General features: G+C 51.3%; 3 protein-coding genes across 4 annotated transcripts; all 3 read left to right on the top strand.

Moving 5' to 3' along the window:
* The first annotated feature begins 1021 nt into the window (after positions 1–1021).
* Positions 1022–30238, top strand: KIAA1755 (KIAA1755 ortholog). The gene is made up of 14 exons (XM_063296797.1): positions 1022–1317; positions 8771–8968; positions 10957–12229; positions 13164–13361; positions 14309–14432; positions 15414–15507; positions 17703–17789; positions 21363–21479; positions 22287–22385; positions 23433–23581; positions 24875–25013; positions 26842–26964; positions 28342–28533; positions 29169–30238. The coding sequence occupies exons 1-14, from the start codon at positions 1315–1317 to the stop codon at positions 30114–30116; spliced, it is 3744 nt and encodes a 1247-aa protein (XP_063152867.1). The 5' UTR covers positions 1022–1314; the 3' UTR covers positions 30117–30238.
* Positions 30239–38625: 8387 nt separating this feature from the next.
* LOC134492763 (bactericidal permeability-increasing protein-like) lies at positions 38626–54694 on the top strand. 2 transcript variants are annotated; one of them, XM_063296843.1, is made up of 15 exons: positions 38630–39064; positions 40154–40268; positions 40780–40908; positions 41744–41899; positions 43128–43191; positions 43859–43922; positions 44551–44642; positions 46156–46332; positions 47367–47426; positions 49041–49208; positions 49968–50035; positions 50318–50360; positions 50693–50756; positions 52558–52634; positions 53405–54694. In XM_063296843.1, the coding sequence occupies exons 1-15, from the start codon at positions 38956–38958 to the stop codon at positions 53441–53443; spliced, it is 1425 nt and encodes a 474-aa protein (XP_063152913.1). In that variant the 5' UTR covers positions 38630–38955; the 3' UTR covers positions 53444–54694. The 2 variants fall into 2 exon arrangements, 1 of the variants encoding a protein (XP_063152913.1); XR_010067517.1 differs by lacking the exons at positions 50318–50360; positions 53405–54694 and having other exon boundaries at positions 38626–39064; positions 52558–52635.
* Positions 54695–82286: 27592 nt separating this feature from the next.
* Positions 82287–123853, top strand: TGM2 (transglutaminase 2). The gene is made up of 13 exons (XM_063296796.1): positions 82287–82395; positions 87518–87697; positions 93336–93578; positions 98061–98179; positions 108534–108662; positions 108918–109095; positions 111600–111735; positions 114843–114946; positions 115921–116160; positions 116605–116874; positions 118248–118408; positions 119034–119170; positions 120626–123853. Exons 1-13 carry the CDS (start codon positions 82386–82388, stop codon positions 120792–120794), a joined length of 2076 nt encoding a protein of 691 aa, XP_063152866.1. The 5' UTR covers positions 82287–82385; the 3' UTR covers positions 120795–123853.
* The last annotated feature ends 16601 nt before the right edge of the window (positions 123854–140454 follow it).

Below are 140454 nucleotides of genomic sequence, written 5' to 3'. Positions count from 1 at the left end.
TAGGCCTTGTGCAATCATTGTATGCGGCCAATTTCATCACAGGAGAAGGTACCTCAGTGGGAAGGGAGGCTTCTCCTGCTGGGATGTTTCTCAAGGAAGGTGCCCATAGGGTGACTGAGCATGGTGGCATCATGCTGCCACGCCACACTGCTCTGGCTTCCAAGGGCAAGCACAGCCTGCAGAACTGCACAGCCGTTTTCCCACTCTTGGGAACTCAGCTGCTGAAGTTTGGGCATTTTCCCATCAGGAAGAAGTTTTCCTTGTATCTGGTGGTGCCCAAGGGTGGGAAAGGGCTTCATTTTACTTCCTGCCCACTTTCTTGGCAGTACCCACGTTTCTCCATGGCTCAATAGCCACATTTTGTGGGCAAAGGGGATTCCTTCTGATGGAAAAAAAGGTGAACAGTTTCTCTACCCACTCACCCCGCCCCTTGTCGCTTCGCTTTCCTCCCTGGCACCTTCAGCTAAGCTCGCTATTGACTGGGCTGAGCGGCCAGCAGGCCCCTTTTGAGCAGTGAATGGAAAAGAAACTGATGAAGGTGGGGGGAGGGAGGGAGGGAGGGGGCTTCTTTGGAGAAAGAACGGCTGGCAAAGTGGGAGGCAGCCTGGACGGAGGACAGTTTGGCAGGCCGAGCTTGTTGCTGGAGCCGGGCGCAAACTGCAGCTGCAGGGGTTGCACTGCGGAGAGGTTTGCCCAGGGCCCCCTCCTGAGGGCAGGGAAGCTCTTCTCAGGCTGCCCGGGCACAGGGCAGGACCAGGGGGCCTGGAGACAAAGAGGGCCGCTGTTCTGCAGGGTTGGCACTGCTCTCGGAGTCTTTTGCAGCCCAGGCGTGTGTGTGTGTGTGCTGTGTGTGTGTGTGTGTGCGTGAGAGCAAGAGAGAGCGAGAGAGGGGGCGTTCTTCAAGAGCAGGCAGCCTCTCCCCCCACCCCCTTTTCTTCTTTCCCCTCCCAATCCCTCCTCTTCCCCGCCAGAGAACTGGCCCTCTTTTTTGCAAGACACTCGCTCAAAGGCCGAGAAGAGCAAGCCAGCCGTGGGACAGGGCCGTCCGTGGCTGCAGGGGGTAGGCCAGCCCGTCGCCTGGGGCGAAGCACACCTGGATTCCATTTGGTGCCCCCCCCACCCTGTGAAAAGCCTCCTGTCCAGAATGGCTGGGAAGGGGCGTGATGGGAGAGCCAGGAGCTGCCAGAGGAAGACGGCCAGCAAGTGATCCCTGCGGAAGGCAGGAAGGAAAGCAGGAAGGAAGGAGGAGAGTTGGGGTGGGGGGTGCCTACCCCCGGCCCCTCTGCCCCCTCCAGCGTCACTTCCGAAGGAGCCATGGTAATGAGAACGCCTTTGTTCCCCCTTCGTACCTCTGGCCGCAGCTGGTGCCCCTCTCACTGGGCTCGGCAGATCAGTGAGCGGCGCTTTCTCTCCTGAAGGACGAGGGCCCCCCTCCCACTCCCAGCTCTGCACACCCACCCCAAACACCTGGGCCACCTGGCAACACTTTAGGGTAGCCCGCTGTCATGCGCATGACAGCGCAAGGACGATTTGGCAGAACTTTTGCACTAGTCCAACCACTTTCCTGCTTTGTCCTCTTGAGGATCAGTCCCAAAATGTGGAGACAATCTTCTTTAAAAAAAAAAAGGCAGTGTTTCCCGAGACTGGCGCCCTCCTCCAGGGGCAGGGATTGCCAGCGGGGTGGGAACTCGCCAGGTGGGTGATTATTGTGGGTGTGCATGATTTCCCTGCAGCCATTAAGCGCGGGAGCGAGCAAAGGCCATCCGCTGGCTGGCTGGCTGGCTGGGAACCTGCCAGAGGTGTGGAAGAAATGAAAAGATTCTGAATCAGGAGGAGTTGCTTTTAGCTAGAGCCTTGCGCCAGGTATGCCCCAATGATTTGGGGAATGTGGAGCTTGGGTCTTCCAAAGGGGAAGGGAGGGGAGACCTCCGCGGGGACCACCAAAAACTGCCGGCCAGCTTCAAGTCTATCAGCTCTTGCGCACTGGGCCCTTGGGGGCTAAAACATTCCGATGTTGCGGATAAGTTTTGAACTTGCTGTAGCACGACTTCCAAGGGGAACCCCCAGGAATGAAGTGGGCGCAAGAGAAAATGTGCCTTTCTAAAGGGAATCCTGCACAGCTACTGGTTGGACATCGGACCAGGACTGGTGCACCTCCATTCCCTGGTGGAACTGGATGTTGCTTGGGCCTCCCTAGGAAAGAAGCCCAGCTTCTTTTGAGCCCAGCTCAAAATCCTGCAGGCTGTAGACAGTCGGAGCTTAGCTGTTGAGCAAAAGCCCCTGTTCCGCTTGGCTGTTGCTTCTCCAGGCATACCGTACCGATCGCTTTACTCTGGTGGCTTGGCTGAAGAATGCCGGGCTGGGGAGGGTTTGATTTTTCCAGACCTCTGCCCAGCTCCAGGGGAATTGAGGGTTTGGGCCCAATGGCGGTGGTGCGAGGTCCCACCTGCAGCCTGCCAGAGGCCCAGCATCCTAGCCACCACGTCCGTCTCCTCTTCCTCCTCCTCCTCTTGACTCCGCAGGGCGGAGAGAGGATTCTTTCTCACGAAGAAAAGCCCTCCTTGTCTCCAGCAGCAGGAACAAAAGTTTGGCACCGGGCTGTAGAGATTATTAGCAGCTGTTTGGAAAGCCAGCCTGTGGGATTGGAAGCCTCCCCCGGTTAGAAAAACCACCGAGGGAGTTTGGTCCAGAAACCAAGAGAAGGAGAGAGAGACTTGCTCTCTTGTACAACCCCCTCCCTCCTGGCCTGGGGGGACCAAAAGGGGCTTTAGGTTGCCTTGGCGTCCTCCTGCTCCTGCAGAGAAAGCTGACCGGAGGTGTGGACGATCTGGGGAGACCCCCAGGTGACCTGGTCTGAACGAAGCCCCAGGGAGTCATCCATGCAGAGAAGTGGGGGGACAAGGCTTGGCATTTGTCTGGACGTGGGTGACGGCGGGATGCAGGTTTAGGAACTGGTGGCCGGTAGAAGATGGGAAGCTGCGGCCCATGGGAGGCAGGCACCTTCATAGTACGGGGGCAGCTGCTAAGCAAAGCCCTTTCCCCAGCGGGGAGTTCCAATTCTTATTCCTGCTCTAAATTTGCAGGAATTCAGAATTATTTGCAGTAGGGAGAAGGGAGTTCTGTGGCATTCGGCCAAGGGCATCCTTTCATGCTGCAGTTTCAAACTGCAACATAACCAGTCTGGGCTGGGTGGGCCCTCTTAAGGAGGGAGAAGTACGGAGAGATCAACCCCACAACAGCGCTAGGACTTCCCCCAGCCAGACAGTCTCAGGGCTGAAATTTCAGGGGCCGCTTTCCCTGGGCCACAGGCTTCCTGAACGCCCGGCATCCACCCAGGCCCAGGGATCTCCCGAGGCTGGCGGTGGCTAGATTTCCGTGGCTGGAGGATTGCTTTGGCTTTGTGGTGAGTTCATGAGGGTGGGAACTTGGTTGCTCTTTTACACCAGCTCCCAGACAGCCTCGTTCCCCACGGCTTCAGATGGCTCTCCGTCTGCCGTCCTTCCGTCCATAATTCACCGTCCTTCTCCGGCTCCTTGTTCTGACTCTTGCCAAAAATGTTGCATCTGGGAAGAATTCCTGTCCTGCAGAGGACCCGGGGGTGGTCCCTGCTGAGCACGGGCAGTTATTCAGCAGAGGTCTTTCGTGTCAGCAAAGGGGAGGGCAGGAGGCAGGCGGGGAGGGGGGAGAGGAGGGGAGGGCTGCTCTTTCCGGGGGGGGGCCCTCAGTCACCCTGGGGAGGGACCCGAGAGGGGTGCTGCTGGGCTTGCGTGTGCAGCTGGAGGTGACCGGCAGGGGCAAGCGTCTTTTCATCTTTTCCTTAAAAAGAAGAGCCCCGGGGGAGGGACGGAAAATTAGGAGACTCGGCAATTTCCATCTTAACCCCAGAGAGCTGTCGGTGGGGCTGTTGTGGTTGCAGAAGATCTCTGGAAGGGGAGGTGGGTGGCAATTTTGGACAGCCCTGGGGGGGTAGAGGGTCGCTTGCTTTTGCTCCGTCTGTTGGGGGGGGATGTTGGAAGGGCGGCACCAGTGATACAAGGGGGGTGGGTTGCCCATAATGCCCTTCCTACCTGTTTACAACCTTGTTCTCCAGTCTCAGAGAAACAGACCGTGGAAGAAAATACAGATTTCTCCAGCCCAACGCCTCTGGTGTGGCTGAGGCGTTACTTTCCATGATTCTGGCCAGTCTGGCCCCCCCCCAGATTCTTGGAGCACGAGAGGGGCTGCCCTTGACAGTTCCTCGTGCAGGCTGCATTCACAAAACCTGCCCAACAAGGTCAGGTTCAAGGCCGTGGGCCCCACACCAGTGGAGGTGTGTTGCCCAAACCCAGCCTCTCTTTCCCTTTCAACCCAGTTTCTCACTGCGATTCCCCACCTTCATGTATTCAGTAGATATATAGTTATTTACTGCATTTTATAATAATTGTAATGTGTCTGGTTTTATGAGATTTTAATGTTTATGATCGTAGTTTGATTTTTTTGTAAATTGCCCAGAGTCCCCCTCTTGGGGGAGATGGGCGGTAATTAAATTTGAATAGTAATAATAATAATAATAATAATAATAATAATAATAATAATAATAATAATAATAATTCCTCTTGCTTAATCACATAAGCAACTTTGGAAAAAGCTTGGGATTTTCCTCCTCCCTTGGCTGATTATTTTAATGTTGTGTGTGTGTGTAAACAGCTCCTCCAAAGCCTTTGCAAAAGATTTTAAAAATAGCCTCAAATGTTGGCCTGGGAATCTCTGGCCCCGGGATTAGGAGTCACAAGGCCGAACTATTTCACAGCCTCCAGTTTGTTGGGCGCAGGGGTGACCTCGCCTCAGCACCCGGCACCCGGCTGGCACCTGCTGGTTGGTGGGGGTCAGTCCTCCCCTCGCCCCCGATCCTCAGGCCTCTGGAATCCCTTCCCAGCCCTCCTGGCCAAGGAGAGCTAAATGCAGACCGTGACCTTCTGCTGCAGGAGAAGCGTCTGCTATAGGTCAAAGCAGACACCGCCAGAAATAAAGCTCCTGGGTTCCCTGGCCCTGCCGGACTAAAAACAGCCAAAACCCACTTCAGCACCGGTCCTGCTGCCATCCAGGGAGACCAGGTGCTTTTTCACATGAGCAAGAGACTGTTCAGTTTTGCAGGAAGACAGCAGAGTCTTTGGTTCACACGCTGACACTGAGGTCCCTGCAGGGAGATGCCAGCTGCCCTTTGGGATGTTGATTTGCCCGAGGAAAGAGCGAGGCTCTCTTCATTTTCTGGTGTTCCCCTAAAAAGTACCCCTAAAGCCTCTGCAGAATATTGCCTTTCCCTTTTAGATCTGCAGCAGGGCAGTCCACGGGGAGAGGTAAAAAAAACACGCCGGCCACGACTGCATGATTGAATGAAGACAGGGCGAATGAAGACAGGGCAGTTCTCCGCTAGCTTTGGGCTGGAGGATGGCACAAGTGCGGAGCGCTGGCTGTGCTCAGAGCCTGCCTTTGCAAGGCTGTTGCACTCTGGGAGACCCTGGGTCTACCCCTAGCCACTGCAGCTGAGTGTGTCAGCCGTTCTTTTAATCCTGCCTTTCTCTTCTTGTCAATGCTCAAAGTGGTGGACAAAAGGAATCCTGAGTTAGCTGCCAGGCTCAGAATACAGGCAGTCCTCGCTTAATGACCACACATTTAACAACAATCCAAAGTTACAATGGCCTCAGGAAATGTGCTTTACAAGCTGTACTCACGCTTACGACCGTTGCAAATTGGTGCACCACCCCCACAGTCATAAGATCACAATTTGGGCACTTGGCAGCCAGCTCACATTTAAGACCAGTTGTGGTGTTCTGCAGTCATATGATCGCGATTTGTGACCTTTTTTGCCAGTTTCCAGCAAAAATGTCCATTGGGGAAGCTGGATTCGCTTAACGACCCTTGATTCACTTCACGACCATGATGATTTGTTTAACGGCCATTGTAAAATGGTCATAAAATCGGGTCCAATCACATGGTGACTCGCTTAACGACTGCATCGCTTAAAAACCCAGAGTCCCTCTGGTGAGAGGAGATGGGCGGTGACAAATTTGATAAACAAACAAACAAACAAATTACTTTTCTGGTCCCTATTGTGGTCGTTAAGTGAGGACTACCTGTAAGGTGGCCTTCCAAGTTCATGTAGGGATGTGTGCAACAGAGGGAGGAAGAACAGAGGCTCACCTGCTCCAGGCATGCACCAGGCGCACTTTGAGATCAGCTCCAATTCAGAAAAGAGCAGTGATTTGGAGTCAGAATTCCAAAGCGTTTGCTTCTGGGGCATCCATGGGGTGGCGGGGGGGTAACAGAAAAGCTGCGATGGGGACCCCAACCCGAAGGCTGAAGCCCTGCCTCTTTTGACCTGGGTTACGCTTGCGATGCACGTAAAAGAGGGGTGGGGCTTTGATTACCCGGTCGAGCTGCCATCTTGACTGTTTCAACCCCACTGCAGATGCCCTTATTTGCTTTTCACTGAGAACACATGCAAATCAGGAAGCCGTTCCTATGCTTTCACCTCTGGACAGAGTGACATGAATCGCCCTGTTTGCGGTGGCAGAAGCTGCCCAGTCGTCCGGTGTGGCTTGCAATTTCCAATTCCAGGTTTTAAAAAGGGAGGCACACATTCCCACCCACCTCCCAGCTTGTCTTGAGGGGGAGCGGTTGAGGTGAAAACAAGGCATACTGCAGAAATATCCTTGCAGAAGTACCCTGAAAAACAATACGCTAGACCAGGGTTTCTCAAGCTTGGCGACTTTCAGACGTACTAGACCCCAGCTATCACTTTATGTCGTAATATGGATTATCAGGATGGTCATAGCACCTTCGGGAAATAGAGCAGTGATATTTTGTCCACCCAGGTTGAGGGTCCAGCCTGTTGTGTGTACCAAGCCCCCGTTCTAGGGCTTGATGCCGCCAGGAGACCCTTCTGGCTTCTCAAATGCTCAGAGCCTGCTCGAGGGCTGCCACGTCTGGGCTGCAAATCGTTGGGTGAGCTGAGGTTAGACTTTTGCATCTGTTGACTGCCCCTGATGGGCTGTCTGGATGTTGGTAGCCCAGATCTGGTCACTCTAGGCCTCCCCAGAGGGCTGGGAGACCCCCTTTTCACTTGAGATCCAAGGTGTTGTTGTTGTGTCATTTACGACTCACAGCGACCCTACGTATAAGAGAACGAAATGCTGTTTGGTCTTGCGCCACGTGCCTGGCTGTTCCAATGTTTGCGTCCGTTGTTGCGATGATTGTATCAGTCCATCGCATTGAAGGCCTTCCTCTTTTCTGCTGGCCCTCGACTTTACCAAACGTGATGCCCTTTTCAAGCGATCAGTCTTTCCTGACGATGTGCCCAAAGTGTGAGAGTCTAAGCCTAGTTATCTTCGCCTCTAGGGAACATTCTGGTTGTATTTCTTCTAAAACGGATTTGTTTGTTCTTCTGGCAGTCCGCGGTATTTTCAATAATCTTCGCCAATCAAGATCCAAGGTAGAGGTTTCATTATTCAGCAGACTTCACGTGAAGGAGAGAGAACAGAAGCGGCCAAAGTTGTTAAACCGGTTTTTCCCTCCCCACCCCCTCGTCCGCATGGCTGGAGCTGGACCCCTCCCACTTGCTGGCCTGCGGGCAACACCTTTCCAGCAGGAAGGAGCCTTCTGCCAGGAGAGAAGCCAGGGAGGGCCTGACTCAGTGGTGGGCATGTCCCACCTCCAAGCAGCCCTCAGTGGGCTTCAACCCTCCTGGGCCTCTGTAGCTGGCTGGTCCCACCGAGTCTTGCAAGCTCTGGAGCAGCCCTGATCAGTTCTGGCTGCAGCCCCCACACTGGAAAAACGCAAGTGAAACCCTGCCCAAACTGGTTGCAAACCGAAACAGGCAGTCCCATAATTGCGCCCAGCCCTCCCCCTCTCCTTGCTGTAGTGCCCCTAAATGGAGAATTTGGGGTCAGAAAGGGACCCCTTCCTGACGACTCAAAGCACCGGGCTGATCAGCCCAGGAGGCAGCTGGAGAACTGGGGTGGGGGCTGGAGAGCGTGTTTCCCTAGGGTGCCCCCCCAGGTAAGCCCCCCTTTCCTGAAGGCTTCCTTGGCCCCAATCCTGAGGATATTTTGCAAGGCTGCCAAGGTGGGGCTCTTAATGTTGGGTGCTGGGCGGTTCAGACTGATTTAATTGGTGCCTGCCGCTGTTACTCATTGATTTTATTGTTTTAGGTTTTCCCATATGGGCAATTTTAGTTGTCTTTGTTTAGGTCAGTGTTTCTCAACCTTGGCAAGTTTAAGATAGGTGGACTTCAACTCCCAGAATTCCCCAGCCAGCTTTGAAGTCCACCCATCTTAAACTTGCCAAGATTGAGAAACACTGGTTTAGGTTGCAAGATAGGATGGTAGACAAGTTAAATCCAATAAACAAAACTGCCTTAAAACTGTCTGGTGCATGCACACACACACACACACACACACACACACACACAGGTTGTGTTGATACAACAGGAAGTCAGGAAAAGATGGGGAAGAACACACCAGCAGGACAGGTGTCTCGGTGATTTACCATTTGACTGATCAATGCTTTGTTTTACTGGGCCAACCCAGGGAACGGATTGATTCAGTAGCCAGTATCAAACGGTGGTGTGCAGCCTGGCTCTGGCCAAACCTCTGGGCTGCAGCAGATTCCGGATTCCGAGTCGCTCCATTACAAGCTTCTCTTTCAGCTCCCTGATGTTTGTGGTCCATCAGCACCAGCTGGGCAGTTGTAATGCCCGCTGCTGTCTGTCTGCCTTCTTCCCCCACGGCAGGACCCCCAGTCTCTGGACGCCGCAGTGCAGAACACGCTGTCGGGCCTCTTCCCTCCCTTCGAGGTGACTGCTCCCACGGTGCTGAGCCAGCTCTTCCGGGTCCTGGAGGCCAAATACCACGGGGACGGCCTCTGCTGCCTGCTGGACTTCCTCATCCCCCTGAAACGTCTCCTGGAGCACGTCCGGCAAGCAGCCTGTGTAAGTACGGGAGAAAGGGCCCCAGCCCTGGGGGGCCAATCGCTGGGCCTGGGGCGCTGTGCTTCCACGCGGTGTCCACCTGTGTCCAGAGCAAGCCCCAGCAAAGTCATCCACATCGCGACATCGTCGTGCAAATGGTGGAATTGCATTATTTGTGCAGCACAATCAGGGCACAGGTGATGCTTCTCCCCCACCTGCAGACGCCCGTTGCAAATAAAGTCTCAGCGCTCCCGCTGACTTCATGTCTCTGGGCCAGTGTTTCTCAGCCTTGGCAGCTTTAAGGTATGTGGACTTCAACGCCTGGAGTTCCCCAGCCAGCACGCACATCTTCAAGGTTGAAAAACACTGCTCTGGGCAATAAGAGCACACTGCTTTCCCATTCTGCCCTGAGGTGGTTTGGACTTCCCAGTCTGGCCTACCGCCCTGAGCTTGGTGGTTCTTTGTTCAGGTAGTAACCACGGTCTTTATCAGCTGAGGTTTTCTGAAAGGGGGTTGTTGTGGCCTCTTTGGGGAAGGACATTCCAGGAGGAGGGCCGTGTTAGTCTAACACAGCCAGACACCAGGAGGAGCTGGGGGGCCCTTTTCTGACCCTCCAGTTTTATTCAAAGGCAGAAGCCTTCGTCAGCTGCAGCTCCCTCCTCAGATGTACGGATGGACCATTGACGCCCTCACATCAGACTCAACTCCTCATGACTTAGGGTCTTATGGCTATTCCACCCAGCCAATTTATGGTTCAAAGTATTGTGTAAGTCTGAAAAAAATGTTAGTTCAGTAACTAAACCATGAAGCTGCTCATTGTCTCGTTGTCAGAGAGCAGCCAAAGTCAATCCAAATGTGATGCTGAGCTCCACATGGACCTCTCGGTGACTCCATGGGCTGGTCCTTCCTGGGTCTTCACAACTTGATGAAAGTGCTGCTCTCTTACAGGATACTTTTCCCCTTCGTTTTAACCTTCTCGTCTCTCCCACTGCTGAGAGGCTTTTTGGTGGCCTTCCATCCAAGGACTACCCTGAGCTGATTTTTCAAAATGAACCCCAATCATTTTTGGGTGCTTCAAGCAAACAGTCTTGACTTTTTTCTCATGGAGCCCCATAATATGCTTCTCCTGATCTTCTCCCAGTCCTGCTTGAACTTCCAGCCCCGATACTCTTCCCAGATCATCTTCCTCTGTCTGGTCATCAACCAACACATATTTACTGAGAACCGGGGGCCATTGGTCCACACTTCTGCAGTTCCATAATGGTGCTTGCCTAAACGTCAGCTTCCTTAGAACTCACAGTCTTCTTTAGTTACCGTACATTTAAAACAGAAGGCACATTTCTAGTCCTCAGTGTCATAACACTAGGCTTGAAAATGTGTGGGTGATATTTGGAAGCATTTCAGAAGGAAGAAAAAAGCAAAAAGAAAGTGAAAGTGTGTCTTTCATATCTTTGTTCCCACCTGGAATGGATAAACTGCCCCAATTAGTCCAATGAGTGAAATTTTCCTGACCATGCAACTTGGCCTTTCTTGTTACAAAGTTCAGCTTGCATCTTACTCATTTACTTGTCAACATTAATTCCCAAATATAATTCCAAGAAAAAAACAGAGAAGCAGAACCGCACCCTTCTGAGCCTCTGAATACTTTCCCATTCATTCTTACCCCCCCCACCTCTTTTTTTTAACGGTGGCTTTGGGCACCATGGAAAACTACATTCCCCAGGATTCCTTGCATCTGGGGTGCTACTGTTGCCGAAGGAGAAAGGGGTGGATACTCTGCCCGAAGCAGTGGTGTCCAAGGGGAAGGGGGACACAAAGGTCAAGGTGACCTTTTTGCAATGACTGAAGCCCCACGTCTTCTTTACGTGCGTCAGTTGAACTCCACCGTTACCTCTTCCTTTTTGAAAAGCGTGAAATGCAGATGTTTTCCCATCAGTCGTGGGAGAGGCGAGTTGCAGAGGGGGAGATCTTTGGTCCATCACTTCCGTCTTTTCCTCTCTGCCCCCCAGGCTCCCTATTCCGGCTGCGTGTTCCTGCATGAAGGCTGGCCCTTGTGTCTCCACGAGAAGGTGGCTGTCCATCTCAGCCCCCTCAACCCCCTCCTGCTGCGCCCGGGGGACTTTTACCTCCAAGCCGAGCCTTGTGGGGAGCAGTCGGCCTGCCTGGTGGTGAAGTGTCTCTCCAGAGACCTGACCACTGTGGAGAAGATCCCCGTCCCGGACGCCTCTTGCTCCTGGCTCTTTACCGAAGCATGGCTGGAGGAAATCAACCGAGAGCTGGAGAGGCCAACCCTGCGCACTTGCCTGGTGGCCACTGGCAACGGAGTTGTCCCCGTTCCCTGGAGTAAAATAGCCACCCCAGAGTTCATCCAGCTCCCCAAAGCAGAGCATCCAATGGAGAAAGGCTCAGTCCACCCCCGGGCTGGCTGCGTGTTGAATTCCAAGCATCCGAGCAGCCACTTTGCCGGAGAGGGGCACGGTGGCACAGACCAGGGCCCCAGGCCTTCCCAGGGGAAGTATCCAGGACTCATCAAAGTGGAACAAGGCCCTTGGAAGAAATCTACCCTCTTTGTCGTGCCAAGCCTGTGCGATATCATCAGCGAGAACCTGGAAGGGGAATACGTGAACCTCGTGGAATTTTCGGAAGAATCCCAAAAGGCCGGCGGGTCGTCCCCGGCGACTCTGCATCATCAGCTCCAGCAAGAAGTGTTCCCTGGGGCTGAAAAAGCGCTCCTTCGGGCAAACGGAGAGACTGGGGCCCCGGGGGAGAGCTGGAGTTGCGGGAAGGAGCAAGATTTGGAGGAGGGTCCCTGCACGCCCTGCCTGAGAAGGAAACTGAGTCAGGACCCCAAGATCCACGAGCCGAGGTGCCGCTACCGGGACTCCTATATGGCGGCTCTCCAGAACCCCATCAGCTTCAGCTCGGGGCTGATGGCAGCCATACTGCAAGAGATGGACTTTGCCAAGCCACCCTCCTCTTCAGCGAGCGGGGATGTCCGGCCGGCCGAAGGGCCGGGCCAGGTGGCCTCCCCGGGCCCCTCGGAGCATCCCCACCAAGACAGGAAATCCGAGGACGCCTCCAGGCAAGGGCCCTGGAGACTCCCGCGGTCTCCAGCCGAGGGGCCTGCAGTCAGCAATAAATCCTCCTTCCTGAAAGGCCACCGTCTGGGGGGTGGCCCCGGGGGGCCGGAGAAAGCTGGCAAGGGGCACGAAGGGCCTCGGAAGAAAACCTCGGTGGTTTCCTCCCCCAGAGTGGCCAGAGCAAAGCCAGCCGCCGTAAAAGGTAACGGGAAGGGAGGATGCAGGAAAGGATGAGGGGCATGGATGAATCAGGCAGAATTTGCCAGGGTGGCTGGTGAAAAATATAAAAGTCGCCCCTCAAAGGATGGGCTTCTCCTCTCAGGGCGGAGAGGCTCTGGGGCAGTGTCTTTCAACCCCATCAACTTTAAGATGTGTGGACTTCAACTCCTAGAATTCTCCAGCCAGCCATGCTGGCTGGGGAGTTCTGGGAGTTGAAGTCCACACATCTTAAAGTTGATGGGGTTGAGAAACGCCACAGTAAAGTCGACATGTATTGGAACATTTTAGGCAGAATTAGAGGGGGCTCCTGGGGCGGGGGGCGGAGGCAAAGGAGAAGGTGAAGAAAGAGTGGGGCCCAGGGGGCCCGGGGGCCCAGCCGCACCAACCCACGGGGCTCCCTGTGAGGAGGTCTGATCCCCACCGCAGAAGTCGCGGCTGATGTGGGAAAGGCCCTCCAAGCTCTAATGGGGGCTTCGCTCACAGAGTCGCTCCAGTTGGCGTGCCAACTTTGAAAAATAAACAGGGGGGGGAGTCGAAGAGCGGCTTCCCCGTGGCCCTGCCGCCTCCATTCAAATCCCCCTCCTGCTCGGAGCTGACTCGGCACGCGCAGGCCCGCCTGCCCCTCCCCCCCGGGATCGGCCATGTCATGGGGCGGGGGCTTCTCGAGGTGCTCTCTCCCTGTGCTGCTGACTCCACCTGTTGGTTCTTGTCCGGAGCCGCAAAAAGCAGGACTGTCCCCCGTTATCCGGATGATTTTCCAGATATCCCAGCATGGTGTAATTGATGGGCTCCCCTCCAAGGGATCGTCCTGGCCGGCAGGTGCAAAGCGGAGCAGGGCCGGGCTGGCAAGCCTTTGGGGCTCTCCATTGCCGCAGTTCTCCAGCTTGTCCGTTTCTGCCCCTTCCCTCCCTCCCCAGGGTCTAGCCAGACCGAAGCAGCATTTGGGGAAGTCCCAAGTCCTCTGAACCCGGACGCTGCCACCGCCGCCGGAAGCCCCCCCAGCACAGATGCCCTGCTCAGCGAGTTGCTTCTTCTGGGATCGAGTCCTTCCGAGATGGTCCAGTGGGAGCTGCTCAGCGCTGAGCTTTTATCTTCCGGGGTTGCATGTCTGCCAGGTATTCTGAGCGGAAACAGCCAAAGGACCTTCCTGCAGAAACCCCGCGGCTTGTGCCGTTTCGTCTGTAGCCGGGGAGTTTATCCATGAGAGCTTTGGGTGGAGCAGATCCTTAGCTTGCCAGCTCTCTGGATATTCCAGAATAAAAGAAGATATCCAGGTAGTCCTCGCTTAATGACCACAGTTGGGACCAGAATTTTGGTTGCTAAGCAAAGCAGTCATTAAGCAAATCTGACCCAATTTTATGACCTTTTTTGCAGCAGTCGTTAAGCAAATCACTACGCGTGTTAAACTAACCATGTGATCATTAAGCAAATCACGCAGTTCCCCATTGATTTTGCTTGCTGGAAGCTGGCTGGGAAGGTCGAAAATGGTACTGGTGACCACAGGATGCTGTGACAGTCATAAATGTGAACCGGTTGCCAAGTGCTCAAATCATGATCATGTGACTGCAGGGACACTGCAATGGTCATAAGTGTGAGGACCAGTCGCAAGTCAGTTTTTTCAGCACCATCATAAGTCCGAATTGTCACTAAACGAATGGTTGTTAAGCAAGGATTACCTGTAGAGTGAAGTTGCACCATGGGGGATAAATACTTGCATTCAAAGTCCTCTTCCGAGGCCCATGTGCAGGGTGCTGCGCTGCTGAGACAGTGTAGCCCTCCTCAAGACGGTGAGGCAATCCAGTCAGCCTAAACAAGGTGCTCGGGGTCCCTTTGCCTGCCTGGGCCCCCTTGCAAGCTGGGCACAGCAGCATTAAGGGATGCTTTCCCTGAGCTGGTTTCAAAACAAAGTGCCATCGTAAAGCTCCTCCCTCCTACATTCCCCTTTCAAAAGTGGAATAAATTACAGAGCCAGGTAAAGTGGGAGGCCCTGGTGGGTGCATTGGAAGTGGGAAGCTTCATCCGACTAATGCATGGTTTGCCTTGACTCCCTCTGGAACTCCAGGCAGCGTGGATAAGCTCGGGAGGCCCGTGGTTGAGATCCCCCAAAGTGGACAAGGCTGGCAGGACGCGTGGTGCTCGGCCAAAGAGGTGGCACGGCATCTGCTTGGCCTTTGCTCCGTGGCCAGGTAAGCACGCTTCCCTGGGCCCTTCTGGCCTCCCCCCCCCCTTGCTGCAGAGAGAAAAAGGGGCACAGGGGGTGGGAGGCAAGTCAAGGCAAAGTGGGCGGAACCCACTCACAATCCCCCCATGCCAGGGGGAGGCGCCGACCCGGAGCCTCATCCACAGCCCCCTTGACCCTCCAGATGCCAGTTCCCAGCAGAGGAGGGGAGGCCCCCTATATCCCAAGGAAGCGCCTTCCTTTTCTTAAACTGCTGCCCAGCTGGATGTCCCCAGTGGGGCATGTGATGTCCATGCCCCAAGGCCCACCAGCCCCTCTCTGGAAGATCTCCAGACGGGTCCAGAGAGGAAAAGGACAGCCTCCCTTTCTCCATGCATGACCCCCAATTCCTGCTCAGGGAGAAAGTGAGCAGATGGGCACTGGAAGGGCCCCATGGGGCTCCCGTGCTCTGGGTGGGTGGCCTGGCAAGCTGGAGGGGCCCTCTCCTCGCCCTTCAGGGACATCCTCACTGCCCCTGAAACTCACCCCCAGAATGCGGCTGCCTCCCAGATGCCCCCGGCCATGTCCAAGGAGGTTTGGCCTCCGGGCACCTGGGCTGGCATCCCACTAGAGTGGCAAGGGTTGCCCCAAAGTCAGCTTGACCCTATGGCATCCCCCCAAGTACTCAGCCAGCTCACTTGCTGCCTCCACCAGAAATCAAGAACTTCCCTTCCAGAAGAATTTAGCAGCCTCTTATTCCACCTCCTCCCCAGCAGGAGGCAGCACCTGCCCAATCTTGGCTAGCCTCAAAAAATTAAGACTGCTCCTGGTCAGTAGTTGGATCGGAGACCACTAGGAAATCCCAGGGTGGATGGCAAGAGTGGGAAGATGGCAAACCACCCCAGGAGGGACCCAGGGCAAACCCCTTCTGGGAGCTCTACAGACATGCCCGTGAAGTCAAGCTCAACTTGAGACAGTCTTTATCTCTTTGTTTTATTCCACCATGCAGGAAGCGTTCAAACGACCAGGGGTTGGTGATCCTTATCGATGCCAGAAAAGAGCCTCCCCCTCCCACACTTTCCACAGCCCTGGGATCCCTCCAGGTAACTGTAGGTGGGGGGGAACTGCAGCAGAGACCCTTCCTGCTTGCCTGCAGGGCGGGAGTGAGGATTTTCTCACCTCGGGATGTCGATTCAGAGATCCCCTCTTGCTAGTTGGCAAAAGAGGGGCATTGCTACATTCTTCTTCCCTAGGAAAAGAGCATCCATGTAGGATAGTGTTTTTCAAGCTTGGCCACTTTCAGCTGTGTGGACCAACTCCCAGGATTCCCCAGCCAGTGGACATCCCTTTCCATCCATTAAAAAGGCTTAGTGAGAATCGTAGATTTCTGGGCAAGGGGACCCCACAGATAAATGATATTACTCCTCCATAGACTAAGAGATAAATGCAAATTTTTACAGTACAAGGTGTCCCCAAAGTCTTTGTGCACCTAAGCTTAAAACTGCCCTAAGACTTTTGGCACACCCTGGATGCCAATTGTCCTGAAGGCTTCACAGGACGGAATCCCACCTACAGCATGTAATGCACCGCTTGGGATGTTTTTCTTCCTTTTTAACTAAGGGAAGGGATCTCCCCCATTTTCTTTCCACTCAGTATTGCATTACAGCAACCAGGGGTGCCCACAGGATGTAGTAAAAAAAAAAAGTCAAGATGGTGGCCACCACAGCATAATCAACGCTCTGCCAAGCTTCTGGCAAGCAAAATCAATGGGGAACTGCATGATTTGATTAACAACCACGTGGTTCACTTATGACCATGGTGATTTGCTTAATGATCAGTGCAAAAAAGGTCATTCCGCTGGCCCCTCTTTTGATGGCCCTGGATTGCCCAGGCGGCTTCTCCAGTGACCCTCGCCTTGGCATTCTGGTCCAGAATATTTAAGCTTCGCCTTTTGCTCCCACCACTTCGCCTGGGATGGAACTGTCTGTTCTTCTCTGGCCCACACAAGGTCCTCCCAGCCACTTTCTCAGCACCGTAATTCAAAGGCATCGATTTTTCTTCCGCCAGGCTGATATCTTACAGCTGGGAAAACCATGTCTTGCACAATACGCATCTTTGTGTTTAGCGCCGCACCTCTGCACTTTAATACTTTGCCTTGATCCCTCATAGATGTTCTTCCAAGCAGCAGACCTCTCTTTATTCCTTGGCTACTGTGAATTTTGGAGCCTAGAAAAATAAAGGGTGTTATCACATCAATTCCTCTGTTTCTTTGCCTTGGGTCATCGTTACCTGTTGCCACAATTTCCTTTTATCTTTGTTTTTTTAGTAGTTTATTTAAAAAAAAAAGACAGCACCAGAGTTTTTGCATTCTCTTCTTTTACTTTCCAGAAGAGATTCCTTAAATCTTGTTCGCTCCTGGCCATCAGAGGGCCTTCTTCAGCATATCTGAAGGGGTGGATATTTCTCCCGGTGATTTTAATTCCAATTTCTATTTCTTCTAACCTACCATTTCTGGATTCTGCACATAAGCTAAATAAATACAGTGCGATTATACAACCCTGGCATGCTCCTTGTCCAATTTTGAACCCTTCAGATGCTCCATATTCCATTGTTTCCTGGTCATCATAAAAATTATTTAATGGGCAATTGAGGTTTTCTGGTACATGCATGTTTTTAGGGGCTATCCACAGTTTTTGGAATCTATATCAGTGTTTCTCAACCTTAGCAACCTTAAGATGGTTGGACTTTAACTCCCAGAATTGCTGGCTGGGGAATTCTGGGAGTTAAAGTCCAACCATCTTAAAGTTGCCAAGGTTGTGTTCACACAACATGCTGAACCTTTTAACTGAGTTAACCCATTCTCAGAATACACTGAATCATTAACAGGGCTGGGTTCTCACAATACTCTAAATCTTTTTTTTTAATGTTAAAGCTCAGCAAAGGCCCCTGCCTTAGCCTGGCTTGATCTGGTGTGTCGCCCAGCTTCTGAGATCCCAGTTTAAAAGAACAAACAGTCAAAGCAGACCCCAAACCAAGTTCAGTGTGAACTGTTCCTCCTTAAAAAAAAGAAAAAATGAAAACCAACACAAACCTCTCCTCTCACATCCATCCCCCCAATATGCTGCCTCACTGAGGATGCTCTGCGCCAATTTGAGGAGGTGGGAGAGAAGAGCTTCAGGCTGGAAGGTGTTTTGTGGACACAACACAAAGACACAGACACAGAGACACACAGCAAGCAGAGGAAGCCATGAAGGAAAGGCTGGGAGGATGCTGATGCCCCGTCTACTCTTCCTTGCAGAAAGCCTTTCCGGGCTCCATCCATGTTCTCCTGCTGGTGGCAGAGAAGGAGGTGACCTCCCTCATGGAGAAGTTCTCTGGCTTACAGGTGAGTTCTACCCATCAGCTTCTCCACCTGAACGTGGGTCTCCTTGTGATGTTGTGCTGTTCAAACCTCTTCCTTCCCAAGACAGCAGCAAGACTGTAGTTTGTGTGTGTGTGTGTGGGGAGGGGGCTGTTTACAGGATTTGCAACCGTGCGCAACCCCCGGATTCAGAAGATGCCAACTGCTGCCTGGCGTAGGACAAGATTGGGCCACGTCTCTGTAAAAAGCAGAAGAGTCCCACCACCAAAAAGCCGCACAGCCTAAGGAAGAGGGCACGTCCTTTGACCCGTATCCTGCCTTCCTTCCTACGTGGGCCTTCAGAAAGTTTCGGCCGCAGTGAGGTGCTTCAACTCCACCCCCCGTTTCGAGGGGCACTGATGAACTTTGGGAGGAAGGCGACTCTAGGTAGATGTTTCAGAGAATTGTTTGGGCTAAAGGTACCCGGGTTTCTTGCTTCCTCCAATGGGGCCTTTTCTGCCCCACACCCCTTGGTTGCATTTGCTCCCAGGGACAGTTCCACTTGGCATCCTGTGTGGGGAAGCCTTGTTGGCAGGGTGCTAGACAGCATTTGGCCCAGGAGAGATCAGAAAAGTCACACGCCAGGCATTTCTATAAAAATAAATTTATTTACAGAAAGCACAAAAACATATTTACAGGCTTTGTGCATTCGCACATGCTCACAGACGAGAGATTTCTCTCAGCTGCATACTCTCTGCAAGCCTAAAGAGAAGGAACTAAGTAACAAGCAAACTGCCCTCGCTTCAGGCTATGCAACTATTAACACCTAAAAAGAGGACAATTAAATTCAACCTCTTCACCCGGCCAAAATGATTAGTTACCATAGTAACCTTAATCTGTACCAGAAAACAATATACCAATAAGCCGTCCCTCTCGTGGGGACAGACTGCGCTGCACCTGGATGAGGACAGGGGCTCCCCAGAGCCTGGGCTGCTTTGTGACCTGCTGCTGCAACAGCAATAGAGTCTCTTCGGGGGAGATGGGCAGTGGCAAAAGTTGAAAAAATGGCTAGGGCCTCTGGGGACCCCCTTCCTCGTTACGCACCTGTCCTAAGGATGCAGATGGGAAGATATGGGGCCTCCCCAGAGCTTCTACATTTCCTAGGATTGCAACAGTTTGGGGAAACAAAGTTGACTTTGATTCTCTAAATGTGTTCATGAGGGTGGGTAGAAACACAGAAGCGTGAAGTTCTGAGTCAATGAGTAACAATTAAACCAATTTTTAAAAACTCCAAACAAGCCCATTTCTAACAGGGACCAACGTAATCCAATTATTAGATAAAGGCTGAACCATTTTTCTCCCCTGTGGAAGGACCACGGTTGGCCTTTGACCAACAGGCCAAGGAGTAAAATTGCATCTCTTCTTTATTCAGTTTTCAGTAAAATATAATGAATATTAGCACTCTCCAGTCAAATATAGTTAAACTGATTATTCTGTCACATTAAAATGTATAATTCAGTCCCTCGTTTTGGGCCCGGCTAAGTAGCAGCATCTACCTGATGTGGCTGATCTCAAAAATGCAAAGCAGGGTCAGATCCACCTGATCTGGCCTCGGATGGGAGACCCCTGGGGAGCCCAAAGCTAGCTTGCAGAGATGAGGAAGCCGGAAGAAGGCAGGGGCAACTGACATCTCTCCTCTTTTCAAGCCAACCACATAGTGTGGTTTTGTAGCCACCAGGAGAGGAATTTAGGATGAATAAAGGTGACTTTACCTTCTATCCAGACTCCTTCTGGGGGTCTTTGGGGGCTATCTCCAAGGGTTCATGCTTGGAAGAAACTGTGTCTGGGAGGAAGTATCCACACAGCACTGATGCCAGCTTCTTTCCTGACGGAGGTGGCAACCTGGTTGAGCATCTGGAAAGGGTGTAGAAAACCACATGAACCCATGTCTCCATGCCTGAAAGGCAGAAATAAAAATTTGAGAAGAACAAGGGCAGTTTCATTCAAGGAATGGCGCACCCACCGTGATGCCATGGCATAAACGAGGCAAAGTATGTGCCTTGCATCATTTGCTCGATGACATCACGTTGTGTCAACCCTGACATCATTGTGGCTTCTGCTGGAGATGGCGGGGGGGCTTTCTGGGGAGGGATCAAACCTGGCAGCTGCTGCCCCCCCAGCACTGTTCCCCCCCCAGCACTCTCCAGAGTAAGGTAAGACTCTTGCCAAGGGCAGCATCCCAACTCTTATCCTGGCCCCAGCCTGCCTCCCCCCTCCCCAATTACACGGCTTGAGTGGGACAAGCTGGGTGGGAATGGCATGAACATTCTCCCCGAGGGGCTGAGCGGGGTGTGTGTGGAGGATGGGATGGTGGGACTGAGTTCTGATCTTGTCTGTCTCTGCTCCCTCCCCGGCCATTAATTACGCCAGCCCTGTTGGCTTTGAGAAGCCTTAATGGACTTCCGGCTCCTGCTGGCCCAGTCAGCCCCTCCCAGTAGCCCCTCGGTGCACCAGACGTGGGGATTAAGATAATTCAGCCTCAAAAGGGGTTCTGTTCCTTTATTAATGCTGCTCGCTGTAATTAATGTAATGTGAAATATTAATGGCTTTGATTAACTGCCGCTGCCCTGAGTGATTAAAATGTCCTCCTTTCCCCGCACGGAAAGGCGCCGAGGTGGAGTGGGGGAGAGCTCCTTCTGGGGCGTGTGATGAATGGGAAGTGTGAAAGGGGGCCAGAAGCCCACCCGCTCTGCCCTGCCTGGCTGACAGGAAGCGGGGCTACATGGGGTCCCCGGCACCAGAGAGCAGGGATTCGGCAAGCAGGCTTTGGAAGGTGAGGGGTCCGGATTCTGTGCCAGCAAAGGCCGAATTCTGCAAGCTGAATAAATTATGCAAAAAAGTCTTGCTTATAGTTGCACAATCAACTCGTTTTAAAATAATAACACAATTCCTACTGTTTCTGTGGAACCCGGGAGGGCAGGTGAGGTCTCTCCTAGCAACCCTTTGTAGCAGTCCGTTCCCACATGGCCCAGTTCACACAACATGCTAAACCCTTCACTCAGTTCCCGCATTCATGTAGCATGCCATGCCCAGACACTGAAATCCGCCATGGTTTAACACAACTTGCTTAGAGAAAGATTGTGCTCCCAAACCTTCTGAACCACAAATTTCATAATCCCATTTTAGGTGCGGCTACTATGCTGTGGGAATCCAGCCAACATATCATTGTTTTGAGTCTGGCTTATACTTCTGCTCATTTTTATATACAGTATTTAGATACCTCTTGGATATTATAAAAACATAGACTTACTCTCTTGGTCCAAAGAAGTAAAAGTGAAGTCTCCTTCAAGTCCAGTTTGACTCTTGGTGACTTTACAGACACAATGCCTCTACAGTTTTCTTGGTGACGGAACAGAAAGTGCCTTGCCGCTGTCTTCTGCCAGGATGTGTCTCAACTTTCCAGCCCAGGCCGCAGCCTTGGGATCCCCTGGTGGTTTCCCATCCAGTCTTTCAAGATCAGCCAACCTGACTTGCTGGTGTAATAAAGCAAACTAAGATAGATCTTTAGATAGTTTCTCGAACACAAAGGTTGAATGTCATCCTGTGTCTTGCCTGCAGGTGGAGACAGTGAGCTCTCTGAAAGCCCTGGGCCGGCATGTGGACAGTAGCCAGTTGACCCAGGCCTTTGATGGTCAGTTTCCCTACAACCATGGGGAATGGGTGCAGTTCTTTCAGGTATCTTCTTCTCTGCCATTATGCATTTGGGGAGGGGGGTTGGGGAGCAAACCTGTTAAGAAAGTTTCAACTGCAAGGGAGTCTGCGGGTTGTGGTCCAAAAAGTCAAGATGGCAACTGCCATGGTGTGATTGAAGTTCCACCTGTGTTTTTTTTTAATTTGCATGACATGTGATGCTGATAAAACTCAGGTGGAGCTTTGATCTCACCATTACTGCCACCATCTTGACTTTTTGGACCACACCCTGCAGACACCTCTGTTCAAATGCCTTCTGTAATTTATCATGGAATTTCTCACTTAGAAAAAAGGCTCTAATGCTTTGGTGCCTTCCAGGCCCAAACTCCAGGCACTCCTCCCACTGCACCCCCCACATCCCTCGGACTCTGGTCTTCCTGTCCCCATGGCTCAGACCATGGTGGGTGATCTCCTTGGGGCTGGGGCCTTGGCCTGTGCTGTGACGGTCATGATCCCCAATGGTGCTCTGTGAATAAACAGTCTGATGAGGGCATTTGGTGAGGAACAGCAGGTGGAAAATACTGGTCTAGGTGGGTGCAAATGTGTGCCAGGAAGACCTGCGCAGAGCAGCTTGGAGACTGGCATCTCTGTGTGTGAAAGCCTATGGCCCAGATGCCTGCTGTCCTCTCTCCATCTTTAGTTGGGAGCATGCAGGCTTTTTGCCACACCTGCCACCAGCTTTATCACCCTGATTTTCCTCCATTGTGGCCTGCAGTCTGTCCAGATATCACCTTGCATCCGGGCTTCCCAACCGTAAGTTTTGACAGAATGTCTTTTGTTGTTTCCTCCTAGAAAATCCATCATTTTGTCAGTGGTCTCAAAAAGGCCTCCGAGTTGTTACGGGGCACCACCCAGGAGTTGGAGAAGGGAGAAGTACCGGAGACCTTGCAGGTAACGACTTGCCATCTGCCGGAGGTTGAGGTTTGATGCCACATGGCAGTTCCTGGGAGCTAAAGTCCAGCCATCTTAAAATTTCCAAGGTTGTGTTCACAAGATCATGCCTGTGAACAAGAGGCCTTGTGGTCAGCCTCTTCTTTGAGCTTTGAAGGGCTGAATTAGTCTCTCTTCACTGGATGGCAGAAAAGAGCCTTGGACCACTGGAGGATTGTGATGGTGAGGGATGAAAATAGTTAGAGGTGTCTCTCCATCTTGCTAACCTTGGGGGAGTCAAGGGAAGAAATAGCTTTCTTGGAGAGTGGCTGAGCGCTTCTTGCTGCCTGGGAAGGCCAGTGTGCTTCATTTTGAAAGCAAGTGGTAGTTTCCAGGTTTGATGGACTTCAAGCCCCATGGTCTGAGTCCACAGTCTACCAAATGTGAGTCAATAAAACAGACTACATGCTATGCTCAAATGAATATATCCCATGTTGGCTTGATGTGATGGCCTGTGTCCCAAAAAGTGCTAAGACAATGGCTGGGTTGCTACAACACAATGAAGCAAAACTACCGACCCCCTTTTTGCCCTCCTCTAGCAAGTTATGTGAATCCAGTCACTCCCTCCCAACCAGGATGGACAAAGGTGGTTTTACAAGGAGGTGGTGCAGTGGTTTTCAGGGAAACTCCCAGTCAGCCCAGGGTCTAGTTGATTCCTGCCCAATCGGTGAGCTTGCTCTTGCACAAAAGATGGGGGGTTGGTTCAAGAGCAGTAGACACCTGTGCACCTCTCTTACACACCACCTGCATCAGCAGAATCTGGAAGATCAAGGAAGAGCATGGAGGCATAAAGGTCCAGGCATGAGTGACCCTAGTACGGTGTTTCTCAGCCTTGGCCACTTTCAGATGCATGGGCTTCAACTCCCAGAATTCCCCAGCCAGCATCTTAAAGTGGCCAAGGTTGGGAAACACTGGTCTGGACCAAAGAGATCCAAAGAAGCTGTCCTGGCTTGTGATAATTGTCACTGCCCTCCATTAACTTGGCTAACTTGTTTGATTGTCCCACAGGCGGTGGAGCAGCAAGTGAGAAGGCACCGGCAGCTCATGCAAGATGTTTTGTGCAATGCCCAGCTGGTGAGCTTGCAGAGGGAAGGTGGGGCCACACTTGCCAGGCTGCGGAAGGAGGCGGCTCGACTCGGCTTCACTCCCGACGTCCGGTATGGAAGCCAGGTTCTCTGGCCTCAGCACCATCTCAGGGCAGCTCTGAAGAGCAAGTCAACGCAGACCCTCGGCAGTCCCTGGGAAGGCTCCCAGCCTTCCCCATTTCGGTCAAGGGAGCTGGGGCAAATCATGGGGCTGCCACAGGAGGCCTGAGGACTGGATGGCTTGTTCCAATGCAAAGTCCTCGTGAAGGTTTGCAGTTCTTCACAGTGGAAGGAAAAGCCACATGAAGATGATAGTGTCACAGTCAGGGTTCCCCTAGGGCAGTGTTTCTCAGCCTTGGCCACTTTCAGATGTGTGGACTTCAACTCCCAGAATTCCCCAGCCAGCCTTGGAAGTTGGGAGTTGAAGCCCACACATCTGAAAGTGGCCAAGGCTGAGAAACACTGCCCTAGAGGGTGGGATCATTTAGGTGCCTATTGGTCACTTTGGGCTGGGGCAGGCATGACCTCACACCTCTGGTCCCTGGGGATTCTGGTTTGACCAGTGGGAGGATTTGCCTCTTTCAAACCAGCATCTCCCCTGTATCCAGCAGGCCTCTCAGCTGATCGCTAGCTTGGGGTCCTAACTAGGAAAGAGGGATCAGCCTGGCTTAGCTGACTGGCACAGGGAGAGGCATGGCATTGAAGCAGCACACACAGAAACATCTCTTGCTTCCCTGCGCGGTTCCCTGACCCACGCTGACGTTCGGTTCTTGAACAAATCCATGCCAAACACTTGTCCAAAGATGGGAGTGGGTTCTGACCAATGGCTGAACCCACTAGTTTGTCCCTCTGGCGAACCTTGCCTTCCCAGCCCCAGCCCACGTTCAGGAGAGTGTCTGGTGAGCATTTTCCCAATGGTTAACGCATTCTGTTAATTCTACGTTAGTAAAATGGGTTAGTCTGCAAAGGAGCTGCCAGACTCCTCTTGATTTCTGCCTACTGTAGGGTAGCACGGTTCTCCTACAATTCCTGCTGGTTAGGAATGCTCGGTGGGAGGGGAAGGAAACTCAGCCAGGAGAACCTACCAATTTTCTTCCTTAACTTGCCCCACACACTGTAAACAAAGATGCCATCTTTCGGTGGCAAGCAGGACAGGCAGAGAAGGTGGTGGCAGTGGGGGCAGCCAACTATGTCAGCCTGATGTTTTGCTGTTTCTAGAACCGATGGTGGACAGTCTTTTGGCCAAGCAGTGGGGATAACTGAATAAACCTGAGACGTGGCCAACATACATTGAAGAGCAAATGTTGATAAGGAAAAGAGTGACTTGGACTCAGAAGGCTCCCCCCTTGTGTGTGTGTGTGTTAGGCACAGCTTTGACAGCGCCCTGGCCATCTACAGTCTGGTGGAGGAGGAGGTTCACACGCTGGTGACCAAATCCAACAGCTGCTTGGAGCACCTGGAGTTCCTGAGGAAGATCCGGGAGCTGGAGGAAGAATTTCGCCAAGTAAGGGAGAGTCCGTGGCCCTGAGTGTGTCAGCTAAGCTGTGTCCGATGCTAGTTAACCCACGCTGTGCCCACGCTTCCATGTTTTTCATTTATTTGCTGGTTTATTACACTATATGCCCATCTGAGGGAACTCTGGATGGCTAGTTGTATTTCTAGGACGCATTTTCTTTTTCGTGATCACGTAATTATCTTTCGGGAGATGACTTAAACCTATATTCTTGTTTTACTGTAAACCGCCCAGAGTTGCTCTTTGAGTGAGATGGGCGGTGACTAAATTGGAAGTATAAATAAATAAATACATATCCATTTCCATAGTCACCCATCTCACAGCCGTGACTCTGGGCAACAAAGACAAGGTTAAGAAACCAACGAACAAGGATAAATAAAACAACAACAACAATGGTCCAATAATACATTAACAGTCCAATAACACCTGAGGATGATCAAACCACATAACCCCAGTCATGTCAGGAAAAAAAAGAGAATCACGAGCTGGCCCAACTTGCAGGCCCCGTGTCCAGGAGAACATCCAGGTCTTCAAAGATTTATGAAACACTAGCCGGGCTGGGGCCAAACAAATCTTGGAAGGTGGGGGTGGAATGATGCTCCAAAGGGCAGGCACCGCAACAGAGAAGGCCCACTTCCTGGGTCCTGCCAGATGGTGCTGCTGAAGCGGTGGGACCCCAGGCATGCCCACCCTGCTGAATCTAGTGGGCCAGGTAGAAAGAACTGGAGAGACGTGGTCCTGCAAATTATCCAGCTCCATGCCATAAACTTTATTGGGGATAACCAATAATTGATTTCAGACACACACAACCTTGATAGATGGGGCGGGGGGGTTGGCGTGAAAGGAAGACGTCGTGTCCCCAGAATCCCACCAGGAAGTGCAGTTTAATTTTCCTCTCCCAAAATATACCTGCCTCTTGGGTCCCCTGGTGACACTGAGCAAATTCCACTATTGCCTATTTTCTTCTGGTCAAAACAGACACACACACACCCGTGCATATGGGCGCACATGCACCCACACAACATGTTGCCAGCAGATTACAAAAATGGCAGGAACCCTTCCTAAAAGTGGGCTGCCCCATAATCAGGGGCAATGCACGTAAAAAACAGGGGCCTTGATTGCTGCCATATCGACCTTTCTGACGAAAGCCTGCTGACACCCCCGCCCCACAAAATTCAGTTGTCCTCTCTTCCTCCCAAGGTCTAGATGCCTCTTCCCTTTGCCCATGGGAATCTGGGGGTTCACCTTGATGGCCCTTGGCTGGCTGGGGGCGCTTTTGGCCAAGAGCCCCCCAAGGAAGGAGAGGATCTCTTTGCAGTGAGGCCAAGCAGCCCATAGGCTGGTCAGGTTCTCCAAGAAGGGTCTGCATTGTCGTTGGGGCCCTGTAGCCATGCCTGCCGCCCACTCTCTCCCCGGCCCACCTCCTGGGGCTTCACAGCTGGCTTCGCCCCGAATGCTAAGCCTTGGCTTGCTGATGGTCCTCAGCTGGTTGGTTCACACAGGGTGCTCCGCCAGCGGCTGCTTCGCACGGTGCAGCTACCTTGACGCAGCCGCACCCTAAGCCTGGTGACGGAATGAACCTGTTTCTGGGGTTTGCCCCATAGGTTGAACCCAACTAATAGGCTGCATTTGTGCGACCAACTAAGCCACAAAGGACAAGAGCCGGGACTGTGCAGCTGAGCTTCACACTTTGTATGAATGCGGCACCAGGTGAACTGAGCCGGCCAAGGGTGTCGTGCGCACATGGCTTGGCTCAGCCTGGTGCCCAAACCAGGTCACTGCCCAGTGATGGAGGTTCTGCTGTTGCTTCTCCCCACAGGTCAGTCTGTGGCTCGATGAGGAAGGCGAGCCGGAGCTGCGTGCAGTGGGGCTGGCGGAGGGCAGCCTCGAGAGCACCGAGAAGTCCTACCGGCGGTTTAAGGAGTTTTTCAAAGAAGCCACAGTATGTGAAGGGTGGGGAGCGGAAGGGAGGGGCCAGTCAAAGCCTGCGCGGCAGATTCCCGATGCCCTTCGTGGATGAGTAAAGGCGGTAGAGCTGAGTCTTCCCTGAATTTTAGCATAAGCCATTTTTCTGGAATTGTAAGAGAAGTTGTTGGACAAGTTTGTCCTTTACGTTGTGTCTGTTCTCCTGCTAGCCCTGAACACCACCCTTTCTGTTGTTCATCCTCCTTTCTTAACAAGTTCCTAATCATACAGGTAGTCCTCACTTAACAACCATTTGTTTAGTGATGGTTCGGACTTACAACGGTGTTGAAAAAAATGACGTACGACTGGGTTCTTACACTTATGACTGTCACAGCATCCCTGTGGTCACATAATCACGATTTGTGTGCTCGGCAACCGATTCACATTTATGACCGTCGCAGTGTCCCATGGTCATGTCATCGCCATTTTCTACCTTCCCGGCTCTTCTCCAAGTTTGCCGTTATGAGTCAACATGATGTTCAAATTGTGCATCCAGCAATGTCCAGGTGTAGGGTCCCCATTTAACCGTTCCTTCCAATTTCCCCCCCCCCTCTAACTCCCAATCCCAAGGTCACCTAAAGAAGTCCATAAATTCAGTTTATTCCATCACTCTCTGCCTTTATGTTGCTTGGGCTTCACGGATTCATAGGAATTCTGAGCTGCTACGCAGCGTGCTAGCTGGATGAGCCTAGCCAGAGTGGGACTGAGACCATCAAGGCTTTGCCTGCAAGTTAATCAATAAAACACCTGCCCTGACATTTTCATCGGACGCAGACGTTGGCTGGGCTCACTCAAGACCGGGCGCCAGCGTAGTGAAGTGGGGAAGTGTTGGACTAAGCTGTGGGAGATCTGAGATCAGGCCCATCTTCAGCTACAGAAGCTCCTGGGCGACATGGACCAGTGACTCTCAGCCCACAGGACTGCTCTGGTGGGGGAGTTGAAGTCCGCACAGCTTAGAGTTGCCAAGGTTGGGGAACCCTGCATAAAATAATACAGAGAGAGCGAAGTAGGACACGCTGGTTTGCTAAGGAGGTGGTCCTGCTTCTTCTGTGAACCCACTGAGTTTAGGTTTCTCTGATCCGCAGTGGTCCCTGGCCTCCAAACCGTGAGATAGCATGGACTTCTTAATTTAGGAGAGTCCGGTACATTGGACCAAAGGTCCCTTAGTTTAAGCACTGTTTCTCCAAGAGCACCTGGGAACAATCTCTAGCGTCGCCCAGTCACCCTGCCCCGGATCTCTTGAGGAACTCTGAACATGGAAGTTCCATTCATGGGTCACAGGCCTGTTTTGTCACTGGGGGGAATAAAGGAAGCCGCGCACGGCAAGCAACGGTTGGCCTTCTCTCTCCCTTAGGTTCACTACAACCGGGGCCTCTCTTTATCCAAGGAAGCTGCCAAGATCCAAGGGTTCAAGTTTCTCGAGGTTGAGGCCTTCGAGGCAGCAAAGGGAGCTTTCCAAGCTAAGCTGACCATGTTCTACATGGACATGGAGATGAAAGGGGCAGAGCTGGAGACTTTCCTGGACCTCTACAGATTCTGTGACAAGGTGAGCTCAGAAAAGGCCCCAGGAAAAAAGGAGGGAAGAGATGCAAAGGAACTGGGAGAAGAACGGGAAGCCTTGGATTTGGGGAGGATGTCAATGAAGTTGCACTAGTAAGACAGGAGGTTGTCCTTCTTAGCCACCAAAATAATTAGCTGGGCACACTGGGGAAGAGGAAGCGAAGGATTAGGGTGCCCTTCTTCTGCCCGTTTTTGCACTATTCTGTCCACAATGGGCTGCGTCTACTGGTTTCCTGGTTGGGGGCACTGTTGGCATTAACAGAAGGGATCTATTCTCCTCCACCCAAGTACAGCAACAGCTGATTCACAAATGCAAGCTGGGAGGAAGAGCTTGTGTGTTATTCTCAGGCTGCCGGGTTAGGGCAGCCCCCTTTAGCCTCCGTGCCTCCCCAGAGGTGGCCTAAATTCATGCAGAAACCAGTACTGTGGGATAGAGACAGAGAGGACTTGGAAGTCTCATAGAGTCCTTGACTCCTTGGGAGACACTTAGTTTGGATTTTAGAATACATGAAGTCTGAGATAAATGTGCCTAAAGAGAATGGAGAAGAAAAACTCATCCTTTGCGTAGAGTGAAAACCAAAGAGGAAGTCAATAACAAATGTTGACCTCTGTCTTTTCAAGGTCACTGAGTTTAACCGTGACTGCAAGCAACATCTGGCCCTGTGGAAGGCCAGGGAGAAGGAACCCAACTTTGTGGAGGCCCAGCAAGGCACAGAAGATGCTCTCCAGCGAATGTCCAAGGACTTTTCAGAGGAAAAGTTCCAGCAGATGAAGTTCCAAGCTTCCAGCATGCACAGTGAAAAGGGCCACCTGATCTGGAGTGAAGCTTTGGAAAGGAGTGAGGAAGCCAAGCAGATTCTGGAGGACATGCTGATCAGATTCAAGGAGGCCGAGGGAATAACTGCAAGAGACAGTGGGGAGCAGAGCAGCCCTTTTGCTCATAGCCCGTCTTCCCCAGTCCCAGCTGATGCCCCGGATGCTGGTGAAACATTGCAGGAAACCAAGGATCCAGAGCCATTATCCCAAGAAACGGGGGACAGAATTGATTGTACTGACCGTCCCTCCCCAAAGGATTCCTCATGCATCAGCTCAGGCGTGGCTGGGACAGGCGACAAGAAGGCTTACCTTGCTCCTCCAGGTGCCATCTTGGATCCTGGGGGGCCTGACAGCCAGGCTCTGGGTGAAGAAGCCTCAGGAAGGCTTCACACAATCTCCCCGGGTTCTCCGCCATTGCGCCATCCTTCTGCCTCTTCTTCCAAGGCAGAGCCGATGCCAGGAACCGGTGAGACTCGGCCTCCCACTGGCCAGCCTTGTGCTGCTGTGCTGGTGAGGGGCCAACGTCCCCAGAAGAGGGAGAGAGCCCAGTACTTCCAGCTCTCCAGACACGGGAGCTTTTCTTCAGAAGATGCCGATTCTCAGAACTCATCCGAAGATGCCCTGGATTCCAGCAGCACGTGGTCCGTGGAACTGCAGGGCCTCAGAGGTGCGGCCCAGGAAAAGGGCCTAGGGATCCTCTACTTAGAGAACCATAGTCCACGCGGTGGCTCAAGTCCTTCGGCTACCCAGTGAGGCCAGGGGCCTGAGGGGCCGGGGGTCTGGATTATCTCCGGGCCTTCTTCCAGCAGACTGATCTGGTGCTGAAACTTCCCTGGTCTTTTTGGCGCTCCATTATCCCACAGGTATTTTTCCAAGCAGCCCATCGGATACTTCCCCGATTAATGGTGCAAAACTCTTGAACTCGTGGCCATTGAAATGAAAGACTGGCTTGGGGAATGGCTTGGGAACGAAGAGTTGCTCTTCGCTTCAAGGCGTGGGCGGGAAAGGGAGAGGTCCAGCTCACCCTAGTTGACAGGAGCCAACCTGAAGGAACCAGTGGGTGCCCCACAACAAGGGAGATCGGCCCCGAGGAATTGGAGAGAAGAGGGCAGCTCCTGGCTGGACCAGCCTCCAGGAAGCGCCCACCCAAAGGCTGAGGTCCTGCTGGTGCCTCACAAAGCAGGAGTCGGTATGTCAGGAGCCTCCGGCAAGTCAGAGAACAGTCCAAGGACTGTCCCAGCTCCTCGTGTCCTTCAAAGGTCCTCCTGCCCACCATCCTCTGTCCCCCTGTGGCACTCCCGACATGGCTGCTTCCAGCTCAAGCCAACAAACCACACAGTTTGACCGCTTGGTGCTGATTAAAAAGGTTGCTCCGTTCCACCCTCCTTGCCGGGAAAATCAACTGAATTATATTAAGAACCAGGGGTCATAATCCAACTGAGGCTTGTTGCAAATCAACCGTCCCTTTTAAAGCAATAGGATTTACACTGATCCATCAGTGACACTGAGGCTTGGTCACCATTCATTCTGGCTGACCTGGGGCCAAGGCTTCTTAATACAGGTAGTCCTCGACTTATGACCACAATTGGGACCAGAACTTCTGTTGCTAAGTGAGGTGGTTGTTAAGCGAGTCACGCTAAATTTTACAACCTTTTTTGCTGCGGTCATTAAGTGAGGCCACAGTCATTAAGAGAATCCCACTTCCCCCATTGACTTTGCTTGTCGGAAGCCAGCTGTGAAGGTTGCAAATGGCGATCACGTGACACTGCTGCAACTGTTGTAAGTGTGAGCCGGTTGCCAAGCTCCTGAATTTTGATCACGTGACTGCAGGGATGCTGCAAAGGTTGTAAGTCACAAATCACTTATTTCAGCGCCGTCGTAACTTCAAACGGTTGCTAAATGAATGGTCGTAAGTCAAGGACTACCTGTACTTGACAAAAGTTGTGTTTCCCAGGGTGGCTTAAAATATAGTCCCAATGGCACGTGGAAACAGTACTAGAATTTGGTGAGAAAAAGCACAAAAACTCTGAAACTCACCAGGTGGCTTAAGGTAACTCTTTCAGACTCACCTACCTCACATGGGTGGAGCACAGAAAAAGTGGGAGAATCTTACAGGTCTCAGTAACTGCACTCCTTGGAGAAATGCAGAATGAAATGCAATGGGGATGGGGGGAATCACCACAAAAAAGAACAAGTGTTTATAATCTCATTCTTTTTTATATTTTTTGCAAAAAAAAAAAAGCTCCACTTGGTTCACAGATGTGTTTGCCCAGCACTTTCTCCCGTTGTGTTTGGAAGCGTCTCTTGTCTGCTCAAGATGTTTGCTCTTAAGCATATAGTTCTGTTTCGGGTTTGCAGTGCCCCTTCCCTCAGGTCAGGAATGGGGAAGTGACCTCTCAGACTGGGAGGGGGCGAGGTCATCTCCCCTTCTGCACTACCCCATCTCGCTGTTACAGGTAGTCCTTGCTCAATGACCATTTGTTTAGTGAACGGTTCAGACTTATGATGGTGCTGGGAAAGCCAAATTACAACCAGTCCTCGCACTTACAACCGTCGCAGCATCCCTGCAGTCGCATAATAAATGATTTGGGTGCTTGGCAACTGGTTCTCCTTTATGAGCATTGCAGTGTCCCATGGTCACGTGATCACCCTTTTTGACCTTCCCAGCCAGCTTCTGGCAAGCAAAATCAATGGGAAGCTGTGTGATTCGCTTAATGACCACGTGGTTTGCTTAACAGTCATGGTGAATTGCTTAACAACCACTGCAAAAAAGGTCATAAAATTGGATTCGCCTAGCAACCAAAATTCCAGTCCCAATTGTGGTCGTTAAGCGAGGACTACCTGTATTAACACTGGATAGAAAACTCTTTCCCCTTCCTCCTTTTTGGAGAAGGCGAGCAAATGGGGCTGCTCTCTGACAAATCTCTACAGTGGATCGCTCCACTTTGTGGCTCTCCATTATGGATCCCATCGTGTCATCTCAAGGCCGGAGGCTTTGAGCAGAGGAGCTTAAACTGAAGCTTAGCTGAGCATTGGTCTCTATGGGGTTGGGGAACACAGGCCACGTGATTTGCCTGTTCCACCCACTGGCCTGCTTTCACCCTGCCAAGGGGAATCAGCACCTTCTCCTCTTGTGAACCAAATGCACGGTAGCGTAATTCTGCCTCTGCTGGTGGTGCCTGAAATTTCTAAACCGGACATCCTAAAGCAATCCTGTATTCCATCCCATAATGGCCGAAGATCTGCTTTCCGTGGTTGTCAAGCGGCTGAGATTTGACCAAGCAAACCTCCCCCTCCCCCTGACAGAAGCCAATCAGTTAGCTCACCATAGCAACAATGGAAACACCTTATAGGTGACATCAGCCAACCCATAGTTGCTGTGGCCACACCCTGGTTAGGCTGTGGGTCATTACCAGATGCAAGCTCAGAACTTTAATTGCAGGCTCAGAAGATCGGCCGTCCTTGATTTGGACTTTGATCCTCTCCAGAAAGAGTGAGCAGAAGAGGAGGTCATCTTTAGGAAGCATCCTTCCCTACTTTTTAATGTTTTCTCTGAATGTTTCTAAAATCTGGGTGCACATGTGTGGACAGACACCACTGCAAAGCAGCTCTGGCTGTGGAGGACAGAAGCCACCCACTTCCATAAGTGTTGGCCATGTTCGCTTCCCTTACAATTTCCAAACTCCCCCTTCCCCCAGCATCCTTCCAAAACCAACCTCAAGGTGCTTACAGGACCACACAGCTAGGAAGCAGAAGGAAGCTCAGACATCTCTGTTGCCATGGAGTCCGGAAATTCCTCCTTATTTCCAACCTGGAAATAAGGAGGGTCTTTACTGTTCCTCTCCCCAAAGACTAGTCAAAAGGAACGCTGGCCACCGCCGCCTTCTCCATCACCGGACTATCTCCCTTCTGCAGCCAGACCGCTCGGTCTCCATTTCTGCGGCTTCGGCAGATAACGGGGGCTGCTGCTGCTCTGACTGAGGCGAAGGACCCGCTCCTTGTTCCTGGGATTGATGAACCCAAATTAATTATTCTGGCCTTTGAATGGAGCCTTTGAGGACCAGCAGCGGAGAGGATGGCACCGTGTCAGCAGAGGATGGGAGCTGCGCCTCCCTCCAACTTCCCCAACAAAGGGGAGCCGGTGGGGGTTTTGGGGAGGGGGCGGCTGCTTCTCCAGCCCCCATCCCTGGGAGTGCCTTTCTGACAGATGGGCAGTCACAGCTTCAAAGCAATTTCACACCGCAGTGATTTCGTGGGGATAATCATCCCACCCGGCCACATTCGTTAAATTAATTCACTGGGGACTCATTAATTCTCCCCCCAATGTTTATTCTGTCCTTACCCTTCATGGAGTCAAACTATCGTTTCTGTCTTGCTTCCACGCATCCATCTGTCCCAGAAATTTTGTACGCTCTTGAACCTTGTCGACATGGTGGAAAATTAGGGGCACTTCTTTCCCATTGTGGTGTATTTCCACAGGGAAGGGAAGGGAAAATGAGGGAAGACAAGGCAGCTTTGGTGGTCCAGAGCAGAAAAATAGCAGAGGGAGGAAGCATGTAAATGGAGTGGGTTGAGCCAGCCTTCCCCAACCTGGTGCCCTCCAGGTGACTCCCAGAATTCGCAGCCCGGGGGCCAGGCAGCAGGAAAGTCCGCTCCACTCCCCATCAGGCAGGCTCAGGTTATACTGAGGGCTATTGGGACAAATATGTGAATAACATTTTCAGAATACAGGTAGTCCTCACTTAATGATCACAATTGAGACCAGAATTTCAATTGCTATGTGAAGTGGTCATTAAGCAAATCCGACCCAATTTATGACCTTTTCTGCAGCAGTCATTAAGTGAGTCACCACGGCCGTTAAGCGGACTGTGTGGTCGTTAAATGAATCATGCTGTTCCCCATTGATTTTGCTTGCCAGAAGCCCGCCAGGAAGGTTGAAAATGGCGATCACGTGACCATGGGATGCTGCAACGGTCATACATGTGAACCTGTGGCCAAACACCCAATTCATGATCACGTGACTGCAGGGAAGCTTCAACGGTCGTAAGCATGAGCTCTGGTCGTAAGTTAGTTTTTTCAGCACCGTTGTAAGTCTGAACCATCACTAAATGAATGGTCATTAAGTAAGGACTACCTGTATAAAATCTCGGTTGAGCTTTGTCTCTAACTTTAATCAAAACTTTAGCGTCTTTGGTGGGCGGGAAGCGGCAGCATCCAAAATATGAAGCTGGTGGTGGCCATCATGGAATCAGAGCACAAAAAGGGGCGGTGCTCTAATCAAGAGGGTGTAGCCGCTTTCTTACCGTTTTTGACGCGCTGTCCCCCAGAGTTCAAAGAAACAGGGATGGATAGCAGCCCCGGAGTGAGCATATTTTTGGCAAACGGCAGCATTGGAGGACAGGCTCTCAGAATTAATACCCCGAGATGTTATTCTTTTTTTTCTCTTCTTTTCTTAATATATATATATATTTATTAGTAATTGTTCAAGGTATAATTAGGACACACAATGCAGACTGTAAGACTGACAGAATACTAAATGTTTAATGAATAGTAAGAGATTAACTTTTAAGTACTTTTATACTTGAGATGATATTCAAAGTGTGTAAAAGAGTTGTGCCACGTGCTTAGAGGACCATGCAGTTGGACACTTCCCCCACTCTCTCCCTGCCTTTTCCTGAGAACTGATGCCAACCTTTCTCAGCCTGGAGTTCTGGGAGCTGCACCCCCAATTCGGTGGGCACCTGGTTGGCGAAGGGTAGTGTATGGCAGGTGAACAAGGCCGGGGGCTGAGGGGAATTGGGTTGTCTTTGAAGCCAGTTCTTGTTCCTTGGACATCTGCTCTTTGGGGGAGGGGGACCAAGAGCCCTGGAGGAATCCAGCTGGCAAAGAGCATTTAGACCAATGTTTCTCAAGCGTGGCAACTTTAAGACGTGTGGACTTCAACCCCAGAATTCCCTAGCCAGCCAGGCTGGCTGGAGAATTCTGGGAGTTGAAGTCCACATGCCTTAAAGTCGCCCAGCTTGTGAAACACTGATTTAGACAGTTGCTCAGTGAAAAGGCACCCTTCATTCCCGTTGGAACAAAGGGAGGGTGGCTCTGCCAAGAGAGAGAAATCTTTTCATCTTCCCCAGATCCGGAACCAAGCTCTTCCCTTGAGGCAGAGTGAGATCTTTTTTCTAGCTGTGAAGGTTTTCAGCTTTTCTCTGCAGCGGCTGCTAAGCTCTGCATCTATCAGCTGCGCCCTTTCAAATGCCAAATTTTTGTCCCTCCCATAGGAGATAAGGAGGGCTCCTCTTTTGGGGGAGGGGAGGAAAAATGCTCCCCTAAAAGAAGAAGCTGGCCATGAGAACTTCTTTATTCGTTCAGTTGCTTCTGACTCTTCATGACTTCATGGACCAGCCCACGCCAGAGCTGCCTGTCGGTTGTCCACACCCCCAGCTCCCCCAGGGACAGGTCCGTCACCTCTAGAATATCCTCCATCCACCTTGCCCTCGGTCGGCCCCTCTTCCTTTTGCCCTCCACTCTCCCCAGCATCAGCATCTTCTCCAGGGTGTCCCGTCTTCTCATTATGTGGCCAAAGTACTTTGCCTTGAATATCGTTCCCTCAAGTGAGCGGTCTGGCTTTATTTCCTGGAGGATGGACTGGTTTGATCTTCTTGCAGTCCAAGGCACTCTCAGAATTTTCCTCCAACACCACAGTTCAAAAGCATCGATCTTCCTTCTCTCAGCCTTCCTTATGGTCCAGCTCTCGCAGCCATATGTTACTACGGGGAACACCATTGCTTTAACTATGCAGATCTTTGTTGTCAGTGTGATGTCTCTGCTCTTAACTATTTGATCGAGATTGGTCATTGCTCTTCTCCCAAGGATTAAGCATCTTCTGATTTCCTGACTGCAGTCAGCATCTGCAGTAATCTTCGCACCTAGAAATACAAAGTCTGTCACTGCCTCTACGTTTTCTCCCTCTGTTTGCCAGTTATCAATCAAGCTGGTTGCCATAATCTTGGTTTTTTTGAGGTTTAGCTGCAAGCCAGCTTTTGCACTTTCCTCTTTCACCTTCATCATAAGGCTCCTCAGTTCCTGTTCGCTTTCAGCCATCAAAGTGGTATCATCTGCATATCTGAGATTGTTAATGTTTCCTCCAGCGATTTTAACTCCAGCCTTGGATTCCTCAAGCCCAGCACGTCGCATGATGTGTTCTGCATACAAGTTGAATAGGTAGGGTGAGAGTATACAGCCCTGCCGTACTCCTTTCCCAATCTTAAACCAGTCCGTTGTTCCGTGGTCTGTCCTTACTGTTGCTACTTGGTTGTTATACAGATTCGTCAGGAGGCAGACAAGATGACTTGGTACCCCCATACCACTAAGAACTTGCCACAATTTGTTATGGTCCACACAGTCAAAGGCTTTAGAATAGTCAATAAAACAGAAATGGATGTTTTTCCGAAACTCCCTGGCTTTTTCCGTTATCCAGCGGATATTGGCAATTTGGTCCCTAGTTCCTAGGAGCGTGATATCCGAGTCTCATGGAACGTAAGTTATGGATCACTTAGTAGCAGTGGTTACAGGACACACTTAACCTGGATCCTGAATTACACAATTGCTGGGTGGGCAGAGTACATTGAAGCATAAACCAAGCAGCCTTGGTTTGCATAAGAAGTAAAGTTACCCCCCACATTAACCAAAGTTAATCCTAACCAAGCTTAGCCTTCTTCAGCCATCCCAGTGGTTGTGTGAACGGAGTGAATGCAGAAATAACGTGCTGTAAGGAGGTCTGCCTGAAGAGCCAGAAAGAACTGGTCCCTCTCACACACAAGGGCAGGCAAAGCCTTGTTTTTCCCTGGATAAGCTGAGCTTGGAGAAAGAGCCTCCACTTAGCACGGGAAAGTGTTTGCAGGCACAGCCAGCCCCAGTTCTGTGCAAAGAGAAGGTCTCTGAGGCTGTTTCTTTTAGCTCTCAGCTCTCAGCACAGCTATGACCCGCCTCTGCTTCCCATGGGCCTCTGGTCCTTTTCCCAAAAGAAGGATCAGAGCCTCTGTCAAGACGAACTTTTCCCCATTTCCTCATGTCAGCTGGGAGCACATTTTGAAATCCCCTCCCTGCAGAACAGAAAGCCAAAGGTAAGCCCTGTCTCACAAGCTTTGGGTCAGGCGTACTGCTGCAGATGACCTGGCCTCTCCCCAAGAAGCAGGTCCTGAGAGATCCCCAGTAACACTGGGCGGGTGCCATTCCTGCATGTAAAGACCTGTGGAGGCAAGAAATAATTGGATCCAGCCAGGGTCTTCCGTAGAGCTCCTACGATGAAGTTCCATGGGTGGGGCGTTTGCAGTAAGATAAGCCATGTCATGTCCATGATGACTATCACTTGTTGGCTTTTGCCCTCGTGACACCTGTGGCTCCTGCTTCAAATGAATGTTGACTAATGTGGACAATGAGACAGCAGATCAAGGGGTCTCCTTTGTCTCCTTTTCGTGCTGAAGATGTCGCCTGGCCTGGCAACGAAACGTCTCCAAGAAAACAACAAGGCTTGGAGAGCACCGAGGACGCCACAGTTCCACCCTGAGCTACAGAGACTCTCTTCGACTGCTCTTCTTTGTATCAACACCAGTATGCATTTCATTTTGCCCATCCCCTTCCTTCCTCAATCTCTTTCCCCAAAATACTGACATGGCATGCAGAGTGAATAATGAAACCAAGTATGAACTCTTGCGCGTTTATGGGAACATGGCACGGTCCTCCTTGCTCCACCTTATCTGGCCACGATGACTCACAAGTATGGGGAAAGGGGAGCAGGAAGAGGAGCCTTTCTGCAGGGTGGGCGTGGCATCAGGGCCCTCCCGTCCCATCAGGCAATGGGGAAGGACCCTCTGGAATGCAAAGGCTCTGGATTGTGCAGGGTGGGTTTCTCCAGACCAGAACTGGCTTTGCATTCCTTACCTGGAGAAGCCCACCTTGCGGGATGTAAGGTCTGAGCCCCTCAAGGGCTTTAAAAACATCCACAGTCACCCTGAAAAACAGAGGGGTGCCTTCCTAAGAGGCTTAGGACAGCCTTGCTCCAGTGGGACAAGGCACAGGTTGATGTTCCCTTCCCACCAGGGAGGAGAGAACGCAACCCCACACCTGCAGGCTGACAAAAAATTCCCCCATTCCCTCTGAGCATGTACAGAGCACCTTTCTTTCAACACAAATAGCAGCAGCCCTCACTTTCCACACCGTGACTTGCAATCTTTTATGATGCGCTGCTGTTTGCTTTTTACTCAGCGTGTCTGCTGGTTAAAAGCAAAGAGACTGGGGCATCAAAGCCATAATCGATGCGGTGACTCACAGGATTGCAACCCCAACTTTCAGCCCAGCAAAAACCGGATTGCTGCCGGCCAAAGGGCAGAGCTTCTGAGGAAAACCCACCCAAAATCTAGACTGGAAATGGGGCAACCGGGGAAAGCCTCTTCCGGAAAGAGAATGCAGCTTCCTGCTTCTTCTCAAAGCTAGTTCTTGCTTCCTCATTCTCTAACCCAGAAGCATACAGCTACAGGGTCTGCAGACACCCACCCTGCTCTGGGCAGAAGATCTCCAAGAGCTTTGGGTGGTGAAGATGTGCAAGGCCAGGCTACTGTTGCTCTGCCTTTGCTGCTTGGTGCCCTCCCTTGAGGGCACAAACCCGGGATTTGCAGGCAGAATCACCAAGAAAGGATTGGATTATGGTAGGTACCCAGCTTTTCTTTCCACCACCCCCTGGGCGCCCCTCTGCCCCACAGCCAACAGCCTGACAGTAAGTGGTGTGCATGGCTCACACAGCCCTGCAAGGAGAGCAGAGGGGAGAGCCCGGGAATGGCTTTCCTCTGTTGCACCACCAGTTCTTTGGAACGCTGTCCCCATGGAATCTGAGTCGCCACCCTCACCCTCCCTCCGCTAGCTTGGTTTTAGGAAATAATTACAAACAGGATTCCAGCACGCATCCTGACTTTTCCAGCTGTTCTGGAGCCTCAACTCTTTGGAGGACAACCAAGCTGGGTGGTTGCACACAATGGGCATAGCTGACCAAGGAAAACACTTGAACCGCAAAAAAACTTGGGTGGTTTGGGGTTAAAACAGCTTGTCCTTAATCCCATGTCTGACTGGATCTAGGTATTTAACACCCTAACCTCATCCAGGGCTTGTTTGTTTTGGATAGAACCTATATCTTTTGATGTGGTCCTGCCATTTTTGTTTTTAGACCAGTGCTTTTCAACCTTGGCAACTTTAAGATAGGTGGACTTCAACTCCCAGAATTCTCTGGCCAGCATGGCTGGCTGGGGAATTCTGGGAATTGAAGACCACCCATCTTAAGGTTGCCAAGGTTGAGAAACACTGCTTTAGACTATTTACTCTGGACGGACTGATTGCAAAATGGGTGCAATCTGGGGGCAACCAAATAAGTCCAGGGGGTGGTTGCAATGCACAATGGAAGCTCCCCCCTTTTGACATGTGTTGCAATGTATGTAAAAAGGGTCAAGGCTTTCCTCACATGGCTGCAGCCAACAGAAGAGTCTCTTGTTGCAGCAGGATAAAATTGAAATGAATGAATGAAAATAGAAGTGGTCCTGCCATTGGGCAGAAGGATACAACTGCCTCAGAGAGAGGTTCCTGGGGGAGGTGGTGATTTCTGCCATATCTTCCGAGTTCCCTTAATATGGTCTATTCAATGTGACACACTTCGTTGTTCTCACCTTAAAAAAAAAAAACCCTGAAGAGTGAGAAAGCTCTAAAGGGGTTAAAAAATGCCAACACACAGGCTGTCCGCTTTGTTGCAGCACGCCAGCAGGGGGTTGCAGCCTTGCAAGAGGCACTGGCCAAGATCACCCTGTCTGAATTCTCTGGCTCCTTCAGAGTCAAAGTGATCGGAAATGTCAACTACAAGTTCTACAGGTGAGCCTGCTGGGGCCAAGGAAGTGATCTATCTTGGGGTGGAATCAAAATGACTGGGGAGAATTATAATTCTGGAAAAGGTTCGGACATACGGAACGTGCATCTGACACCAGACCAGCCCCCAAGTACAGAGCCCCACAGTGTGTCTGCTCAGCCTTCCTTTAAGGAAGGCCACTTGAAAGAAAGAACTCCTGGCTCGGCCCAAACTGCTTCTCCCAGATGAGTCTCCCTATAAGGAACTGAAACTCTGAGGGTGGCTTCACACAGCACAGTTGATCTGTTTATTGAATCAACTCATTTCCTGGATCCGCACTTGACTTGGAACCTTAAACCTACCAAATCACACCCCCCCCCCCAAATCTAACTCACAGTAATGCTGACCAAGCTTAGCATATTGATTGAAGGTAACTGCTGGGTCTTTAACTGACCTGGATGGACAAACTGAGGGCGAGATGGAGCCAAGACACTCAACCCCCTTTGACCAAAAGTTTTTTTCCTCCTTCATTTGCAGTCTGAATGTTCGTCAGTTCCAGCTGCTCCACTCAGCAATTGAACCCGTGCCGGGCCAGGGCCTCAGGGTCTCCATCACCAATGCTTTTGCTGAATTGACTGGCCGGTGGGAGGTGAAGAAACGCTGGTTGTGAGTCGTACTGCTCCTTCCCTTTCCACATCTTCCTAGTTGCTTCTGAGATTGTCTGAATGCTAGAAGGTCACTAGTCCCTCTGCTCCCACATCCAATTAGCGGAAACAACTGCAACTCGGTCTCAGAACAGAATATGTTCATCCTGGGGCCACCATAGCTGGCCTCTTAGACATCACGTGGGTATCGGGACCCCATGGCTTAGAAAGGAAGCTCAGGCAGCCATTGTTGGGTATCAGGAATCTACAAACTTTAGAATAATTCTATCTACCTCGATATAAGTGAAGGGGGAACATGAAACCTTTCTGGTGGGTCAGGAAACTTACTGACTCCCACCCAGCTTCTATGAGCTTGGTGTCCTCACTACCCTGCCAGGTCACTGGGAAGATTAATTCTTTCCCAGCTAAACTTCTGCAACATCTGTAAAGCCAGTCCCACGTACAGCATGTCACTTTAGTCCACACCGGATGAAGTCAGGACACGGCCAAGGTCTTCCCTCTCCATGGTGGGACCTAGCTTGTGGGCAGCAAAGCTGATAAAAAGCACCAAGTCCAGAAGAAACTTTAAGATGTATGTCTTTGGTTCTTCAAAGGAGTCTAATCATATCTAATATCAGCTTTTATATGAAGGTTGAAGTCCTCCAAGACCACACACCATTGTCTCCTTAAAGCCAAATGTGACACTGTCAGTTTGAGCTGTGGGAGGGGAGACAACAAGGAACTGAGTGATAGGAATATCTGCACAGACTCAGGCTGTGGCTTAATCATCTCTCAAGAAACTGAAACAAAAGACTGTCATTTTGTGAATGCCTCTGTTATATTGTGTTTCCTACCAGCAAGGATGACGGCTCCTTTGACCTGAAGGTTGAGGGCATCTCCATCTCCGTAAGCTTGAAGCTGGGGAGTGATGCTACTGGGAGACCGACTGTTACCACCTTGGATTGCAGCAGCCACGTTTCCGACGTCGACATTCACATTTCGGGCAAACTGGAGTATGTTGACTTTGCTGTCACAGCTTGACTGGAGAGAGGTCTTTCGCTCAAGGGCTGGGGACATGGCAGAAGAAAAGGAGCTGCTAAGTCATGTTAGTGCCAGGGTGGGCATTTGGAACCACAGCCCATGGCCCAGTTATCTTAAGAGATGGTTCTTGAAGGCTGCAGAGCCGTCTTCTCCAGCATCAGGTCTGAGGCTGTGTCTTGGTGGTGCCTTGCCTAGCTGAGTAGTATAATTTGTTGAAAGCAGTAGCTGTGATGAAAGCCAGTTTGGATAATTCGAGGAGGGTACTGGACAGAGACGTGGGAAATCTTGTCCACAAGGGCTGCTAATAGTGATGGCTGCTTACTGCCTCCTGAATCCCAAGCAGCAGACCCTCAGGGGGACAAGAGAAGGGGCTCCTGCCCTCTAGTCCTGGCTGGTGAACTCTCCAGGGCATCCAGCTGGTCACTTGGTGACACAGAAGGCTGGACTGGATGGGCTTTTCTTAGCAGGGCCTTTCTTAGAGGCAATGCCATGTTTCTTCCTCCTGTCTCTGCACCATCACCTTCCTCAGGACTTCTTAGGGAGGTAGCCATGACCTGGGCCACAACTGGGGGGGGCAACCGGGGCATGTGCCCCAGGTGCCACGCTGGTGGGGTGCCAAAATGAGCGCTGGGGGGGGGTGCCAAAATGAGCGCTGGGGGGGGTGCCAAAATGAGCGCTGGGGGGCACCATAAAGGGTGCTGAATCCATGTTTACCCCGGGTGACACAGACCCTAGTTGAGGCCCTGGCCGTGACGGTCCAGCTGCTTCCAGCTGGAGTCAGGCAGAGCTACACTCTGATGGCCTCTCTTATAAATACTGTAAATAATGTTAACTGTTAAGCCAACACTGGGATGGAGAAGGTTCCCTTGAGAAGATCACAGGGAAGGTTTTAAAAAAGGTCCATCTGACCCATAGCAAACACCAGACTAAGCATAACCTTTGAATGGACAGAAGTCCAGGACTTCTGTTGCTCGTGGAGTCCATTGGCCTAGGGATGTCAGATGCCCCTCAGCTCCACTGGATCCTCTCTGTCAACAGACCCCTTCAAACATTTAAACAACAACCAAGGAAGGGGAATAGAAATAGAAGGGCTTCTCTTGTTTCTCCTAACCTCTGGCCTGAAGAAGGCAAGGAGGATTTTGAGGGTCAACTGACCGAGCTTCTGAACATGAGCCTCATCTGTGGCCCTTGCCTTCACAGCTGGCTGTATAATCTCTTCCACCGAAGCATTGAGTCAGCTCTCAGGAGAGCCATGGAAGGCAAGGTAAAGCGCTGTGGGCTCTGCCCCTGGGCCTTTCACACCAACCTTGATTTCTAGGATGGGAGGCTTGTGAGAATGAGGAGGCGCCTGAGCTTTCCAGGCTGGGAGCTGCTTGTACAAACACACACACACACACTCAAAAGTACACACATTTTTAAGGAGGCTCTGCTGCTGTTCAGCAAGTGGATCGTGGAGTCCTCTAATGAGTCCTCCTAACAGCTCCTCAGCGAGAGAGCAGCAACTCAAAGGGCTTTGTGCAGTTGCCTTATGACTCTGAGCAATCGCGTTGCTCAGCTGAACTCAGCCCACATTTTCAGACACAGTCAGCTGTAATATTGCCAAGAAAAACCAAACACCATCATATTTTTCAAGTGATCTTTCCCATTTTTTTAATCTAGTTCTTTGCAATACATTTGTTTTGATGGACATCTTTTAAGCACATTTTTTGAAGTTATGAACTCCTTTGCAAAACTCTGTGGTAGCACACGAATGCCTTCAGGTTGGCATATGAATTTAGGAGGTGTCCTATACAGCAGCCTGCCAGGGGAGGAAGTGGTTGCTTGGAGTGGACCTGGCCCTAATTCATCAACTTTTCTGGTTCCTGCTGCAAGTTGTTGCTTTATTTTGCTTTTCCTCTCTTAAGGATTATCTCCTTGTGTTTTTTTCCAAGGTCTGTGAGACAGTGAGAAGCTCTGTTAGCTCCCAACTGCAGCCCTATCTTTGCTCTTTGCCAGGTAAGAGCAAAACGCTTGGAGCATCCCTTGGGTGGACCCTCAACAGCTCGCTCCATCAGAAGGAGAAGAGCATCCGTTAAGGAAACCAAGGTTCCGCCTTTGCCCGTCAGCATTTCCACCCAACTGGCTTCTCTGGCCCAGAACGTCTGTTCGCTCTCCTGTACCACTTTTGGGCACCTTGTTTTCAGAAAGATTCTGAGAGAACAGGGCAAGTCCAGGAAAGGGAACTGAGGACAATCAGGGATTGGAAACAAAGTCACCTGGGGAAAGACTGAGGGAACTGGGTGTGTTTAGCCTTGAGAAAGGACCACAGAGAGGAGAAATCGCTTCTCAAGGACTTGAAAGGATGCCCTCAGAAGAAGGCCACCACCTGCTTTCCATATGGCTCTAGAGTTCAGGACACGGAATCACAGATTTCAGTTAAAGAAAGGCAGATTCTGATTAAATGTTAAGAAGGTGTTCTGAGAGTAAGACGTGAATAGGCTTTGCTGTTGTCGCATTATGAGCCACCACAGCATAATTTGTAATGAATCCAGAAGTATTTCTTTTTCTTCATCATCTGTGAGACTGTCATACCGGAAGGAGCAAAGTTCCTTGATACCACCCCATGTTGTCTTTCCCCCCCTAGTCACAGCCAAAGTCGACCTCACCTCTAGCATTGATTACTCTCTGGTTGGGCCACCGGTTGCTACAAGCGATTACGTGGATGTGGGCCTGAAGGTAAGCTTCAGCAGAGAGCTTGGAGAGCTCCTGCAGAATGATGAATGGCGATGAATGAATGAAGAATGAAGAACGATGCTTCCCAGCTGACACAATTTGCCTGTTTCCATCATTCCTCCCTCCGCCCATCCCGCTTTTCAATAATTTACACCTGTGGGCCCCAGCCTCTTCTTCCTGATACAGGGTGCTGCCATTTTAGGGCTTACCCTACCATTCTTGTTTGTTTCTCACCCATTGCTGCTATTAACAATTTGCATCTAAGGATAGTTTTCCTCCTGCACCTGGTTTGGGCAGTGGGAGGGTCTGGCTCTTTCCAGCTGCCCTGTGCCCAGGATCCGGCAGGTCTCTCAGCTGACCGCTAGCTTGGAGTCCTAACTGTGAGAGAGGGATTGGCCCGACTAACAGCTGACCAGCATGGGGAGAGGCATGGCGCTGAAGCAGCAGAGAGGGAGAGAGAGCCACATCTCTCCCCTGCTTCACTGCTGGTCATCCATTCAGCTCTTGAACAAACCTACGCCAAACGCTTGTGCAAAGCTGGGGGTGAGTTTTGACCAATGGTTGAACCCACCAGCTTAGCCATCGGTCAGACCTTGCCCTCCCAGCCCCTGCCCACATTCAGGGGAGTGTCTGGTGAGGGTTTCCTGCTGACTGGCGGTGTTTGGTGATCAGGAGAGGAACTTAGCTGTGGAAATCTCCAGTTCCTATCTTCAATTTGTTCTGCGCAATGTGAATAAAGTCATTGCCGTTTGGCAGGAAAAGGATCAGGATTTGAGGACAGAAGTGTTTGTGCGGGTCTGATTTTCTGTCAGCTCATCCATGTCAACTCAGCAGTCTGGAAGAGAGGGTTTGAAGACAAAACGAAAGAGAAGGAAGCATTTAGGGCACACACGCTCACCCTTTTTAGAATGTCTAATGCAGTGATTCTCGACCCTGGCCACTTGAAGATGGGTGGACTGGGGAATTCTGGCAGCTGAAGCCCACCCGTCTCCAGGTGGCCAGGGCTGAGAAACTCAAGTCTAATGATGGCTTCTCCTAAAAGAGCACCTGCAGGGCTTGTCATGCAATGCAGTACTGTTGCACTACGATCTGCAAGCTACATGGTTCTTCATATTTGCGAGCGTGCCTTGGCTGTGTTTCAGCTGTTAGTTTTATTTCACTTCCATTAGCCACCTTGATCATCTTGGTGGGTGCAAAGGAAAGGCACGTTAGATGAAGAACTCAGGAAAGTTTTGCCTTTCCAGAATGCTCGTTCCCCAGCACTGCGTTTGACGCCTGGCCTTTGGAAGGATGGTTTCCCATTTTCAAAAGGAAAGGCAAAAGGTGTAAATTCAGCCCTAACTAGAGTTTATATGGAAGAGTCTGTAAATCAGCATCCATGTACTAAAGACTAAAAGAGGCAGGTTTTTGTTTTATTTATTTGTTTGTTTGTCAAATTTATATGGCTGCCCATCTCTTGGGAATGACTTCCCCAAGACCTTTCCTCTTCCTAACTTTTTATATCCTCTCCCACCAGGGTGAATTCTTTTCCACCGCCCACCGTTCTCCAGCTCCTTTCCCACCACCCACCCTGTCTCTTCCGGTGGATCATGACCGCATGATCTACTTTGGAATCTCCACTTTCTTCTTCAACACAGCCGGCAGGGTCTACTACAGAGCAGAATCACTGACCTTCTGGATCGTGGATAACATGGTGAGGGCAGAGCAGGATCACGGCATCATTCCTGGAAGCCTCTGCATTTGCTCATCCTGCTTTCTCCTGCGCTGACCCTGTGCATGATTAATCTTGCCATGGTCTGCAAAAGGGGGGTGGCAGCAGAGCCCCAGGATCCCAGAAATGCCACCCAAATTAATTTTGCAAGCAGTGACTTTAACCAACAAAGCTGCAGCAGTTTCTGCCTCCATGTCAGAAGCCACTGTTGAAGGTGGGTCACGTTGTTCAATAAAGGAAGATGCCCCAGCGTAGTCATAGGATGGGGGGTGGATCCCCCCTCCACTGGATTCCACATCCTGACAGAATCTGCAGCGTTTATTTTGGGTTGTCTGGAAATCTCTTTCTCTAAACTGGAAGCCTTTAGATGAAAGTTGGCTGGTTGTTGGCTCTAGGAGACTCAGAGATCTTAGGATCTTAGAATCATGGAATCATATGGTTGAAAGGGACCTTGGGGGTCTTCTTGTCCAACCCCTGCCCAAGGCAGGGGTCCTCATACCATCTTGGACAAACGGTTGTCTAATCTTTTCTTGAAAGCCTCCAGCTATGGAGCTCCCACCCCTCCAGGAGGCCAGCTGCCCCACTGCGTCATAGTTCTTGCTGTCAGGAAATTCCTCCTTGTTTCCAGGTTGGATCTCCCTGATGAGCTTCCACCCGTGGCTCCTTGTCCCGCCCTCTGGTGCCATGGAGAGTAAGTCAATGCCCTCTTCCCTGTGGCAGCCCTACAAGCCCATCTTGTATTCCTTATCCATCCCCCTGCTTTAAGACTTGTACTAGTACCTAGTTGAGCAGGTAGTGAAGATGTTTCATGGAAAAACGCACAAGTTATTCACAGAAATATAATTCTGGGGCACCGGAACAAGCTGCAACCCCATCTTTTAACCCCAGACAATATTAATTGTAATTGTATTCATAACTGAGCCAGAAATGGTCAACAGCTCCTGGGGATAAAACTGATTTAGGATTTCTGCTCCCTTTCCCATCTCGTCACCTCCAAGCATCTTTCCCTCCTGCAGGTTCCTAAGGAGTTTAAAATCCGGCTGAACACCACCTCGTTCGAACCTTTCATCCCACAGGTCAGCCTCTCTCCCTTGCCCCTCCAGAGAAAATGGAATGGGGGGCGTGGTGGGGTGTGGGTGCTGCTAAGTATATCTGTGGGGTGAGGGTCTGGCACGTTCTGCAATTGCACCTTCCCAAATTATGAAGTAACGAAAGCACTGATGAACCTCAGAATCACATTTGAAATGTAGCAGAAGGCAGAAACGGCATGGCTATAAATCAGAGGGGGTCTGATAGCGCCTTTTGGGACTAACTCTTTTTTTTAAGCCATGAGCTTTTGGGCACAATAGTTCGTCCCACTAGATTCATGAACATCGGATAAAGTGAGCTGCAGCTCGCAAAAGCTTATGCTTTTAAATGAAATACATCTATCTGAAAAGGTGCCACCAGATTCCTTCTGATTTTGGGCTGTCATAGGCTAACGCTGCTCTTTTCCTGCAAGGCTGTAAGGATATAAAAACTGTAAAGTTATTTCTGTGCTTCTGTTAACTCCCTAAGCATAGCCTCTGAACTTCTCTGTGTTTCAAAGAAGTGGAAGGAAAATTATTGCTACATTATTTTGTGGATCCTTCCAATGGATCTCAAAATTGTTGCTATCCCAGTTGTGCACTGGAGCAGAGTCAGTTTGCAAGAGGACCTCATGGTTGTCTTAAGAAGCATCAAACCACCATTTTAAGCTTTTAGTGCAGATAAGATGCATGGATCCTTCCTTGTTCCCCACCCACCCTGCATCAGTATCTGGTCTCTGGCCCTGCAAGTGGGTAAAGTCAAGGCAGTCTCAAATATTGAATTAAAAATTAAAGGCAGCACCCCAAGTCACAGAACAATAATTTTTAAAAAGGCTTGGTATCTGTCTTATTTATTTCTGTCACTTATGTGCCAGTCCATTTCCGGTGACTCTTACAATATTAATATAAGATTAGAAACAACAATCCATGCAATAATTAATCAGTCTGATGCACCGCTGTTTGGGGGTAGCATGATCTTACTTGTCCCAAAATGTCTTTCAGAAAAACCATGTTTTGTAATATTAGCCCTGCATGGGCTTTCTGTTCCCAACTTCTTTCATGGTTCCTGCCAACACTATGGCTGTATTCACACAACACAGTAACCTGGCTACTGAAGTCACCCATTTTTCTGGTTCACAGGCTATGCTGAACTGTAAACTAACCAAATGGGTTTGCCCAACACACGAAGCCACCAAGAAACCTAAGCAATATTATTATGACCCTGGAAGTTATGTGAATGCAGACATGAGGCCTTTCACTGGCCTGGGTACATGTGTTGTGTGAACCAGCTGTGCACTGAGGCTAAATGCTGAGGTGCAAGAGGATCTCACAGGTGCAGCCCTGACCACCTGGGCCAAGGGGAGAGGAGGAACGTCTCAAGGGATGCTAATTGGCCTGTCCTCCAGAGGCTCAGGGTGGTCTGTTATTTGGGAGGGACCATTCCACAAAACCTATTTGCTGGTTTTAGAAGATCTTAGCCATATCCCTTTAGTTTTCATCTGGAAGAAAAACCACCATGGAACCCCAGGTCTCCAAAGGGATGGAAGCCATCCAGCGAGTCAGGTCTTCAAGCAGAGAAGAAGACCATGCATGGAAATGTGACTTTTGACTTATCATTCCCAGATTAAGAAGCTATTCCCCAACATGCTCATGAAGCTGCGGGTCTCACCTTCTTCGGCCCCATCTCTGGCCATCTCCCCTGAAGCCCTGTCGCTGACTCCTTTGGTCGACATCCAGGCATTTGCGATTCTCCCTAATGCTTCCTTAGCTCCTCTCTTCCTGATTGGAGCGGTAAGTTGAGTCTACATGTTACTGTCAACAGTCAACAATTCAGATTTTGCAACATCTTTTAGTCTCCCTTCACCCATCTCCATCTAGATTTGTGTTATTTTTTTGATGTGCTGTGTTTTGAGGATGCACATTTCTGCCTGCTCCCATTTCAGACTTTTCTTTCAGAATTGTTTACAAGCCCATCTGTTTTTGAAGATCAACATGACCAATTCCTTTCAAGTTTAGTTATCTAATATTTTTGCTTAGATGTACAGGTAGTCCTCATTTAATGACCACAATTGGGTCCGGAATTTTGGTTGCTAAGCAAAGCGGTCATTAAGCAAATCCAACCTGATTTTACGACCTTTTTTGCAGCAATTGTTAAGCAAATCACAGCAGATGTTAAGTGAACCACATCGTCTTAAGTGAATCACACAGTGTCCCATTGATTTTGCTTGCCAGAAGCTGGCTGGGAAGGTCGAAAAATGGCGATCACATGACCACAGGACACTGCGATGGTCATAAATGCGAACTGGTTGCCAAGCGCCCAAATCATGATCACGTGACTGGGAGGGTGCTGCAACAGTCGTAAGTGTGAGGACCAGTTGTAAGTTGTTTTTCAGCACCGTTGTAAGTTTGAACTGTCACTAAATGAATGGTTGCTAAGTGAGGACTACCTGTATCTTTAAGAAATCAAAGGTATATCCAAATGTGATACAACCTGAAAAGACTATGGAAGTGTGTGCAAAACAGCTCAAATTGGCTTCTTTCTTATTGCAGTCAACCACAATTTCAGCCAAAGTTTCTGTCAACTCTACTAGCATCTCTGGAAAACTAAAACTTGGCAGGTGAGCAACCTAATGCTGATGCAATATGGAAGCATCTGCTTGCAAGGGTAGCGGTGCCAACTGTTGTGAAATACATGTTGCTCTGCAAAGGGCAATGACTTAGTGTTGGCATCCTTATCCTGGAAATGATGGGGGTATGAAAGTTAAAGTTTAGCACCCTTGCAAAGGACTTAAATTGACTTGTTATGGTTTATGGTTCGGTCTACCAACTTGGCTCGATTTATCTTGTGCCACTGATTTCTTATAAGGCTTTAAAAACATTGCTGTCTGTCCCTCCTGTAGTTTGGCATTTTCCTTAAAGCACTCAGACATCGGGGCCTTTTCGGTAAGATACTTTTTTGCCTGAAATTGCCTGCCCCCCCCCCCCGTCGTCTTCCCAGGAGCCCAGTTCACGTTGGGGTCATCCCGTCTTCTCCTCTTAGGCTCAGCCCTTCTCCCCAGGATCCTCCCCAGAGACCGGACGATGGGCTGAAATGTTCTCTCAGTCCCTCTGGTGGGTCCAGGCTATGGATGGAGAACTGGCCAAGAGGGCAGATGCCTTCTGGCGGACAGGCCAAGGCAGGGGTGGTCCTGCAGATGGAGGACGCCCTCTTGAGGGAGGAGAATCAATCAAGTTTATTTGGGTTTCTCATTTTGGGTTTCCCTCCCCATGCTCAGGTACAATTAATGGCATCCCTCATGAACTTCTTTGCCGCCACCATCCTAATTCCTCAGATGAATGGTAAGGGCTTGTAAAGTTGGAAGAGCTTTCATATAACCTTATTTCTCCCTTGGGAGCCGCCAGTGGTCCAGAATGCATCGGCCCATGTGCTCACTACCACTCCTGATGTGGGAAGCGTGTTACATCTGGGCCACCGACCAGCTTCTGGGCGCCCTCTGAAGGGCTGGCTTCCATCCATAAAGTCTTCTATGCCTGGGCATCAGATTACCTTCGAGACCCTATTTTCTGCCTAAGATCAGCCCAACCTACACAATTATTCCAGGAGAAGGCAGCTCGTGCTCCCCCATTGTCAAGAGGGGGCAGAGAAGAGGCCAGGAGGCACTGCTTCCTGGTGACATCACTGGCCCTTTGAAACAGCCTCCCAGCTGAAATTAGACGGCTCGCTCCTTAACAGCCTTCCATGAACAATTTGAAACAGAACTCTGTTGCAAAGCATTCGGGGACCGATGTCCTTTATTGCTGTTTTTGGGGTTGTTTTTCAACTTATTTTTAAATTCTGAATTTTACCTTGGACTCTTTATGGTGAGAGTCCTTAATTGGGTTGCAGAACACCAGAGCATGTCTGAGAGCAGCTTTTCTGACCAGCACCTTTTATTCCAAGGCTCACAAAAGGCTCACCTCCCACAGTGTCTACTTGGGAGGAGATAACAATGTAAATATCTGCTGTCCCCACAGCTGTGTGAAGCAGGCTGCTAAAGGCCCATTCACAGATGAGGAAAGGTCAGGCAGTCCCACACAGCGCCTGGGCCACAGCGCTGCAGATGTGGCCCTCCCACACATCTGGGAGGGAGCTAAGGCCCACGGGCTCTACAGGGACAGGCCATGCCACCCCCTTTGTGCATCACACACATGTCAGAAGGGGGTGGACCTTGCATCACAGCAACATGGTGTGTCTTTCATTGCCCTGGATACAGTGGAGACCTCTGGCTAAGGCTTGGCTATTTGCATCTCAGAGGAGGGTGCTGGCAGGGGGGCACATTTGGAAAAGAGAACCTGGCCTTGCATTCCCTGTTTGTGTGTGTGTGTGCACCTTTAAGTCAGTCTTGACTCTTGGCAACCGCCCAGACAAGTCCTGCAGTTTTCTTGGCAAGGTTTTTGGAAAGTGGTTTGCCCTTGCCTCCTTCCTGGGGCTGAGAGAGAGTGACTGGCCTAAGATCATCCAGCTGGCTTTGTGCCTAAGGTAGGACTAGAACCCACAGTCTCCCAGTTTCTAGCCTGCTGCCTTAACCACTACAGGTAGTCCTCAACTTACGACCACAACTGGGACTAGAATTTCCATCATAAGTCATTGCAGTCGTGGCACCATGTGATCGGACCTGATTTTACGACCATTTTTATGGCAAAACGGCAAAAAAGTTGCAAAATGCGATCATGTGACCACAGGACTGCAACCAGTCATAAATGCGATCATGTGAAAGCACAGGGGGGCATGCAATGTTTTGCAACGCTTGGAAATGCTTTACAGGCCATAAGGCATTTGAGGCCGTCATAACTTTGAACCATTGTTAAACAAACGGTCGTAGGTTGAGGACTACCTGTACAGCAAAGTCTACTAGGCTCTTGGTTGCCCACCAGAATCAAATAAAATGTTTGCAAGCCTAATTTTTCCAACTTGCATGAAGAAGCTTATGCCTTGTAATAACAATAAAAAAAATTAGTTGGAAAAGGTTCTGATTTTGAGCCACCTAAAAGGAATGCCAGTGCAGAAAGGAGGGCGATAAATTAAATTCCAGAATACAAATCCAAAGTACTTCCAGCAATTTTGCTTTCCTGCATGTTGCCCATGACTTCTCTCTTCTAGCCCGCCTGGCTGAGGGATTCCCGCTCCCCCTCCTGGATCAACTGCAGCTTGCCGACCCCGTTTTCCAGACTCACCAGGTGAGTGACAGGTCCCTGTCACCCCAGAAAAACTGCAGGCCATCCGGAGGAGCTGGCAGGGTGTGGAGGGTCAAAATAAAGTGCTGGGGGGTCCCCTGAAGGAATAGAGGAACCCACCCCCCTTGATGGCCATGTGTCCCACCCAGCATCACTGCTGGGCCATTTGAGTAGACTTGTGCTTCTCAACCTCGGCAACTTTAAGCTGGGTGGGCTACAACTCCCAGAATGCCCCAGCCAGCATGCGCTGGCTAGGGCATTCTGGGAGTTGAAGTCCACCCAACTTAAAGTTGCTGAGGTTGGGAAACATTGGTTTATAGTAATTATGAGCAAACAAGCATTAAAGTAAACCAGCCATCACGGGACTGAAAAAGAAAAATATAAAAATAATGTATAAACATTATCAATTGATTGATTATTGATTATGTGCCATCAAGTAGGTGTTGACTCTTAGCAACCATGTAGATAGATTTGCTCCATGAAATACATAACATTTTACATAAAACTGTGCAAGGTACAAATACAACATGTGTAAAATACGTAGGTTTAGGGGCCGTTGTAAAACATGGTCAAGAAGAATATGCATGTTTGGTGAAATGCACACAGAACTTATATAAATTTTATCATGAACCTTTTGAAATTCAGCAAAGCAAAGAGATTGCAGAGAGAGACAAAGAGACCCAAATTCACACCCTCGTCGCAGCCGGATTCTGTTTTTCTGATTGCGCCAGAGACAGAGACGGCTAAACATTCGCCTTCTGACCTCTCCCCAGGATTTCCTGCTGTTCGCATCAGACGTGCGCTATGGATAGAGAAGATGCTGAGAACAAACAGAAAAAGAGGAGCGAACGGAGGAATATTGCCCCCACTTCTGGTTCTGCTGAGCGTGCAGTTTGGGGTGGGAAATTCTCCAGGAACAGCTCTGTTAGCATAGAATTCCCCAACCTGCAGCCCTCGAGAGGTGTTGGGTGACAATTCCCACAATCTCTTGAGGCTTGGTGGAAGTTGTAATCCCACACCTCTGGAGGGCACCAGGTTGGGGAATGGTACTTCAGTGGGCACTTTCTTTACAGTATTGCAATGCTTCACTCCCCACCCTGCCCTTTTAGCTCTTCTGCAAGGTGGCCTGAGCCACAGGCGTTCCCCACTTGCCAACTGGGGGAGCGACAAGGAGGAGGGATCCCTGATGCTTTTCCGGTGTGCTGTCCCTGGAAACAGAGCATGGGGTCAGGCGGGATCCAGCTAGTGCGGGATCAAGCCGAGCCAGATTGGCATTGGCCCATGCTTCAAGCCGTTTGCATCTTTCAACAACTTAAAAAAGCAAAACAAAGAAACAGGTGGAGACACAGAGGGAAGGTGATGCACCCAGAAGGTGATGCTTCTCCTCTCTGTCCCCATGGGATGGCAGCTGATGTGCCAAGTGAAGGTGGATTTTGCATCTCAGAGTTGAAAAAGAGCCCTCCAAAAGGCCGGCCAGGAAACTCAGCCAGGTGGAGGTCCTGAGGGCCCAGGGACACACAAGAAAATTTACTGTTTAATGCTCGCCTGCTAGCAGACAATACTAGATGCTTGCCGTGAAGTTTCAAGAGGATGTGCCAACAGCCCTGGGATTGACTCATAAAGTCCTTTAGGGCACCTGGAGGCCCTCCGGACCGTCTGCTGCCACCCACCAGGACGACCTTTCTCTCACCTGGCGTTTCCGAGAGGTTTGGGGGGCTGAGCCAGACAGGATTGCTCCGGAGCTCACATGGGCCCCCTCCTTGCCAGTGTTCTGGAAACTTTTAAAATGGAGCTGTTTCTGGGGGAGGGTTTCCTGGAGTCTCTATCCGATGCCGTTTCTGGTTTATCCTTTGACTTTTGTAGTGGCTAACAGTTGTTGTTATTTCTGCGATTGGTTTGATTGGTTTTTAACCTCACTGGCAGAGATCTTCCCGTTTCTGTTCATCCAGCCTGCAAACTGCCAAATCGGCCTCTTTGATTGCGTGGGGGAGAAGTATTGCAAATAACCACCTAGAGAGCTTTTTCCCGTGGGCGGTTCAAAAATTCTAAATAAAGAAATAAATAGCCTGCAAGAGCCCGCATTTTCCTTTCCATTCCTCCTCTTGTCCAGAAGGCAAGCGCCGGTTGCTGAGCTGAAGAGAATACTCAGCAGAAACCTGAGACCTAAAGCAGAAGGAAGGGAGGGGGGGAGGGGGAAGGGGAAGGGACGGGGAAAGGGGGAGGGGGAGGGAGGGAGGAAGGAAGGAAGGGGGAGAGGCAAGGGAGGGGAGGCGGAAGGAAGGAAAGAAGGAAGGAAGGAGGAAGGAAGGGAGGGAGGGAGGGGAGGGGAGGGGAGGGGGAAGGAAATTATAGTTTCTGTTTCCCTTTCAGGTTCTCGCTTCCTAACGACCTGCTTAATCCCACAGGCAGAAACCCGACAGTCCCATAAGCCAGCCTCCAACAGTCACTACAAAGCATAATTTCATCTGTCTCAAATGATTAGGGAAGCAACACATGTTCAACATCTGCCCTGATGCATCCCCCTCCAGCTAAAGGTTGACCTGCAAGGTCAGGGCAAGTGGCGGGAGCAGGTGCTGTAATCCCATCATGGGATGCAGGACTGAACTAGGGCAAACCACCAAAAGCATCATGAAAAAGATCCTCTCCAACAAATAAACCCACCCCAAAAGAATAATAAAAAAGTCTCAGCAGCATCAAAATGGGCAGAGCAACACACACACAGCCCTGTGCTTTCCCATGTTCCAAACATGCGTCTTCTGGGCTATGTGGAAGAGGCAGGTCTTAATTGCTCTCCTGAGACCCAGGAGGAAGCTCCAAAGCATGGAGGCGGTGATCAGAAATGCCCATTTCCTAAGTCCTGTCGGACGGCCTCCTCGGAGAGACGGGACCTGAGGAAGTTGACCCTGTTCAAGCTGTGCGGACAGGTGGATGAACCCAGGAGGAAGTGGTCCCTCAAGTAACCAACTCCAAAACCACCCAGGGCCCTCCAGGTGACAACCAGCACCTGGAATCGACCCAGAAGCCAACTGGAAACCATGAAGCTCCCAAAGCAGTGGGGTCACCAAGCAGGCACGGCCCATCACCACCTGGGCACCACGTTTTGTAGCAGCTGTGGCTTCCCAAAGCTTTTCAAGGGCAGCCTCCTCTGGAACATGTATAGCAATCCAGACAGGAGGCGACCAGAGCATGAGTGACTGTCAGGAGGGCTTCCCGTTCCAGGAATGGGTGGAATCGGTGCACAAGATGCAGCTGTGCAAAACTCCTTCCTCCCTCACAGCTCCAAGGACCCCCAGATTGTAGACTGCCCCTGAGTGTGTGCATGGGTGCATTGTTCCAAGCCAAAGGCGGTGCTGCTCTGGAATCCCTTGACTGGCAGGACAGAAGCCTTGGTGGAGGGATTGGTGTCCCCATCCAGACCCTGACCGCCTCGGGCACCGGATCAGTGGTACAGAATATAAGATATTGTACTCTGTTCTAATCTCCTGGGTTTTGAAATAGGCCTGGAGCTTGGAGTGTTCTCATAACGTCAGTCTTAAACCAACCTCATGCTTTGATTCAATGCGCCTGGAGAAAGTGCGAGGGGACAACGGAGAATGAAATCATGACTCCCTGGCAGGGATGCCAGCTGCAAAGCTGGATCCAAAGGTTCTCTTTTGCTGATGGTTTTTCTTATCTTACTGCTGGCTTGGATATTCAGACACTCAAGAGGAACGTTTGACTGTCTGACAGTCGGGACAATCAATATCTTCACGCCTCTCTTTGGACAAAGAAGAATTATGGGTTGGCATTTTAATTTGGGCCAAACCCCGGGGTTGGCCAAGAGCAGCAAGGAGAGGTCGCTGACCTGCATCGCCCGCATCGTCTTCCTTCCTGCAGCTCCGAATAAAGGAAATTTGCACTTAAAATGTTTATCCCACTCTAGTCCCAGACATGGCTGAGCATCTTCTCATGCCCCAAAAGCTGGCAACAGACGTGGATCTTGGGTCCCCATGGTTGCCCATGGTTTCATGGAAGTGTTCACACAGCACGCTTAACCCTGATTACAGAATTCCCCCATTTTCTGGGTTGGAACGATACGGTGAGCTAGAACGTCACCCGAAAAGCAGCCTTAGCACCACGCACTTTTAAGCTACCCAAAAGAAAATAGAAAAGATTAACGTTTGTGAATGCAGCCACTTGGTGGCTACTGACCTATTCAAATGTGTTTTCTGAACGCGACCAGAGAGAAGCTCACCGTTTGGGAGAGGACATCTGTGCCGAAAACAAGAAGAACTGGAGCGTAGCTCCTCTGGCTTAATGAGTTACTTTTTAATCTTCTTCCTTGCAATTAGTCATCCTGACAGTTGTGGTTTTGCTTTCAATTTGTTGCTGCTGCTGTTCCAGCAATAGACACCGTTCTAGACTGCAGGGTGACGCGTTTTTATTTAAAGGTTTGCTGGCTCTGAACATTTGCTTACTGATTTTGTAACATGTGCAGCTCACACTTGCGAAGGAAGGAAGGGAGGAAGGGAGAAAGGAAGGAGGAAGGAGGAAGGAAGGAGGAAGGAAGGGAGGAAGGAGGAAGGAGGAAGGAGGAAAGAAGGAAGGAAGGAAGGAGGAAGGAAGGAAGGAAGGAGGAAGGGAGGAAGGAAGGAGGGAGGGAGGGAGGAAGGAGGAAGGAAGGAAGAAGGAAGGAGGAAGGGAGGAAGGAAGGAAGGAAGGAAGGAAGGAAGGAAGGAAGGAGGAAGGAAGGAAGGGAGGAGGAAGGGAGGAAGGAAGGAAGGAGGGAGGGAGGGAGGGAGGAAGGAGGGAGGAAGGAAGGAGGAAGGAAAGAAGGAGGAAGGAGGAAGGAAGGAGGAAGGAAGTTTGTGTCTTACAAAAAGAGGAGGCTTCCTATCTAGGAAAGGAAGGATGGGAGAAATGGGAAGAAGAGAAGAAAGGGATGGGAGGCTGAGTTAGAAGAGAGACTTGGCACCAAATAAAAGCAAGTCATAGATCTGCCTGAAAAAGCAGAATTCCAGTTCAGAATATTACTGAAGTGAAACATGGGAAGGAAACATCACTCACAACTGGTGACCACACTTGAAAAAGGGTATAGCAGCACTAGAAAAAGTGCCAAAGAGGGCAACTGAAGGGTGGTGGGGGTTTTTTTTTGGCAGAGGGGGGGTTCAAAATTTGGGACTCTCTTGGGAAAAAAAGAGCAGGCTGGGGGACGTGACTGAGGTATCCAAAGTTATGAAGCAGTGGGGAAGGTGCGGAGGTTCTCCAGAGGCTGGGTGTGTTGTTGGCCAACATAGAAGGACTTTGCAGGAACTGATGACATCCAGGGTGTCCTGTTTCAGGTTTCAAGCTCACACACTCAGTTGCTAAGTGAAAGTAGCAATTTACTCAAGGCTGAGTAGATAACAGTACACAAGGAAAGGAATGTACAGTAAGTCCTTGACTTACAACCATTCATTTAGTGACCATTCAAAGTTACGACGGGGCTGGAAAAAGTGACTTGAAATCAGTCCTCGCATTTACAACTGTTTCAGTGTCCCTGGGGTGATCAAAATTCAGGCGCTTGGCAACTGACGTGTATTTACAATGGTTGCAGCGTCCCAGGGTCATGTGATCGCCATTTGCAACTTTCCCAGCCGGCTTCCAACATGCAAAATCAATGGGGAACTACGTGATTCACTTAACAACCTTGTGATTTGCTTAATGGCCATGTGATTCTCTTAATGACCGCCGCAAAAAGTGTGGTACAATCGAGTGTGGTCACATGATGCCTCACTTAATGATCACACCACTTAATGAATTTTCCGGTCCCTATTGCGGTTGTAAATCAAAGACTACCTGTACATGAAAACAGTCCCTTGGAAAGAAAGGGAAACTGGCTGGTTTCACTTTCAGTAGGGACTCACAGAAGAGAAGTCCGAAGTTCAGAAAGCCAGGTCAGCCAGTCCTAAGGTTGTTCATGCATGGAAAACTTTTCGGGCAAGTGAGCTGGCAAAAAAACAGCTCAGTTAAAGGGCACAAAGCAAAACCAAAGAGTTCTGATATTGAGGTTTTCGAAATATGCTTTGCTTTAAAATTGCAATAATCCAGAAAGGAGAAGCATCAGAGAAATTAGAAAGCAGAAGAAAATAAGAACTCAGATGATGGTAATGCTGAAGTCATACAAGGCAAGGAAAGGAATCAGTGGAGCAAAACAAATTGTAAAGCATTTTCACTCTGGCTTGCAGTCTAAAAGACACAGCACAGAAGGATAAAGGGAAGGGGGGGGGAAGAGGAAAAAGGTCTTTAGTGCAAACTCAAGGTAGGCATCTTTGCTGGCTGGAGAATTCTGGGAGTTGAAGTCCACCCATCTTCAAGCCGCCAAGGTTGAGAAACACTGCCTTAGAATTTCTTCCCCAGACTCCAATGACCATAGGGGTGAATTGCATTTAGCCAGTGCAAAAGAAAGGCCACTTTGCACATGCTCAGGGCACTGAAGAGGGGCGCAGGTCTGAGCCGCGAGGGCCGCTAGACAAGGCCAGCCTTGCCTGAAGAGGCTCCGTTCCTCCTGGAGAACATTTGCCCGGCTTTTCCCAGCCAGGTTTTCAAATCACAGCTCACCGAAGGCTTCAAAAAACAACTTGATGCTTGTTTCAGGAGGTCATTTGGGTGCTGGAGCGAAACATCCTCTTCTCAAGAGGGAGGAGCGGCTGGGTGGCCACCTTGCGGGGGGGTGGATAAAAAGCCATTTCTTGTCATCGTGGAGACAGGCACAAAGCTTGCTTTTTTGGCTCTTGAGGAACGTCCCCTGAACGTTATCAGCTTGGGACAGAAGGTAAAACGCAACCGCCTCAAAAGTTCACCGCTGGATTACAGATAGTCCCATCTCTTCTCGAATCTTGCTTCCTGCAGCAAGTAGAGCTCTGGTTTAAACCTCTTTGTGTTTTTTGGATGGATGGATTGAAACTCTTCCCTCTTCATGTGTGGGCACGTGTTTCATTATCTTTCGCCAGGCTCAGCCGTTCCTCGACCTCTGATGGATGTGGCAGGGCCTGCCAAGGGCAAGCACTGACCTTTTGGGGGGCCAAGACAGCCCGTAATGACTGCTGCCTCTCTCTTGTCCCCAAAATGCCATCGTGATTTGTCAACCTCGCAGATGTGAGCTTTCCCTAATGCAGAGCTTGCTTGAAGTCCACGTGGCCCGGGAGGTGAGTGGAAGGCGCACGATGCACCTGGGCTTTGGGCCATGCCTGGCGCCCAGGGGCAGCTGCAGCGTCTTTTGTTCCCGGCTGCAGCGGCTCCGAGGGAAGGGCCGGGGCCTCCCTTCCACTGGTGGGCCTAGCCCAGATAGCCAGGCCAAGGACATGTCCGGCCCACACCCGTCTGAGGCCACGTTCCAGGCTGCGTCTTCTGTGGCTCCGCCTCGGGGGAAGAGGCGCAGTGGGAAAGAGCTGATCAGGTACTTCGGAACCCCGATGGCTCAGTTTTAATTCCCCACTTGAGAGGCAATTCACAACCTCCAGAAACCCCCCCAGTTGGATGAACCTGCTCGTCTTCCAGAGACTGGGAGAGAGGAAAGGCCAGGTCTGCTACAGAGGCTCAGGAACTGCCCCATAGGCGTAATCAGAGCTCAGGAGTCCTGATAAATTCAGGATGCTTCAGAGGGGTTTGCAGGGGCGTAAAGGCAGCCACAACCACGTGACAGAAGCCCACGCCCTGTTGCGACGTGCGTAAAAATGGAGGGGGCTTTGGTCACATGACTGTGGCTGCCATCTTAACTCTTTTGACCCTCCCTGTGGACACCCTTGGGAAGTAAACCTGACATGTTTCAGCCAGGCACATCGATGTTTTGCTTTATTTTGAACTGGAGCTGGCCATTTCTGACCCCCCCCCCAATTTTTTTAGTAATACTGAAGTGAGCGTCAGGGTCGATCGGCCTCCCTGCCTTGCCTGGGGAAGGGTCTTGTTCCTGGGCCAGTCTTGGGGTTCCCCAGCTGCCATTCATGGCAAGCAGTCGGCAGTCCCCAGAACCTGATCAAGGGTTTTCAAACTTAGTTTAAAAGAAGAAAACCTGCAACCCCCTTATCAAAAAGGCAAAGTCCTTAGGATAGAAAACGGGCTGAGTTTGAACAGGGGGTGCCATTAGTCTCTCACAGAGGCGCATCAGGTTCTCACAGAGCCCTGGGGTTCCCCAACACTGTGTGAAAAACCCAGCTGCCCCCAAAGATCTGGGAGGATTGGCTGGGCCTGGAAGGGCGAAAGCCACCGGTGGTGCCAACTTCTTCAGGGCCAGATTCTATGAAGCAAAATGTGCACCTGCCCAGCAGCTAGTTGGCAGCCAGGTGGTTGCCCATGCCTGGCCAGCGTCCAGCAACATGGTGGGCACAGTTTGACCCAGCTGCAGATCCTGGGCCAACAGTAAGGAAGTCCCACATGGGACTCAGACAGACCAACGGTTATAGAGCATGAACCACAGTGAATGACAGTCACTGGCTTTGCTTTTATTCTATTATTCCCCCAAGGCCAGAGTCCTTGGTTCTTCCTTCCTCCTCTGTTACCTTCACAACAGTCTTGAAAAGTGGGCTAAGGTGAAGGCCACCGGCCCAAGGTCATTCAGGTTCAGCCACAGAGCTGAGTGCACATGGAGATCCAGGTTGCCCCATGCCCCCTTGCCCAAGCCCCAGGTACTAGACTGGCACGAGCCCTTTGCATTTTCCTTGTGGGCTCCTCGGCTGGGTCTGGCTGGCCGCCACTGGCCACAGGGCGCGTTCTGTGGGGGTCTTCCCCACTCCAGCCACCCCTTGGCACACCAGCAGGGAACTCTTGTCCGAAACATCCTCCCTCTTTTCTTGGGTGCTAAAACATTCCATAGAAACTGAGAAAAACTGGAGTTGGGGGGTGGGGGGGGCTGATGCCCTTCCCCCTTGGAGCGTCATTCAAGGTGGGCAAAGGGCCATCTCAGGAGGAGAAAGGCTGCTCACGGAGGCGATCCAGCAGAGGGAGACAGGAGACCAGCAAACCGGCCGGCTCTGCCGGCAGCATCCAAATTAGCCACCCGCTCTTGGGTCAGGGCTGACCCAGCACCACATGTTGTCCATGTGAAACCAGCACAGGTTGCCCCTGGGTCTGGATTATCCCCAGAGGACATCAGGGAGCTGAACGCTTTACTCAAGAAAAGGCGGCCCAGGCAATTTCAGGCTTTCAAACGTTCCACGCGCAAAAGGCTAAAATGCTTGGCATGCTTTCATTTAAGGCGGGGAGCAACCTGTTGTTCCGAGACCAGGACATACAGGTAGTCCTCACTTTACCACCACAATTGGGACTGGAATTTCAGTTGCTAAGTGAAGCGGTCATTAAGCGAATCTGACCCGAGTTTACAACCTTTTTTGTGGCGGTCATTGAGCAAATCATTCAGTTCTGCATTGATTTTGCTTGCCAGAAGCCATCCTGGAAAGTCAAAAATCGCCGTCACATGACCACAGGATGCTGCGACAGTTCTAAGTGCGAGGACCAGTCATAAGTCCTTTTTTTCAGCACCGTCATAAGTCTGAACCATCATTAAATGAATGGTCATTAAACGAGGATTACCTGTATATGTAAAAAAGGGGCAGAGCTTTGATTGTGTGGTCCCAGTTGCCATCTTGATTTTCTTGACCTCTTGACCTGTTGGAACCTCCTCCGATCATGACTGCTAAACATTGACAAGCCACTTTCTCACCGTTCTGGAAAGCAGTCAAAATACACGAAAGTCCTAGTGCGGTTTATCTCAGTTGAAAACAGTTGAGGATGCTGTGACTAGACCCACCTTGGAGGATGGTTTTCTTTGGGAGCGGGGAGGGGGGCTTACAGGCTTCTGGGCGCTGCTTCTGGCGAAGGGCTGTTCTTTCGGTTAGGTTTATTGTCTGAATCTTTTTAGTGGAACAGGGAAGGGAAGCTACTTTGGGTCCATCTGCTGCCTCTACACCTGAGTAAAATAAAGCAAATGGAAAGAAAGAAATGAGTGAATTCACACGTAAGCAAACAAGCTACTTCATTCCTAGGGCGGGTGGTTGAATTCCTGGCTATGCTGGCTGGGGCATAGAAGGGAAGGGAAGGGAAGGGAAGGGAAAAGGCATCAGGCTAGAAACCAGGAGGCTGTGAGTTCTAGTCCTACCTTGGACATAAAGCCAGCTGGGTGACCTTGGGCCAGACACTTTCTCTCAGCCCCAGGAAGGAGGCAACGGCCAACCACTTCTGAAAAACCTTGCCAAGAAAACTGCAGGGACTTGTCCAGGCAGCCTCTGAGAATTGGACACGATTGAACAGGTTAAAAAAAAATGCTGTCTGATTGTTCTGGGAATCGTGGTGCAAAATGCTCTAAACACAGCTGGCTTCTAGAATTTCCGGTCCAGACGTCTGCAGGCTTGGAACAGACCCCTGAACCCCGTTGCAGGGCATCTCAGAGTGGCCTGGGAGAGGCCCCAGGAACAGTCACTGCAGAAACCCCGAGACAGAGGGCGAACCCAGCTGTCCTCTTCCGTCTCCGCCTGAGGCCTCTCAAGGCAGAGTCCAGGCTGGGCTGGGCTGGGCTGTCTTGGGTCAGCGGGCAGGAACTCATCCTGGCCTCTAACCCCAGTTTCACATTCTGGAAACTCCGAGGCAAAACAGTTCCTCTTTTCTTTGAGAAATGATTTGCATTCACAAGACTACCTTCTTCCTGTGGTCTGAGTTTTGACTGTCTCGCCGCCCAGCCAGAAATAGCAACCATCCAGAAGACAAGGATGGGATAGAATTCTTTTGTTTTCTTTACGTTCTTAGTTGCTCTAATTAGTCTTATATTTTGTAAGCTGTCTAGAGACCACCGGAGTGGACACCTATATAAAATGTGACAAATATTATAACAACAACAACAGAGACTTTCTAATAACTTAGGGATAATTTTAAGCGGGGAGAAGCATAATGCACAAAAAAGTGTCTGTAAGGGTCTGGCAGAAGCCACAAGAATATCACACAGCTTGTGGCATCTTCACATAAATGATGTCATTTGTGTCAGTCCCATGACGGACGCAAATGAAAACCGTTTGCACTATTTGCACCATGGTGTCTGTTATGCATGAGGCCACGTCTTCCCACGTCTCCCCCACAGAAGCCCACAACAGGTCCAGGGTTGCTTCAGTTAACTAAACAATCATGGGCCCTTTTCTTTCTTTAAATCAGTGTTTCTCTACCTTGGCAACTTTCAGACGGGTGGACTTCAAGTCCCAGAATTCCCCAGCCAGCCATGCTGGCTGGGGAATTCTGGGCGTTGAAGTCCACCCGTCTGAAAGTTGCCAACGTTGAGAAACACTGCTCTAAATACCCTCCAAAACAGTCATCTTACCTTCCTCCAAATGCATTTAAACATTCTTTGGAAGACACAGATTCTCCTGCCTTGAGAGCCCCCCCACACACACACCTCCCAGGCAAGGGGGCTGGCAATTCTGGGACTTGTAGGCCAAACCCCTCAGACTGGGGAAACCAGAATTAGAGACTTGCATAGGCGATGCCCTTCTGGGACGCAAGGCACAGCTTGTGAAGGGGTTGCCAGGATAAATAGCAAGGAACAAGTCTGGGTCTTTGATTTCTTGAACCCAAGCACCTGTGGCATGCTGGGGGAAATTCCTCAGACCTGCCTGCGACTTCCTAAGAATCGTTACTGAAGCCAGAGCAGAGCGAACAGCCTGAGCAATTTGCCCCTTGAGCGATGCCACACAGTCAGCAACGGGAGATGCCAAAAGGGGGGAGCCCAAACCGCTGCCTGATTCCTTTTCTCTGATTGTCCTGGGTAGATATGGGTATGTGCCCTAGACAGCCTTGGCTCCCCCCCTCTGCAGGGGACCCACCACAGAGAGAAGCCGAGACACGCCAGTGCTTGCTCAGGGTCTCAACTGCTGCTCCCTTTATTTGCCCTGTGGAGGACCCAGCCTGGGGCAGTGAGAACGGGACCAGTGTCCAGAGGTCCAGGGCAGCATTCCCATTGCCCTAAGGGTGGGATGAGATGCTTCTGGTCAGTCAGCACATTTACAGACATTTTCTTGTTCAGACCTCTGTTGTTCAGGTCTTGTGAAGTTGGCTCAGATCCACCAGAAGCTGCGTTAGGAGCTCTGGAAACGCAGGCCCTTTGGAGAGGCAGGGAGACTTTGGCTTCCCTAATGGGCTTCTCCAGAAATTCCTGGGCAAAGACACCCAGATGGGGAACGTGTTGGCAGGAGGGGCAGGGCATCACAGTAACCTGGAATACCGATCCCAGGACAGTGGTATGAGAAACGTGGCTCAGGAAAAGTCCCTCACGGAATAAATTTGACAAAGTCTTGAGAAGGAGCAAAAAGGTTTTATTAATGTTCTTGCAAGGATGGGTGCCCAGCCAAGATAGGCACACCCCTTCGCACAAAGCATGCAGTTTTATTCCCTACCCCCGGCCGGTGGAATCCCTCCTCCTGTTCCCCACTGGACAGGTACTTGGGAGTTCACAGCCTATCCGAGACGCCTTAGATTCTGCAGGAAGTCCCACCTTTGTTTATATCTCCCATTCCTCACTTTCTACCTCCCCCAGTCCCCTATTTATTCTTTTCCTTATAAGGCAGCTAGCCCCCTTGGAGTAAGTAGGTCAGGGTCTTGTCTGACCACAAAGTTCGCTAGAACTGGTTTTGAGCATATTTTCAGCATTGGTTAGGCAGCTTATTTCCTTAACACCTGTTAATATGGAGATATAATCTGTTCCCCTGACCACATATCCCACATCCTTAATAGACTGTCAAGCAAGTCTAGCTACTAGAAAGCAAGCTTCAGTTGGCAAGTTACTGAAAAAGCAAGTTCTTTTCTATTGTAGAAATACCTTTTTTTTTGCAAAAACATCGCTATCCCCCTTTCTCACAGTGGGAACGAGGTCCCACCGTCATGGGCTGTGAGAATAACCCGGAGAGACAGGAGGAAGAGTCGCAGCCTAGACAGCGGTGCGGTAAGAGAGATCTGAGTCCGAAGTAAGAACGAGGGTGGAGAAGGCGTCTCAGGAGGGACCCTCCCAGGTTCTCTGGAAAGTAAAGGCAGGGAGGGGGGAAGCGCATCCAGACTTGCAAGAGTCTCTTACTGTAACCTTACAATAAAGGTACGTTAGTACTCATGGTTGCTGGGGAGAGTGGAGGGCAAAAGGAAGAGGGGCCGACCAAGGGCAAGGTGGATGGATGACATTCTAGAGGTGACGGACTCGTCCCTGGGGGAGCTGGGGGTGTTGACGACCGACAGGCAGCTCTGGCGTGGGCTGGTCCATGAAGTCATGAAGAGTCGGAAGCGACTGAATGAATAAACAAGTACTCATGGTTCTGATTTCCTGTCTGGACTACCTTGATGAAGTCATTGATGAGCTAGATCAGTGCTTCCCAAACTTTTTTCGCCCGTGGGCCCCTTCCCACCTTGTTTTGCTCCTGTGCCCCCTTGCCAGGTCCCATCACTGGATACGGACATTCATTCATTCATTCATTCATTTATTTTCTATTTATTTATTTGCTATCCCGCCTTTTATCATTTTTTATAAATAACTCAAGGCGGGGAACATCCCTATTACTCCTTCCTCCTCCTCTTTTCCCCACAACAACAACCCTGTGGGGTGGGGTGGGCTGAGAGAGAGGGACCAGCCCAAGGTCACCCAGCCGGCTTTCATGCCTGAGGTGGGACTAGAACTCACAGCCTCCTGGTTTCTAGCCTGGAGCCTTTACCACTGGACCAAACTGGCATGGGCCGTGTTACACGGGACCACAACTGGTGTGTTTTCTGGTGTCAGCCGGACAGGATTCGCAGTATAATACACTGCTTTCCTGTGGCTCCCTCAGCACATGGCCTGGCCTCCGTTACATGTTTTCCTTGAAATGCCCAGGGCCCCCAGGGGGCTGTATGACACACACACACACACATACACCCGCTTGAGAGCGGCTGAGCTAGATCACAGAAAGAGTGCTGTTCCAAATGCTGAACCTCAGAAGGCATTCTTCCCTCCTGGGCGTGCTGTTTTGAAAAATAAGACTGGTGTAACATACCATGGGAGACGTCCAGTGTGTAAGTGCCACTTTCCAGAAAGGAAAAGGCTGTTAGGTGGAGCTGATGGGCACTCCTTCCGAGAGAAGCACCCTGTGCTTTTGCCGAGGAACGGCCCCTAGGAGCCATTGCGAGAGGTGCTCTGATGGATCTGCCACGGCTCCAATTAGTACAGCTTTCTTTCATTAATTCCCAAGCTAGGGATTTCTCCCCAGACTCCAGAGCTCAGGGCTGAGTGCTGCAGACGTTTCGCTGAGTTGTCGTGGCTGATTGCTACCGACAGATCCAAAGGTGTGGCCGTCATCGCCTGCCTTCCATTTTGCTGAAGAGTGCCAACTGATCTGGCGCACAAGGTGTCCCACATTGCCTCCCTGAATTGTGGAATGAGTCCTTCCTTCAAAAGCTGCCATTCCCCACCAGGCACACACCTCCCGCCACCAGTTTAAGGCCATTTCCTAACACTGTTGATCACGGGCCATTATTTTCACCCCAGAATTACTGGGCTTGCTTTCACTGCCAAGAAACACAGTCTCTCCCACACAAGAAGAGAGGTTTCTGCAGTGCCTATCAGAGCAGGAGGCTGTTCAAACGCGAGCCTGTCCGCTGCACCAAAATGTTGCCGAAACACAGGAAACGAGTCAGACTTCTTGGGAAAGCGCTGATGAACAAAATTCCATTGCAAATGCAGACAAAACAGCCATGGGTCTGCCAAGTAGATAGAATGTAATTTCTGTGGTGGGTTGGATCTGACTTCCAGAAGACCCTGCATCTCTTTGTCTTGGCACTTGGGCTCTTCCTGCATCTCCACAGTGGATCGCCTTTTCTCTTCCTTGGGGAGGTGGCCTGGCCACCGTCTCCCACAGCCCAGATATGCCATGGCCTTGGCGATCAGGATGGATTTCCTTCAAAATAAGAAGGGAGGAAGAAGGTTCTCCAGTGGTCTACTGGACCAAGCTATAGAATCCTGGAGTTGGAAGGGGGCACTGGGACCATGGAATCCGGCCTCCTCTTCTGTGCAAGAACCCAAATTCAAGCCTCCGTGACAGATGGCTGTCCATCCTCTGCTTGACCATCCCCAGAAAAGAGGAGGCCACCTTACTCTGGGCCATTGGTTTTATTCTTGAATTGCTCTTAATGTTAAGAAGGTTTGCCTGTCATTCAAAAGCCGGGTTTCTCCAACATGGCTGGCTGGGGAATTCTGGGAGTTGAAGTCCACACCTCTTAAAGTTGCCAAGTTGGAGAAACACTGTTCTAAAGGAACTTGCCCACTGGAAGCTTTCACAAGTATCTATCTATCTATCTATCTATCTATCTATCTATCTATCTATCTATCTATCTATCTATCTATCTATCTATCTATCTATCTATCATATTTATATGGCCACCCATCTCACCCAAAGTGACCCTGGGTGGCGTAGCTTCGTTTCTCAAAGGACATTTTCTTCCATGGAGATGCTCATGGGATGAGAGAATCCCCAGGGCGAAAGGTGGGAGTCTGATCCCTCTCTGGGCTGGAATCCAGATGAAAGCCTCCCCAACAGATGGGTGTCCAGGGTCCACTTGTACCCCATCCAACGAAGGGGAGGTTCCCACCTCTCTGGGCTCCGGGCTGCATGGTCTACCTGCTGTTCCTGTAAGCAGCTGACTGGTGGTGACAGCAGCCCAGCTTATTATTTATTAAGTGGAGACGTCAGGAGTGCCTGCTGGGTCCTATTGGGTGTTTCACAGAGTTTTGAAGGACTCAAAAGAGCTTCTTTACAGTCAGGAATAATGTTCAGGTGGGTGGGCTCCCTGCAGCTTTAAATTTATCTATCTATCAATCAAATTTTATCACCGTCCATCTCCCCCCCAAAGGATGGACTGGGCGGTTTACAATAAAAGCAAAGTTTAAAATTCAATGCAGTTATAAATACAATCAGTATGAATATAAACGAACAATAAAAATATAAAATAGGGTAAAATCCAGATGGCTAAAGGTTCTCTGTCAGTCTGTGAGTAAAAGGGCCATTCAAAAATTCTCTCTCTCCTCATCGTGGGCCAGTTTAAGTGTTACAGTCTAGTTTCCAGCCATGTTCACAATGATGGGTTCACACAGTACTGTGACCCACAGGCTGACCAAGCCCATTTCATCGCAGACCAGCTTGTTATGCAAACTCTGCCAGTGAGCTGGTGATGAAAAGAGTTTGTCCCAATTATAGGCTGCAGCTTTGCTCTACATAGGAACCTGAAGCAAGTTTTGGATTCCGGTCTCTCTATTTTCATTCTTTGGGATACACGCACAGGGGATGGGAGAACCCTCTCCCGGTCCACAGTCTAGGCTGGGCGCAGCAGACTCGCACATAACCATCGGCTAGTCTGTAAGCAGTGTGGCAGAGAGGCAGACCCGTCGATCGTCAGCAGCTGCAATAACGTTTGTATGCCCAAAGAAAGATTGCTGTTATTCCCACCACTCCCTCACCCAGAGATTTATAGAGAAGCGTCAATTCTTTCAGAATTTGGAGAAGTTTTCAGAGCAAGTCATTCTTTCTGGAGTGCCAATGTTCTCTCCCTTCCCACTTGATCTGAGTGATTTGGGAAGCAATCCCAAGAGTGCTGGAGTGATATTGACTTGACTTAGTTATTAATTAAAATGCTGTTCTACTTCTCTGTTAAATTGGAAAAAATAAGAACGGGTTTCCAGTGGGGCTTCTGTTTGGACCTGGAATGCAAGCTGGCTTCTCTTCCAGACGGTGTGCACCGCAAACAGTTCTTGCTCATTTAAAGGCACCCCACGCTGCTCAGGCTGAACTCGTGTGCATTCCTGGCATTGCTGAATGCCACTTATCTGGGGTCAGGAGATGCCGGCATTTTGGAAGAGCTTGGCCTGGAACGTCAAGCCAAGTATATTTATGCATCCAATGATCTAGTTAACCCAGCACATCCCTAGGAATTCATGTAGGTTTGGAAGTGAAGCAGGCCAACCAGATATTGTGCCTTCCAGGGAACATGAACCTCTAAATAAACGCAAGCGGTTAGCCGATAAAGCCACTTAGATGTGATGCAGACTTGACTCCACATGGACAAAGTCATCAGTGTGACCAGGACATCAGCTTACCCTGTTGTTTGGGACTCCTTTTGGCCTGTGACCCTTGAGGAAGTGGATAGGGTGCTGCCTCAGTGGTCCTTGGCCACCTGCCACTTGGACCCCTGCTCCTTCTGGTTTGGTTGGGAAGCAGATGGAGGAGTGACACTTGGAGTCAGGAAATTACAGGAAGCTGGAGCTCCTGACAGGCTGTGGAGTGCCTTCTTCTGAAAAAGCTGTTTTTGGATCCAGTGGTGCTGGAGAACTATTGAATGGTCTCTAAGTTCCCCTTTGTTTGGAAGGTTGTTGAGCTGCAAGTAGTGGGTCAACTTCGCAGTACCCTAGCCCAGTGTTTCTCAACCTTGGCAACTTTAAGATGGGTGGTCTTCAATTCCCAGAATTCTCCGGCCAGCCATGCTGGCTGGGGAATTATGGGAATTGAAGACCACCCATCTTAAAGTTGCCAAGGTTGAGAAACACTGCCCTAAAAGAATCAGATCATCTGGACCTGTTTCAGTTAGAATTCAGGCCCAGGTTTGGGATGGAGACAGCGTTGGTTGTTCTCTTTGATGATGTTTGCCAAGACCTGGATGGGGGTAGTGAGCCCTTTCTGGTCTTAAAAATTTTTTTTTAAAAATATTTTATTAGTAAAATATAACAACTAGAAGATATGATGAAGTACAACCAAAAATATAACATTGCTCCTTCTGGCCTTAGTGGACCTCTCAGCAGCTTCTAATAGCATCAAGTAGGACATCTTACTGGATCATCATCAGCAGAAGCTGGGGATAGCCTCAGTTTTGAAATGGCTCCAGTGCCTCCTCAGTGACAGTCTCAATTTGTGATGGTGGGGGGGGAGTGGTTGGCTCAGTGGCCCCTAATGTATGGGGTTCTGCAGGGGTGAGCCCTCTCTCCCCTGCTTTTTAACATCTGCACGAAGCCACTGGTAGAGGTCATTCAACACTGATGATACCATGTGTATCTCCAGCCTAGGCTGTAGGAGAAATGCTGTTGAAATCCTATCCCAATGCCTGGAGACTGCCAGGGTCTGGATAGAAGAGAACAGGCTGAACCCCAGTAGAATGGAGTTGCTGTGGGTGGATCAGGATTCTCCATGGCCACCAAGGTGCTCCTTGGCGGGCAAGGACTCCTCATCAGGGAGCAGGCTCATAACTCGGAGGTCCTTCTGGCCACTCAGCTCCTGCTAGATTGGCAGGTGGAAGCCGTAGCCAGAGGGGCCTATGCCCACCCGTGACTGGTGTACCAGCTGCAAGTCTACCTGGGGCAGGAGGATCTGGCTATAATAACTGATTGTACCAAGGCACGGCTGATCCAAATAATGTCATGCCATGCACACAAGGCTGCAACTAGGGCTTGTGTCACCCGGGGCAAACATGGATTCCACACCCATTTTGGTGCCCCCCAACGCTCATTTTGGTGCCCCCCCCAGCGTGGCGCCCAGGGCACATGCCCCGCTTGCCCCCCCCCCCAGTTGCAGCCCTGCATGCATATGGGTCTTGTCATGAGTAAGGATGGCGAGCAGGGGGCTCCCATCCAGGCTGTAAAGCGCATGCGTAGCACTGAGGAATTGGGCGACCATTCAAAGAGACACAGATCAGGCCCGCCTTAACCTTTGGGGTTTATATGGCTGGGTTTTTCCCACACTTCTTCAGTTTGTTAGGATTTTCCTGTTATGTAGCTGCAATAAAACACTAGAGACCTGTTCCTTGTCTCAGCGTGGTTCCTGGCTGTTAGGACAGGTCTCTTTGTAAAACCTTGGCAATGGAGGCCTTGTGGTCATGACACCTCCGTTGGGCCGAGTGGAAAATGACCCATCCGAAGATAAATTCTTCATTTTATCTGCCTCAGTCTGGCCATTGCGGGGCCTGTTCCCTAATCAGCAGAGGATAACGGATGAGCAACAAGGATATGAAGAAAGAGGAAGCAGGCTCTCTCCAGAATGGGAGCTTTTCTTCTGACGGTTTTGGATGGGATAAGGATAGGGCACTGTGCAAATCAGGAAATATTTGCGCGCACATCAGGAAGCAAGCTGTCAACACAGAGGCGGAATCTCTCCCAAAGAAGACGATGAACTTCAGATGAGAAACGGAGCTCCCAGCACCAATGAGTTCCTCTTATTTCCCCATGTGATTTTGGCCCAGGGGTGTCTGCAGAGGAGTCAAAAAGCCAAGATGGTGGCCACCACCATGCGATCCAAACCCTGACCCTTCTTTACATGCATCTTGACACATGTAAAAAAGAGTTGGGGGTCGGATAACATGGTGGTGGCCACCATCTTGGCTTTTTGACTCCCCTGAGGACACCCCTGTTTTCCGCCACCAAATTAAAGTACCTCAAGACTTCAGCCAGGGCAACCTTCAGCAGCCATCTCCTTCTCCTTCTCCTTCTCCTTCTCCAGGAGCCCTTTGAAACCACCCCTGCAGCATCCATTTCCCACAGAAAGACTACCACTGAGGACCACTGGTAGCTCCACTTCTCAGATATTGAGTGAGGGCCTGTACCCTTTACTGCAGTGTTTCTCTACCTTGGCGACTTCAAGACGTGTGGGCTTCAACTCCCAGAATTCCCATTCAACTCCCATGGCTGGCTGGGGAATTCTGGGAATTGAAGTCCACACATCTTGAAGTCGCCAAGGTTGAGAAACACTGCATTACTGGAAGGGCAAACTGCTCCTTTTTTTCTCCAGCTGGACTTGTCTATGAGATGCCTGTTGGTGGCATGTTTTCCTGTCATTTTCAAAGCAGAAATCCCAGGGAGCCTGAAGGGTCCTCTCTAAACTAGGCTTAAAATAGCAAAGCATTTCTTGAGTTGAGCCTAGCTCTTGAGAACTGCATGGATATATATGCCAGTGTAGTTTGTTTGGCAAGAAGAGTACAGTCCTTTGTACTGCCTTTGACTTCCCAATCTAGTCTACACAACCTCATGGTCTCCCATCCAACTTCCAACCAGCTTAGCTTCCAATACAAGGTAAGCTAGGGTTGTCACTGAAGTGATAACAGGGACACAGACACTCCCTCACAATTCTCTCCCTAAACTAAGACTGAAGAAATCCCAAACTCTCATTTCATTCCCTCATGTGCCCACGGAGGCTCTCACAAAAATCTTTAAGTATAATTGTCAGCCAATCAAAAACTGCCGATCTCTGCTCTAGGGTGGGAGGATTTCAGAAACACAGAATGAGATCCTAGAGTGAAGAACATTGGGATGCATAGATGCATTAATGGACAGATGTGCAGTGGGGATGTTTTGAATTGCTGGAGTCAGGTGGAAGAAGAAAGAAGAAAGAAGAAGAAGAAGAAGAAGAAGGAGGAGGAGGAGGAGGAGGAGGAGGAGGAGGAGGAAGAGGAGGAGGGGAGGAGGAGAAGGAGGAGGAGGATTCCTGCATGAGCAGTGGGCTTGACCTGATGACCTCAAGGACTCCTTCGATTTTAGGATTCCATGCTTCACAGTTCAGATGGTCAATCGGAAGCTGCAGAGAACTGATTGGAGACTAGCAGATGGGATACTCTCAAGGAGAAGTCGGAGCATTTGGGATGGGGTGGGGGGAAGATGCAGAAACTGAACTGTTTCCTCTGACTGCAAGGAAGGAAGAGGAGATGTTTGTTTGTTTGTTTGTTTGTTTGTTTATCAAACTTTATGACCACCCATCTCCCCACACGGGGGGACTCTGGGCGGTTTGGTGATGTTGGTGGGCTGAAGTGGATTTTGTTTGGTGCTGCCGTTGAAAATCCCCCAAAATTTCTTTGATGACCAGGAACACCCCAGTGAGTTCTCACTGTTCTACTGCAGCATCTGTAAGCCAAGCCCTTGTCTGCATCTGGCTCAGCTTGCTAAATGGAACCTGAAAGCACATCCAGTTGTAAGAAATGCGACCCAGATGGGTAACATCTGCACTTGGACACGTCTCTGTCGATGTGGATCTCAGGCAAAGATGGCTTCTGATTGTACAGATGAGATCATGCAGGAACCTGCTTCCAATCACATCTTGATGTGGACCAGGGCCTGAATGTCCTAGTCCAAGTTTCAAGTGACAAGTAAACAGCCTCTTGATTCAAGCAGAGTGTGCATAAATTTGACTTGGGGCTTCATTAAAAGAGCAAACTCCAAATGAACCCATGTGATATTTTGGCAAACAACATCTGGATCTAAGAAGAACTAAGAACTAGGAAGCAAACCAAGAATAGACTTTCTGCCCTTTTAACAGGTAAACATTATCATAAAATTCATCTTGACATGCTTTAAAAAAAAAAAAAGCTATCACCCAACTTTTACGTAACAAGTTCTGCAAAAATTATGTTGCTTCTGCCTCAGGGGTCTTTGGGGGGAGGGGAGGGGTGTCAAGAGAGTCAAGGGGGCAGCTGTGATTGCACAGTCAAAGCCCTGGCTCTTTTCCCCTGGACTTCCTTGACCCTCCCTCACAAATGCTCCTGCGCAGCTCAGGAAGCCGACCCTTTCAAAAGAACATCTGGAAACCATTACTTGGCAGATAGAAAGAGGTGAACTGTTGATTTTCCAGAGGGACAGCCAGGTGAAGCTCTTGTGGCAAAGCCACCCAATCATCTCCCCGCACCTGAGATGCCGGAAGGAGATAAGGAAAGGGCTTGTAGCAGATGCTGGATGAGGCCCCTTGCGTTGCTTGGGAATGCGGCCCCCAACAGTGGCTGAACTGAAGGCTGCTGTGGAGGTTGTCCAAAGACAACAAAATTGGAGCAGAGGAACTCCGCTTGAGGTGAGCCGCGGCTGTAAGGATGTGACAGATGCCCACGGGAGATACTGCTGGCTTCTCCGACCACGCCTAAATCTTGGCCCCAAGCAGGTCAAGATAAATTCCTTCACAAAGAACCAATTTGTCTGAGCACTTCCTTGTTCTTGGGCACAGCCCCCACTTCCTGGGCAGGTTCTGTCTCTCTTCGGACAGCCGAGGTGAGGACGGAACTGCCAACTCACAAGATGCGTTTTGATTTGTGGGGTTTTTTCTGTTTTACGGTCAGGTAGTTTGACTTGTTAAATGCAAACAAAAAGATGGTGAAAGAAGGTCGGTCTCTGGTTTCTACTTCATCGCTTCTCCTCCCCAGGACCTGTGGGTTGGGGTTCACGAGGCTGATGGAGGTGGAAAGGCCATCAGGCTGATTGTATCATACTCCTGTCTGGTCACTGAGGGTTTAAAAAAATGGGGAAAAAAACAAATGAACTCTTTCAGTTGCTTGAAAAACCATAATATTAAGCAAGCTTGTCCTTGAGAATTCACTCATAGTTTCTATTCCTTTTTAGATTAGAAATTACATCCAGCAGGAAGGACATATGGTGGACAGCTCTAGCAACTGCTATTCGCCACAATGGCCAATGAAAACTAATTCTGCAGCAATGTGGCTGCTCTCATCAGATGCTGAAAGACAGCCTCATGGCTGGGATTGTTCCTAAGCTTTCCCTGGCAATTTCTCAACAAGACTTGTTGGCAGCCAAATCAGGGGCTTCGGAGAATAAAAGTGGACGAATCTGCAAACTGCATGAAGCCAAAATGCAAGCTTGTGGCTCGGTATCTTATGAGCCCTTCGGGTGGTTGAATTCATTTGGTGAACCTTGGTTCAAATTAACCATGGCTGCTTGTCATTGGAACACTGCTGATGTGCAGAAACTGGACTTGGGGGGCAGACTTAGGGGGAGCCGGATGAGTGAGGCAGACCAGGTCTGGGGCCAGGAGCTGTTGGGGAGCTTTGGTGCGTTTCCAGGGGGGTGGAAGGTTAACTGGGTGAAGGGAGTGGAGCATTGATCATCCCAAGAGAGGACAAGGAAAGTCCTGGCCTCGGAAAGTGGGTGGAGAATGGAGGGGGACTGGAACCTGTATCCAGGAAAAGAAGGAAGATGGGATGGCTTCCAAGGATCCTTGGTGGAAATGTGTGAAGTACAGCCACCTGGATGAAAGCCAGAAGTCAGAAGAAGCAGGATCTGGACAACTTCCTGACCTCAAGAGGCTGTGGAGGTAAAGGAAAACACAGCCAGCAGAATTGCACAAGGGCCCGAAGTGGAAGAAAGCCAGCCAGGAAGGAGCTGTGCCCGTGCACCAAGGAGGGAGCCTCGCGTTATTTTTACAGGGTGAGCCAGAAGGCAGTTTTCCCGGGCCTGAGGTCTTCCAGATGTGCTGGACTCCTGCTCCCCTGGCGCTATGCCAGCCTGGCCAGTTAATGGAGGACAACTGACTGGGAATGACCAGTGAGAGTGAAAGGATGAGGTCGTTGTGTCTGAGCCCTGATGCTCAGGTGGGACTTTGCGGGTGCCCTCCAGAGCCTCGGTGCTCCCGGGCCAGAGGTCTTGGCGAGTTCACTCCCAGAGGAAGCCCACCAAGGGCCAGGACACCCCTCCCAGCCGCTGTGGAGGTTGTTCCCCATGCAGAGCCCGCCCCGGTCACCCTTTGGGCACATTGCATGGCTCCCAATTCCCCTTGGGCATGAAAATGGAGAAGGCTGAGCTGGATCTGCTTCTCCTTTGCTGGTGATGTCACAGAGGAGGCCCCCGCCAAGCTGCCTCTGCAGAGGAAGCTGGCTGGCAGGCAGAGGCCAGGATCGGCCGGCCACTTGACGGGGCAGAGACCGAAACATCCTTGGCTCCCAGCCTTCTCCAAGCCGAAACAAACCTGGGGGAAGAGAATGATTCTTCATTGATCTCCCCCTGCCCCAGCTCTCTGTTTTCCTTTCTTCCTCTGCTTACAGACAGGGATTCGTCGGGAGACTTCCAGCCCCAAAATGTAACGCTGCCATGATTAATGTGTTATCAATGTTTTATTCCAGTTATGCGTCAGCTATCCAGGGAGTTTGCTTTTGTTTTTTGCCCTAAAGGCAGCTTAGAAATACTTTAAATAAATAATAAATCAGTGCCTGACTCCTCCTAGATCCAAAACAAAATTTGATAATAATTTGGGGGTTTCAAATCTTGTTGCAGTGGAGGAAAGATCTCCCCACCACCACTGTTTTCCCCCTGTTATTGTCTTATTTGCTGCCACCCCCTCCCCGTGTCTCCCCTTTCAGCTAATAATAGAATACCAGGGCAGCAACTGGAAGCTAATTTGCAAAGGCTCATGCGATAGGAGGCATGGAACCTGGTTGCAACCTGCTCCCCCTCCACAGATCGGCACCAAAAAATGTCTATTTAAAATGATATTTACTTCATTAGAAAACATGCAACTGCAGGGGAGATACAGATGGGTGTTGGGCTTAAAAAAAAAGGATTTTTAGATTTCAAGGGCAAAGGGTAAACCAAGGGAGAAGAGGTGGGCTTGAGCAAAAGGAAGGTTGAGTTGGGGGAAAGTAGCTGTTGACATAACCGGAAAAGGCTTTGAGCACATCCAAAATGAAAATTCAGGTGCACTCTGATTATTTATAGCTTCTAGAAGTCTGAGCAGATTGGGCTTCCTTTCCTGAAATCCTGGAAGACTCGCGTTCCCTACCTTAGAGAGCGCTCCTGTCTTTTCTTCTTTTCCTGGGAAGATTCAAAGTCCAAAGGGTCCAGCAAGCTCCTCCCTTGTCGTTTAACCTCGCAGAGAGATTAGAATCAGCCCACCAGTGAATGTAAGAAATTATCTAGCCTAAACCTCATCGGGTGCAGGAATCCACAGGTCACTACTGAGCAGGCTGCTGACCCAATAGGAATCTCTAGAGCAGTGTTTTTCAACCTTGGCCACTTTAAGATGCATGGACTTCAACTCCCAGAATTCCCCAGTCAGCCTCCCAGGGAATTCTGGGAGTTGAAGTCCACACATCTTAAGGTTGCCAAGGCTGAGAAACACTGGTGTAGATAGTTGTGAGCCTGGAGTTCCTAGAAAAGACTTTTAGCCAATGGTTGCTCAGGCTAAGCTACTCAAGGGCTGAGCACCCACAGTGGAAACCGATCAGGACTCATACCAATTTGTCAGCGTCTGAATATATTTCCCCCCAAGCTACCAGAGCTAAATCAATTAACAAATGGTCCTTACCCTTCCATCAAAAAAAAAGAAGCAATTCAATTTATAATGCTCCCCACTCCACCTCTGAGCATGCAGCACACCCAGAGTCCATGCATTTGTCCACATGCATTTGTCCATATGTATTGGTCTGTAAAATGTTCTTCCCAATAGGCAGCTAGGGGTCTTGTGGCAAGGAATGGCTGGCTTTTAACATGATTAACTAATGCACTTTAAAATGGTCAGTCAATGCACTGAGATGCCTCAGAAGCACTGCACAGGTAGTCCTTGTTTAGTGACCACAATTGGGACTGACAACTTGGTTGTTAAGCAAAGCGGTCACTAAGTGAAACCACAGCTGTGCTTATGATCTTATTTGAGCTTTCCTTTGTTTTACAGACTTGCGAAGGTTATAAATGTGAGGATTGGTCGTAAGTTACTTTTTCATCACCGTCGTAACTGTGAACGGTTGCAAAACGAGGCAGTCACTACATGAGGACTACCTGTATTCACCACGGTGCTCAATCAGCATTGCAGAGCCAATCCTGCCAATGTGCTTTGACCAGCAAGTTCGGTCAACAGTTGCATGCCAATGAAACCTGGGGAAGTAGCAAAATGGCATTACAGGGTCTTCTCTGCCAGCAAAGGGCTTGGTGGCACATTGCAAAGCCCACTAACAAAACGCAGATGTAGGAACTGGGAGTTGCAAGGTGTGGCTGGCAGTTCCCCCCAGTGGGAAAGCAGGTGCAGGAGTCCAGGGTGAGCTCCCTGGGATGAAAGTGTCCTCCGTCTCTGAAGCAAGAGAGAGAAATGTAAGCAAGCGTCTCAGGGTGTCGACAGGGAGGAAGGCAAAAAAGTCAGGATGGTGGCCACAACCACACAACACAAGATTAAAGGGGCAGGGCACTGATTGCACAGTTGTGGCCAGTTCTTGTGGCCAGTTGTGGCCAAACCATCTGTCAGTTAAAAGCTGGGTTTGTTCCAGCCTATGTTTTCCCAACCAGTAAACCAATCAGGATTCAGACATTGGTTTCCAAATGTTTCCATCTTGACTTTTTGGACCCCCTCCCTGCAGCCATCTCTGCAAAGATGGCAAGGAAGCACAGCTTTTACCAAGCTACCTTCCATAACTGAGGATTAGAAGCCAACGTTGAGTCACGGGCAGGTCCTACAGCTAGAGAGAATCACCATCTGGAACTGCTACACGCCAATAACTCCAGTAAAAAAAGGTATTTCCAGGCCACCTCAGGGCAAAAGCCCTTTGCAGGGCAATTTACAGCTAGGAATATACCGCAGCCTAACAATAAAACCTCAATAGTCTCACACACAACCCCTAACGCACCAAATCTGCAACCCGCCTGGAACAGAGCGCTGCTCCCAGACCCAACTATCCTCCATCCGATGGCTCCAGGTGAAAGTCAGAAGGGCCCAAGGCAACGGCTGGTCCCCACAACCCACTGAAACACCACATGGAGCCGAGCCGAGTCCGCTGTGCGAACTCAGCTGGGGACATCAACCATTCAAGACATACCAACCTCTTCTCACAAAATTAAGGACATCTAAAACCTGGAACCCAACAGTGCCATTGTATTCAGGAAGAACCCCGATCAAATAAACAGCTTTTTAATGTGGCCAAGAGAGCTGGCGCTGCCATGTCCCGTCCATCGCACCCCTGCGCCCCCTCCCACATGCCTTTGGCCACTTATTTTTCATGGCCTCTCTGCTCACTTGGCCCTGCGCTGGCCCTTCCAGGTTGCCTTTGCAGTCTATGAGCCCATGCTGCCAGACACCGTAAAAAGGGAGGAGGTGCAATCCATGCGCTTAGCTCACCATCTGTTGTCTTACTAGAACACAGAGCTACATTTCTGTGGTCCTTTCTCTTTTAAAAATAATATGTAACTAAAGCTCAGTTCAAGCCGCATCATCCAGCAACCCTAACTGATGCTGACAAATTTCAGGCTTGGATGGGAGACCACCAGGACATGCCAGAGCTGTAGACTAGATTAGGAAATGCGGAAAAAACTATTCCAGAAGAAGACAACAGCAGAAGAATGCAAATGACTGTACATGACACAGCTGTGGTTGCCAGGAATCAAGCCTGACCTCAGGAGCCCTTTCGTTTTTATTTCAGTTCAGAAGCTTGTCTTCCCATGACACTCTGAACTACCAACTAGGCCACCATGTTGCAGCTTAGCAAGATATCCAGACTCGAACTGTGTGGCTCTCTTAGAGCCGGGCCATGAGAATGCAGGCAAATGGGTTAATGCAATAAATCTTGGTTCAGTCTGCCCAGGGTTAGCATGTTGTATGAACACAACCACACCAATCCTCAAGGTGGCGTGGGTTGCTTGAGGGGCTTGTGAAAGTTGTGAAGTTGTGCACCATCTCAGGAGCATCTGCCAGGCTTCCTTCTGTCGGGCTGCAGAGAAGGCTGGGCTCCTTCACCTGTCCTGGGGGCTCTCAAAGCCTTGCAAGGAGAAAAGAGGATTCAACCACTTTTGGGGGCCGGGTCAGGGGGATTTGCCTCAGGCAGCCAAGGGGCTCAGGCTGGCCTGGGAGAGGAGTGCCACGGGACTGGCCACCAAAATGGCCAAGGAGCCTGTTCCTCGGAGCCAAGACCCAGAAGAAGGCCTCTGGGGAAATGGAAGGGGCAGCCGAGGGCTGAAGCCAGCATTCAGCTGAGTGATGCCACAGTCCTGCCTGAACTGTGTTTTTTTCCAAATCCGATGGCATTTGAGCTCCTGCGAGGAAGTGGGGTTGGGCTTCTGTCCAAAGTCCTGGCCCAGCAGTGCCAGTGCACCTGTGAGGTCCGGGGCTGGGCTGGTGGCAGGAGCAGCCAGCCCGTGATGGAAGGTGAGGGTGGCCTTGGAAGACAGTGGGGCGGTGGGAGAGATGCCACCTTGGGAACGATCAGATAAAAGAGAAGGGAGCCCACAGCTAAATAATGGGCAGAGAAAGAAACTTGGGAAAGACCCGCCCGGACCACTCAGGCGATAAACAGGGAGGGCGGGAGATTTGGACTTTCAGACTCACAAGATTCTGTCAACATAGCCTTACAATAAAGTAGAATGAGCTCGTCTGGCCGTGTTTCCTGTCCCTGGGCCACCTGGGAAGGCTGGTGCAGACCGAACTTTGGCCAGTCCTGCTCCTCCACTTGCTGATTGGAGGGGAACTGCTGGGAGTGCTTCTGCTCAGCGCACAGCGCATGCGCTGCGTTCCAGGAGCTCCAGAGTCCAATCTCTCCCCCCAGAACACTGCCATCGAGGGTGGGAGAAGTGTGGAGCCCTGGGGGGCGGGGGTGGCCCTGCTCGGGGTGACCACAAGCAGCCTCCTCTGCTCCGCAGACATCAAAAGGCCAAGAGAGGCTCAAGGACAGGAACGGAGCCAAGGGTGGACACAGCCTGTTCTCCTGTTCCCTTTTCCTCCAGGCTGGGCTGCCTTATTCCCACCACCCCCCATCCATCCCAAGGAAAAGTCCCCTGGAGTTGCGGGACTGCAGCGGAGCAGCCACCCCGTTGTGCCTCCGTGTTCCCCCTCCCGGTGGATCGAGGGGGTGTCAGCGTACAATTATGCCCCACATCCTGCGACCGGGAGATACGGCGACTCTTCTCCACCTGGTGGATTTCCTGAAGGCAGAGCTGGGGGTGGGCAGGAGAGGGGGGGGGATGCTGCAGATGGCAATGTGAAGGCTGCCCGTGCCCAGCCACCCACCTTGCAGGCTCTCCGAGGTGAATTGGGCCTTGGGCTGGTGGAAGCGTGGTGCTTCCCAGGCGACCCGGGAGGGAGCTTGGTTCCTCCTGGTCCACCTTTCAAAGGGCAAGACCCCTTGATCCCTCCTGAGGCCCAGGTTGGGGGCTCTGGGAAGGCTCACGTGGAGGCCCATTCCACATGCGGCTTGCCTCTTTGGGTTGTGGCTGGCAAGATCAGAAGTTCCTGGTCTGTGTGCATCTCCCCCACCCGGAAAAGCAGGCACAAGCACCCTCTTGGTGGCAGGGGGTCACACTCCACCTTTCCGAGAAGAAGAAGAAGGGACACAGCAGGGTGGCATGTCCTGCCCGTGGCTATGCCACACCACACTCAGGATGGCTGGGCTTTTCCTGTTCCTGCCTGGGTCTGGCTGTGCTCTGGGTGCCCCTTCCAAGCAAAGGCTCTCTCAGGACCTATCCATGTGTTTCCTGCGTCCAAAGTGGCAGGAAGCGGAGCCACCCCTTTCTAGCCCTTGTGGACCAAGAGAGGGGCAGGGGGGCCCCAGACGGCGACAGGGGGGCTCACAAAGCCCACAAGACATATCAGGTTGCCAGAGAGGAGCGCATGGCTTTCTGACAGAGAAGGCAGGGGGTTGCTCCAATTCTCAGCCGTGGTGCACCCAGGCCAGAGAAGCCAGCTAGAGGGGGCTCTTTCCCCAGGCAGAATCCTCCCCCAGGACGTTGGTCAAATTTCTTGGACGCTGCCAGCCCACCCTTGTACCTAATTTGGTTTTAATTTTTTTTAAGTGTGAATTTAATTTTTCTTTGCAACCTCCCTCCCCTGCCTCCTCCCCCGCCCCCATTTTTTTCTGTCTCCTTTTCTCGGTGACTGTCTGATATCCACCCAGCTGAGGGGTGTGTGCTTGGGATGACTATATAAAGGGATGTGGCTCTTGGGTTGGGAGGCAACCTCACAGCGCCTTGTGCCATTCAGCCGGCAGGGCAGGCAGCGAGAAGCCAAGTGGAAGAGGTCTCCTCTGCAGGGCAGCATGGCAGAAGGTAAAAAGCAACCAGCAGGTCCTGCCCAGGGACACGGGGTTGGCATCCCCCTGGTTTTCCACCCCACCCCCGTGAAGGCCTTGCAAAACTTGGGTGTGCATGTTCCCCTGATACTAACTTTCCAGGAGTCCAAAAGAGAAGTGAACTTGTTTTGTTAGCATTCTCTAGGCATGGAGAAGTTTCCTTTCATGCAGTTTGGTAAAACTGCCCCTTAACATTCTCTTGGCATGTTTACTCTAAGCTTTCTAAAAAATGTTTTAATTATTTGCAATGATTAAGAAACAAGCAGAAAGTAGTGGAAAATAAACTGCAAAGCAATAAGCCAATTTTGGGAAGAACAATTTTCTGGGCAGGGTGATGGTATTACTGGTAGATTTTCTGTATCACGAAGGTCTGTGTAATTTGTGCTTATAAGGGAGAAATATATAATAGTGGAGAGAGAGATATGGGGAGGAAACTTTGGACAAAGCTTGGAATATTCCCGTGGGATTCTAGAGAGATACATCATATAATGAAGTCTATATTTATTTCGCTATTTCTGTGCACCCTATCAATAGTTGTGCCTTGTATTTGGCTAAGGAAATAAAATCATGTTCTCTTTTAGCCAGAAGTTGCATGTACAAAAATGCATTTGGCCTGGTGTTAATTCAAAATCGGTATCACACAGCAAAAACAACCAAGAACTTGCAGGATTTGAAGACATCACAGATGCCCTGAGAGTCTCAGCTGCTTTTGTTGCAACCAACTAACCCAGTGTTTCTCAAGCTTGGCAACTTTAAGATGGGTGGACTTCAACTCCCAGAATTCCCCAGCCAGCAGGGGGAACCTGACCATGGCTTTGGAAGTCTTACAGTGAACATGAGGAGTTGGGCAAAGAAAAATTCTTAACCTTCCCTTCCATAAGTCCTTTTTTCCCAACAACTACACGTCTCTAAAGCCCAGGGCAGGCTCCTCAGCCTCCAGAAGACTGTGTACCCCCACTCTGTCTAATTGCAGCAACATTCGTTTTATGACCCACCAAAGCAAACTGGAACCCGTAGGGTGGTCAAAAAACACCTCAGTTGTAGCTGTTGCGTGCTCAATCACCCCAAATTTACATTCTGGCGTGGATTCAGGCACGTGGCTTGGTGACAAGGAGTCGAGACAACCAAAGGATGCTTCAGGGACACAATTTTTTAAAATGTAAGAGTGGAAACACTCTGAGTGCATCTGTTCTATTTTGGACACCAGATCCAGAGATGTGGAACTCCAAAATCTGCGTAGAAGGCAATTTGGAGAATGTTCCTCCTCTCCAATCTGTTGATGCAATCAGTTTAGCTCTTTCCCTGCCTGAAATAATTATAGTTAACAGACAGCAATCAGTTAAGAGGCCATGAGCCCAAATTTATTCATTTAGTAATCTTTATAAACTGCCCCTTTAAAAAAAAAAACAGGCTCTGCATGGTCTATATCACCGAACAAAGAAAAGGCAACCATAAAAGGAGAAATAAATAATCAACATCCTCAACTGGGCGGGTCCAGGCTGCTTAGTTGACTGGTGCCCAAATCAAAGGGCAGATGGTGTCCATCTGTCCACCGATCCCTCCTGGGACCGGTGTGTCTTGTGGATGTGTCTCAGCCAGAACAAAAGGCTCTGCATGAGGATGAAAACTGGTCGTTCTGCTGGAAGGTCCAGGGTTGCTATTCCCAAATCCTCCTCCCCAATGCAGCAATAAAATTCACACAGAGAGGTGCCTCTTCATCCCCTTGGCCTTTGCGGTCATTGTAGGAACTGGCAACCTTGGATCTCCACCTGTGACGAGGACAGGCCAACCTTTGCCAACCTGCCCAGGTCGGACGTTCGGATCAGCAGGGCGGGCTCTCCCCGTCTCTCACTGATATCAGAATGGCGTGGTCAGGGGGTGTGACTTTCTCTCCCTCGTTCGGCTGATTGTAATCTTTGCTGCTTGAAAGACACGGGTCAGAGCCTCCCTGGTCCCAGTCCCAGCCCCACCGCCGTCTCGGCGTCAGCCAGCATGCGCAGGAGCTGGTCAGGACTGCCTGCCTTCTCACCAAGCAAGTTTCTAACATAAACAGGAGAATCAATAAACACACTGCAGGGTTGGAAAAGGTGTGGGAGCTGAACCAGGTTAGCAGGGGATGTGGGGTGGGGCTGAGAACATATGTCCTCAGGCAAGCTGCATGGCGTGCCAGCCCCTCACGATAAAACCCCCTTATCAGCTCTGAGGGTGACTTTGCCATGCGGTCCCCTGTGCCAAAGGAAGTGGGTGGCTGTTTTCATTCCCGAAGGCGCCAGGTGACCGAAATCTGCTTGCTCGCCTTATAAGGAATTTTAATGACCTGGGATCAGGATGCTTGGCTGTAGATGAATACTTACTGGATCTTATTTGTGATTTGACATATGAGAACCTTTGAAACTACTGGTGGTCAGTTTTGACAGAAGTCTAAAATGTGGAGTCCTGGGTGCTCTCTGAGCTTGGCTGTTGGCTTGCAGACGTTTCGTTGCCCGACTAGGGAACGTCATCAGCGTGAGGGAGGGTGGGGTCTGCTCCCTGTTCGTATACAGCAGCTTGCCCTGCCCTTGGGGGTGGGGGTGCTGTTCTCTCCTTGGTGGTTCCTTGATTAGGATATTGTTTGTCTGCTTGGTAGTTCCTTGATTGGGCTATGTTCTGCTTGATTGTTTGTCTGGTGTTAATCCCTGCCTGTCTGGGTGTTGGCTGCTGGAGAGGACGTTCAACCCTCCACACTTCAAGCCTGAGCTTCATATATTCTAGTCTAAAATGTTTCAGCAAAAAAAGTTCCATGCTCCAAGTTTGGGGGCGGGGAGCAGAGAGCCACAGGCCAGTGGAGTCCAGCTGATGGTTTGGTGAGCAGCTGGGTCAAATACAGGGAAGTGGGGAGAGAGGCGGGGTCTCCATGGCCATCGTCCAGCCCAAGGGGAGTGAGGTACAAGGGGGTACCTCAAGGTCCTTCTCGGGGGGCAGGGGGCTGGCTTGGGAAGTTTTCCCTGGGAGACCCACAGGCCACCTTCTCTAACATTTTTCTGCTACTGGGTAGAAATCTCCCCACCTTGCTGGACCATCTAAACCAGTGTTTCTCAGCCTCAGAAACTTTAAGATGTGGGGACTTCAACTCCCGGAATTCCCCAGCCAGCCATGCTGGCTGGGGAATTCTGGGAGTTGAAGTCCACGCATCTTTAAGTTCCTGAGGCTGAGAAACACTGATCTAAACAGCCAACATTTTTACTGAACCGATTCACTGAACCAGAGCATTCACACAAATTACATTCGCTCAGCTGCATGCCTCCCAGATTTTCTGGTTATCCTGTGTTTTACTGCTTTTTCAAAATCAATATTTTAATTTAACTATTGAACGTGAGTTCAGATGAGAATTAGCCCAGAAATTCTGTCTGAAGCCACCCAGTGTTCCTGGCCCGCATGAGCCATGCCCAAGGCGGCTGGCAGACACAGGGCAAAGCTGGCCCAAAGATGGACTGGACTTCACGTTCCATAATTCCCCGTTTGTAGTTGCCAGGAGATTGTGGAAGGTGATGTCTGAGCACTCTGGAGGCAGCCAGGCTGGTTCATCTGGCGCAGTCCTTTTAATGGAGATTCCGACGGACTATTGGACAAACCGGTTACCGGAAAGAGCAGCTGGTGAGCAGAATCCACAAGTCAGAGATGGGTGGGTTCAAAGAGAGGCTGGGCAGCCGTTCGTCTGGGAAGCTGCGGCTTGTGTTCCGGCCCTCAGCAGCAGGTCAGACTAGATGGCCCCCAAGGTCCCTTCCAGTTCATGGATTCTTACTCATCCGCAGCCCTGTGTCTTCAAAGGCCAAAGAGAAAGAGTTTAAAAATGGCAAAGCATCCCAGCTGCCAGAGGGAGGTATCGCAGGGGGCTTAAAGCTTCAGCAACCCCATCGGGCAGCCAGAGTTTTGCTTTGTTCATTTCGCCAGAGGAAGGTGAGGAGGTGGCTGGAGAGCGATTCGTGCAAGAAGCAGAACATGGAGAGGAACAACAGGAATGTGGGTGATTAATGCGCGCAGCAGCCTGCCAAGAAGGGGGGGATGGACCCTCGCCAAGAGGCCCTGCAGTCCTGATTTAGAGACAGTGGCCAAGTGGGTTTGTTTCTGTTGGCTTCACAGCATAAGGGAGGAAATTCTTGGCCTGGAACCTAAGCACCTGTATTTCCCACCGTCCTGCCCCGCTGTCCGCTTCGGATTGCGCTGCACTCCTGTGCCTCCGTTATGGGAGGAAGCTTGCAGTTAAAAAACAGAGAAACTGGCCGCTTGGCTGTGTGGCCGTGGGTGTAACAGGTAGCTTGGCCACCATGCCCTTGATCTGAGAGCTCAGAAGAACAGGGCTGCAAACTTCAGCTTTCTTCCAATTCCAAGGGGGACATCTTTAAAGCAGGAGCTTCCAAGGAGTTCTTGGTCCCAATTGCCCAATTTGTACCTTTGGGCCAGTCACTTTCTCAGCCTGAGGAAGGAGGCAGCGGTAAGCCCCCTCCCAAATGTGCAGGGGCCTGCCCATATGGTCATCAGGACTCAAGACTGAGTGGGAGGCATAAGAAAAAATAATAATGATAATTGCAGAGTCATATTGCTGACTGGGGCTGAGTATGTTGGGACAATTACTTCTGCGATCTGGATTCTGTGCTCCTGTTAAGGCACTCCAAGATCACATTTGCCTTTGTAGCAGCTGCATCGCATTGCTGGCTCAGAGTTGTGGTCCACTAGGTCCCAAGTCTCTTCCATAGGTACAACTGCATGGCAGGAGGCCAAGAAGCATGATGAAGTCCTCTTTGTTTTATTTATTTATTTGTCATATTTCTCTACCACCCATCTCGTATTACAACGACTCTTCCTTTTTTGGTGGGAATCGTCCTACGTTCAGGGTCCTCTGCCCTTCTGCTAAACGCTGTGTGTGCATCCGCTCAGTCTGTGTATTGTGTGCAGCAAGGTCCTCATTGCAGGAGAGGGAAATGCCTCAGCAGCCTTCTGGTGATCAAATGCTTTCAAGGCAGGGTGCTCATATTTGGATGCCCCCTTTTTTGCTGGGGAGAGAATAGAATGCAATGTCTTTCTTGCAGGAAAAAACTCTGACTCTCTCTGGGCTCTTGCAGATCTACAGTTAGAGACCTGGGACCTGCAATGTGAACAGAACAACCGGGAGCACAGGACCTCCGAAATGGGCTCCCAGCGGCTCATCGTACGCCGGGGACAGCCATTCCAGATCACGCTGCACTTCTCTGGGAGGGCATACGAAGAGGGTGTGGACAAGCTCACCTTCACTGCGGAGACAGGTGAGTTGAGGTCCCTGGTTGCATGAGGGTGAAAGTCTCCTGCAGCCTGCCAAGCCTTGTGTTAGATCACAACTCCCATCATCCACAGCTGGCCCAGCAGACTGGAAAAGATGGGGATGCGGTCCAACATGCCTTGCAGGCATGGGAAAACAGACATCCGCTGACCCACATTTAAACGTGTCGGACTAGATTGCACAGATTGTGATCAAGGGAAAAGTGATCTTCCAGTGTGGATGGCGAGGCCGCAGCGGGCGCCGACTCCCAACTGTGTGCCAATGCTGTGGTGATGGGTTCTTTTCACAAACTTCCTCAATGGCTATTGAGACCTGTCCCAGTGGTTCCTGTGGAAAGACGGCAGTGTTCTCCACGGGGTAGGTCATCCCCAGCACGGCAGCCTTGTTTTTAAATGCTGTCTTCAAACAGATGCAAGGATTGATTGTGTGCCGTCAAGTCCATGTTGACTCTTAGCAAACACATAGATTAGTGTTTCTCAACCTTGTCAACTTTAAGCTGTGTGAACTTCAATGCAGAATTCCCCAGCCAACTATGCTGGCTGGGGAATTCTGGGCGCTGAAGTCCACCCATCTTCCAGTTGCTGCGGTTGAAAGCCACTGAGCTCCAGTGATGCCATGATGAGTGTGATGACACTTGACCCCTTGCCCCTCCCTCCCCAGGGATGCCCAGCACCCCTTCCAGGGAGCTGCAGGTAGAGCCTTACAAACAAATCAGCTCTCTTGAGTATTCTTTCCTTAAACCAGTGCATATGGCCGCCCATCTCCTGAAAGAAGTCTGGGTGGTGAACAGAGATAAAAACACCACCCACGATTGGCAAATCCATTATAGAAAGTGTAAGTCAAGGTCCCTAAAAAATCTCATCACCTGCCTATAAACGCAACTCATGCCAGGGCTCCATTAACACCCTGGCCCCAGTGCCTGGAGGAAGACCCAGAAGGCCAGAGCAGGCCAGGGCTGTCCGCATCGCAGGGGGATGTTGGTCCACAAGGCAGGTGCCCTGACCGGAAGTCGTGCTTCTTGGGCCCACCAAGTCACACTGCTTCACCAATGGGACCCGGAGCATGATCGCTCTGCCCTATTTGGTGTGATGGGCAGAAGCCTTCGGGGAGAGGCGGTCCCGCAAGTACAGGTAGTCCTCAACCTACGACCATTCGTTTAGTGACCGTTCGAAGTTACAGTGGTGCTGAAGAAAGTGACTTACAACCAGTCCTCGCACTTACAATCATCACAGCTTCCCTGTGGTCACGTGATGAAAATTCAGGCGCTTGGAAACTGGCATGTATTTACAATGGTTGCAGCATCTCAGGGTCATGTGATCGCCATTTGCAACCTTCCCAGCCAGCTTCCAAGCAAAGTGAATGGGGGAAGCTGGATTCACTTAACAACCACGTGATTCTCTTAATGGCAGCAGTGATTCACTTAACGACCATGGCAAAAAAAGGTGAAATCGGGAGCGACTCACTTAATGACTGCATTGCTTAGCGACAAAAGTTCTGGTCCCAATTGTGGTCGTAAGTTGAGGACTACCTGTAACCTGGCCCCATGCCAGGTAGGGCTTTAAAGGTGACAACCAGCACTTTGCATTGCACCCAGAAGCCCACTGGGAGCCAGGGCTTCCCGATCCTTGTGCAGAATTTGACCTCCACGGCCAAGAAAACCAGCAGAGAGTCCTGCCTCTGTGCTGCTGCCACTTTCAGAGAAAAATTGACTTTCAGATCAAACGTTCCCACCGCATCCCCTGGAGTCCTCTCTCTTAAGCCCTTCGGGGTGTTCCCAACACGAAACCCAACGTTGCTCAGCAGGGTGGGGAGGGAGAGAGGGGGGCTCACGTGGGCCTTGGCTTTGATTTTATCTCCCCCGCTCAGGCGGCCGGTGGGGAGATAAGGGTTCGAGGGAGGGAAACAAAGGCAGGAAGTTGCCCGCCTGGCCTTTCCCACAGTTCTCACTCAGCAGCGGGATGGCCGAGTTGACAAGCGAAGCAGCCCCGCGCTGACCTCGCTAGAGGCAACAAGAGAGTTTAGCGCGGAGGGTCTGACTTGGAGGACACTCCGCTTTCCCGGCCCCATCTGGAAATCTCCATGTGCCGGGAAGCTGCCTGTAGCCTCAAAGGGGGGAGTCTGGCCGGGGCTCACTCTGTGCCAAGCACGGGTGGCTTTGGCACCCACCAAAGATGAGCGGGGGGAGCCACTGCCAGGCCCACCCTCCCCAAGTCGGGCATCGTGGGAGCTGCCCCTTGATGCCCACCCCCTTCAGTCCCTTCACAAGGATCTTCTGAAGGGATCCCAGGAATCCTTCCCCTCCCCGGCACAGAGGGTGCAATTCGATGGGGAAAATGGGGTTCGGTGCCCCTTCTGAATCTCTGTCCGCCCAGAAGGCGGCCGTGAAGAGCTTCTCAGCCGCCCGGGAAGGTCCCGCTCTGAAGGCTCAGCCAGGGCTGTCGGGGGTGGGGCTGGGGAGTCAAAAAAGTCAAGGAAGCGCAGCAAGGGTGAAACTAACAGCATACGTGCATAGCAGAAGCAAGAGGGGCTTCCACCTGCACCAGTCCTTACGCAGCAAGGCAAATACGAACGCAAAGTATGGTTTCTAAAGTTTACACCGAAAGGCCGAGAACAAAGTGGGAGATCAGGAATATTTATCTATATTGTTTTTAGGGGTGTTTTTTCTTTTTCTTCTTTTTTAAACATTTTTAAGTCATAATATAGTGGAGACTTTGCTACCAAGCTCAAAACATTATAATTTTTTTTTAATGTCAAGGTATTTTGCTTGGTGTCTTTTACTAATCTTATATTGAGCATTAATTGCACCACTTCAGTACTTATCTGTCCCTCTGTAGATATTGGCTTTAAATAAAAAATTGGAAAAGGAAAAGTAAGATGGCAGCCTCTGCCTTCCTCCCCCCCCCCCCAACAAGGGGCTCCCCCGCAGCTCCTGCACTGGCTGAAAGGGCCTCTGTCTCTCTGGAGGGCAGAGCTGGGCTCCAGGAAGTCTGGGCTCAGGCAGACCTGAAGGGAGGGTCTCCCCCCCAGGCTCCCCCCGCCCCCGACCGCCATCCGTCCCGGCCGCTTGGCACAAAGGGACGGTGTTGCTTGCGAGGGGCAGTGGCTGGGCTGGGCTGCTGAGACGGGGGCATAGCCAGACAAGCCATTCCTGGAGACCCCACCCAGGAAGCAACACCTCTCTTGCCCCTCCCGCCCCCGCCGCATCCTTTGCAAGAATGAATGAGCATCTGTCTGAAGGGGAAGCCGAGCTCTCTGACCCCGGCTGGGAACAGGCTATTCCAGTGCCTGGTCCCTGCGGGGCCGCTGAATCATCCTCTGGGCTCCCTGAGCAAGCCATGGCGTGGCCGAGACGGGCTCTCACACTGCCAGCGGCGGGGGTGGGGGGGAGGAAGCAGGCTCCTCCCCGAGGTCCATGCATCTTTTTGGCCACAGCCTCTGATGCCTCCGCCCGGCCCTCGCGGTGAAAGAAGCCCAACATTGTGGTCCCATCTAGATGGGCAGGGGGACAGCATGCAGGGTGAGCGGGCAGCCCTCCCTGGCGGTTGCCCGCTTTTCCCCTCCAGGACCTCCTCCCTCGGGCAGAACATCTTCAGGGGGAAGGGCAGACCCTGCCTGGCAGGCAGGCAGAAAGACTTCCGGGCAGGAGGCCAGCCGACGTGGTGTCAGTGGAAGTTTACAGCCGGGGTGGGTAAGGTGCCCGCTTGCTTGACCATCAGCCCAGCCTTTACGGGAGGCCAAAAGAGCTCGTGGCCGCTTCAGCCCTATCCGGGGGGGCTGCCGTTGTTCTGGGTGAGGTGAGCCCCACCCCAGCAAGTGAAGCCCCATCCTAGCCAGAGGCTTCCAGAGGGAATCAGTTACAACCTTCCCCGCTGCTTCCAGGGATGGAGAGCTCCCATTTCACGGCACTCACTCAAAAAGGAAGCCCCAAATCAGCAGCCCAGCTTCTTAGCGTACTTCACTAGGAACCCATGTAGATCAGGGTTTCTCAGCCTTGGCAACTTGAAGGCTGTGGACTTCAACTCCCAGAATTCCCCAGCCAGCCAATTCTGGGAGTTGAAGTCCACAGCCTTCAAGTTGCCAAGGTTGAGAAACCCTGATGGAGATGGTGGCTGTAGAGCAATAAGGAAACAAATCAGCCCATTCCAGCAAACTTTTGTCCCCCGTCGGGGGAGATGGGCGGTGATATAAACTTAATAAAATAAAATAAAATAAAATAAACTTTTGGGGCTTTGTTCTGCTGGGCTGACATCTGGCTTGTTGCTGGGGGGAGGGTTGAAAAAGTTACTATTAAGGCCCAAGCTGCCCTCCTGACTTTTTTTGGCTCCTCCGCAGACATCCCTGCTGACCAGCGTGGTTATCTGAGGCTTGCTGATGCTTCAAAAGTTTTGGTTTTTTAATGTGTGATTGGAACTGTTGTACGTCATCCCGAATCCATATGGACTGGGTCAGCTGGTAAACCAGGCTGAATAAATAAATAGAAATAAATGCCCACCCGCAAGTGGGTTAACTCAGTAACCTGGTGAATTATATCATGTGAACTGAGCCTTAAAATGGTCACCCTGGCTAGTAGTCTCTCTCCCACCCCCATGCAAGTGCACCTGCAGGAGACGCTATTAAAATTGCCATTGATGATTTATTAATCATTAATAAATAAATAATTGTGTTGGTAGCCACGGCAGCGGGTGGGAGTGTGGGGGGTCGATGGATTTTTTATATTGTGGATTTTAATTTTGTAAGCCACCCAGAGTCACCGTGTGTGAGTTGAGCAGCCATATACATTTATTAAATAAATGAATGGTTGGGGGGTCACATCTTCTGTGGGATGCACACTTATTTTTTCACCTCCCTGCTCACACTGACTTTGTGGGGTTTGGAGTTGCCACCGCCTTCCCCCTCCGCTGCGGACCCTCTGACCAGCATCAGAGACGCGGCCCCTGGGCCATGTGATGCCAGCTAAGGGCTCTTTCCCATGTGGCACATTTTCTATAGGCGCTGCATGGGACAGTCACTTCGCCAGCATCCTGCTGCAGATTACAAAAGATCAACCCTCCCCCTCCCCACCCCTGCTTCTTGTGTGATTGGAAGGCTTCCTGACAGGATCCCCCACCTGGAGGAACAAGCCAGTTGAACTCCCATGAGAAGCCTTTGAATGATGAGATCATGAACTCACCTGTCTCCCTCCCTCCTCCTTTCCTCCCTTCCCCCTCTCTCATCTCTCTCCCTCCCTCCCTCTTTCCTCCCTTCATCCCTTCCTCTCTCTTCTTCTTCCCTCCCTCCCTCCCTCTCTTCCTGTCTTTTCTCTCTCTCATCTCCCTTCCTCCCTCCCTCTTTCCTCCCTCCCTTCTTTCCTTCCCTCTTTCCTCCTTCCTCCCTTCCTCTGTCCTCCCTGCCTCCCTCTTTCCTCCCTCCCTTCTTTCCTTCCCTCTTTCCTCCTTCCTCCCTTCCTCTGTCCTCCCTGCCTCCCTCTTTCCTCCCTCCCTTCTTTCCTTCCCTCTTTCCTCCTTCCTCCCTTCCTCTGTCCTCCCTGCCTCCCTCTTTCCTCCCTCCCTTCTTTCCTTCCCTCTTTCCTCCTTCCTCCCTTCCTCTGTCCTCCCTGCCTCCCTCTTTCCTCCTTCCCCTGGTAGGACCTTGCCCCATTGAGACATCAGGGACCCGGTCTCCTTTCCCTCTCTCCTGCTCCCTGGAAGAGGCAGCGTGGAGTTCCGCCGTGGAGAAGCAGGACGGGCTCTCTCTCTCCATCTCCGTCGCCTCCCCTCCGGATGCCCGCATCGGCCGATACCGCCTGGTCGTGGATGCCTCCACGCAACATCAAGGCTCCAGCTTCCATCTTGGGGAGTTTATCCTGCTCTTCAATTCCTGGTGCCCAGGTAGGTCTTCCCCCTGGGCACGGGAGGGGCCACTGGGTGTCTCCTTCTGCCAGGCCAGAGCAGGGGACAAAAGTTCCAGCACGGTCTGCCCAGATTCCTCTGCCCTGAGGATTCCTGCCCGTATCATCAATGGCTGAGGGGTTTGGGGCTGCAGAACCAACCAACACACCTGGGGGCTCTGCCTGGGGGAAGGCTGGCCCACGCTGACTAGCAGGAGCTGCCCGGGGTTTCAGAGAGGATCCTCCCAAGTCTTCCCTGGCAATCCAGGCACGGAGTCTGGGAGCAGTGGCCTGTGAAGCGAATTCTTCACCGTCAGCGGCTGAGCCCAAAGGCTGGGCTCGCGTATCGCATTAGACCATGTGATTGGGTTGCTTTTGGCCAAGGATGATGCATGAAGAACTCAGCTAATGGTTGTGTACCCCAGAAACCATGGTCAGGTAAACACCGCCTTCACAAGGACCCCGCCTTGGTGTGCAGAAGGTGCCACGTGCAGTTAGTCTCTGGCAGTTCCAGCTGAAGGCACCTCATGTAGCAGGAGGTGGGAAGGAGCTTTCCCCACAGGCCAGGAAGCATTTGCCGGCCAGGATGGAGTCCATCCAGCGTTATCCAGTAGCTGCACCGGTAGCGCTGGTTGTCACATTCGTGGTTTCCTTTGTCTACTTGTCTTATATGGGTGGCCAACTCCCAAGAGCTGCATCCAAGGAACAGGCTTTCCCGGAGAGTTCAGCTGGTCCAGCACTGGTGGCTTCCAGAAGCCACTTTGGTCAGAGCCTTGTGAAGTCTTCTTCTGGGTGTTTCTCTGATCTGAGTGATTCTTTATTAAGATGCTTTTATATCCTGGATACCTTAAACTGTCTTGATGTCCTGCTGAGACATTTAATAAATAGATAGATAGATAGATAGATAGATAGATAGATAGATAGATAGATAGATAGATAGATAGATAGATAGATAAATGCCTTCTGCGCTGCTCCTATCGCAGCCTTCTCTAGCCTAACATCCTCCAGATGGGATTTCAGCTCCCATCGTTCCCAAGTCCGCACATTAGTTGGACATGCTGGCTGGGGAAGGATAAAAATAGAAGTTCGTTTGTTTTAAAAATGCTTCTAACCCACCCCAGTCCTGAAGGGATTGGGTAGCATTTGTCAATCAAAGCAAAATAAAAATACCTAACTGTAAAACCAGAAATTCAGTCCAGGAGATGCAGGCCCTCACTGAAGACCACTGTGGGCCAAGGTCTTGCTGGAACAATTCAGCCTTGGCTGGCTGTGAAATATGCTGCCCGCACCTCCAGCGGGAAAGTGTGTCCCAATTAGGGCCATCACGGAGAGGGCCAACCATCCATCCCACACCCAGAACCTCACAAAGGATGGAGACTCTCAACAGACCCCCTCTAGATGACCAGACCAGTTCAATCTGTCTGGATGGCAAAGACGGATTAAAGTTAGCCTGGATCTGGGTTAGTCCTAAGCAAGTGGGCTGACTTCAGATTGATCACCTTGTATGCGTCTTCCAGTCCAGTGATTTGCCACTGAGTAAGACAGTGAAGGACTCCTCAGGAGCATGATAGATGTCAACCACCCACCTCCTGGGTCTCTCGGACCTCCCCCTCTGCAAGGCTCCCCTGAAGACGTTGGGCAAGCAACTTCCAAGAGTTGGGGGGAAGAAGGGTCTGGTGGGTTTGGGCTCCACTCAGCTTCAGTCCTCTTCAAAAGTCCAGAGATGTTAGCTGATCCCTCCTGGGGCATCTCGCTGAAACACAGAGGAGAAAGAATCACTAGGAGGCTTTTGGAAGAACATGTGAGTTTTTGGGGCAAAGGCACTGGCAGTCCTACTGGCTTCTCTTTCAACGTATCTTTGTGAAAGGGGAATTTTAACATTAAACATTCACTGCAGCCGAGACCAAATATTGAAATAGCCTGAGCGCCAGGTCATCTCTTCCCCTGAACAGACTTCTCTCCACATGCGGCTGGAATGTGCCGGCACAAAGATCCCATTAAGCTGTCTAATCAACATGCAAGGGAAAACAGACAGGATTAAAACATATTTCATTTCCATCTTATTTCCTCTTTTGTGAGGATACATGTTCCTTACTATATATGTATGTATGTATGTATATGTATATGTATATATAGCATAATATATTATATATTTAATCAGTACTTATTAATAATTGTAATGCGGCTGTCTAGTGAATTCAAATATTCAAGCCCTTTCACTGTTGCTATTATTACTATTATTTTTCACTGAAGAACATACCCTTTACATAGAGCGATGCATTTCCCCTGAGGTGTGTCTATTCGGAAATAAAATATGAGTCAAGAAGAGCAGGAGGCGGCAGAGGGTGACAAACAAGGAAAATGTGGTCATTTCCCTAGGAAAAACAGCCTAACATCTCCGTCGTGGGAGCTAACTTTAGGGCATTTGGCAAGTTTAGGAGGGCTTAAATGCGGGCCTGGGCACAGTTTGTCATCCGGTCCTCCAGGTCCCTTGCCCTTTCTTAACATTAAAGAAAAATGCACTCTCCCTGCCAAAATTTGGTGGCGCAGCCTTCGGAAGCTGGGGGCCTACCAACTGGCCAGGGCTGTCCAAGGGCCGCCAACAGGTGACCCGCTCCTCATTCACGGGAGCATCAGCCAGCACCCTTGGAGGTGTCCTGAGCAACGGCAAGAGCCTGCCGTACAGCCCTCCACTTCTCCCACCTCAGCATCACAGAAGCCCCCTGCCCCGCCCCACAGTGCACAGCTGCAGTGTGCATCCCGTCCTCCCCAAGGAGAGCATCAGGCTGGAGTTTCCCCATTGGCAAAGCGGGTCCACCACTGTTGGCACTGGACGAACAAGGCAGAGACGGTGGGGAGAGTCAGAATGGGGTCCTGGGCAGGAGGCCTTCCAAGCGCTGGGAAGGAGCACGGGCAGAAGACTCAGGGCAGCGTGCTGGCAGGATCTGCAGGCAGATGGAACGGGAAGGGGCTGGGGCCGGGAGGAGTGGAGTCTGGAAGGCTGCCATGGATGTTCACTCCTGCCTGTGCCCTCCCCGAGGTCTGCTGGGTGGTCAGTCCAGGGTGTCCCATCCCTTGGCTGAACCCGCTCGTCTTCTGGAGTCCCCCAGCCTTTGCACTAAAGGCCCCCATGATCAGGGGAAGAGGAAGTTACCCTTGGCAGTGGCTGCCTTGGGGGACCCAACAGAGCCTGATCGGCTTCCAGTGACTTCTGCTGCCCCGGGCAGATGGTTGGAGAAGGCCTTGCAGGCTTCCATTTTTCCTTAGAAGTACAGGGTGGGAAGGGACAGTTCTTGGACCTGCAGTGTTTGGGGAGGAGAAATTTATTCATCGGGACAAAAGCCCCCCACCCCACCCCCACCAGCTCACAGGCCTTAGAAAATCTCACCCCATGCCAGACAGGAACTTTTTCCTAATCTTCATTGCTGCACAGGGAAGCCCAAGCCCAATTAATTAATGGAAACCCTTAATTATCAGAGTGTTGCTAGGCAAGGATGGCCTGGAGGCCACTGTTTCATTCGCACAGATGTTTAGAGTGAATATGAAATAAGGGTTGAGAGCACAAATGCCTGAACAGACCCTGGTTCCCCGATCAGCTTTCTGGAGGAATCCCTCAAGTTTCGGGGTTTGCTGCTGAGAAGTGCAGTATCTTCCTGCCTTCTCTTTCTAGGTTGCCTCTCAGTCTCCTTCTGCCCTGGCTCAGGAGCAGAAAACCATCTCTTCTTAGCGGAGGGTGGCTGCGATAGGTCATCCTGGAGGGGTCTGAAGGACGCCGTCAAAACAGCCACGTTGGCAGCCACCACGGCGTGATGGAAGCTCCCCCAGCAGAGCCTAAATGGCACCATTTCAGCTGCCACCCTGACTTTTTTGACATGCCCTGTGGACACCCCTGGGTCGTCTGTGCCTTCTGGGGCCAGACTGACGGCTACAAATTGTGCTCTTGTCCAAGAGTCAAAGGACAGCTCAAGTCCTCCTTACCCCCATGGGGATCCTCCAGGGATGATCTTAATCAATCTTAAAAACATCGTTTTTCATATCAGGAGTCTGAGGACCTCTCTCAGAAAACAAGCAAACAAAAACAGTTTGCTTCAAGGGAATGACTGATAAACTAATCAGTTCCCATCATCCTCGCCTACCTGAAGCTCTTCTCTGGCACCGATAAGGGGAAACCTCTGTGTCTGTCTGACAGCAAAGGATGAGCAAGGTCTGTTTTCGGGAGAGGCTATCTGTCTTTCTCCGTTCCTTTACTTGTACTCAAAGGAGGTTTCTCCAGGTCGGCCTTCCTCAGTGAGGTGTCCTTGGGATGTGTGTCCCATGATCCCCAGCCAGGGCAGCTGGGAGTTCCTGAGGGGGGCGGCCAACATGCTGGGAGATCGGCACCCCAGGGAAAGTGGACACAGATGTTCTGCAGAGGTTCTCATGTCTCAGGGCTTCTCTCAGTCCCAGCCTGCCTCCTGCATCTGAGCTTCTTCTTTTTGACCAGAGGACTCGACGTACCTGGAGAACGAAGAGGAACGCGTGGAATATGTGTTGACTCAGCAAGGCCTGATCTACCAGGGGTCGAAGGACTACATCTACCCCATCCCATGGAACTTTGGGCAGGTGAGCTGTTCTCTTGCCCTACTGTTGGCGGGACCACCTCTCCCGGAGGGTATCTGCTATCGGTCAGGTAGGGTGGGCGCTCCCCAGGTCCCTTCCCTTAAATGTGGCCATCTGGTGGGACCATGGGGGTGCTGCCCCGACCCTTTGGAACAGCCCCCCCCCTGAGATTTGGAGGGCCCCCACCCTTTTAACCTTCCAGAGGGCCATGAAGACCTGGTTTATCACCCAGGCATTGGGCTAGGATGGAGATGAGCCCACAAATGCACACGCAAGTGTGCAGTTGATGGAACATTGTGGCGCTGTGATGGGGTGTGCAATGTTGTTGTGGGGTTTTCTGGGGTTTGTTTATTCTGATTTTATGAAGGTTGCTGTGAGCCACCTAGGATTATTGCATATAAGATAGACAGCCACACCAGTTTTCTAAATAAATAAATGTTCTAGGCATGACCAAGAAGCACTTGGGCACCTTCTCACCCATCTTGAAAGTTGACTGTTTCATTTTGGTTTTATTCAGTCGAGGAGAGAATGTTCTTTGTGGCAGGAGGGAGAAATGAAAGGGCTGCCCCCCCCCCCCAGCCCTTATGAGGAACATTTTGAATGGTCGCAATTTCAAAATGGTGGCACCATAATATATATATATATATTTATTTTTTCCTTTGCTGCTCATGGACCCCCATGAGCAGCAAAGGAAAAAATAAATATTTTTATGGTTATTATAATTGAATATTGAATAATATGAAGCAGAAAAAAAGACTCCCTATCACCCAGACTGTATTTCCAGGGCTCTTTTCATCCAGGAGGTACAGAGTTAAGGACCCCTCAGTGAAAGGTCATTCAGCAAAACAGGCTTGCTAAAAATATGAAGGCACCACCACATACCACATCACGCAACTCTATTTTTAAACATTAACAACTAGGAAAATCCTTTTAAAAATATTTGGATTTCTTTTTTGACATACTCAGTGGCATCTTGTTGAAACCGACCAACCAAGCTGATCCGCTGGGGGATTTAGCCATCTGTCAATTCCCCCTCCCCCAGCTTTGCGCAAAGGCTCTGCATTGACACTGTCCCGTGAACCTGACTAGCAGCTGAGAGCTAAGCACCCTTTGGACGGAGGCGTAGCGCTGTTCCAGGAGAGCGCTAATCCTGGCTTCAGAGGCAGCCAAACAAGAGCGGGTAGGCAAGGGAGGGGGGTAGCGCCATCAAGCACCGAAAGAGAGATCTCGCCAGCAGCCCTGCGCAGCTCAGGTGGTCTTGGGGGTGAGACAGGGTTCAGCTGGGAGACCTGGCAGGTGCCGGGGGTGGGGGCGGGGGAGGCTTGGTTTGAAAAGTTCACGCTCTCCACATGTCCAAAGCACAGTGGCCCCGGAGTGTGGTGCCCAGGTAGTGCCCAGGGACTAGAGGGAAGGGTCATGCCCACCGCTGCCTACAGTGGTAGATGTAGCAGAAAAAAGAGGTTGTTAGGACATGTCTGTAACGTTTATTATTATACTGTTTTATTCCTTTTAATATTGTTTACTTCTGAACCACCCACAGTTGTTGGGAGTGGGCAGCGTACAAAATAATAATAATAATAATAATAATAATAATAATAATAATAATAATAATTGTTTGGTGCAAGTGAGGAAGCGTGCTAGATACCGAACTCTGGGAATGAATGCAAGACTAGAGAGGCTTCACGGTTGGGGATTCCTACTATTAGAAGGCCAGGAACAGCAGTTGAATAAAGGGTGTCCGCTGGCTGTGGTCAACAAAGTCAAGATGGCGGCCAGAATGGTCTGATTGCAGCTCCACTGATGTCATGTGCAATGCACATTTTAAAAATTGGTGGAACTTTGGACCCTTGCAACCACCATCTTGACTTTTTTGACCGTACCCTGCAGACACCCCCGAGTTGATCTGTGCCTAGAATGGCCCCTTTGCTCAGGACCCGCCGCCTTGGCTCGGCAGCTGCTGCTTCTTCTCTTCCACTCATCCCTGGAGATACGAATTCTGCCCTGAGCACACCTCTCTCCCCATCCGCCCATCCGCCTTTCCTAAAAGTTCGCCAGGCCCTCAAGAAATTGAGCCCTGTGGGCAGCCTGGTTCGAGCACGGCCAAGCCTGGCCCTGTCCGGAGCAGTGCCCAGTGGGTTTCCAGTGCCCGTTTCTGAAGCTGCGGGCCGCCTCTCCCGCCCTGGGCCGCGGGCCGAGCCCATGGAGGCAGCCTCTGCCTTGGCTTGGCTGCTGCTGCTGCTTTGCCAAGCGGGCGGCGGGGATGCCGGGAGGGACTTGTCGTAACTCGCACAATGAGGAGAACGGAGGAGGACTTTCCCACGCCCCGTCCACCTCTCTCGAAGTCTTCGGGGACCTGGTGGGAAACGGATGTTCCGCAAAGGCCAGGAAGAGGAACCTCAGACAGTCATCACCTAAACGAAAACATGTTTTCCTGCTAAAACCCTCCAAACATTTTATTGTCGTACAACAAGGCCGTGAACTACAGCACGGAGGGCTTTTCCCCCATAGCCCAGGGCCACTGGTTTCAGGGCAGCAGCCCCCGCCCAGATTTCAGCCTGCTGGGGCGAAGGCAGAGCTTCCCCCGTGTTGCTTGCCTTGGCCACAAACACAGCACGGGTTCGGTGGGCCTGACCCCACGGTCAAGCCTTGACTCGTTCCCAGCCCACCTCGAGATTGGCCCTTCAAGTTCTGGAAAACCATCCCTTTTCCCTGCTTAATCTGATCCAGATGGTGTGAAGTTGACTCCACTTCATCCTTTCTGGAAGCTGTCCCTTTATCTTGGGGGTGGGGGGAGGAAATGCATGCCCTCGGTCATTCGTCGCCAGTCAGCATCTTCAAAACACGCCTCCCCCCCCATACGGCCTGCCATCCCCGCAGACCGGGACCAGAGTCAGGACTGGCTGTTCCAAGATGTTCGCCCCCCTTTTCAGGAGGAATGCATAAGGTACATAAACTAAAAAGCATTTCTGCACACTTGCTAAGATTTGGGAAAGACGGGACAGATTCATAATTAGGGTTTATTGCAAATCCGATGTTTTTCTGCCATTTGCAGCAGGAAGTTTAGAATCTTCTTTGAGATGTTTGGCTCTTTGTCCTGATTGTTGGTAAATGTAAGATACCTGTTAAAAAAATCCACCTATAATCCACCTATAGATCACCCTCCTGAATTTCATCCCAAGCTAATAAAAAAGCACTGAAAGGGCCTTTCATGGCCAGAGATAATCCTACAAAGGAAGCCTTTGCCATTTATTTATTTTTTCATTAACTTTGGTGACCTCATTTGCAGAAGCAAAAACGCCGAGCAAAAGAGGAGGCGGTTGCAGGCTGGGCTGCAGAGGCAGGATGAATTTTGAATCACCAGGGGACTGGAAGGGAAAGCGCTGAACCTAGGCAGGGGGCAGAAAAATTCCACCCAGCTGAAAAGCACTCCAATCCGTCTGCATTTCCCCCACAAAGCCTACGCATGTGCAGATAGTCCTTGCTTAATGACCATTCATTTAGTGATGGTTCAGACTTACAATGGTGCTGGAAAACCCGACTTACAACCGCTCCTCGCACTTATGGCCGTCGCAGCATCCCCGCAGTTGCGTGATTACAATTTGGGAACTTGGCAACCGCTTTGCATTTATGACCATCACAGTGTCCTGTGGTCACGTGATCACCATTTTCAACCTTCCTGGCTGGCTCATGGCAAGCAAAATCAATGGGGAACTGTGATTTGCTTAATGACCATGTGGTTTGCTTAACGACCACCATAAAAAAGGTCATAAAATCGGGTCGGATTTGCTTAATGACCATTTTGCTTAGCAACTGAAATTCTGGTCCCAATTGTGGTCATTAAACAAGGACTGTGTCTGTATCTGTGTTTCACAAAGGATGAGATACGTGAATCTGGTGAGGGCGGTGGGAAATGGACCCTTTGGTGGGAGAAACAGGTGCTGGAGGCCAGCTAGGTGCTGGAGGCAGCCCGCCTCAAGAGAGCAGCGCCCAAGTTGCAGTGAGCCAGAGGCACCCTGTGGATTGCTAGGCAACCGTTCCCAGCCAGCATCACCAAAGAGCACCAGGTTGGGGAAGGCTGCTGCAGGGGATGGCACGGCTAAGGATGCGGCTTATTAAGTGTGTTTCCCTGGCTGGCCTTAGGCAAAATGTTTCCCATCAGCCTCAGTTTTCCGAATGGAAATCGTAATGGTGCCCCTTATGCCGTGTATTTGCTCCCAGGTTAGTGGAAGCGCCAGCTGATCTTCTCACCCAGTAAAGCAAGCCGGACGAACATCAGTCCCAGCCCATTCCGTCCCCGGGGAGGGGAGGGAGGGATGCACGGTCAAGGCTTAGCTCTGCCTTTAGTGGTTGGACCGTCAGGAGACGGAGCCTCCTCACCAAGGCCTCGCCTTGCAGGTCAGTTAGTGCCACCCCCTGGGACCCCACCGGGCGTCTCTGCTACGGGGGGCGGGCAGCTCTGTGAAGCACTCCCAGGAAAGAGAGCCTCTCAGCTTCCCAGACACATGGGGTCCTTGTCAAAGTGGCCTTGCTGGGCAAGAAGCTTCTCCTAGGGCCTGGCCAACTCCAGTTTGGTCCAAGTTCCCCCTCTGGGTTCCAAGGTCTCTGGAGCAGCAAAGAACATGGAGTTCCCCACCATTGTCCCCCAACAGAGGCTGATGTTCCAGAGGCTGCCCAACCAGGCAGCTGAGGGGGGGGCACATGAAGAAGAAATGGGTCATGGAATCACAGGAAGGGATCCAGGGGGTCTTCTAGACCCAGACTTTGCTAGTTGCGGGGATCCCTTTCTGCTGCATTGCCAATTTCTCTAACTTGTAAATCTATTTGTTTAAAAAAATCTTGTTAGGATGGGGAGGATGCTGAGAATTCAAGCAATCGGGTGTTGGAGACCCTGACTCTGGGTGTGGGATCTGCAGAAAACAAAAGCTCAGATTGAACGGGCTAAAAGACTGAGCACCCGGCCCAAGGAGAAGATGCGCGTCAGGCCGTGGAAGGGCAGTGGGCCGCCTTTCTCTCCCACCTACGTGGTACAGCAGGTACAGGTAGTCCTTGCTTAACAACCACAACTGGGCCAGAATTTTGGTTGCTAAGCAAAGCTAACCCAATTTTACGACCTTTTTTGCAGCGGTCATTAAGCAAATCACCACAGGTGTTAAGCCAACCATGTGGTCATTAAGCGAATCACATGGTTCTCCATTGATTTTGCTTGCCAGAAGCTGGCCAGGAAGGTAGAAAATGGCGATCACACGACCATGGGACTCTGCAACAGTCATAAATGCGAACTGGTTGCCAAGCGCCCCAATTGTGATCATGTGAGCATGGGGATGCTGCAATGGTCATAAGTGTGAGGACCAGTCATAAACCATCAGAAGTCCGAACCATCACTAAATGAATGGTTGTTGAGTGAGGACTACTTGTAAATTGCCAATTCCAGAGGTGGAGCCATGGTGGGTCTCCTGCGCCCTGCCCTTTCTGGGGGCCAGCAGAGGGAAAGACCATCCGCACAGCTCTCTCCAACCGGCGTCTGTGGCTTTGGGGGATCTAATCTGCACTATCCAAGCCGACCAGAGGCCTCTCGGCTGCCGTCAGACTGCCTGACCGCCACCTGGGCTTGAAGATAAAAAACACTCCTGCTGGGATGTCAGTTTGTCCTCATGCTTGGAAGAGCTGTTGTTCTCTCTTGGAGCCCTCCTCCTCTTCCTCCTCCTCACATTTGTCCTTGTCCACCTGCAGAGCTCAGATCAGTCAGTCCCACATTTCTGCCAAAGCCCAGTCTGGAAATTCCTCGAAGGAATTTCTCCAGGATCAGCCTTCATTTCCCAAAGGGCCTCGCCTGGTTTCCAAGGACTTGCCAGCGAGAGACGGTTGAGGGCCCCTTTGAGCCCTGAGCAAGATCTCCTTGGATGGCACCACTCCAGGCCTTCAGAAGCAGTTTGGTTCTTTTCATCCACCCCAAAACACCCAAAAAATGCTGCTACCCCAGAAGCAGATGCGTCAAGAGCTCACGTACCACGTGCCAGACTTGGTCTGAAGGAGGGATCCATCTTCAGGAAACCCGTTCAGCACTGCATTCTCCTTTGACTGCAGGGAGCGGAAGGCAGGTGGACCAACCCTTTCCCCTTCTGACAAATGAGTGCTTGACTTCATGCCAGGGAGAACTTGAGGAAGAGCAGCCGAAGGGCTGCTGTGAAACTGGATCAGGCCAAATGCTCCTCCAGCTGGATCCATCCGATCCAGGGAAACCTAATCTTCATTAGTAAAATGGTACAAGGTGAGTTAGGTGATACAGCTGTGAGATGGATTCATAAGCACCTCCTAAATGAATCCAGATCGGATCAAATCAAATCAAATCTGACTGCACATCAGCCTAGAGGGGAGGACCGAGTGGGATCCACAGGGCTCCACCTTGGGATCCTCGGCTGCTCAACACTTTTTTTAAGGACTTAGATGTTCCTGAGGGGACACTTACTAAGTCTGCAGATGACCAAAATTAGGAGGAATGGCTAACACTTTAGAAGAGACAGAGAAGATTCAAAAATATTGAGACAGGCTTGAAGAGTGGTTTGAAACCAACAGGAGAAATGTGAAGTCCCACATCTAGGGAGGAAAACATGCAAAGCCCAAGTCTAGGATGGGGAGATCTGACTTGGCAGCAGTACCTGGGAAATGGATCTGGGTGCCCTTGTTAGCCATAAGCTGAAGCTGAGCCAGCACTGGGATGCAGCTGCTAAAAAGGCCAATGCTATTTTTGGATGAATCAACAAGAGAATAACATCCACAACATGAGAAGTGGTTGTCCTGCTCTGCTTTGGCCTGGCTGGACCCTGTTTGGAGGATGTGTCCAGTTCTGGGCACCACAGTCCAAAAAGGGGCATCAACCAATGGCAAGAAGTTCACAGGAGGCTGGTTGGTGTGGTGAAGGGCCTGGAAACCAAGGCCTGGGAGGAACAGTTAAGCGATCTGGGGATGTTTAGCCTATGAAAGAGAAGCCTGAAAGGTGTCGGGCTTCTAATATGTAAGGGACTGTCCTATAGAGGAGGGACTGGACTTATTCTCTAACTGTATTGGATGGCAGAACCAGAACCAGGACCAGGGGCTTGAGAGGATAAGGAAGTAGATCCTGGTTAGATCTCAGGAAGAACGTTGTGATGGTACCAGTAGCCAACGAGCAGAATAGGCTGCCTCTTGAACTGGTCTGCTGCTCTTCACTGGAAGTCTTCAAAGAGAGGCTGGGCAACCACCTGGCTGAAGTGCTCTAGTGGGCTCTGCTCTGAGCAGGGGGTTGGGCTAGAAGACCTCGGAGGTCCCTTCCAACAGGATGATTCTCAGATGCTGTTGCTTTGTGCCCAGAAAAGCCCTGGTAGATCACACCAGGGGGCTTCCAGTCCAGTGGCTGGGAGTACCTAAACACGGTCAGTGAGTGAGTGCCCTCTTCCACAAGCAGGCCCGCAACCAGGGTCTGTGTCATCTGGGGCAAACATGGACTCCACGCCCATTTTGGCACCCCCCCAGCGCAGCACCCGAGGTACAAGCCCCACTTGCCCCCCACCCCCAGTTGCAGCCCTGTCCCCGAGAGAAGTTGGTGCCAGCTTGGAGCCAGTTTGAGACCTGTGTTACCAACCCCCTTTGGCTATGTTCATTATTGATTTCTGGCTCAGCAGTGGTGGATTGGAAGCTGCAAGAAAATTGGCAGCGGTCAAAGCAATTCCCCAGAAGGGGTGGGGTCCCATTTGCTAGATGTGTCAGCGCAGAATGCAGACAGCCAGCGGACGGAATGTTTTAATTCAGATTCCTGGGCTGGGAAAGGGGTCAGACTCCATGGCCTCAAGGCCTCCTTCCAGGATCCTCCCCCCCGCCCCCTTGGGCTTCAGCTCCCTGGGAAGACCTTTGCAGGGGAAAAGCGGTTCGAGGGCTTTGCAGCTTCCCCTCATCATTTGAGATGTTTGCACACAACCAGACAAGTGCACGCAATGTGGGGTATGTGCGCATGTGCAAGCAGCTTCTTTTATTTCTCATAGGCGAGGCGTGGGGATTTTTGCTTCTTCGGGACTTGGAAAGGGAGCAGCGATCTTGGCTCCTTTAGGGCTCTGTGTTCTCAGTGTTGCCGGTTTGGCTGCGTTGCTGATATCGCAGCTCATCCTGGAGCTGACTTTGAGGACCTGATGAGTGGAAACAGGGGCAGTGGGAAAGGCCCTTCCATTCTTCTCCAGCACCTGTGATGGAAGTTGTAAGACACGGTGAAATCTAGGGGAAATTCTTATTCTTATTATTCTTGGTTACTGTCACCTTTGTTCAGGAGTGTTGGTGGCACCTTCTCTGTTTTGCCAACCTCCATGGGTTGGATGCACATTAAGAAACAGGTGGAGCTTTGATCGCACCATCTCAGCCACCATCTTGACTTTCAGTTGGTGAACCCCCTGCCTGAGGCCTTTGCAGACATCAGCTTGGAGAGATAAGCAGGCTGGGCAAAGGTCTCCAAGCAGTGCCAATGGAGCTGGCGCCTCCCACCATTCGTTCACCGCCTGCGGCACAGGAAGCAGCTCTGTTTCCTGGCACCATCTTCAGGCTTCTTGGCCAGGGCTACATTCTCTGGCTGAGAACAGGTGGGGCCTCCAGGTGCATTCCAGGTGGCTGGGGACAAAAGGCCCCTTGTCGGGGCCAATGGTTTGTGAATCACCAAATCCTTGTCAAGTTCCATCCTGCTCCCTCCGGAGACTGCATAAAACCCTCTGTGTTTGGGGGGTGCAGACACAGAAACATCTGTCATTCCGGGCACAGGAAGGGCATAAAGAAATGCTGTGTGTTTTAGGTGATTTGGGTTGCATTCCTGTCTGACCTTGCTCTGAGCAATGTTTGGAAAAGTAGGGAGTAAAAAATGGATGGCTTGATAGACAGACAGGTATTAATCCCATTAAACCAGTGTTTCTCAACCTTAGCAACTTCAAGATGTCTGGGGAATTCTGGGAGTTGAAGTCCAGACATCTTCAAGTTGCTAAGGTTGAGAAACTGTCATGAGGGAGGATGGCGAGCAGGGGGCTCCCATCCACGCTGTTAAGCGCATGCGTAGTACTGAGGAATTAGGTGGCCATTCAAAGAGACACAGATCGGGCCCACCTTAGTCTTTGGGGTTTATCTGTCTGGGTTTTCCCACGCTTCTTCAGTTTGTTAGGATTCTCTGTTATGTAGCAGTAACAAAACACTAGAGACCTACTCCTTGTCTCAGCGTGGTTCCTGGCTGTTAGGACAGAAACACTGCATTAAACAAACCTGAGGCCATGCCGGTCTACCTCTCCGACACAATAGAGAAGACAGTTCCATAAAACATCCTGTTCCCAACCAGGGGCCCTCCAGAACTGTGGACCGGCTCCCCCAATTCTCAACCATGGTTATGCTGGGTAGTCAACTCTGGGAGGTGAACTCCATGTGCTGGGGGGGGGCAGGTTGGGGAGGTGGAGACACTGGTCCAGAGGCTGGATTATCTGACCAGTCTTGCCCCATTAGCAGAGTGGTGGTGGTGCTCTTAAACCACATCAGGGCACAGTGAAACTGGAGCTGTGTGAGCGTTCTTCTCTCCCTTGAGAAAAATAGCCATGTTTGGGGAGATTCTTTGCATTTTTACACAAAGGAAAAGAATTAATAAAACCTCACCATCCAAGTTACTGTCTGGCCAAAGCAGGGAACCTCGCAAGAATTAAAATGGGGCTTTCTGCCTTTAGAAGGTAGCTACAAGGGGCCATTTGTGTATGTCAGGGTGGAGAGTGGGAATTAATCCCCTTCCCCCCATTTATATTTTATTTATTATAATGTTCATAATCTGCCTTAGGGGTGGATCACAGAGCAGGGTGCAATTAGTTACATGGTTTTCAAAAACCAGCCACAACACCACAATAAAGCAGAAAATCATTCCTGCAACATAGCTCCACAATCTAGTTTTCACAAAGGTCAGTTACTTATTAATTAATTTATTTATTATACCTCTGAATTTATCCTAGATTCATGGATTTTCAACTAGCCAGTAGAACAATTAAAAATCTTGTCCCCCTCCCCCCAGCGTTTTACACACCGTATTGAGGTGAATAGCAAATAGGTCTTCACTTGCCACTGCCTGAATGAGGTCTGTGGTGGGCAAGCCATCTTCAGATGCCACAGCTCCTCATGTCTCCCGGTGCTGGACTATGCCCACAAGAATGAGACAGAGGATGCTGGCCATGTTCCTCCTTGCTCTCTGGCTAATTAGGGTTAAACCAAAAGGTAGGGAATCCATGGATGCATTTGTGCCTATCTGAGGATCAAGAAACAGCCAGATGTTTCTGCTGAAGCTCCCTCTCAGTTCTCCGATCTTCTTGCCTCCCTGCATTAGTTTGAAGAGGAGATTTTGGACATCTGCTTGCAGCTGCTTGACACCAACCCCAAGTTCCTCCTCAATCAAGACAAGGACTGTTCTCGCCGCAACAGCCCAGTCTACATCAGCAGGGTGGTGAGCGCCATGGTAAGACCATGGACCTTCAGCTAGCTCTAAAGGAAAGAACAGAATGGATTTCTGTGCTAAGTTTGGCCAGCACTTTGTTGAGAGACGGGACCCAATTAAAAAGGATCCCCATCTTTTTCTGACCTTGCAGAATTCCTCCTGCACTAAAGTCAGCAAGGCTTATGGTTTATCTAAGGGTGGCAAGGTGGGCCTACAAAGACAAAGCCTGGCAAATCCGTGTAATTTCACACTGAGCCGTTGTTTCCTTGGGTACAGGTCAACTGTAATGACGACAGAGGCATCCTCTTTGGACGCTGGGACAACTACTATGATGATGGGGTGAGCCCTATGACTTGGAGCGGGAGCGTGGACATCCTTCGGAGGTGGCAGAAGTTTGGATGCCAACCAGTTCGGTATGGGCAATGCTGGGTCTTTGCTGCAGTGGCCTGCACAGGTGAGAATCCGCAGCAGGTCAAGATTCTGCCTACTTTGTCACCATCACTGTGGTTCAGCTGGTTGGGGAGGGAAGTTCAAGAAAGATGTCTCAGCCCAACAGGTTTGACCAGACGAAGAAACCAACGCCACGCAGGCCAGGAACAGGATCCTGCAAGTCTCGATGCGCTTCCCCCTCGCTGACTTCATCTTCGTGTGAAGTGGGGAGGGGCTCGTCTGAGACGTTTTCACGCGCTACTTTCTTGGCCCGGGCTCAGGCCCCTCTTCTCGGACTGCTGCCTTTTGGTGGCTCTTCCTCCTGGCCTTCAAGGCCATTCCCCCTGCCCTCTACAAGATGTAACAAATGTGGTAGGATTCAACAGAAATCAGGGCTTGGATTTGCTTGGTTGCTTGTCATCAGGGTGGGGTCCAAAACGTCAAGATAGCCGCCATGACCGTGTGATCAAAGCCCTGCCCCCATGTCAAAAGGGGCAGGGCTTCACCCATATGGTTCCAGCTACAACCTTGACCTTCTGGCCACCCTGTGGTTACCTCTGATTGCCAGATAATTCAAATTACAAGTGCAGATACTGTATATAGATCTGCATCTACTTCATCTGAAAGCCGCCCCACCCCCCACCCCCAAATTCTAGGCTGGCCCTTGTAAGGCTTGGGGAGGACAGCATGAAAATTCCTCAGGGTAATTAAAGCCACAGTGGGCAGCTTTTCAAAAGGAAGTCTCAGTTTCCTTTCCAAACCGCCTCGTGTGGCTCCCACACATTGCAGGCAGAGGGACTCACCCCAGATTACGTGCCACAAGACCCCAATAACGGGCATCAAACTGATGAGCATTGCTTGGCAGGGGGCGGTCTTGGGTGACCCTTCAGCAGCTGAGTTTAATCCAGCAGGAGCCCTGGGCCACGAAGAAGGGGGGAGAGATGAGACTCTCAGCCATGGACGGGGAGCTGCAAACATGGTTCTGGAGGTCCTCAGGCAGGGACACCCCAACTCCTCTTCTGGGCTGGGTCTCCACGCTCCTCTCTGGCAAAGAGCTCCCAGCCACCTCAGCCTGCCCCTTGGCAGCAGGGCTGGGGTTGCAGCTCCCAGCATTCACAGCCCCGATACCTCTGGGGGGCACCAGCACAAGCTCTACATGCCTGGTGCAGGGACGCGGGTTTCTGCAGGCCTACAGCCAACATGGCTTGGGTGATCCGTGGTGCTTTGAAGCCAGCCTGAAGCATGCACCTGGCAGGGACTGTCCCTTGGGTGAAGCACAGTCTTGCAGCTGCAGGCTGCGTTCATTTCCTTTTCAGCCAGTTTCCCAACTGTCGAGATGTCGCTGAAACAGTATTTTCCTTTTTTTTAAAAAGAACCCTTTCTGCTTATCAGGAAACAGGGAGACAGCGTCCTTCTTCCTTGACAAGCGTCTGGCTGTCCTCACAAGCTGATCTTAGCGAGGAACAAGTTCCTTGCTCACATTTCCTTTGCTAAATACACACCCTTGGATTAACCCCTGGCACGCAGCGCAGAGTGAGAGCTTAGCTGTGTGCTTCCCATCTGACGGAAGGCAGACCTTGTGTAGCCTTGGGGCAGGTGGGGGAACACACCCTAGGAATGTGATTTTTTTTTCAGTCCAGGAGTTCAAGAGGTTGTCCTCGACTTATGGCCACAATTGGGACTGGAACTTCCATTGCTAAGTGAGGCAGTTGTTAAGTGAGTCACGCCTGACTTTTATGACCTTTTTGCCGTGGTCGTTAAGCGAATCCAGCTTCCCCCATTGACTATGCTTGTCAGAAGCCAGCTGGGAAGGTTGCAAATGGTGATCATGCGACCCCAGAACACTGCAACTGTCGTAAGTGTGAGCCAGTTACCAAGCACCTGGATTTTGATCACATGACCACAGGGATGCTGAGACAGTCATAAGTGCGAAGACCGGTCTCAAGTCACTTTTTAAAGCATTGTTGTAACTTCGAACAGTTGCTAAACATATGGTCATAAGTCGAGGACTACCTGTATTAGACATGAGCAAGGGGTCTGTGGGGCATCAAAAAAGTCAAGAGGGTGGCCATGGCAGACACCACTGGCATGAAGAATATTTAAAGCAGTGTTTCTCAAAGCTGGCAGCTTCCACGTGTGAGGACCAACTCCCAAAATTCCCCAGCCGGAGTAGCCACTGCAGAGAAGTCTGGGACTTGGAGTCCACAGACCTGGAAGTGGCCCATGTTGGGAGACCCTGATTTAGAGCCCTGCCCAGTTGCTCAGCTAAACTCTTCTCCTTTTGCCTTACGTGGAACACATTTTGGGAACCTGGGTCTGCGTTCTGTCCCCTTTCCGTCCCTGCAAGTTCATCCACCTTCACCTCAAAAGCACTGTTACAAAGAGGAAGGCAAGTGTCAGTTAACAAACAAACAAGCATGAAGTTAACCATCTCTTGCCTGGATTTCCAGAACGTGACCAGGCTGGGGCGTTCTGCAAAGAGGACAAGCGCCCAATTAATTTGGACTTTTCTCCCCCCTGCCTGCCTAGTGCTCCGATGCCTGGGGATCCCTTCCCGTGTGGTGACCAACTATAACTCTGCCCACGACACGAACGGCAACTTGATCATAGAGCAGTATTTGGACGAGAACGGGAAGCTGCAGCGGGGGAACCGAGAGCTCATCTGGTGAGGTGGGGGGCTTGGGAGGCCGGCATCGGGGCTCGCGGGTCAGATTGCCCACATAATTGTGGCTCCAAGCGCCGTCCCTTCCCTTGGCATTCCGTAAAGGGAAGCGGGGCCAAGTCTCCTGCCTCAAGTCCTGCGGTAAAGCTTGGGCGAGTGACCGTCATTCAACGGGTGACCGGGGGCTTGGCATGTCCGAGGTGCTACTCGGGCACCTCCCGTTTATTTCTTTGAATGGGGCAGGGATCAAAAGAAGCCTTTCTCTCTTCATGGGAGATTTGACCTGGGTAGACTGGGGTCTTCCTGCGCCCCTCTGCTGCTCCAGCCACCTCCAAGGCTGGGCTGCAACCACTGGGGCCACCTGCTTCAGTGCCTTCCCAACTGCTGATGGCTTGAGCTCCTGGGCAACCTCAGCTAGGCTAGAGTGGGTCCAGCTGTTGGGTGGCTGAGACCCAGAGGCAGCAATCCGCCCCAGCTGCTGGGCTGGCTCTGCAGCTCAGCGCCTTGGAGATCCGGCAGATTTGCTCCCTTCACTTGGGAGGGCTGCCCTGAGCTGTGGGTTGCCCTGGAAGGAGACGAAGGGGAACAAACAGCTGCACGGGGGAAGCACTGAAATGGAGAGGAGATCAGCTGGGAGCACCTTTTCAGACTAATCATTCTATGAGAAGGGGTAGGCTTTTGACTGATCAACAAATACTAACATGGGTCCCAAGAGGAGAGACTCTCGGTAGCTCAGGCTGAACTGTGGAGTCCTTGCTGCTCTCTGAGCTTGGCTGTTCTCTTGCAGATGCTTCGTTGCCCGTCTAGGCAGCATCATCAGTGCGAGGGAGGGTGGGGTTTGCCCCCTGTTTATATACAGCAGCTTGCCCTGCCAGTCTTGGTGGGGGTGCTGTTCTCTCTTTGGTAGTTCCTTGATTAGACTGTTGTTTACTGATTGATTGATTGTTTGTCTGTCTGTGTTGGTAGTTCCTTGATTAGGCTGTTGTTTATTGCTTGTTTATTGCTTGCCTGGTGTTAATCCTGTGTTAATCTTCGCTTCTCTGGGTGTGGGCTGCTGGAGAGGACGTGTTCTGATCTTTCTGTTTCCTTTTTAGCTTTTTTACTGTCTCTTTCGAATGGTGTGTAAATGTTGTTTACCTCTGTGTGCCTGTTGATGGCTGAGTTGGCTGAGTGCCAAGCTGCCCTGTGTTTTTGGATTTAGCTTGGTCTAGGACAGTGTTTCTCAACCTTGGCAACTTTAAGCGGTGTGGACTTCAACTCCCAGAATTCCCCATTGCTGGCTGGGGAATTCTGGGAGTTGACGTCCACACCGCTTAAAGTTGCCACGGTTGAGAAACACTGGTCTAGGATGCTGACAGTTTCCCAGCTGAAAGTATGGTTGAGTCTGTCCTTGTGTTGTGAGATTAAGGAGTTGTCATCGTGTCTTCTGACTGCTAGTTGGTGTTTGTGGGTCACATGGGTCAGTTTGCAAAGGCGCTCCCAGGCGCCTCCTGATTTTGGGCTACCGCAGGCTAACAATGGCTGTCCGCCTACAATCCCCACCTGCAAGGGGGAGCGAGTGAGCGAGCGAAGGGTCTTAAGTGCTAAACCTTGTCCTTTTGGGCAGGAAGTGGACCTTGCAAGCGCCCTCCCTCATTTCAGGACACTAGAGCTGCTGAGCTTGCATGTGCAACTCCCTCTCACCGGTCTGCCCCACAGGCCAGATGTGGTGACTCAGTGCTGTGACTCCCCTTTCCCACTTCCTCAGCTCGTGTCCTGCCCTTCCCTTTCTTCAGCCTCCGCCCAGTGTTCTGCAGTTGCAGCCCCTGGATTTAGCCCCACGTTCACTCCAGCCCTGGGCAAGCAACATTTATCTTTCCCATGGTGCGCTCCCAGTCGGAATGCAAACAAGCATTTCTTTAAAGGTCTGAACACTCATCTACCAGTTCCTAATTCGTAACTTCTCCTTCTCAAGTTGTATAAGGGTTGGGGAGGATTTGCCCTTCCCTCCCTAGCCATGGAGGGAATTCACGTATTATTTACACACACACACACACCTTTTAACTCTCTCCAAGGAGGCCAGGCAAGTCTAGAAAAAGCCTCCATGTCTCTTCCCAAAGCACAGTTTGCCAGCGTGATACTTCCTCTCCCACAGGATGGCCTTTACCATCCCTGATAACGTTCATCCTTTTCTCTAGACTATTCTAAGGAAGTTTGGGGGCCTTCGTGGAGATAAGAACCGTTGCTTTTCATTTTAATTTTTAAAAAACGTTAAGCATCAGCTGGAGCAGAGAGCCTGGCCATCCCCAAGGGAGGCCTTGGGCAATGAGGTCACCTTGGGGGACCCCAGAGTTCCAGCAGTTTTAACCCACGCACCCCCAAGCAAGAGGCTTCCAGACTAAGACGTGGTGGCAGCGTGACTCCTCTGGGAGTCAGCCTGTTGAGGTCCCAAACAGCCAAATTGTGAGAAACGGGGAACGGAGCAATAGGAAAGCTGGTCTGCCTCCTTGGAGTCAATATCCAGGGAGTGGAAAATGGGAAACAGATTATGCTTGCATCATGACAGTCTTGCACAAACCATACTGTGACTTAATGTCATTTGCACAATGACCTCATGATGCGTGGGACGTCCCACGGCCTCCCTTGACCCCTCCAGATGCTTTTATCCTGCTTGTTTCCATGGGATCAGTTGCCGTCTTAATTGGGCTTCACTGCTCCCTGGCGAGGGCGGATGAGAAGCTGGTGTTTTGGGACCTCTCCAGTCGCAGCACAAAGCTAAGGCTCTTTCTGATGTGCCGTCTGGAACTTTGTGCATGTCCACTATCCCAACCACCTTCCAATTGTGCAGTTCGAGATTTTTTCTGTCTTTATGGAAACCAGAGGAGAAGGAGGAGCAACAGCATTCCCCAAGCAAAGTACTTTCTGGTCTTTTCCTTCATCTTTCTGTTGAGGACATCTTGTCCTGTCCCATGAAGGAGAATGTGCAGTGAAACCAGGCTTCTTATCACTGGGAGCGGGTTGGAACCATCCACCGTGTTTTAGCCTTTGGAGGAGTGTGGAGGAGGCTCTCCTGGGATCTCCCCAATCACTCTCTCTCTCTCTTTCTCGGTCTCCCTCCCTCCTTGACCCAGGAACTATCACTGCTGGGTGGAATCTTGGATGAGCCGTCCAGACCTTCCAAGCGGCTATGACGGCTGGCAGGCCTTGGACCCAACTCCTCAGGAGAAAAGTGAGGGTGAGTGATGGAAAAACTGAGTTTCCAGTTCTCCTGAAGGCTAAAAAAGGATCTTTGGTGGAGCAGGCATTACATGCCAAGTCCAGATGTTGCTCTATCTGACCGGAAGATAGTTCTTGGTGGAAGTCTATCCTATCATCATTCTCAGATTCCCCACCCCACGGCTGAATCCGGAGGCTTCTCTAGGATGAACATGTGCTCAGCTACAAATCTGGAGCTGAGCTTGACTCCGAGTAGTTTCATGGACATGTCTATGTGATTGTCTTGGCAAGAAGACCAAAGTAGTTCTCCACTGCCTTCTTCCAGGTGTTTTTCCAACATCCCAATCTAGCCTATGGCCCTAGTCTCTCATCCAAGTATGAGCCGTGTCCCACTGGCCCTGCTTAGCTTCTGAGCCCAGGCATGATCAACCCGGTGTCACCCCCCGCAGAGACGTAAGTTGAGATCAGCGGCTGGTGACCTCTTGGACAGATCCGCGGAGCCTTCTTTGCAACAGTCTGGAAGGAGTTTGCTCAACTTTGTTTCAGTATTTTTTTCCTGCTATAGTCTACAGCAGCGTTTCTCACCCTTGGCAACTATAAGATGTGTGGACTTCAACTTCCAGAATTCTCCAGCCGGCATCTTAAATTTGCCAAGGGTGAGAAACACTGGTCTACAGCCCTTTTATTCTTGGAGGCCTCCACAAAGTCAGTTTTTGCATACAGAAAATTTGGGGTCCAATCTCTGTGGAAAGGAACTTGGCAGGTGGGAAGGCTCCTGTCCAGCCTGAGAGAAGAAGCAATGCTGAACTTGATGGGCCCTGTTAACCCCAGATGCAGCAACTTCACAAATTCATAAATTGCAGGACCTCCATCTCCATCCAGGGAGATCATTTCTATCGCTGGAGATGGAATTAAATGACTCCTGCATCTTCAGTTGCTGATTCCCACAGCCAATGGCCTCGTTGCCCGCTGAAAACTTGTCTCGCTCCACAGGAGTCTACTGCTGTGGCCCTACTCCAGTGAAAGCCGTCAAGGAGGGGGAACTTGATCATAAGTATGACGTGAAGTTCGTCTTTGCCGAGGTGAATGCGGAGGTGGCCTACCTGATGCTCCAGAGCGACATGTCCCGAAAAAAGACCATGCACCCCACCATTGTGGGCAAGAAGATCAGCACAAAGAGCGTGGGGAAAGACACCAAAGATGACATCACTCACAACTACAAACATCATGAAGGTACCTAAAGCAGCTTGAGGGGGCTGTGAGAAAATTGGGTGGGCATCTTTAGCGCATCCTGGCAGGGAACAAACGGGCTTCTGACCCAGAAGGTTTAGAGCAGTGTCGCTCAACCTTGGCAGCTTGAAGGTGGACTTCAACTGCTCCTTGGCTGGCTGGGGAATTCTGGGAGTTGAAGTCCACCCATCTTCAAGCTGCCAAGGTCGAGAAACACTGGTTTAGAAGAAGGCAAGTATTCAGGAATGATCAGGAAACTTAGGTCTGGGTGATTTTCCTCCACATTCTGTACATGCACCGTTGTGTGGCCACCTGGAGCGCTTAAGCAAGTGCAGGGTTTCTTTAGAAATGAGGCTCAGAGGGGAGGGGGTGAGAATTGCTCCTGTGCAGCTGGGGAGAGGGACACTGCCCTCCCAGCCCTCCCTTTGCTGCTGCTTCTGCTGGTAGATTCAGAGGAAGAGAGGGCAGCGTTCGACAAGGCGAAGCATGAGAAGACCCACACCCCGCCAGAGGAAGGCTTGTCACTCAGGATCAAGGCTTCCGAGGGCATGAACAACGGATGCAACTTCGACGTCATCGTCGTCATCAACAACAATACGCCCAAGGCGCGGCTGTGCCGGCTGAAGGTTTCCGCCTGCACCGTGAGCTACAACGGGGCGCTGGGCCCTGAGTGTGGAAGCAAAGACCTGCTCAATGTCAACCTGGAGCCACGTGCAGGTAAAGGCCGGCTTCGGCGTTTCCGTCTGCCGAGCTGAAAGTTCGGCTTGCTCATCCATCTTGCTCGGGACTGGCAGTCAAGAGATGCTGAGAATATTGATTCGGTCCAGGACTTCCCTTGGCCTGGGGGTTAATTTGGCCTTGGAAACCTGAGCAAGTTTCATGTGGCATGCAAAGTGGATGGCATTTCTGCTCCAGTATGTTTTTTTGCCCAGGCTCCTGGCATATTAGAGCAGTATTTCCCAACCTTCTGGGAGTTGAAGTCCACCCATCTGAAAGTTGCCAAGGTTGGGAAATACTGCCTTAGAGGCTCACTTCCGGGTTGCAACCATATCTGACTGGAACATCAGGCCTCTCCTGCTCTGGCAATGCCCTTCAACACCTGCCTAATTTGCAGCCGGTGTGTGGAGCACAGCGGAAAGGCCTGACAGCTCACCGGTCCATCCCTGGGTTTGCCTGTCCAGAAGAGTGACGAATGAGGCACAGCCGGGCGAGCGGTCAGGGCCCTCTGCGGCCAGTGGGCAGGCTCAGAGGTTAGCAGCAGCCTCATTGCAAGCTGTGGGTGGGGGGTGGATGCCGGCTAGCTGCTTTCTGCAGGCAGGTGTGGAGGGTTAGCTGCAAGGTGGGTGGGTGGGGGGGCTTACTGGCCCCCAGGGAAGAAGAGGGCTGTCTTTCCCCAACAAGTGCCCAGCTGTAGGAGAAAGAGGTGGAAAGTCCTCTTCTGCCCCACCCCTGGAGCTCCCTTCCTTCCCCTTTCAGGGGGTTTCTGCAAAGGGGGATCAAAAAGGTCAAGAGAGCAGCTTTGATCAGCTGGTTGCAGCCCCCTTCTTGATTTTTCTGACCCCCTCGGTGGACGCCCCTGGCTTCCCTCCAGTGACTTTGCAGATGCCTTCTTGCCATCACCTCCTTCCTGAATTCCAGATCAGCATCACAAATCGCCATATTCCCCCCTCAAACTCCTTGGAACATGCAGAGAAAAGGGGGTCATTCTGCAAGAAGGGAATTGATTAATTTTGCAAATGGGAAACTGGAAATAAATTTACACATACGGGGGGGGGGATAAAGGTCAATAGATTATTAATAAGTGAAAAGCTAATGTTAATAAGTTGGCTTGCTGGGAAGTTTAAAAAAAAAGCATTCCAGATTAAGGCCGTGGCAGGTCACATTCTGTGGCCCAAAAGACATGGCTGTGAAATCCCTGCTGATCAAGCCCAGCTCAGAGCAGCCCCCCCTCCCCCCCATGCCAGTCTGCAAGCACTCCATCCCTGCTCAGGCTGTGTGGAAGATCTCCCTGGCTGCACGTTCCGTGTCTTCAGTCTGGGGAGCTGCGGAGTCCTGACTCCTGGTCCTTGTGCCTCCATCCTCCTCTCCAGAAAAGGAGGTTCCCCTGCGCATTCTGTACGAGAAGTACGGGGGCTGCCTGACCCAGGACAACATGATCAGAGTGACAGCGGTGCTGCAGCAGTACGAGACCCAGGAGATCCTGCTTGGGGTGAGAGACATCCACGTCAAGAATCCCGACATCAAAATCCGGGTGAGGCGATTCAGGGGCTTTTGCGGGGGGTGACCTGTGCTTGGCCTCTTTGCCAAGGAGAAGGGAAGGCACCCAAGGGCAAGGGGAGCAACCTGTCACATCCGGGTGGGGCAGCTGAAATGACTCTTGTGATGGCTCAGACCTCTCATTGCCCCATTAGTGGCTGGAATGCCCTGAGGGGGTGGGCTTAGCCACCTGGGACCCCCTGTTCTGTGCCAGCGTCCAGAGACCCAGGAAAGAACGGCTGGGGGGAGGGTGGGCAGAATGGCCACAATCTTGTCTCCTTGCATTGCTTCTGAGCGGGCCCTGGGTGAGGGCCCCTTGTCCTCCAAAGCTGGATTCCCCGGATGCCCTCAAGCAGGTGGGTCCTGCTGCGTCTCCTCTGCAATGGAGCCTCCCCCGGCCCCAAAGCAACAGCTGCCCCCCCCCCCCCGTTCCAGCCGTGAGAGGCTGGATTCAGCCTGCTTGCAAGTTGGCTGTGTTTGTGCAGCACGCTTCACCTGCAGTGGATGGGGCTCCATCTGGCCCTGGGGACACATATTGCGCAAACCCAGCCATGATCAGCGGCTGCATTTCCGGGTTAACGCTCACAGAGGATGACGCTGCTCCTCTTTCCGACGGGCAGGTCCTGGGGGAGCCCATGCAGAAGCGCAAACTGGTGGCGGAGCTCACGCTGACCAACCCTCTCCCCACACCCCTGGCTGGCTGCGTCTTCACCATGGAAGGGGCCGGACTCACCGGGGGACAGAAGACGCAGTGGCTGTAAGTGTTTCCTCGTGGTTCTCAGAGCTTCGTAGTGGGAATGGCAGTTGGCAGCGTTGCCCAGAGAGAGCATGCGGGCGAGGGCAGGTCTGACAGCCGTGGGTCTGGGATGCTTCAATTGGGATGCCTGCTCTGAGCAGGGGTTGGACTGGATGGCCTCAAAGGCCCCTTCCAACTCTAAGAGTCAACGCCTCCCTGAAATGCTGCCCGGCCCTTTCCCAAGCCCCTCCCCTGCTGTCCTTTTTGGAAAGGCCGTGCAACTCGGGGTCTGGGTGGCCAGCAATGGCCAACGCCTTTCCCTGCTTACAGCTGGGAGGAAGGAACAGAAGCGAGAGCACACAGACTTCGAACTTCGTCCTTTCCCTGGGCCTGATGGTTTCCACGTCTTTCCTTTCTTTCCCTTTGGGCAAGTCCTCTGCCAACTGGGAGTGACATGGTCATTTTGGGCCCCTGGTTTTCGGCCTTTCAAATCAGGAGAAGCGACACCCATCAGGGATCACCTTCCACTGCTTATGAGAATTTGGAGCATGCTAACGTTAGTGGTGTGGAAGCGCTCCCATGTGGAATTACGGGGGTGGGGGGGATGGCGCACCGTGGAGGATGCTGAAGGATGGCAGCAAAGGCTGTGGGAAGGGCCCTGGACAAAGGACCTCACTTCTTGGGGACCACAAGTCCCTTTTTCCTAGCAGAAGGTGGCAAGATCCATGCAGGAATCTCTAGACCAAAATGGGTAAGACCCCCCAAAGAAAAGTGGTCCTGGGACGGGAGAAGCTAAAATGAGCAAAGGCAGATGGTGCACCCTTGGAAAAAAAATCCAGGGTTTGCTCATGAGATGCCGGCTGTTCCTGCACTGAGTAGCAGGCCCCACCCAGGACATCCACCCACCTTCTCTGCTTCTCCAGAGCAGACTTTATTCCAATGTTAAAGACGATGATATAGGTCTAATGTGGGGGGGAGGGAGGACAAGCAGCTGTTTAAAAGGAAACAGTGGATGAGGGGCATCTGTGACCGTGCAATCGGAGCGCTGCCTTTTTGTGGGTGTGTGTCGCACATACATGGAATCACACTCATAAAAAGCAGGTGGAGCAGCCAAACACTTGACCGTTTTGACCGCACCCTGCAGACACCCCCGAATGGATGGGGAAACCCATGGAAAGAGGACAGGCAGATTCCAACCTGACATTGGATTTTCCGAATTAAGGAAGAATCAAACTCTTCGATGTGGTTCGGTCTAATGGGCAAATAGCATAGTCCCCTTCCCCAACACAGTGCCCCTGGCTTGTAGTCCTAGGATTTGTGGTCCAATGCAGGATGGGGAGGCAGAGGTAGAAGGAGCGAGGTTGGAGGTAGACTGGGGGACAGGATCGTGGCCTGGGGGCTGCCTGACCGTGGCCCCCAGCCGCTGAGACCTGGGGCAGGCTCCCCTCTTGACCTGTGCTTTCCCCTCCTACCCAGCGAAAACCCCGTTGAGCCCAGGGGGGAAGCCAAAGTGAGGATGGACTTCATTCCTCAGCAGTCCGGCCTGCGGAAGCTGGTGGTGGATTTTGAGAGCGACAAGCTGAAGGGGGTGAAGGGCTACCGAAACGTCATCATCGCCCCCCAGCCCAGAGGAAGCGCGCCTTGATGCAAGAAGCCCTGGGCTCGGCCTGCGGCTACTCAGCCGGATCATCAAACAACTCCCGGAGCCCCTGAGATGCAGGGGAGCCTTTTCCTACCTGCACCCCTAGCCGCACCCGCCTTCCCAATGCTTCTTTTCCCCTGCCCACCAGAGACTGGCAACTTGGCACTGCCCCATAGACAGGCCGAGCCCCCCCACCCCAGCTGGTTGGAGGGCTCTGACCCACAGGCACCCCAAACATCCTAGACTTGACGAGGCTGCAGACAGGGGGCATGTTGCAGTGCTCCACCCATGGTGCACAAGCAGGAGCACCAGACCTTTGCAACGCTTCTGCTCTGCCTTCAGGGAGGTGGTCTGCCTGCCCCGCCAGAGGTCCCAGATCCTGCACGCCCCCTTGTGGAGCCCTTTGATCCTATTAGGAGGTTTGCCCCCTCATTTGGTCGCATGTCGTGGATGGGCCATGACGTCAGGCCGAAGGGGAGTGGCTATCTTAAGTAATTCCTTCCTACGCCCCCCACCATCATTTCGGTCATTGAAATCCTCAAGAGAGGGACACAGACACCTCTTCCATGGGGAGACACATGTCGGCCCTCAGCTTCCCACTTCCTGATGTCCTCCCAGATGTCAGAAACATTCAGAATGGAAACATCCGGTGCCTCCCGCTGGCATGGCAGCCCATGGGAAAGTGGGGTGGGGTGGGGTGGGGTGGGGTGGGGAGGGGAAGGTGGTCAGCCTTGCGCATTTGGCTTTGCAATCTCCCTCTTCCGTTTCCCCTGTGGAGCTTTGGCTACCACTGCACCCTCCTGACATGAAAGAAATGCCCCATTGCTTCCGTGACTACATAGTCCCTAAAGCACCCCTGACAGCTTATTGTTTAGAGGTCCAAATCCCTTCGCTCTTCAGGCCCTGCCTTTCCCCTGGACTATGAAACTCCTGGCTTTGTCTGCTTGACCATCTGTGGCTTTTCCAACGAGAATTCGAGGGGTGATTTCTCACAGCTGCTCAATCCTCTTCTCAGACTGCTGCAGGGACCACGAAGCCCATGATTTTGGGTCTGTGGGAGGCTCCAGCAGACCACTTCCCCTCAAGCAATCAGGTTAGGGCAGTGTTTCTCAACCTTGGCAACCTGAAGATGTGTGGACTTCAACTCCCAGAATTCCCCAGCCAGCCTAGCTGGCTGGGGAATTCTGGGAGTTGAGGTCCACACATCTTCAAGTTGCCATCGTTGAAAAACACTAGGTTAGAAAGACTGCAAGATCCCAAGGTTGAGGTTTTACACATAGTCCTTGACTTACAACCATTCATTCAGTGACCATTCGACGTTACGACAGTGCTGAAAAAGTAACTTGTGACTGGTCCTCGCACTTATGACCATCGCAGCATCCCCCCGGTCATGTGATCAAAATTCAGGCGGTTGGCCACTGGGATGTATTTACAACGGTTGCAGCATCCTGGAGTCACGTGATCGCCATTTGCAACCTTCCCAGCCAGCTTCTGACAAGCAGTCAATGGGGGAAGCCAGATTCGCTTAACGACCACATTATTCACTTAACGACTGGTGATTCGCTTAACGGCTGCAGCCAGAAAGGTTGTAAAATCGGGTACTTAACAACCACCTCACTTAGCAAGGGAAGTTCCGGTCCCAATTGTGGTCGTAAGTCAAGGACTACCTGTACATGACTTCCACCCCGCTCCCTGGAAGGGGAAGGGAAATTTCTCTGTTTTTTATACACATGTGTCTCCTGTGTGGTGTTTTGTTCCTTCAGCCCTTGGAAGGAACCTACCGCAGGTCAGGAACGGAGCAGAAGAGGAGGGGTGGGAGGCAGAAAATCCATCAACGGTGGCTGAAGAGGCCTAAACCTTCATTAAACTGTCTACCAAAAAAGTATTTTTAAAAGAAGCAACGGTGTTGCGTCGCCCGGCTGCTGCTCGGCCTCCTCCTTGAGTGCCGTTGGGGGGTTCCCTTCTCAAAAACACCCAACGTGGCAAGCAGAGGGTTCCGGGCAGAAAGCAAAGCCAGGGAGGCTGCAGGAGAATTGCCTGCAAAGAGAGGCCAGCACTGAGTCGGTGGCTGGTCAGACTCCGCCTCCGCCACCTTCAGAGATTTCCCCAAAGAACGACTCCTCTGGAAATTGGAAAGGCAACGGGAAGAGGGGTAGAAATGCAGGGAGGAAGGCTTGGTCTCCCTGCACACTCCCAAACCATTTCTGCACAGGACCGGCCTTCACAGGGCGGTGCCAGCCACCTGCCCGAGGCTTTGGCGCTCCACCGCCCGAGGCGTGGCTTGCTGCGAATCCCAGCTGCCTGGTGCTGTGCCTTTCCAGCTGCGTGACGGGTTCTAAGTCAGCCCAGCCAGTTTTTGTTCCCCTGTGGAGGAAAGCAGTTGGCAGCCGTTGAGCAACACACCCAAAGATGGGCAAGGCAAGCACGAATGATGGATGAACGAGCGGAGGAGGTGGGGAGCGGGGTCAGAGCAGAGCAGGACCGGCTGGGAAGGTCCAGACCAGCCTTGTCCAGATGTGCTGGTCTATGGTTCTTCAACACGGCTGGGTTGAGGGAGGACGAGTCTAGCCCAGGCCATCTGGAGTGTGTCAAGTGGTGGATGGCTGCACCTCTGTGTCTCACTGAGGGGGACTAGACGCTTCCAGGGAACATGATGTCTTCTCCCCCCTGGTTGCGGGTAGAGTCCAGCCACACACCTCCTGACCTGAACTCTGGTGCTCTTTGCAGACCCAGCTCAGCCAGCAGTTCTGCTCCAGAGGCCTCCCCCCAATTCACTTGGCTGCTGCCCCATTACTCCCTGCAGAGAACACCCTGGCAAAGCCAGCTTGAGAGTCTTTTTGAGTGTGTTGATAGAGGCAAGAGACCAAGATAGTTTATAAGCCATCAAATGCTTCCTAATCTGGAAAGATGTTGCAGGTGTGTGTGTCTGTCTGTGTGTTGTGTTTACTTGCTTTGCAATTCCTTGAGGGCTAATCTTTGCAAATTACTGAGAGCTGAAAGTCATACAGATGGGAATTTACTATGCAATCACTCAAATAAAGAGTTTATTTTTCACCTTCCAACTGTTTAGGTTTCTTTTATTCAGCAAACGGTGTACTTAAGTGGCTCTCTACTGCCAATAGCCATGCTGGATAGGGTTTCTGGGCACTGTAGTCCAGCACATTTATCACTGAAACTGCCCCATTGTCTTCGAGGACAGCCTCCTTGGAGGACATTCTGCGGCAGTGCTGCGGCCCCTCTGAAAGCCGGGGCAGCTGCAATTTTAGCTTTGCCCTCCCAGGTGCCTCTGACACTGAGGATACCAAGAGTAATTTTTTTTTTAATCCATCTGATCATTTCTGATTCTTGGAGACTGCCTGGACAAGTCTCTGCAGTTTCCTTGGCAGGTTTTCGGAAGTGGTTTGCCATTGCCTCCTTCCTGGGGCTGAGAGAGAGTGACTGGCCCAAGTTCACCCAGCTGGCTTTGTGCCCAAGGCGGGACTATACTGAAACTAAAACTCGGCTGGTTTTCCTGAACCTACTGATATTTACTTCAGTTTTGCCATGGTTGGTCTGGAAGGAGTGGGTCTCCCAGTTGTTCTTGTTTTAATCAGGGTTGCATGAGCCACCTGATCCTTCGGTGCTGTCTCCAAAAATGCCTCTGCAGAGGGAAAGCCCACTCTGAGCAAGGCGGAGGAAGAGAAGGGTCCTGCCTCGGTTGGGCGAGGGGGCTCTTCCCAAGAGAGAGGCTGCTATCCCGATCAGAGATGAATCTGCCTGACCAGCCATGCAAAATTGAGGAGAACCCGGACTGCGGTCAGCTGGGGCGAGCACTTGACGCCAAGAAGCCCTTGGCTGCTCCCAGGCAAGAAGAAGGCAGCATGGAGGACAGCCTTCTCCAAGGGCAGGGAACACTTGCCAGAAGGTTAATGCTCACGGCTTGGCAGTTGCCCTGCTCTCTCTGCGCCATCGGTCCTCCAGAAGTGACAGATCCCAAACTCTGCAGCTTCTGGCAACCGCCTCGCCCTTTGTGGGTCTGGCCCTGATGCAGAGATGGCTCTTCTTGCTTCCATGAAGTCCAACCCAGAAAGACAGTCTGTTCCCAAGCCAGGTACACGGGGGATTATTTAACCATTCTTAGGCCTGCCTGAAAATCTCCACCTTCCCTTCAAAGAAGGATTTACAGGAATCTTTTAAGTTGCTGAAATGTCTTCTCCGCTGGACTGCTGGCTGAACTTCTACCAGCCTCCCATCAAGGGATGACAGCCACTTCCAAAATGGATCTGGAGACATGGAATCGAGATCCAGCCCAGCGCAATTTGCACCAGGGTGGCTTCATAGCCAGAAAGGCTGCAGAGGACATCTGGCTCCCAAGGTCTGTCTGGCGAATGGGTCAACACAAGTTATCTTCCCAGGATGCCATTACTCCCACCTGCATTTTGGCTCTTGCTGCTGGGTGATCCGTCATTTTCCTTCCCAGAACTAACGGGGATCAGTCCCGACTGCAGAGATTGGGTCAGTCAATTCCCCTGCCTGTCCCCGCTGCCAGCCGGTGCAAGGAAGTGTGCCTGGGGACAGGGTGGTAGACAGCAGGGTGGATCCATGGGCTCTCAACGGGTTGCAGAAGCAAAAGAACTGGGGATGACCCATCTGCCCCCATTTATGCTGCACATTTTCCCTTCTCCTGTTCCCCCTTTCTTCCCCCTTGTTCTTTCTCTCTCTCTCTCTCTCCCCCTTGCTAGTCCCTTACCTGAAACTCAGCTGAAAAATCAGGAATTGCCAGCCCAGCTCCTATAAAGCTGGAAGGAAAATCTGCATATCCCTTTTCAGATAAAGAAATTTAGACCTCATATGTTTGCTGGGCTGCTTTATTTGATGGTTCGAATCATAAAAAAAACCCTGCAAATTTCAGTCTAGTCCACAAGGAGCAGATTGGTAGAAGTTAACCCCAGTCCAGGAATCCTGCCCTGCTTGCACTGCCGTTGGCTTGAAGCCCCTTTATGCAGGCTCTGAGCGTGGGGCCACCCTTGTGGGACCTGCTGTGGGACAGCTGGCCCAGAAGAAAGAAGGTGCTTGCTGTGGCTGGCTGTCAGTTCCTCAACCAAGGCTGATCACTGCCTTGACCACTTATGGCTCCCCAGCCCCCTGCCCGGGCAACTCCTGTCGATTCCCGATTTACAGATTGTCCTCTCGGGGTGTGTCACAACAGGGGGCTGCTCCACCTGGCCGAAAGATGCCAGGACAGTCTCCTGCAGCCCCTGCCCTTCTCCTGCTTCTTTACCTCCAGCCAAGACAGCCGTTCACATCCGGAGAGCCCCCCTTGCAACGTTGCAATGACTTATTCAGAAGTCCCTTTTAACAACAATCCACAGGAGGCTAATTTTCTCGCTGTGACTCTTCCTTGGAGGTCTGTTGCATTACAGGTAGTCCTCGCTTAACGATCACAACTGGGACCAGAATTTCAGTTGGTAAGCAAAGTGGTCATTAAGTGAATCCGACCCAATTTAATGACTTTTTTGCAGCAGTCGTTAAGTGAATCACCATGGGTGTTAAGCAAACCAGGTGGCCGTTAAGCGAATCATGCGGTTCCCCATTGATTTTGCTTGCCAGAAGCCAGCCAAGAAGGTAAAAAATAGCAATCTTATGACCATGGGATGCTGTGATGGTCATAAATGCGAACCAGTTGCCAAGCGCACAAATCGTGATCACGTGACCATGGGATGGATGCCGCAATGGTTGTAAATGTGAAGACCGGTCATAAGTTGGTTTTTTTCAGCACCGTTGTAAGTCTGAACCATCACTAAACAAATGGCTGTTAAGCAAGGACTACCTGTATTTTTTCAGGGAGCTTTCTAAAGAGACTTGTCTTAAAATGTACGAACTCGGTTGTGTAGGCTTTGCTTCGGGATGGTGCCTGAAGCTATGTCAGCCTGACCCTCCCCCCTCCCCCCTCCCTCCCCATAAATAACCCTGATGTCATGCTCCAGCCCACCCTTCTGACCGCAGCCACTCGGTGCTGGCTGGGCGAGCCTCGAGTTCCTGGCCGGCATCTGCTGTGCCTCTTCGAAGCCAAGGAGCGGGCGGGGGAGAAGCCCTTTCGCCGGCCTTCCTGGAGACCTCCACTTGCCTGGTCCACACCCTGCTCATGCTTCTGAGCCTCCCAAGGTGACCACCAGCCCCGCATTTGGAGCCGGGAGGGAGAAGCAGAAGGGCACCCGCCTGGCACGAGGCCACTTATCGCTCCTTTTCGCCCAAAGCTTGCTTTGCCTCAGCCGAGCCCGGCGGTGCTGATGTGGAAGGCCCCAGCGGCAGGAAGCAGGCTCTGCTCCTCCCAAGTGGATCTGGCCCTGAGCTGCCCTGGCAGAGGAGGTGAAAAATGTTTCCTGCCATTTCACTTGGAAGGGAAAGGAAATACAATGTTCACAAGCCAGAGCAAAAAGAGAAACAACCAAAAAAACCAAGGTTCAATTCTTCATACAGCTCATTAGCACCCTTGATGGAGTTTGCTGGAAAAGCAAGTGTGTTTGGGTGCGTGTTGGGGGGCTGCACTTATTTTGGCTACCAAAGGGGGTTAGGCGGAGGGTGGCAGCTCCCCACTCCAAGCCCAGATCACAGCCTATCAAATGCCTGGGGCAGAGTGGGGAAGAATAGCAAGCAGAGGCTTTCGCTTCAAGGAAGATCAGAAGCCGGAGCTGATAGCACGTGGGGATCCTGCTTGAAAATGGGGTGCTGGATCCACCAGGCCTCACTGACCTCTCTTCGACACCATCTCTGTTGCTGTGCAGGTAGTCCTCACTTAATGACAATTCCTTCAGTGATGGTTCAGACTTACAGTGGTTCTGAAAAACCTGACTTATGACCGGTCCTCACATTTACGACTGTCGCCACATCCCCAGTCAGATGATCATGATTTGGGTGCTTGGCAACCGGTTCGCATTTATGACTGTCTCGCATCCCATGGTCATCTGATTGCCATTTCTGACCTTCCCAGCTGGCTTCTGGCAAGCAAAATCAATGGGGACCCACCTGATTTGCTTAATGACCATGTGGTTCGCTTAATGCCCATAGTGATTTGCTTAATGGCCACCACAAAAAAGGTCATAAAATTGGGTCGGATTTCCTCAATGACCACTTTGCTTAGCAACTGAAATTTCGGTCCCAATTGTGGTCATTAAGTGAGGACTACCTGTAATGCAGTGTTTCACAACCTTGGCAACTTTAAGATTGATTGATTGATTGATTGATTGATTTGATTCATCCCCGCCCATCTCCTCCCATTGGGGGACTCTGGGCAGTTTACAATAATTGATTAAAACAACCACCATACAATAAAAAATAGAGTGTACAGATATGAAATACTCAAATAAATATAAATAAGAGTAAACAAGTAAAAAAGTCCAAGTGGCAGGAGAATCTAAAACAGTCCATATGTGGGAGGAGTGGTCTAGAACAGCCATCCCCACGTAGATCTATTCCCCTCTCCACCCGAGCCAGGTCTTCAGACTCCTCCGGAAGGCCAGGAGCGATGGGGCCAACCTCACCTCCGGGGGCAGGATGTTCCAGAGGGCGGGAGCTGCTGCAGAGAAGGCCCGCCTCCTGGACCCCGCCAGATGGAGTTCTCTTGCAGACGGGGTCTGCAGCATGCCCTCTGTGCACGACCGGGTGGGACGGGCTGATGATATGGGGAAGAGGCGGTCCCTCAGGTAACCCGGTCCCATGCCATGTAGGGCTTTAAAGGTGATGACCAACACCTTGAATTGGACCTGGAAGCAAACTGGGACCCAGTTTACGGGTACCAGTGAAGATGTGAACCTGAGACTCCCACAGAGAAGGCGGTGGACTCCGATCTGCCAGTCTTCAGTGAAAAGGCAGAGGCTAAGGAGCACCTCCCCTCCCCCCTCACCAGGCTCGAACAGGGCTGGGTTTTAGGAACCAGGCCACAGTCTTAGCAGGTCACAGGAGCCTACCCGGGGCATTTATTCCCATGCACCTCGGCCACCATGGAAGTGCAGTACTGCTTTGGGTGTAACATGTGTGAATACAAAGGTGTTTTGTTAACCCGGGCTGAAAGTTCTTTGTGCACCAGCCTGAGTTGTGCAAGCTTTTCAGGTCCACGCAGCAATGCATTCCCAGGCCTGTCCAAGGCCATGGCAAACGAAAGCCTTTCCCAGGTGGCTGGCATGAGGCGGCATCAGTGCTGGAGCTGGCTTTCAAGAGGGCCGGAAGCTTCTTCTGATGCAAAACGGGGCCCTGGCGCAGCGCATGGCCTCCGATTCCTCTCCTCCCAATGGGCCCCCCGCCTCTTGGCTTCTGCGCTCAGCCCCAGCATGTGCCGCATCGAGTCAGAAGGCGGCTCCTTGCGGGCCTTCAGATGTAGGAGCTGACTTGGCCCTCGCTCTTTTCTCCACTGACAGGACCGCCACCTGTATCCACAGCAATCAGGGAGCCCTGGAGATGGATCACGACCTGCAGGCGCTCGAAACAGAAAGCCTCCTTTCTCACACTGGACTACGCCAAGTTTTGTGCTTGATTTTACAGAGCCAGCCCTCGGAGAGTGTAAAAGCTCAACACAGGAGCCACTCTAGTCTGGAACCAGCCAAGGACAAAAAGGGAACGGGGCGGTTCGTTCAAAGCAAAAAGAACAAGCAGGCATGGGTTTTGCTTGGCACACGATGGCAGGCAGTTGCACACTGCCAGCCAAAAACCAGTCATGCCTCACATTTCTGCAAACAACTTTTTAGCTCTCGGGCAAAGGGCTCAGGGCTCCTAGAAGTGAGAAAAAGATAGCAGAGATGGGCTCATCAAGGCCCTGGCAGAAACTGGCACAGCCCGTGGACTGGAGAACCCGCTCCCAGCCATGTAATTGCCGTGCCTTTACTGGCACTGTTCTTCTATGCAGAGGGCATCCCATGGACCCTCTTGCTGAGGGAGGCCTTCCGGGGTCCCCAGTGGGCTCTTTGTGCAACAAGAGCAGAGAAACCAATTCTAGGCAACACCAGAAATCTCACATGCTATTTTTTGGGTTGGATATCACAACAACATCGAGGAGGCTTAGAAGTATTAGGGTGGCTCACTGCAACTCAGCAAAATGCCTGATTGCGTTCCAAAAATTATGGCATGCACGGGGACCATAAGAGACACTCTGAGCTTTTGCTTGCAAATATCTTTCTTCTCCCCCATGGACAAAGTCCCTGGTGCAGTTTGGACCCGGGATCCTCCGGCTGGAAGACCTGCTCAGCACAGGAATCCCAAGGAAAACATCCCAGATGAGCAAAGGGGAACCCACAGCTTTGCGGGTTCCACCGTTGAACGACTGAGTTCCCATGTTTTTTCTCCATCTGAAATCTGGAGGCACATCGCAGATAGCCTATTCCCTCCTCAGCCTTCATGGGACACCCAGGAAAAAAGGGTCATTGTGCAAGAAGGGGATCAATCATCCTGTCCTGTTCTGACTAAAGGCGGCCAGGCAGATAATATCAAAAATATTCTTTATTAAATAACTATTTACAATAATTAAGTCCTTGAAGCAAGAAAGAACTGAGTTCACTCAAGCCCAACTGGGCAGCGGCAAGGCAACTGCCAAGGTTGCAGGAGGAGCTGGCGACAACGTGGCGGAACAGGACTCTGCAGTGGAGACTGGGAGGCTGGAAGAGACTGGAGTGCAAGATGCTACTGAGGCTGAAGACAGCAGATCTCGACCTGGAACGCTACTCGAATTAGACTGGCTCTGGGTCACCGGGTGAGGCTGGTGAGATCCCTCGGGACTTCTTAAGGACCGAACTGGACTGGACTTGAATATTTGGGCTGGACCGGATACCAGAAACTGGAGGCTTGAAGCAAGACTGAGGACTTGAAGCAAGACTAGACTCGGCTGGAAGCCCTGGACTAGGCTGGACACTCTGGACTAGGAACTCGGAGCAAGGCTGGAAACTCCAGGCAAGACTGGATTCAACTGGAAGCACTAGACTAGGTGACAAATTGGGTTCACAAACAGGTAAGTGTGAAACTCTGGAACAAGGCTGAGCACCCAGAACACGGCTGGGCTGAATCAAAGATTCACTGCAAGGCTGGAGATCGAAGGTGCACTGAAGCTGCACAGGAGACCTGGGGCTGACCGACGATCTAGAAATGCTGCAAGACTGCACCAAAGACTCGGGGTGAAACTGCAGACTGAAGGCACGGCAGGGCTGGACTGGAGACGCTGGACTCGGCTGGGAAGCGTGCTTGAAACACGCACCAGATGACCAGGGAGGCCCAATACTGGAAGCAAGGCTGAGGTTGCTGGGCTCGGCGATAAGAGGATCCTCGATGGCAGCAGAGGCAGGATTCAAGTCCTCTTCAGTGGACAGCGATGGCGCTGATTCCTCTTCGGCAACAGACGCTGTCTTCAACGCCGGCAGGGACTCTTCTGTGGACGCTGCAGGCTTGTAGGATCGGTTGTCTCCGGCAGCTTGCTCTTTGTGTGTCTGCCTTTTACGCCGATCCTTCACACACCAGGACCCTTCTGCAGCCAATCGGGCTGCCTTCTCCTTCACACGCTTTTCTGCCCGTCATGGGTGCGCGCTGATTAGAGGATTCAAATCCTCCACCGAAATCTTGCCCAATCAGCGCCTCAGGCTCTTCCCGCACTGCTGACTCATCTTCCAGTTTTGCTTTCCTGGTTTCAGCCCGTTAAGTTTCTATTTCCTCCTCTGACTCAGAAGGAGTTTCGATTTCTGAGTCAGAGGCAGGCTTGATTCTTGCTCATCCTCCATAAATCAATGGCTGAGTATAATGTGTTTGACTCGTTGGTTTAACCAAGTTCTCTTTATCTAACTTTGGGATTTGTGTGGAGAACAGATCTCATTTTAGGTCATATTGATGCAGAAACATTAAACGTTCAAAGGGGTTCACAAACTTTTAAGCACCACTGGACTTAATCACAAGAGTGATATCTGATCCCCACCCAGTTGTCTTTTCTCCTGGATAAAGATAGCCAGCGCCCTACTTTCTCTTTGTGAGACTCAGCCTCCAGTCTCCATTCTTTTCGGTGCAATTACACCCACACACCACACTTTTGAGCAGGGAAAAGCCTTGAGAGTCCTTTTTGAGGATTCAGGTCCCTTCAGTTGTTATCTCTGCAGACTTCAGTGGATTTCTGAGACCAATTTATTTGTGCACATCTACAGCCTGGAAATGCTAAAAATTTGGAGGTTTAATGCTCCGGTGAATTTCTTTCTGCCCCCAAATTCTAGGGGAATTCCAGGGGTGTGGAATTCTTCTGCAGAGCTCCCTCCTTTCCAAACCCAGTTCCAGGGGAGACCAACCTCATCCGCCTTCTTCCCTTGGGTCTTCCGGAGGATGTCTCATCTCCACCTCACCACTGTGCCTTCGTGTGTCACCAGGACACCCCTGAAACAATCCTGGTAACAGCCGCCCCTTCGCCAGGGGTTCAGAGAGGCAGCCTCAAAGCACTTAAAGCAGAAAGAATTATTGTAATCCGCCTGCCTTCTACAGAAGACCTGTATATTGCAAGGGTCAAAAGGGGGGCGGGGAAGACACCTGCAGACCCTTCGCATCCTGGACATAAACTGCTTCAACTTCTGCCATCAGGACGGCGCTACAGAGTACCGTATGTCAAAACATCTGGACAGTTTTTTTCCTTGTGCCATTGTTGAACTCCTAATTAATGTAGCATGATATAATGATTGACAATGTATGGTAAGACATGACTGCTAAGATGTGACCGGTAATGCTCTGTTAAATGTGGACATATGTTGGACAACAGATGCAGGATGCTGTCCATAAATTCTCCTTTTAAATATGAGTGTGTGTTGGTTGATAGCCGTAGTGTTATTTCCTTCAATTTTTTTTCTTTCTTGATTGTATGGTTTTAGTAAATAACATTGTTGCTTTACTATTGTTTGTTTTTGATGATGTGTGGATACGTTGAGAGCTCTTGCACCGAAGTCAAATTCCTTGTCTGTCTGATCATACTTGGCCAATAAAGCATTCTAATTCTAAATTCTAATTCTAAATTCTAATTCTTACACCCAGAGATCTACTCAGAAACCCAAGTCAGGAATTACAGAATTAGAAAGGATCCCACGGGCACATCTTAACCAGCCTCCAAACCTGTACGAGTTGTGGATTTCCACCAGAGTTCTTGTCCAGTTGGTTGGCTGAATGAACTTTTTTTCTTTCTCTCTTGAACTTATAGGGCAGCTCGCAACAACAATAAAAAGGGAAAGAAAAAGAAAGAGAGGGCAAACCTTCCCACCAGGCTCCAGACAAACTGGACTACGGACCCTCTGACTCGGCCCCCATCCTCCGCCGCCTCCTCCATCACTTGGGGGAACAGCCAGGTCTTTCACAGCTTTCCAGAAGGCTAGAAGGGTGGGGGGCACCTGGGGCTCAGGCAGGAAACTGTCCCAAAGGGCCGGGGCAGTTATCGAGAAGGTGCACCTCAGAGGCCCCGTCAGATGGCAGCGTTCAAGGGAAGGGACCTGGAGTTTGCCCGCTTTATCTGACCTGGTGGGGCAGGCAGATCCTCTCGGGTGCCATGCAGGGCTGTGAAGGGGGTCACCAGCACCCTGAATTGCACCCGGGAAGCGACTGGGAGCCAGCACAGCTCGTGCATAACACGGGGAAACCATGTGGCGCCCAATCAATGTTGGCCCATCCATCCTTGGGGAAGCTCAGCCCCATGCTTCCAGAGAGGGGTTTGCACGCCGGCCAGGACGTTCCGTCTGTGCCAGAAAGCACCCTGCAGGGAAGGGGCTCTCCCCTGTGAAATGTCCGGCTTGCTGAGGCCCCTTGCTCTGGGGTGGGGTTTTTTAGAGAATGCAGGGAGAGCCAGAGGTCTAGGGAGAAAGGAGGCAGGGGCGGGAGGAAGGCCTCAGTTGGTCTGCAGCCTGACCTCAGAAAGCAGAGCAAAGTTGACTTACCCTCCGGTGCTCCCTTCCCCAACTGGCGCCCTCTAAGTGCACTATCGTCATCAGGGAACTGTTGGGCCGTTGTGCAGCCACCGCTATGTCCTCTGGAAACAACCCCCATTTTAGGGGGGGAGGGGAGGGGGGAGGGGATCAGACTTCTTCCTCTCAAAGGACCTCACTGTGGGAATGTGCAAGCTTGGGGGGAAATGTGCCGGGCGTTTGCTGCCAGGATTTCTTTGGCCAAGGGTTCCTCCATGGCCAAGCGACAACGCGGACGGCTTGACTGTGGCGACATCAGCAGCTCAGCCTCAGCTGTGACCAGGCCCAAACCTCCGCCCTCTGGCTGTGCCACGCGCACATTAACCGCCCCCCCCCCCCCCAGAAGTCCAATCCTGCCATTCTAGCACCTCATCCCGCAGGCAGCAATGCTCTGCAGATGCTTCCCCGAAGTTTCATTATGGGGAGTCATCACTTCTGGGACATGTTAACAGGGAGAGCACCTCTGAACATAGTTTTCCTTCACCCCAGGGAAAAGCAGGTACCTCCAGGATCAAGACCGCCCTGCCCTCTCTTAAATCAGTGGAGGCAACCTTTGGGGTCCGTGTGTGTGGAATGCCACATCTTTATGTCCACCTCCAGAGACCACAACAGGCACATTGTCCACCCACACAGCCACCCTCGGTCTGGAGATATTGGTCTTATTCTCTCGGTGGGGACAGGACAGGGTTGTTAAAAAGGGGAAGGGATGCTCTGTGCTTTTCAGAGGCCTACTGCGGCCAATTCCATCCTTGGTGTTCACGTACAAACGAAAGCTCTGAATGTTAATCATTTTGCCATGGTATTTCAGCACCTCAATCTTGGGACCTTCAGAGAGCTTGACATTTGGATCGAGGGACGCTGTAGTGGCTCGGGGGCCAGCGATTTCCCACCAGTTTTAAGATTTCAAAGAGTGGCCCGCCACTCCCAAGAGACCATAGCATTACTTTCAGATGTTCTCATGGCAATGGTTTAATGCTCCAATCCCCCAAATCGCCACAAGGCTTCAGCTTCCAGATAGCCCCCTCCCACAAGCCTGGGGCCTTGCTCCTTGAGCTCTTCAGACCCACTGGGTTGCGCTGAAGTGCTTGGTAAGCATCAAGAACTCGCCTCACCTTTATTTAAAGTGCTTTGATTGTGCTTTCCGCCAAAAAGCTTCTCAGTCTGGCTTATCATCTGGGATCAGCCGCCGGATTTGCTCAATTAGAGTTTCCTGGAGCATGAGACTTGGCTGGGTTTGCCCCCACAAAGCCACCGAGCAGGGTTTCCAAGCCACTGTGGCTTGGGTGCATGCAGCGTGGTACGCCAACCGCATTTTTCCTTGGCCCTTTGCATCCAGCCAGCCCTCCCTGCTGGCACAAGACCGAAGGAATCTCCCACATGCAAAACTAAGTGGTAAGGGATGGCAGTGTCATGTTTGATCTCGGGAGGGAGGAGGATTTCTCTTTGGGGAGTTGTTATCTGTTGGCTGCTGGGTTGGAATGTCTTGGCTGCTGAGTTGGAATGTTTGGGTTATCTCATGTGTTCAAGGTTGCTTTCCCAGGATGTGTGGAAAACGGTTAACAGCACCTGGGAGGGGGGTGGTTGCTATGGCCGGGCGAGGGGAGGGATTACATTTGGAGCTGAGGGTTTTTAGTTTGTATTTGGCACGCTTTTAGTCATTCTCAGCTTTCTCTGTATTTGCATACTATTCTATCAATAAATCAGATATCATTAAGTATCTGCTTGTGAGTCTGAGTATATCAGGATAGGCAATCATTACAGGCAGAGGAAAGGGGGGATGAAAAGCCAGGCACCGATCCTCAAGCAGTCCGCAGTAGTTCTGGGAAGGAAAGGCCGGCTGGTTGATGCCCAAACCCAGGTCTTCCTCCATCTGCTGCAGGCGGCTGGAGCAGGGATCGAGATAGATCTGTATCTGCTCTGCAGTGGGCATTCCATTATTTGCCATGGGTACATATGCACCTGGCAGAATATTATAGAGGCTTGTCAAGCCCTGCTCCGGCTTCGCTTCACACACCCCACCCCACCCCAGGATGGATAGAGAGCTCACCGTAAAGCGCATGGCTTCCTCTGCTCCTTATTGCACAGCACTGATCTTGCCACAGCTTGTTCACCCACCCAGTGTCTCCCAAACTGCACCGGCATCTCCTGGCGCAATTAAGAGGTAGAATAAAGGATGGGAAAGTCACCCCAGAGCTAACCTTTCCGAGAGTTAAAACCAATGTGCATTACCACAGAGGAAGGGCAGGGATTTCCACATACCTGAGTCCACCAACAGGGCAAGTTACAAAGGGCAACATGTGATGCTAAGGCATGACTCCCAATAGCTTGATGCATCGCCACTGGTCAAACCAACCAACAAGCCACACCTTCAGGACAGGCTTCCAAACGTTGGGGCCATTCCCCAGGCTTTGGAGTGGTTCTTCCTGGAATGAGGGTACTGATCCCAAAGGGGTCTGTTGAGGGGAGGAGGAGGAGGCACATTCCTCCTGGAATCATGCCCCCATGCACCTACTGGGGATCAGGTTAGAGAAGGCACCTGAGTTATTTGATCTACGCTGCCCTGCCGCAGGATGGTCTGCAGGATCGCTGCTTCCCTGCATTTGGTGCGTTGAAGAACAGTCACTGGGGCTTCACTGGATTTCCACCAACTCCGTGTTTTAAACCACTGTTCAGTCTCAGCAACTCTGAGATGTGTGGACTTCAGCTCCCAGAATTCCCCAGCCAGCATGCACCAGCTGGGAAATTCTGGGAGTTGAAGTCCACGCATCTCAAAGTTGCTGGGATTGAGAAACTCTGTTCTGAACTCGGCCCCAGGAAGGCCCTCCAACACAGCACAATGAGAAAGAACAGAATTATAGTAGCCTCTTGGGACATTCTGCACGCGTTTTGAAATGGGGAACAACTTGCTGGGCTATTAGAGCAAGAGCTACACCCCCCGTGCCCCCCCCCCATTATGGTCCCAACTGTGGTTGTTAAGCAGGGACCACCTGTACACAAAAGCAAGCACCAAGTTCAACAAGATCCTCCCCGAACCAGCAGGCAGCGCTACAAAGGGAAAGAAACTGCCCGTTGTGGGTTGAGGTTGGCGTCTTTAAGGCTTCATGACGGCAGGGTGCTAAGGTCCCTTGTGCCCGCATCCCCGCCAGCTGATGCAACGCGCTGCCTCTGGCAGCCACTCCAAAGCGGCAGCTGGTGTGGGAGTCAAGGGCTTGCCGGTGGAGGGGAGCTGCGACAGCCGCGCAACACCCATCTTGCGCCGCACAATCCTGGGAAAAGGTGCCAGGCTAAATGTGTGCTGTGAGGCACTTTTTGGAGACTGAATCTGAAGGGCTGTGCAGCCCTCATTCTTGAGCCAAGGGCTAAGAAGCAGGAGAGGAATTGGCAGGGAAAGCAGAAGCATCCGCTGCCCTGCATTTAGGCCACATTTATTTTATTCATCAAATTTTGCCACCGCCCATCTCCCCCGACTGCACAGCGCAATTAAATTGGGTCACAGGCAGTTAGCTTGTCATGGGAGCACCGCACAGGTCGAGAGTGCAGTCAGAGGGGCCCCGGTATCGACAGAAGAGCGTGTCTGCAGCTCAGGGTTGAACTGTGGGGCCGCTGCTGCTCACGGGCAACGAGAGGTCTGCAAGCCAACAACCAAGCTCAGAGACCACCCAGGATCCTGCGGGACTAGTCAGAGCCCCAGTATTGCCTGGGACTTAACTAAAGCACTTGGTGGCAAACAGGGACAAGGCCACTCCCTTTCCACAGCTGGCGGTCTGCTGGTCCGTGACCGCAATAAAGATTGATGTATCTGATTCTGCAGGCGGTGCAAAACCAAAATCCCTACAAAAGCAGACACCCCCATTTTGCTCTTCTGACACACCTCACAACCACGCATGGGAGTAAAAGAGGGGCAGAAGACCCTCTAATGATTGTTATGATCCACCTAGGATCATTAGATGAGATAGGCAGCCATATATAGGTAGTCCTCGCTTAACAACCACAATTGGGATCAGAATTTCAGTTGCTAAGTGAAGCAGTCCTTAAGTGAATCTGACAGCTTTTATGACCTTTTTTGCGGCAGCCGTTAAGCAAACCACATGGTTCCCCATTGATTTTGCTTGCTGGAAGCTGTCTGGGAAGGTTGAAAATGGCAATCACGTGACTGTGGGATGCTACAATGGCCATAAATGCGAACTGGTTGCCAAGCGCCCAAATTGTGATCATGTGACCGGGCGGGATGGTGCAGCGTGTTAGTGAGAGGACCTGTTGCAAGTTGGTTTTTCAGCACTGTCGTAAGTCTGAACCATTGCTAAACTAATGGTCCTTAAGCGAGGACTACCTGTAAGTTCTCTAAAATAAATAAATTCAGTCCATGGCAGTATCATCAGGCCACATGCACTTTTCCCCCCAAACTGGCTTTAGAACCAAAGTGGCAGGAAACAACCATTTTCCAGCCCCTCCCTCCTCCCGTGCCAAGATCAGGCTTCTCTGATTGTGTGAGCGTTTCTCCCTGGGGCACAGCGGACTGGGTCACTTGCATCACCCCAAGAGAAAAGGAGGCTTGGAGTGAACACTCGAGGGAGCCAGGATTGAAGCTCTTTATTCCAGGATCAAGAGCCCTGCTTCTAAATCCCCCTGAAAATAGAATGGATGTTAAAAGAGCTTAGCTTGACAGTGATAAAGTAATTACTTTAAAAGACTCCCTGAACAAAACAAAAAACCACAGGAAAGCCAACGGAATTTAGGGAGAGGTTAAAAACAAACAAATCAACAAGTTCAGTCCAGCCATTCAAAACTTCTTCGATAAGCAGTGCTGATGGCAAACAGGAACAGGGGAGACAAAAAGCTGCCTTACCTCTGTCTTCCTCAACTTGGAAAAATCAGAGCGAGAAGGACATAGGCCTCCATTCCAGCCTTCTCTCCAGCTATAATTCTATAATTTCTAAAACAGGCTGTGCCCAGGCCAGGCCCTTCTGTGAAGCCTCTTTTCGTTAGAAAATTGCCCTCCAGAGCCAGGGAATGAGCAACCCCCCCCCCCCCATTAAATGCAAAAGAGCAGCTAAGGCTAGATGCTCTGTGTATGCTCAAGGAACATCTTATTTCGCAAAGCCCAAGCTCCAAATTGCCACCTTTGAATTTCTAGAGGAAATTTAGTAGAAAAAATTAGAAATAGTGATGCCATGCTGAGTTAAGCTTATTAAAGACTGTGTTAAAATGACAGCTGATTTTTTTGGACTTTGGCTGGAGCTTTTAAGCCAGAGGGAATGAAGTCAAAGCCCCCCACATGAGCACGTTAAAGAATGCAAACAGTGTCCAGGCAGATGCGGCACCTGCTATTTCTGTGCAAGATCCGAAGCCAAAATCCTGGGTTTTCTGACCAAGCATCTCAGGACTGTGTCTTTGGCCTTGCTGGGAGACCAGCTTGGAGAGGGGAAGACCCGCTGAGATCATGAAGCCCAGCCCGGCTGAGGCCAGAACGAAGTCAGTGTGTGTTTGTGGACACAACTGGCACGTGCGTCGCCCCCTCCGGAGCGTCTGAGAAAGCGTCTAGCAGCTGGGCTGACACCCAAGGGGCAAAAGAAGGCTGACCACAAAGAAAAGTCTGCGCTCTTCGTGGGATGGAGATTTCAGAGGAAGCAGCTGAACTCCAGGCCATTCAGAGCCTCTCAGGCAAGGCTGCAGGATGGTTTCTGGTCCAAGATTTGAAGTCTGGGCCTGTCAGAACCAAGCCTGCCTCTGACTCGGAAAGTGAAACTATTCCTGAGTCAGAGGAGGAATTGGAAACTGACCGGGCTGGAATCGGGGAAACGAAACTCCAGCATGACCCAGCAGCGCGGGAAGAATCCACATCGCAGATTGGGCAAGATCCCGAGGAGGATTTGGACATGCCAATCGGCGCGCGCGAGGGAGCAGGCAGCCCGACTGGCTGCAGGAGACTCCAAGTGGGCCAAAGATCGGGGTAAAAGGCAGCCGCGCAGAGAGCAGGCTGCCGGAGACAACCGATCCTCCAAGCTGCAGCTTTGGGAGAAGAGTCCCTGCCCGCGTCGGAGGCAGCGTCTGTGGCCGAAGAGGAACCAGCGTTCGAGCTCCACTCCGAAGACGAACTGAATCCTGCATCTGCTGCCAACGAGGAATCAGCGCCAGCCGTGCCCGGCAGCCTTCGCCCTGCTTCCAGCCGTGAAACTCCGCAATTTCCTCAGCAGCGTGGGCAAGCCTGGACGTCCCAGCGCCGCCATTTGCCTTCAGTCCTGCGCACCCGCGCTTCGCATGCTCCGTTGTGTCCAGGAACTGCACACCTATCGTGTTCAGGATCTGGGTGCCAGCCTAGTCCGGGGCTTCCAGCCGAGTCCCACGTTCCAAGCCCATAATTACTGTAAACCCCACGCTGGCTGGGGAATTCTGGGAGTTGAAGTCCACCCAGCTTAAAGCTGTCAAGGTTGAGAAACACTTCTATAAACCACTGAGGGTTTTGCAATTGCAGTGGCTAATTATGTGATAGATAAATATCCCCTCTCCCCATTTCCTATAAAACACCAAGAAATAGGGTTAGCCCATCTGTCCAGTTTGGCCCCAGATGGAGAGAGAGGACATTCTCACCAGCCACGGCAACCAAGGACGATTGGCCAGTCGGCCACTTGATGATGGGAATGCTGCTGGACCCAGCAGGAGGAAGCCAATCTCAACAACGCAGCAGCCATTTCCCCTTTAAGATCCGTGGGTGCATCTGCTGCCCAGGAGAG

This window comes from Candoia aspera, chromosome 3 (genome assembly GCF_035149785.1).
Source record: "Candoia aspera isolate rCanAsp1 chromosome 3, rCanAsp1.hap2, whole genome shotgun sequence".
Lineage (NCBI taxonomy): Eukaryota > Metazoa > Chordata > Lepidosauria > Squamata > Boidae > Candoia > Candoia aspera.
This window is presented reverse-complemented; position numbering and strand designations above follow the sequence as displayed.

Coding starts and splice junctions, on each gene's coding strand:
- TGM2 (XM_063296796.1), top strand. Junction 109,096..111,599: donor TGCTGCAGTGGCCTGCACAG/GTGAGAATCCGC, acceptor CTGCCTGCCTAG/TGCTCCGATGCCTGGGGATC. Junction 116,161..116,604: donor CAACTACAAACATCATGAAG/GTACCTAAAGCA, acceptor TTCTGCTGGTAG/ATTCAGAGGAAGAGAGGGCA.
- KIAA1755 (XM_063296797.1), top strand. Junction 8,969..10,956: donor ACGTCCGGCAAGCAGCCTGT/GTAAGTACGGGA, acceptor TCTGCCCCCCAG/GCTCCCTATTCCGGCTGCGT. Junction 12,230..13,163: donor AAAGCCAGCCGCCGTAAAAG/GTAACGGGAAGG, acceptor CTCCCTCCCCAG/GGTCTAGCCAGACCGAAGCA.
- LOC134492763 (XM_063296843.1), top strand. CDS start 38,956: ATGTGCAAGGCCAGGCTACTGTTGCTCTGCCTTTGCTGCTTGGTGCCC. Junction 43,192..43,858: donor GGAGAGCCATGGAAGGCAAG/GTAAAGCGCTGT, acceptor TTTTTTTCCAAG/GTCTGTGAGACAGTGAGAAG. Junction 49,209..49,967: donor CTCTCTTCCTGATTGGAGCG/GTAAGTTGAGTC, acceptor TTCTTATTGCAG/TCAACCACAATTTCAGCCAA.